At 41.7% G+C, this 114,043-nt stretch overlaps 6 protein-coding genes across 8 annotated transcripts; 4 read left to right on the forward strand and 2 right to left on the reverse strand.

Annotated features, from left to right (window-relative positions):
• Positions 1 to 6,581: 6,581 nt before the first annotated feature.
• Positions 6,582 to 32,912, forward strand: gas2l3 (growth arrest-specific 2 like 3). Of its 2 annotated transcripts, none has more exons than XM_072377366.1 (9): positions 6,582 to 6,715; positions 18,775 to 18,825; positions 23,479 to 23,665; positions 24,602 to 24,720; positions 25,298 to 25,439; positions 27,717 to 27,780; positions 27,873 to 28,014; positions 29,182 to 29,286; positions 30,591 to 32,912. In XM_072377366.1, exons 2-9 carry the CDS (start codon positions 18,802 to 18,804, stop codon positions 31,911 to 31,913), a joined length of 2,106 nt encoding a protein of 701 aa, XP_072233467.1. In that variant the 5' UTR covers positions 6,582 to 6,715; positions 18,775 to 18,801; the 3' UTR covers positions 31,914 to 32,912. The 2 variants fall into 2 exon arrangements, with proteins under 2 accessions (XP_072233467.1, XP_072233468.1); XM_072377367.1 differs by lacking the exon at positions 6,582 to 6,715 and adding an exon at positions 16,489 to 16,619.
• Positions 32,913 to 35,138: 2,226 nt separating this feature from the next.
• On the reverse strand, positions 35,139 to 56,371 carry tm7sf3 (transmembrane 7 superfamily member 3). Of its 2 annotated transcripts, XM_072377453.1 has the most exons (13): positions 56,360 to 56,371; positions 54,307 to 54,494; positions 50,222 to 50,376; positions 47,429 to 47,579; positions 47,033 to 47,153; positions 46,535 to 46,706; positions 46,252 to 46,429; positions 46,084 to 46,170; positions 45,751 to 45,831; positions 45,468 to 45,620; positions 45,268 to 45,368; positions 36,308 to 36,470; positions 35,139 to 36,230 (listed from the first exon to the last, which is right to left on the reverse strand). In XM_072377453.1, exons 2-13 carry the CDS (start codon positions 54,392 to 54,394, stop codon positions 35,977 to 35,979), a joined length of 1,704 nt encoding a protein of 567 aa, XP_072233554.1. In that variant the 5' UTR covers positions 54,395 to 54,494; positions 56,360 to 56,371; the 3' UTR covers positions 35,139 to 35,976. The 2 variants fall into 2 exon arrangements, with proteins under 2 accessions (XP_072233554.1, XP_072233553.1); XM_072377452.1 differs by lacking the exon at positions 56,360 to 56,371 and having other exon boundaries at positions 54,307 to 54,573.
• Positions 56,372 to 56,662: 291 nt separating this feature from the next.
• fgfr1op2 (FGFR1 oncogene partner 2) lies at positions 56,663 to 62,263 on the reverse strand. Its single transcript, XM_072377425.1, has 6 exons — positions 61,986 to 62,263; positions 61,209 to 61,345; positions 60,951 to 61,068; positions 59,615 to 59,757; positions 59,308 to 59,421; positions 56,663 to 57,421 (listed from the first exon to the last, which is right to left on the reverse strand). Exons 1-6 carry the CDS (start codon positions 62,008 to 62,010, stop codon positions 57,284 to 57,286), a joined length of 675 nt encoding a protein of 224 aa, XP_072233526.1. The 5' UTR covers positions 62,011 to 62,263; the 3' UTR covers positions 56,663 to 57,283.
• Positions 62,264 to 62,266: 3 nt separating this feature from the next.
• Positions 62,267 to 66,003, forward strand: med21 (mediator complex subunit 21). Its single transcript, XM_072377426.1, has 4 exons — positions 62,267 to 62,360; positions 62,753 to 62,867; positions 63,557 to 63,657; positions 65,353 to 66,003. Exons 1-4 carry the CDS (start codon positions 62,319 to 62,321, stop codon positions 65,524 to 65,526), a joined length of 432 nt encoding a protein of 143 aa, XP_072233527.1. The 5' UTR covers positions 62,267 to 62,318; the 3' UTR covers positions 65,527 to 66,003.
• Positions 66,004 to 69,761: 3,758 nt separating this feature from the next.
• Positions 69,762 to 84,323, forward strand: LOC140282764 (serine/threonine-protein kinase 38-like). Its single transcript, XM_072377318.1, has 14 exons — positions 69,762 to 70,121; positions 75,374 to 75,513; positions 75,665 to 75,716; positions 75,786 to 75,908; positions 76,154 to 76,237; positions 76,322 to 76,445; positions 76,543 to 76,697; positions 76,792 to 76,894; positions 77,025 to 77,086; positions 77,305 to 77,422; positions 77,725 to 77,848; positions 78,841 to 78,936; positions 79,017 to 79,108; positions 79,982 to 84,323. Exons 2-14 carry the CDS (start codon positions 75,380 to 75,382, stop codon positions 80,104 to 80,106), a joined length of 1,392 nt encoding a protein of 463 aa, XP_072233419.1. The 5' UTR covers positions 69,762 to 70,121; positions 75,374 to 75,379; the 3' UTR covers positions 80,107 to 84,323.
• A 5,966-nt stretch (positions 84,324 to 90,289) lies between these two features.
• Positions 90,290 to 113,797, forward strand: LOC140282600 (basic helix-loop-helix ARNT-like protein 1). The gene is made up of 17 exons (XM_072377086.1): positions 90,290 to 90,585; positions 98,814 to 98,925; positions 99,069 to 99,107; positions 99,186 to 99,227; positions 99,412 to 99,569; positions 99,657 to 99,739; positions 99,829 to 99,921; positions 102,102 to 102,219; positions 102,342 to 102,491; positions 106,460 to 106,697; positions 107,142 to 107,248; positions 107,380 to 107,530; positions 107,749 to 107,804; positions 107,885 to 107,996; positions 108,083 to 108,161; positions 108,251 to 108,353; positions 110,323 to 113,797. The coding sequence occupies exons 1-17, from the start codon at positions 90,543 to 90,545 to the stop codon at positions 110,478 to 110,480; spliced, it is 1,842 nt and encodes a 613-aa protein (XP_072233187.1). The 5' UTR covers positions 90,290 to 90,542; the 3' UTR covers positions 110,481 to 113,797.
• The last annotated feature ends 246 nt before the right edge of the window (positions 113,798 to 114,043 follow it).

The raw sequence follows: 114,043 nt of genomic DNA on the forward strand, positions 1-114,043 counted from the left end.
CCTACACATTCTGATGCATGTGGATATGAACATGATGGGTGTTGAATGATTTCTGACAGAATCAATGATGCTATTCAGCTTTAAAGTGAATATGCAGTGGTGCATGTATTGGAAATTAATATAAAGATTGTCTTAGATTACTGTTTGTTTAAAAATGCTTTTTTTGCGACTAATTTCACATCAGTCATCTGCCATTTCATACAGAGATTTGATATTGAATTGTGCAATTTCGTCGGTAAATGGAAGGTTTTGTGTACAGTTAAACCATCCATCCACTTTCTATACCTGCTTAATCCCTTTCAAGGTTATAAATTCACAATAATCTGCCCCTGATTAATTTTATTAAACAGAATCCTAAGAAATCTAAATCTAAAAGATTTAACAGCTGGCCTCCAACAGGCTTACTGGAATAATATTGACAGGAATCCAAGTCACCACCTAAGAAGAATGCACATACAGTTATATAGAATAACAATCACATTCAGTGAAAATTTGAAATGTGCTGTGAATCCATTTATGCTGCTCTTTAAGAGGTGATGAATGGTGTGCAGTCGCTGTGAACGTGCTCTTGAAAGCACTGCAGTCAGTTATGCCATCACCACAGAGGCCCTCATCTGATGTGACAGTCAGGCCTCTTGTGGCATATGGTGCAAATGGGGCCAGTAAGCTCAAACTGCCCCCAAGCAGCCAGACAAAAGACCCCACTGGGACACTAACTGCATGTAACCCCCTTACACACCCCTGCGGCCTGCAGCCTCCACGCCCCAGCTTTACTTCTCTGAAGTATCAAGAAGTGTTTGAGTGATTCAGTGGGAAAGGGCTCCATCTTCTGGCCGACGCACCTAAACGATCACACGGATATACCTCATTGCCTTTGGAACATATTGTACTTTGAGAGATCAGTTGGGAGATTTTAAACTGGATACAGTCACGGTTGAAGTCGAGATGCATGCTGGGAAACTATGGGAGGGAGCTGTTGGTTGGTGGCAGTGAGTGATACTAATAGAGGTCGTACTGTACGCTTGGTGCTGGCATTTGAGAGGTTGCTGTGCTGCAAATTAGATATTAAAACATACAGTGAATGAAATAATTTTGTTGTACCCTGAACTTTTTATTTGATGTTATTGATCTAAAAAAAATAAATAATCAAACTCATCATAAAACAGCCTTTTTATTGATTCTCCAGTTATATTTTAACCCAAAGAAAAGAAACATATTAACATCCATCCATTTTCTATACCCGCTTAATCCAGGGGGGGGGGGAGACACTGGAGCCTATCCATATATTAACATAGAAAGTGTGTTGTTGTTTTTTAAAATAAAAAACATCCAGCATAGACTTTGCGTGTTTGTCCACTGTTGTCACTAGGTGTCACTTGGATCTCATTTTCTATAGCTATCTAAGCTACAGATAGCCACTTCTTTATACATTATAAGGAAAGAAGGAAATAGGTGACATTCAAACATGTCCAAGCATAAATGGAAATACAGTATATACTGGGCAAAAACTGAGTTTGAACAATTCTAACAGACTTGAAAGTCAATATCTAAAAAAAAATTCAGAGGTCGATATTTTTTTCTACTGTGTGGATTCATTCTGTTTTTTTCTGCTTTTTCAATTTAGCTGTATGTCCTGTATGTATAGCAAATTGACAATAAAGCTGACTTGACTATTTGGTATGTCCTGTGTCAGGTCTGAGTTATGCCAAGTTTGCGCATAACACTATGTATGACTTTTCAAAACAAAATCAATCTCACTCATTAAAGAACATTTGAAAAGATAATTGATTTCAGCAACTCTGAAAGCCTTTCTACATACTTTCAATGGGGACTGGATAGTGGTAAGATTGCCACCTATGATGTGGGTTCAAATTCCCTACATGAAAGGTACTTCTACCCCCTAACCCTATCTGTTTATGTGTATGTTTATGCATTTAGCAGATGCTTTTATCCAAAGGGACTTACAGATAGGCATGTAGGGTTAGGGGGTCTTGTCTAAGGACCCCTACTGGAGGCAGTACATTTCATGTCAGGGATTTGAACTCAGGTCTCCCACATGGAAGGTGGCAATCATACCACTACACTATCCAGTCCCTATCTGCCTAAGTCGCTTGTACCTACCTGTAAGTCGCTTTGGATAAAAGCATCTGCTAAATGCTTAAACATAAACAACTACAGAAATGGGAACACTGGTTCATCCCTTGAGTTAGGTACTTTTTGTGTTTAAATGATTACTGTCAGTGTTAAGTAGAAAAAAAAGACAGCTTTCTCAGAAAATGGTCAATTCACTGAAAATTATGTCCAAAGAAAAACTTTGAAAGAAAGTCTGAAGAACTATTGACCACGACCACTTTAAAGGTTACAAGAAAAGTCTGGCAACTTGGAAGGAAAATATAAAGAAATTAGGCAAGTAATACATATATATTTACCATCTTATTGGACACTCATCTTCCAACTTCTGAGAGCACTCTCATGTGCTTTTCCACACACCTCAGCCATGGCACAGTTGTTGTTTGCTGTGTTTAATTGTACAACAGGGAAGTTACTACCAATCAAAGAGATCTAGAGTTTTCTGGATATTTCTTGGGTTGTCAAAAGGTTGTCTTCTGTGAAACTAAACTTGTTTTGTATTTAGTATCACAATGAATGTTTTTTAATATTGGCAATTACCTGAAAATTCACAACACTGAAAACCTTTTATTTTAAATATGGTTTCCTTTATTTTATTATTTTTGTTTGTTTTCAGAAATAAGTCCCACTGTGTCTAACATACACAGTACAACATACACAGAAATATATTCATATTATGTAAGTGGGTCAGCATGTTCTACTACAGCCTACATACAGCTGGAGATAATGTACAGAAACAACAGCTTCCAGCTGCAACTGTGCTGGTCATGGTCTGACCCCTCAGCTGGAAAGGCTTTCTTTCATGCTGTTCATCTTGTACATTTTAGAGGTCTTTATTGGGTATTGAAGTTCGGTGACATGAGTTTGTCTACATTTAAAAAGACAGCTTTTACTGTTTATTGTGTGCTTAAAATCAAATCAGGTGTAATCATCGGCATGAACAATATGTTGTAGTCAAGCGAACCAGTGTGGAGCCTGCAGAAATCCCATAAAATGTACAAAAAAAAGCCTCCATGTGCATGGCATTGACAATGTTAGGACCACATGTACTGTAATAGGCACCAGTCTACAAGCAATAACTGAACACATAAAGTTCCACTGCCTGACCCGGACAGCACTGGATGTAAAGGACATTAGGAAAAGGCCTTTTTATATGTGTATAGTTGCATTGATAACTGTTGGTTATTTTCATCTATGATTCGGTTTTAGAATTAGAATCCACTCATATGTATTTATTTACTTTTTCACTCATTTTTAGTCTAGTCATTGTACATGACCATTTTCAAAGGAATGTGCTTTTGTTTGTTAAATTACTGTTAAATCACAGAGCTATGACTCATTCAAGCCAAAAGAAAGTGCACCCAACTCAAGGGATGAATCACTGTTATGTTAACACACAACTTTTCAAAGAATCCATCTTAAATTGTACTATTAGTCACTTGATACTAGCAGCCTGTCACAAAGACACATCATTTGCTGCAGTTTCTTTAGCTGTATCAATGAAGATGTCAAAGATAACAGTTTCAGCATGGTGTGCAGTGTGCCTATAAAAAATATGAGGAAACTGGAGGACAAAAGAAGAAGTGTCATGCCTTAAAGAAAACTCTACCGTAGATGAACAATATCTGACAGTGATGTCCTTTAGAAATAGTAAAGAATCCAGCAAAGACCTGACACAGGACCTGAGAGTTGATCTGGACCTTCAAGAAGCCATTAAAGAAGGGAAACAGGGAGAAAAGGCTGAGCTATGCCAAATGACATATGAAGAAGTGGACTGAAAATCAGTGGCAACAGGTCTTATGGAGGGATGAATCCTCCCCAGAGCCCGGACCTCAACATTATTGAAGCAGTGTGGGATCATCTGACAGAGAACGGAACAAAAGGCAGCCAACATCCAAAGAAGAGCTTTGGAACAACCTTCAGGAAGGCAGGAGAACTATTCCTGGAGACTATGTAAAGAAATAACAAGACAGCTTGTCAAAGAAGGCTGTATTGAAGAATAAAGAACAATAAAGGTATTTCCATTTCCATTTTTGCACCTTTTTTCCTGTTTTCCTGGAAGTATACAAAAAAATTAAAGATATCTCAAGACTTTTTGCACAGAAATATATGTATTTCATGCTTTTGGCTAGTTAACATACAATGTAATATAGTCCATACCCAAGGCTAATCACAAACAGACCTGAAATGAAAAGTGTGTCCCAGTTTATCCCCACAAGGACATGCATATTTGCATGAAACTGTACTATAATAATAGCTGGTTGCAACACTTTTTTTGGAACTACACTTTCTGACCTCAAGGTGGTGCTAGAGAAAACATCAGAGCATCATTTGGGTCTTTGGTTTTTATCATCTGGGATCTTCAAAATCCAGTTTTGGACAAATACTTAATTTGTGTCCCAGTGGGGTCATTTTCTGTAACTCTGGTTCATGTCTATAATATGTATTAGTGGACTGACCGACACATAAAACTGACGTGTACAGAATCAAGGAGCTGAAAAGACTGAAAATGACCCTTGATCCAATATGTTCTTTCTCATTAGCCATTTCTTTCTGTTTACTGAGGTTACACAGCTTGAGTATTTTCTTTATCACCAAACAAGAACATTTGAAATATTTGTTCACTAACCAGTTAACAGAGCAATATCCAGTTTCAGTGAGCTGTAAAGGGTCAGCTGGCTGGCTGGGGAGGCAGGCTGAGCAGCTGGAAGGCTTTCCTGAAGTATTTATGACAAAAAAAGGTTGTTGGACCGGCTGCCATGGTTTCACCCCACAATGGTAAGGGTGTGACTGAAACACAAACCTGACCTTTCTCCACCTCACGAGACTAAGCGGCCCTGAAGATGTAGTTTGATGTGAATAGACTCATCCTCCTCATTGTTTGCTTTAAGTAGGCCAAGGTTTGTTTTTCTACCCTATGGCTAAATCATGCTGATATCTAAAGACTGTGATAGTCATTATAACAATATGTCTGTCACTAATAACTATCACTAACAAGGGGCCCTTTTGACAGATAATATTGGTTAAAAAAAAACTTAATATATATATATATATATATAGTTGCAAAATTAGGTTTTTGGTTTGCTTAGTTTTTATGTTAGCAAAAGTCAGTATGTTTAAAATGATCCCTTCTGATTGCCTCGTTCTGCTTTTAATAGATATGACAAATATGGACAAATATATGGAATATTTTTTAATAGGACTGGGCAGTGTCACTTCACTGCATGTTTTAAATCAATCAAACCCCAGAGAGGTCTGACTTTCTTTACAGCATGTATCAAACATTTGGAAATCAAATTTGTTTCAGACTTTCAGAGACTCCAATTCTCTGAAGCATATCAATCAATTAAAAAATCAGGTTGGCATGAAATTCTCAAAAATTGCAGCTAAACATAAGAGGCAACATTGCGCATTGTGTTAAAAATATCAAGGAAGTACCAGAGTATCTTCAATCAGAGGCTTCTTCAGCTTCGCTCTACTAGGACTAGTACTGGAGAAGCTCATTCGCCTCCACCGCAATCACATTTAACAGTGATTCTGTGTGCTATTTCGGAAAAAAAGTCATGATCTACACCTCTCTGTGTTTGTTGTTTTTCTTTTTTAAAACATACCTATTTTTATGTAAACAACACTTTGCAATGATTTAATTTCCCCTTGGGACTATTAATGTACTGTTGAATTCAAATCAATAAAGAATCAAGCAAATGTTATTTGAGCCAAAGGTCTTCAAAACCATTCATTGTACATAAATGCGGGATTATTTAAGGACTTATACACTTAAGTATAACTACAAATTTGATTAGGTTATAACCAGTTGATTGCTTACATCTGAACTACCTATACTTCTGCACAACTTTTCAAAGAGAATCATTGCAACTTTGAGTCTTGGACACTTCTAAAAGCAGCTCTGCCTCAAATTTGGCTTACACATAGGGTGTGCTGTGATAATGTATAGACACTGGTTTGTTAACTATTAAAGAATAACAGCGTAAGGGTACTTTTATTTGTGATTATCTTATCAAGTTTTGGGAAGAACACCATCACGTTTATACTTATAGTTGATTTCATGCTCAGTGCTTGACTTTTACTTGAAAGTTTTATGATTTATGGAAAGGAAAGGCTCCTCCACAACGTCTATGGCCGTCTAATGGACATACACTTCAGACTGGTGGGCAAAAGGGAATCAAATTCCATTAAACATACAGCCTTTGTAAAAGCAACACAGAAATAAAGACATGTGGGAAGGAAAAATAAAAGCAAAACATATTAGTTTACTTAAATCCTTTTAATGACTGTTTTCAGACGCTTTGGTTGTGTCGGTGTGAATGCGTTTTCATCATCCAGTAAAATGACACTCAGGTGAGCCTGAGACTCCGCCCCCAGTCGACCCTGCGCTCTGATTGGCTGGTTCGAACAGCGCTGCCCACAAACACACAGCTGCATCAGCAGCGGCGGAGATTGTGAGTAACTCCGGATAACTGAAAGTTCCAGCTCAAGATTTCCACAAGGAAAAACACGTAAAGAAAACCAATATAAAGTGACCTAGAAGTTCTACGTTTGAAGACTTCCATCTGAAATATTACCGGTAAGTTTAAAAGTGTTAATTTACGCCACAGCGTTGAGAGGTGAGGTGAGGGGAAGTTTGTGCTGGAGTTTTTCGCGTGTGCCTGCTGTTTCTGCCTTAAATCCTTGAGGGTGCCTCGTGGAGACAGTTCCGAGCATAAATGCTTAAGGGAAAAAAAAGTAGTTAGTTTTTATGTGTTTTAATACCGAGTCTCACAAAATATTGAACCAAAAAAACTTTTCATTTTTTTAAAGTTATGACTAAAATGCTTTGATATTTTTAGATTTGTGACTAATATGCCCCTCACAAACGGATTAAAAGTCATTTAGAGCGTTTATGGTTGATTTTAGATTTTTATTATTTTTTTAAAAAAACTTTTTAGTAAACCGTGCAATTTCCTCTTCGGCTTAACTTAAGAAGGGAGTCTAATTTAAAACCAGTTTACATCCCTTTACCCTTCAGGTTTACTGTTATATAATGCCTATTTAGTTAATTGGCTTTATGTTGCTTCCGTTGAGAATAAAAAAAAACGACCCCGCCTGAAGCTTGCACACGTTAATCTTTGACTGGCACGTTGGAACAAATAGGTAGGAGGACCAGAACTTTACTGGAGCAGATTTAATTGGGAGGCGGTGTCTGCTGTGCTGTTGCATCATTATGAAGTGGCCGGAGTGGCGAACGGGATCAAGTTAATGTTGTTATGTGGGTTAACCGGTACGTTACTGCTGTAGTTATTTTTGGATCCAAACACACACTGACTGGTGTGTTTCTTCCTGCTGGTGTACCTATTGTACCAGGACAATGAAGATGGTTGCTGTGAGATGAAGTCTTGTCCATGTGACAGTCAGTTTCCTGTTGGAGGAAAAAGGATGAAGTAAAGGGGCCACAGGTGCTTCCTGCAAAGAGGTGGACACCAGGGAAAGCCCTGTCAGCATTGCACTTCAGATGCTGGTGATCTTTCTTTACATTCTTTTTTTATTTTGTAATAGTGAGTTAAGGGTTAAGTCATTAGCTTTTACCTTCACTACACTAGCTTGCAAGGGCTCATTGGGCACATCTGGAACTTTAATCTCTTGTATTTTCTGTGTGAAGGGGGGCGTCAACATGTGGAATACAGTCGTTTAACCCGTCATTCTTCTGAATCTGGCATCGCTTTCACAGCCACGATGTGATCAGCAGAAATAGAATGAAATCAGAATTTAGTTCTGTTCACTTTTATTTATAGTGCCAAATATCATCACAAAGAACTTAAAGATACAGTCCAGTTCAATCCAATTCATTCTAATACAACCATAATTCAGTGATACTAAGCCAGTTAGAAAAAATTTGCCTAGCTTAGGAAACAGATTTCATCTAAACTCCTCTTTGACTTCTCTTCAAGCCCTTGTTGGGTCATAGACCAACTGATATAAATGGTGCCAGAGACCAATTCTGTGTGTCATGACCATATATATATATATATATATATATATATAAGCACAAGCTGTTATGTTGGCTTTTTTCCCTTTTTTTTTTCTTTATCAAATCTACACAGTTTTGCCAGTTTCCCTTAAGTTCTACCCCCCCCCTTCTGCACTGGCAGGCTACATTTTCTTGAGCAGGTGTTAATTTTTACATCCTGACTACCAGTTGGAAGTCATCTCAATCCAGGCTGTTCGAAGGCAGTCTTTCTCACATGTTGGCATTACGACAAATTCAAACGTGTAATATTCTTGCGTTTAGTCTTGTTTTCTGCTAATTGTGTCACTCAGTCAGTGGGTCTACATGATGAGATTAACTGGATTATAGCTATAGTTGGGTTATGAGGGTAATTATCCTTGGATATATGGCGGTGAATGAATGGAATCACTGGCACAAAGCATGTCATACCCCAGTATGATGGGTAACGTTGTACACATTTCTATCGCTAATAGAGCCACTTCCGGTTGACGTCTTCACCACCAACAAACTAAAGCATTAGAGAAAGATGGCGAACGAAGAGCAGCTAAAAATGCAGCCGTTGCTAAAGGCTGCTTTTCAGTTGACTTCATTATTGTTCAGAATTTCCACTAGTTGCAAGATGGGGAAATAATCTCAGCAAATTTAAGTTGTGGCCTTGCAGTGAGATCACAAATCTTTGCAAAACCTTTAGTTGTTAAATTCTTTTTAGTTTATGGGAAGCATTAGACACTGGCAATTTGAGGAGATCCTCATGTCGTCGCTGGTTCTTTACTTTGTTTTGTGTAGAAGTCCTTCGCCGCTTGAATAACTCCACTTGAAATGGACTGATGCCCATCACTGGAAGAGGGAGTGCACCATCCTTTCATCTCCATTAATTTTATCACTCAGTTTTACAGAGACATTGGCTTCTATCAGTTTGAATTCGGATTAGAATAGTTTGTCATGTTAATGTTGTTCTGTTTCTGCTGATGAAATCCTGTTTGTTAGTCAGCGCATTCTTGAACATAATTACATGAATACTGTCCACAGGAAAGTTGGACTCGCAGGTTTAACATTTCAAGAGACTGTATCTTTATTCCAGAACACGAGGGACATGGAAGGGAATAAAACGAAGTACTGACATCCTGGTGAACGGCAAAAAAAAAAAGAATATTTGTTCTCCTACATCTCCGAACTAACAAACTGATTAAAGTAGATGATGGAAGAAAATTTGATGAATTATATGGGGTCAGTTAAAGTGACATACCCATAAAGAATTAAAAATAAATAAATAAAACGCTCCTCGCCGGAGCTTCACACGTTATTTAGTTTTTAATTTAAGCTGGTGGAGACCAAAACGGAGCTAAACCAGCTTAAATCTGTTTTATCAGTGTTGCGTTGTCATCGATTCAGGTTCTTATCAATTCCTACCTTTGACTGGTTTTAAGAAAAAGGCCTAATGTTGAGAAAACTAGTTTAATTTTGAACATTCAAACAAAAGGCCGTTTTTGTATTGATAGGAAACCTCCTCATAGAAACCATCAGCTGTTTGAAACACAATGTAGTTCCACAGGGAGGTGTATTGTAATCGCATACAAAGGCCTGACAGAGAGGTGTCCTTTTATTTGTAAAATGGCAGCCGATCAAGTCAGAGTTCTCCTCCAGGACCTGCTTATTGGTTCACTGAAGGATTGATAAGACTTGAAACTTTGCAGGTGCGCCTTAATTTCTTATCAGTTCCTGTTTGGAATTGAGTTTCGATTCCCAACCCAAGTGTTTACAGCTTGTGTCAACCATCTGTAACCGATGGGTTAGGAAGGAGGAAAAAAGTTGAGTTGATCCTTCTTTTCAACTATTAGGAACTACAGTGTCTAATATCCTGTGAAGCTTTAATTGTGGATACCTTGTCACAAATTGTCAGTGTTTGTTTTTAAACTTTTTTTGGAGTCCATATGACTTTTGGTTTTCAGTTTCAAGCCTGATGTTGGTGATGGGTGACCTTTTATTTCCATTGGCCTTCAGTGGGCTCTTCTTCCAGATCAGAGGCAGTACACTACCTTATTGTGTTTGAGACAAAGCCGCCACCAGCCAGCTCTTACTCTTAATAAATGAGCTCTCACAAGAGGAGCAACCTCATTTCAGCTATCTTCATAATCACCATCTGCCTGATCTTTGGCATCAGGCCTCACATTTTGGGCCTGCCAAGGCTTAAAGTTAACACACACACACATGCGCACACCCCCATTCTCTTCCTGTAAGCTGGATCCTAAATAAATGAGGGCTAATCCAAGATTTCATTATCATCTCCATTGTGTCCGCGCACACTGCATCGCGGCCCATATGCGCCCTTATGCGTTTTTAACTCATTAAAGCTCCTTTGTCTCAGCTGTGTGGATCCTGTAAATGATTGAATACCAGAAGTGACATCATGAATTATTCACATCATGTTTCTTAAATCGTACACTTGCAGAATATTTAGAATATTTGTAAGATGTGCAAATTGTTATAGACTGAAAGTTCATTTTTAATCTCCTTTATCTGTGTTCAGTCGTTCCACTAAAGTGGAAGTTGCAAATGTGTTTGAATGTTATCTGATGTCTGTTAAAAGGTCTTGCTGTTGAACATCATACAGAATTCTGTGAACACACTGAGCTGAAATTAACTCGTGGTCATGTGGACTATCGGTTTCATGTCATGGTTTTTATGAACAAAGGTCAGCTGTAGTCGGGATTCAGCTGTAGGCCTGTAAAAGTAAAATGTGTCGGCTTTGTGCTCGAAACATTTGCTTTAATCCTCTTTTCAGCAAGTGATATCAGGAATTGTCTGTTCTTGTTTTGTGAAAACACATCTTTTTGTCAACTTTCTTTCTGATCACTGAGGTCTTCGGTGACTCAGTGCCGTAGAGTTAAGTCTAATTTAGGTTTTTGGACCCCTTTACAAGGATTACTCTGCAGTAAAACTGCTTATTAGTGTGAGCTCAACGACCCCTCGGCAGTCCACATCTCCTTGACCTGATGCTTGTGAGGCGACGCAACTTTTTGGGCAACAGAGGCTTATCTGAAGTCACCTTGATGGAACTTGTAACATGGCAACGCAACGGCAGCTGGGCAGATGTCATGGTTTCCTTCCAGGGATATTCTTCAGTCCAGTTTATCGTACCTGTTCACGAATGCGATGCTCTGCTGTTCATTATAAAGTATAAAACCCGTTGAAATGGCAGCAACGGGGGAAAAAGCAACGATCATGTTTGTCTGACAGTTGCTCAGGTGTTTCAAAAGGCCAGTGACTGAAGAGATGATGTCATTGTGTGTGTTCGGCAGAAACGGCTCATAGTGGGCATCTTGCTGCATCTCAAAGTATACAGCGCCTTTGTGGACCGCTGCTGACTGACTAAGCCAGCTGACTTTGTGCAGGGATGAAATTCAAAAAGGAGGAGAACAACTGTGAAAGTGGAAAATGCCTGTTTGAAGTGATGGTTCAGGCTTTGCAGCTGGTGCATTCTTTAGCCATTCTGGAACCATTAGATGGTAGTTCTCTGCAGTTGGGCTGTGGATCAGGGTAGTGATGTGACTCAGACAGCAATCTAAATAAGAAACGTCTCCAAAATGTAGGTTGTTGGGACATAGTGAAGTCTAGATATGGCCTCTGCATGTTTCAAAGCGAACTGCTCATATTTATGTCACTCATGACTCATTATTTCTTCTCCTGATATAGAACCTTAATCATGTTCTGTTTCTGACTGTTTCAAATGTGGAAATATGGTTAAATATGACAAAATGGGACAAAAGAAGTCTGTCTGCAGCAGATGAACAGGATCTGAAAGTGATGTCCTTAAGAAAGAAGAAAAAAATCCAGCAAAGACCTGACAGGACCTGAGAGATGCATCTGGACCTTCAGCTGATCCATCTACTGTTGGCCCAAGCCTCATCAGAAATGGTCTCCATGGAAGGGTGGCTGTCAAGAAGCCATTCTTAAGGAAGGGAAACAGGGAGAAAAGGCTGAGCTATGCCAAATGACACACGAAGTGGACTGAAAATCAGTGGCAACAGGTCTTATGGAGGGATGAATCCTCCCCAGAGCCCGGACCTCAACATTATTGAAGCAGTGTGGGATCATCTGACAGAGAACGGAACAAAAGGCAGCCAACATCCAAAGAAGAGCTTTGGGATGTCCTTCAAGAAGCCTGGAGAACTATTCCTGAAGGAGGGATGGGAAGAAGATGTTCCTAACAGCTGACCCAACATGTTTTGGACACTGCTTGTACCTTTTTGTTTGTGGGTTAACTCTAAGGATGGTCTTGTGCCTCAGGATGAGGTTTACTACACAGCAATGGATCTGGGATCAGCATGCGCAGTTTCATCTGCTGTTCCAAACTGAGAAGCGTAGGGCAGCCGGCCTGATCCTGAGTCAGCAGCCAGGGGCTTTGATATCCCAACACCAACCCGGTGACGTGTAGTGAGCTGAAGATTAGCATCAACAAATCAAAATTGGATTGGCAGGTGGCTTCCACTCATTCAAGCCTTTAAGATGGGCTTTACTCACTCCGTCTCACCTCTAAGGGGAGACGGCTCCAACGAGGGCAGGAGGGTCGGGTCTGAAAGATGCTTTAATCCTGCTCGGAAGGGAATGCTATTTTATGATGACAAAACATGATTAGCAAGCTTGTACAGCCCTCAGGGGGCTGAATGGCTTTAAAAAGTTTTATTGAAAATGCAGGGGCTCACTTCAATGACAGGCCATTGACATGTTTACTTTTTTCATTCTCCTCAAATGAATGAATTTCCTGAATTCAGCCAGGCCCCATCTGTAATGAAAAGGAGGAGGCCAGGTTCTAAATGAAACCCTCCTCTGACGGAGTAATTAAGTCCAGACACAAAGGGCTCAGCAGGAAGGAGTCTAATAGAGGAGGAGTTGGTATTCTCCAGGGAGTAGTCAGGTCCAGCAGAACGCCATTGGGCTGAAGAGAAGGGGAAGGGGTGCAGGGGGTTTACTGACCATGGGTGCTGGCCCAAAGCCACGTCACACTGTGGAGATATTACTTACTTAATATTCTGTCTGCTCAGTTTTTTTTTTTTAAATATATTAAAAAGCCTAAAAAAGGGCATTGTTTTCACAATAAACCTTTTGGAGAAATTATTTTAGATATAAAATTTCCTTTTCACACGGCTGGCTTCGGTTTGTTTATTCACGTTTTTACCCCCTATAAGCCATGCAGTGTAAAATCAGAAGGACATCACCATCTGAACGTTCTCCTTTTAACTCGTTACATAATGTGTTCTCATTTCTTCTTTTGCACTTATGCACAGGCGCTCACATGCAACGCCGGAGCGCTGCAGGCTACATGCTTGCGCCACGTGCCGTGTGTTGTGGTGACGGAGCGTCGTGGAGTTGGATGCACTCTGCTGTCTCAAATAGTGCTGATCCTCTTAAATGATTATTGGCTGCGACCAGAGAGCGAGTCGACCTGCGTGGGGATATCACACCTGCAACAAAACCGACACGCACCATCTATGTTTAGTTCATGTTACAAGGAAGTTCAGGCTAGATCCCTTTCCTTTAAGAGACTCAGTCTGTTCTACTGCTTATTTGTAACCAGACAAAGATAGTCTCTTAATTTATTCAGAGCCGCTTCTTGGAAAGAGGTGGCTCGTTTGAGCATGATACAGAGAAAACGGCTCTTTTTGTTGTGAAAGTTAGGCCACTTGGTTTTAGATTTACACATCAGAATATATCATTGTCTTTTTTGGTATTAGCAAACAGTCCTTTGAATGTAACATTTAAAGTGGGGTGAGTAGAGTTAATTTTTTCTGGAAATGGAAGCTTTCCTGAGGGAATTAATCCTGCAACAAAGCAGTTTTTTACTTGCAACATCACGAACAGATGAAATGACTCAAACCTGATTTGTGGTCTGTTGTGTACCAGGTTTGTACCATATTTTCTCACTTAATCCTAATGTGGCCTCAGATATGTGACATTGTCTTAATTTTGACATATTCCCCCCCCCCCCCCCCCCAAAAAAAAAAAACAACCCAGTTTTGATCACATTTTTTTGATAGTAGCCGTTTGAAACTCCACCTGCACAGGGAAAAATCCTCATCAGTTCTCTGTTAGGACAGAGCCGATTGGACGATGTAAGTTGGCAGATTGGCATCCGGAAAGATGCTTTTTGTTTTTCTGGTTAATCCCTTATTATTGAAGTTGTTTACACTCCTGACAGTGAAATCTTTGGTCGACAGTTTAACTTTTTATACAGTACTTGACAAACTTCTATTCTTGCTGGTATAATCACAAACCCTTCCACACAGCCCGTTTAAGGCTGAACTGTTGCTTCTCACCACTTTTGTGTATAGCAGCTCCGACCCGGCAGCAGAAGTAGTCCGTAGGGCTGTCCCAATAACCACAAATGTGTAACACTGTGGTACTGACAGGCCACATGGTGACATGGTATGGTGATGCCAAGCTAACACCAACACTGCACAATTTTTCATGATTCAGTGTCCATTAATAAATGCCAAAATAAAACCACCGGTATCCGGTTTTGACTTCGGACACTGAGTGATATAGCCTGCTTGATGGACCCTGGATGTATAATCTCCCTTCCTGGTCCATCGTCGGTAGCATGCAGCTCTCTCCAGTGTTGGGTATCCCGTCACAGAAGACCGTTGCATGTGGTTGGTGGGATGGGATGGCTGCCATTGCAAGACTGGCTCCGCATGGTTTAACCATTTCTCCAAGGGCTCACTATCCACTGAACAACCACACTCCTGGCAGCCCCTCAGAGGGCATAATGGAACTGACATGGAGAGGCCAAGTGTGGGGTCCCTTGGAGCTGTTACCCTTGCTGGTTGTCCTGTACTTGCAGAAAATAACTGCTCTTCCTTTTTATTCCTCAAATCGTGAAGAGAACTTTTTATTGGAGACCATTATTAGACATTAAAGAAGCTAATTCTATGCGTTAACTTTCACAATCGCCACTCATATTACGCCTTTGATTAGCACAGAATCTCTTTTGGGTGAATTCCTTCACCGTGACATCCTCAAAATGATGTCTGTCTTTTCTCGATGCAAATTTGCTGATAGAAGAAGAAAAGGTGCAGGAAAAGAAACTGCTGATTGATGGATGAGTGCTGGTGTTTGTCTCTTTATCTAAATCTGAAGCAAGCCCTGCCATTAACCCTAACTGGTGGTCATCTGTGATTACTTAACCTGACCCAAACCTTGAACCAACCACAACCAGTTATCTCAGATTTTGCTTAACTTAAGCTTTTAACCCCAACCACGAACGGGAGGGTGTATGGGAATTTGTTTTAAAGGGAGGGAAACGGTTCAAAGGGGGAAAAGACAACACCGGCATTGTGAGACGACTTCTTTTTTTTTTTTTTTTTTTTTTCCTTCCCAAATGACCCTTGGAGAATGTGCGTGGTGGTGCTCCATGTCACTGAGTCGATCCCTGCCCTTTCCAGCACGCCACTCCCAAGTTCACCACAATAAAACCAGTTTTGTCTTCACCTCCTCTGTTTTTGGCTTCGGTTCTCTGACCCTCCTTTCTGCTTGACATTTGACTGTGTGTGGGTGCTTTTGGTCCCTGCAGGAAGTCCTGCTCCAAAGCTCTGCCAGGGTCCCAGATGCACACAGCTGGTGTTCAGAGCCAAAGATTTGCCCTTTGTCCCATGTTTTCAGTGTAACCCGTCACAAACGCCTACAAGCTGAACTCTTTCTGGTTTGTTCCTCTCTTTAGAAATCTAAAGGCCATCATTCTAAAGGCCATTTCTGATGAATCTACTCTGTGGCCCGCATTGGATCTTATTTACAGTTGGAGAATGCATGGATGCTTGGAAGTCAGCATGCCTTGTTTGAGCGCTGAATCTCAGTGGAAAAAACACTGATCATCAGGGCAAAGCTGATTTAAACAGCTGTGCAAAAATAACACCTGATTCAATCACATGACATCACGTGGACTGAAGTTTGCTCTTTCTAATCATTGCACTGCCGGAGTACTGGTTTTGGAGGATGGGGGTGTGCTGTGGACTGGTGGGATTGGCCCGGTTGGTGGGGGGGTGAAAAGGAAGTGGAGGTAAAACCAACAATCTCAATCCATTTCATTGCAACCTGGTCAGGGCATCCCAGTTTGGCTGCTGGCTTGCACATGAGAATATGTGTGTATGAGGTGGCAAGCTAACAAAACAATGGTTGCTTTGTGAGAGGTTCCCACTGTGATAGGATTGTTGGGGGGGGGGAGCAAGGGGGTGGTCAGGGCTTAGCGAAGCGTAGCCACTTCATTAGTCAGGGCTCTCCTTTTGCACCTCCTCCCATCCATCCATCCTCCCTCCCTCCTTCCCTGTCATTCTCTCTGCCTCTCCCTCACGCTCACTCGCTGAAACGCAGGCAGGAGCTGCTCTGGCTGAGCACAGCGGAACATAGTGCGTGGATGAGGATGGACTTTAGAGGCTGATCGGTGTTGTAAGTTGCAGCGTCTCCCCTCGGTGCCGTCGTGTTTTGTTCTGAGGTAAGTTTGTCTTGTGTTGTCACCCTCTCTGTCCCGTCCCGGCCTGACCTTGGCTGCTGACTCTCATCTTCTTTCCGCTGGGCTGCAGTTTTGGTGTCAGATAACTGGATGCAGCTCTTTCAGGCAGGCCAGTGAAGAACAATTGAAGGAATCATTGTGGTTGTTTTAATCACTTTCTTTGCATGATGTCAGTGGAAAACACCAGGGCCTACAAATAAACAGTTGTAAAGTTATAAAACCCATTTTCTTCTTTATATTTATGTTTGTATGAGCTGATACAATTGTGTCTGGGGAAAGGAGGATTGATTTGGGGGCTTGGTGGTGGAGGACTATTGCCTCAGCTGTGTTGAGCAAATCAGCAGTTATTAGGATCTATGTGCTTGTGATTGCTTTCTCCCCCCCACCCACCGCCTTTCTTTGTCAAACACACACACACACCCTCAGGGACAGTTGAGGGTTGGGGTAATCCCGCACATCCTGTGTGGGGAAAAGACGAAAGAGCAGCACTCTAACCCCGTCACTTCCTCATGAGAAAGTCTGATTCCCAAAAACTCACCGCTTCCAGTAAAAACAAGCACTTTGCTGCCATGTGAGTGCCTGTTTGCAGCAAATGTCCTCTGATTTGTTTCTCCACTGCTGTCATCTCCACACAGCAAGTTGCATTAATCTTTTCCAAGTTTGTACAGATTTTTGAAAATGACAAATAACATCCTGTAGATTTGATTACACAGTCAATGTAGACGATAAATGTCTGTGCTGATGGATGAGCCTTTTGTGGGGATTTGAATTGAGGATGAGAAGAAAGTTGGAAAGAAGAGCCTCATGTCTGAAATTAGTTTAAAAGACTGATTGGATAATCGGGGTATGTCCTGAGTGGAGCTTGGAAGTCAGCTTGCAGGTCATTCTCAGGTTCTTCTCACGACTCTTTTCCAGGGAGTCGGAGGGCTGGGTGCAACTTGTACTGAATTTGAGGCTGTATTTTTCTTGTTAAATGCATTATTAATGACATGATATCTGACTTTTAATCAGTGGTTGCTTAAAGCCTGGGTTTTGTGTTCCATATTATGGTACATCTAGATAAGGCTTCTGTCTGCATGCACGTGAGCAGGAAGAACGATTCAGTTGTTTAAGTCGCTTTAAGACCAAAACAAAACTGAATTGGGTTTGTTTCTTCTGCCTTGATGCAAATCTGTTCTGTCTCATAATTGTAAACTTAATATTTCAGAATGTTGGTTTATGAAAGGTTTCCACGTGTGATGGCTACTTTTTTTTTTTATAAATCAAGTGAACAAATTGGATAAAAACCTTAATGGCTTAAGCGATAATGGAAAAATGCTAACTAGCAGCCCTGAAATGAACATATTTATGATAGTCGTGTTCCATGACTTTACATGTAATGAATGATTAATTTGACACATAGACTGAAAGCAGGGGAACGGCTAACCCGGCAGGCCTCTCAGAAAATGGATGTATATGGTTAATAGAACTTGCATCGCTTATTTACAGATGTTTTTCATCTGTATTCATGGTCTCAGAGTTGGTGAGATGATTCTATCCGTTTGGCGACTCCAATGAATCCAGTTTCCTTCTTCCAGTCTTTGATATGCATATTTTGGGGATAAAGTAGTAGCTTTGTTAGTAGAACGGTAATTAATTCTAAGTTAATATTCTATGAAAGTTATTAATGAAAATAATTGATTATGGGGCAGCAACTGGAAACCAGGAACTAATAACTAAACCCTAGTAGCAAACTCGCGTACCTTTTAAAAACCTCTTTTGCCATGTTGTCAGACCCTCGACCATTAGCCAGGCTTCCATTGCTGTTTTTTATGTTTAGCAGATGGAAATCAGAAAAGGTGAATGGAAAATCATGAGGAAAAAAGTTTATATCCTTTCAAAGAAGACGACATGCAGAAACTCTACTGCCTGCAAACCAGTTGCAAAATCTGTCACCAGCCGTCATGTGAATGGAAACTTTGCAAAGCGACTTCTGGAGGCTATTGATTGGTCTCTAGCTCAGTTGGACCGGGGGCTAAAATCACTAACCATGTGCACATTGTTAAGCAGTTTCAAGTTGGGCTGAACTTTTAGTAAATCTTTAACATGTTAGTACAAATGACAGTTATTTATGTGGATTTGTTTCTCTTTTCCGCAGAATGAAGTGAAACGGTTGACCAGAGTCATGGCTGTCCAGGCAGGCATCCAGGTACGCTCATCCTCATCTGTGCAAACGCATGTATGCTTTGTTGGTAGATGGGAAATGAATGATGAAATTGGCACATAGTTTGAATGAATTTGAACAATCTCGCCTGTATTTTGGACTTAAGGCAGAACAGCATGTACAGCTCAGGCTGAACTTGACTTTGAGTCCTTTTTATCTTCACTTCCCAGCTGGAGCCGTTGTCTGTGACCAGGAATAGAGTCAAAACGCACTAATTGAGGGAGAAGTTGCCTCACATTGCCACAGTTATTCACATAAAAATAAAAAATGTGCAGACATCCAACAGCTGTGGCGAGCCCACCTGTGCTACAGCATGCCATGTTGTTGTTATGCATGTCTGACGTTCCACTGCTCCGACCCTAAGGAGGAGTGTGTGGAAAGCTCAACCCTTTTCTTTTTTCTCCCCCTACCCCTCCTCGCAACGACGTCTCGACCATCCCAAAACCCAGAACAACATAAAATATCGTATTACAAATGAGTTACATGGCTACACCTCCTTGAGAGAATGTCTTTTCGCTCATCCGGTTTGGAAATTCATTGCTCTCCCCACCCGTCTTGGAATGTGGATATGCAAAATATGTATCCCAGAGCTATTCGCATAACATGTGGCAGGAAAACTCTCAGGCCGATGCCAATGTGTTGATTAGGTTGTGAGGGAACTCCCCATGGTGTTGACGGGATGTGGTTGGATGCTGCAGCTCACAGCTCTTCTTTTGGACAAAACAGCAGCTGGGATTGCACTAATTTGCTGCTCATCTCCAAAAGCTGAGACGTAAATTTACATTTACTCACTTCAGATGTGAGGAAAATGGAATGAGAGGGTGAGTACAAGTGGTTGGTTTTTCCCCTTTCAGTGGGTGTCATCTGAGGCCCCCTGCGAGGGTATTGATCCTCGTCAGGCTGTAGTGATGCTGCTGACTAAGACTGCAGCCGTTTCTGAAGCTCAGCTCAGAGCCTCACTGCCCATGTAGAGCAGTCGGATTCAATATCTGTTCACACTCTGACTGCTCTGTTCACCCAGGCTGAAGATGTATGCGCTCTATAAAGCTAATGTAAAAACATTGAAAATCTAATGTCAGCAGCTTTTGGTGTTGTGGTAAAAACTGAATACATCTGGTGTAGCTTTTGGCAGGTTTTTTTTTTTTTTCATCACGTAAGCCCTCCGGTTAAATACTAAAGGCTTATACAGAGGCACTTTTGGGATGAGAAACATGGCCAAAAAATATACCAAATCTGAGTATTTGCTGTTCTATTGATAATAGTTCTTTATCCACCGTGTTGCTGCTTGTTGCTTTTTAGAAAAAATACTTTACCTGGGTAAAAGAATCCCAAAGTCGACAACAACAGGAGATGCTGTTGGTGAGCTGTAGCGAACAAATGCAGGGAGGAAAGGTGGGTGCGACTCAGAAACATGAAGGCACTTTCATCTTTTAAATGTACACTTCGAAACTTCACGAGATGAAGACTTGAGGCGTTCTATTGCTGTATTTTAGACTAATTATTCATGCAGGCTGCGAAATAAATGTAAGGGTGAATTTTATCACCTTGCATTCAAATTTTAGCGTTGTCGAAAATGTAGCAAACTGGCAAGTATGGAGTCTCCTTTATCTGAGTTTGGTCAACATCTCTCAGGCCTCTCACTTTTTTTATCGGCCCATTCCAGCTTTCTTAACTATCAGATTTATTTTTCATGGAAATACAGCAAAATCTGTCCTCTGCTTTTAACCTGTTGAATGCACATGCACAGGGTCACACACTCAGAGACAGATGCCGTACACTGAAGCAGTGGGCAGCCAATCGCAGTGCAATACAGGGCCCCCATGCTCAAGGGCACCTCGGCCGTGGCAGGGAGGTGGACTGACACCCTCCAGCGCTGTTTGAAGGGCCTCTTTTTAGATTTAGTTTCTTTCCCCCCTAAACATTTTGGAAGTTGTTCTTCTTTACAGATATTACACATCGGAAGCTTTATTTAATCTCAACTCAAAGTGAAGCAAAACGGTGCTTGCCAGTGAGGGTGTTTGGCTGTTTTTTAAAAGGTAAAAAATACCGAGGAATGCAGCTTTAATTCGACCATGAATTTTCATTAAAAGTGCTTTTTTTTTTTTTTTTTTTACAGCCTCAAAATGAGCAGTTCAGGATGCTCACTCTAACTATCTAACAGTTTTATTGAAATCTGGGGCGTCTGCATTTGAAAAGAGCAACGTGAGCTTGTTTGTTCAGCCTGGCTACTCCAAAAAGCTTTAAGGTCAGTAACTAGGCCATGGGAAGTTTTAAAAACTGGGATGCCTAAATCGTTTGGAAACTCCATGAAATCCTACTTCAGATCCATTTCTTTTGAGGAGAAAAGTAGTTCTTTTAAATGTAACTCATAGCTGAACTTTTGACTGTGACTTTGTCACTTTAAGGCTGTTTATGGACTTGGTGCAGATCATTGAAATGCTGAGGAGATGATCTTCTGTTTTGCTACATCTTGCTTTTCCCCTTTGGAACGTCCTCCTGATGCTGTTTCATTCTGTTTTCCTCCAGTGTAAGTGGCTCAAGTTAAGAGCATCAGAAACTGCTAAGAGGTGACTGGTGGAAACATGTGCAAATACGTCAAATCTCAGTATTTTGCATTTCTTTGCAGGATTACCCTTCCACATTCCTGCACCCAGGGCAGAGGTGGCATAAGGGGAAGAAAGATTATCTGAGATTGCCCCTATTCTAACTCCAGTGCAGATTTTTAGATTACAACGTTAGTCTGCTTTGAAAACTGAGTGTTCGCTGTGAACAGTCCACTGATTCCCACTATTCACGTGTCTTTTCTAATCAGCACAGCATCTTTGACGTAACTTCTCAACATTCCACTACGTTGTCCTGTTTTCTAACTCGCTGGACGTCAACACTAAAACCTACGCTGTGAGTGTGATCTGATGAGTTTCCACGGCCGTCTGCCTGCCCCTCAACACTGTTACTGTATGTCTGTTGAAGTGAGACAAGCTTTTCAATTCGGACCATCAGGTGTTTTTTTGCCACATTGTCCCACTTTTTGTTCAACAGTAGCGCCACATGTTCTCATTCTACTCCTTCTTTTGTTGTCCAAGGTCACAATGATGATAATGAGCAAACCACTGAGAAACATTCCTAAAAGACTGGTGTCCATTTTGACCTCCGTTTGAAACATTTGTATACACTGAACCAACTGCAGGGCTTTGGGAAAAACATTTTCACCAGACAGTCAAATTAAAAACTGCATTAAAGGAGCATTGCACAATTCAATGACTGTTGGTTTTTATCTATTTTTTTCTGTTATACCAAATTGGATCTTTTGATTTATGCCTTATCCTGACGAGGTCTAAAGCCAGTCTCCATTAGTTTTGAGCTTTCAGTTTCATGGCCAAGTCCAACTGACAACTGAGGGATGGGGTCAAGGAGAGGTTGGATTGGGATTCAGTTACACTGGTCAAATATTACTCAGTCCTGATCAGCGTTGCTGTGGCAGCTCGAAGCTTCAGCAGAAGGACATTTCTGTCGAACAGCCTGTCTGTTCCGCTGCCCAGAAGGTTTCCTGTTTGTTGGCCGAGCGACGGCGATGAATTCGCAGCCTTGTTGGAAGCACAATGACCCTTTCACCACAGTGGATGTAGAGTCCTATTACTGCTCGACGCCATGTGAGGGACACAAAGACTGAAGGCTGTATCTTAAACAGATGTCAACGGACTGGACAGCAGAGGGAGGAAGGCAGGAGAGGGGGGGGGGGGAATCATCTGGAAGTGAGTTATGTAATGTCTGGAAAAGTTGTCATAGTACACATCCGCTGCTGGTTTAGGTTACCCATGTTGCTGCCTGCAACCATTAAAACTTCAGAAGAAAACAGCATATCCATGCTGTTAATGTTGTGGTTTTTCTTAGTTTTGGTACGTTGGATTTAGCGCAGTGCTGCAGACACTTTCATCCTTTTTTCCTAGAATTGTCTTGCTAATCAGATCCTCCTTTATGTGAAGGATTTAGTGACTTAAAAGACTGAGGACGGAGCAGCAGTCAACTGATGCAGGAACCAGTTTTTATTTATTATTTTTAAGCAAAATAACTTAAATCCATCCTGAAATTAAAATGCGTTCTACTAAATGCATAGACGATGTGGTGAAACACAAAGTGAACGGGGGTTATCAGGGTGACTGAATGTGAGCTTTGCAGTCCAGCTGAGCATAAAAGTCAAGTGTATGGATGGGTCCCAGGGTGGGGCAACTACAAAATGATGACGTTGTCGTGTCTGCTTGTAGAGAGTGGGCAGGGGCAACAAATCTGGACATATGTCCATTAGTCATTAAACCCAAAAACATTAGTTTTATGGTGTATTGTTTTCACCGGCTTTGTACAGAGACGTGCCTGCTTATTGCACATGGCCTCAGAGATGAGATAACAGTGATTGAAGAGCAAAGAACATGAGCTCTGAAGAAAGCGTGCAGAGAACACAATGCAGTACCTGCAGTGAGATTATGAAGGCATGTCTCAGTCCTCCAGAACTTTGATGGTGAGCACTTTGTCAAAGGTGCTTATTTGTTTTTCTTGCTAAGAGCGATGATAGCACTGCTCCATTTATTTTCCTTTAACATGAATTGAGATGTTTCATCCGTAAATTTCCCCCCTCGTCCTCAGGTTTGGTACGGCGAAAGGTTTGACGCCCCCTTGCTGAGCCCCAGGAGCCCTCGCAGCCCGTTAGCACAGCGCCATGGCCCCGGCCTCGCAGATGTCTTCCAGTATGACCAGTGGCTGGCAGTGCGCCATGAGGCCACCCTGGTGCCCATGCAGGAGGATCTCGCCATCTGGCTCACCGGCATGTTGGGTAGGTGTCTCATTCCTCATTTAGGAGATTGATTTTATTTATTTATTTTTTTTTTTTGTACAGCAGCTGGGAATCTGTAAAATTTTGACACATTTTCTTGAGGTAAGATGTGATTTGGTTTAATCACACTTTTCCAGGTGTATTCCACAACAACGTCCATGTGTGCATATGTGAATAAACAATTGACAGTTGCGTGCTAACAGTTTCCCCCTCCAGGCAAGGAAAATGCTGCCGCACCATTGACACGGGGCGACCATGTAATTGGATTTTGATGCTGCTATTTTCAACCAGCTCTTAGGAAACCACAGAAAGACGAGTGGAACTAAATCCCTCATTTCATTTGTCGCTGCCGTTACACGGATATCCTTTGTCCCGCTTCGTACAATGGAGCAGTATGGAAACTGAAACTGACTCTATTGTTTACTGTTGAATCTGTTAAATACAAGTAGATATTCAGCAGTTCTCATGAGGAATGTGGGTGGGTACCAAACACTCTTTGAGTTATAGGCATTGTGACCATGATGACCCGTGTCTCACATTTTCAGACTTTTTCAGCCATTTTTTGACGTCTCTGAACGTCATTCCTCGGGAGCTGGATGCTGCGCAAACAGGTTGTGTGCAGAGGATAAAGTTTCAAGCCTCAGGGGTCAGCTCTTGTTGGGTGGAAGTAAACTTTTGTGGAGCAATCTTTGTCCCTTTGTGTGACTGTATTGTGGAAGTTAGTCAGTGGCCTTTATGGAGTTCCCTCAGGCGTTGATTTACAATCAGGGGTCGTGGGAGAGTTATAGGAGCCGTAAATGTTCAACTGTAGAGGGGGAAAAAGAAAAAAATGCTCTTTGATTTATACTTTCTTTAAAGAAAGCATAGCGACTAGAGAAAGAGCCCAAGCAAGTTAGCACTGAGCTAAATGAGTGTGTTTTCTGTCTGTATTTCTAGGAGAGGAGGTGAGAGCTGAGTTTTTCATGGAAGAGCTGAATAATGGTGTGAAGCTCTGCCAGCTTATCGGCGTGCTGCAGACCAAAATTGCCCAGAGCTGCCCCTCCGTTCTCGGCAAGGTGAGTCAGAGCGCATTCAATGGGAATGGCTTTCTGGTGGCAGATGTTTGCAAACAGGTCTGCAAGTCGCAGTATTCACTAATCTCCAAATTAATTTCCTGGCTAATGCTCAGTGGGTTTTGTTAGAAAATGGGTGTGATGTGGGTGGTAAACATGACCAGGCTGGCTGGGAATTATCACCGTTAGGGTTGTAAGCTGCATAAACATGTGCAAGTCTCTGTCCATTTAGTCATTAAAGTTTTGTCTAAGTTTTGTAAAAAATTGTCTAAATGGACAGACTTGGAAATGTTTATGCAGATAATGTTGAAATAAGTCAGATTATTAACATCTAGTTTACTTTTACATGTTTTAAGCTAACAGAGTTTTCTTTTTGGATATGAAACCAAACAAGTTTATCATGGTGGCCTCCTTACAGGCTCCACATTTACATGCATCTTACCATTACATTGCTGGGTACATCTTTTCTCTTATTTAGACATTTAACACCGGTTTTCATCCTTAAATTTACTGTAAATGTCCACACTGAGATTTAGGATGGTGGTAAAAATAGATGTTTTTTTCTTCATTCCCTCAACAGCTCTTTCCTACAAGAAAAGTTGCATGTAAGCAGAATGCCTCCCCAGGTTCCTTCTTTGCTCGCGACAATACTGCCAACTTCCTGACTTGGTGTCGACACATCGGTGTGGAGGAAACCTACTTGTTTGAGTCGGAGGGCCTGGGTAAATAACTGCAACATATCTATCTTCTTTTGTATGTTTATTTTTTAAAAGGTCACATCCATCATTTTTCTCTCCTTTCTGGTAAGATTTCTTGCATTTCCCTCCACCTGTATCTCATTTTTCCTTAAAGCTGCCTGGACTCTGAATCCAGAGCAGTCATGATCTTTGAGTTTTTAAAAACAGGATTATTACTTGTGTTTTGGTTGAAATGACCTGGCTTCCTTTTCCTGGTAAAGCGATTGAGTCAGAGCTGCTAACTTGCGATAAGAAAACAAATAAACTCATTAAAATGCCCTGTTGGCATTGTGCCTCAGCTTCAGACAGGGGCAGCGAGTGCTGCAAAGCTGAAAGTTCAAGGTCTATTTTATCCACCCAAACAGAGCAAAGTTGACACTTTAACAAAGAATTTAATTGTAACTGGTAATTATTTTTCTTAATATCCTTATTCACTCTTACTTCAAGGTAATTCCTTTTCTTTTAAGACTTAAACATGATGCATTTAGATGTATTTTATGTACACAGCCATTCATCCACAAAATCAAAACTTGTCTTTCATTATTGCTGGTTCTCATATTGAGCACGCTAAAGGGATTTAAAAAAAAAATAATAATAATTGGTCTGGATCTTATCTGTAAGCTGCTAATTAAACAAATCTGAGGAGCAGAGTCTGTTAGTTAAGCTCTTCCTCATAGTGTTTTAATAGGATTTGATGAGGTGCACAATCACCCCGAGTACTCTGTCAGATAACTTCATTACAATTAAAGGCTTTCTAAAAACCGGAATGGGACGACTTTAAAAGAAATTGATACACCAGCTCTGTCTTTATTAACCACGATTGGCCACATGATTAACACACAGGTATCACAGCTTTTTTTGGGCAGACAGAGAATTGAAAACATTTTTCCTGTCTACTCCTACTAAACCTCTAAAAGATTAAAATCTGAATGAGGGCTTTCCATACAGATCAAATGCAAAAGATGAATGTAGCAACTATGTCACCACTTGGTTAGTCTCCCATTTTAAGGCTTCCTGTTTTTGCCATCATTCTTTTTTCTTTTTTTGAAGACCACAGAGGTATCCATCTGCATTCCTCACAGCCCCCACAGAGAGGAACATTTTTCAATGCAAACGGACAGATTCACAGTCCTCCAAAAAGCAAACCGCATGGGCTTCAAAGACGAGGCTAAGTCTTGATCTGGCTGAAAATTAGCTGGAGCCAAGAGGGTCAGACAACAGCTGGTCTTATAACGGAGGAAGAAGAAGTGCCAAAACACTCTTTGTAATTCAGTTCTTGGTTTCATTCGTCACAATGCAGATCTTTGTTCACGTTGACTTTGTTGCTCTCCAAAAAGAAAAGCTAAAGCACCAACAACAGCAGCTACATAACCAAGAGCAGTTGACTGCTCGGATTGATCCACATATTTCTGATGCTGCTATAACATAACATGCAAGTCTGTGAACACCTAACTCGGAGAGCCTGTAGAAGTATGAGAAGGCTTTTATGAAGACAAATAATCAGCTCATTCTGCTGTATGGAGTGTGGGTGAGGTGGTAGAAAAATTAAATCAAAATGAATACTTTTTTTTTTTAACTTGTTCACTCTCTCTATAAATTAAACTTGAATTACTGCTGTGGAAAATTGATCTTGGGTTGATCCTGACACCCGGTCTCGGGTTGATCCTGACACTTGACTTTTTTCATAGTCATGCTAATTGGGACTCAGGAGAGCGGGTAACAGCTAGTCAAATTTCTGTTCACTTGGCTTGTAGTTTATTAACTAAATAGTTGTATTAACTAAACTAATATGTAGTTTTATTAACTAAAAACAAACATTGGGGATTTAAAAAATAAATAACTGTGGTGGACATCCTCAAGAGGAAAACTGTTTATCTTCAGAAATCCCTTTAATCCCTGGAATAATCTGGATTATATCCGGAAGGGTGCCAGTCGTGTTTTGACTGTCATCTCATACTGCAAATTTTGATTAAAATGACCTGATTCACCAGCTATTTACAAAGTTGTTTCTATTTGCCTGAATATGCATCAAGTCGTCTTCAGAACTGGAAAAAAACAGATGAGACCACATTTTAACCATCTAATTTCTCCTTTTCTCACTAACATCCTCTAAATCAAAGTCAAATGTTAAGCCAGCTAGTAATGACAATATATCTCACTTTTATGGTTGTACTGACTGTATGAGGTCTGAAAGTGGCACCTCATCCTTCAGATGACTGAAACTAACAGTCAGGCTGATAATTGCTGTGTTTTCTGCTTCAGTGCTGCACAAAGAGCCTCGGCAGGTTTGTCTCTGTCTGCTGCAGATTGGCCGTATTGTCTCCAAGTAAGTCTTTGAACACACAAGGATCTTCAAAAACAGTTCAGGACTGGTGTAACATATCACTGATGGATGCACGGTCAAACCTTGTTCTTCAGGTATGGTGTTGAGCCTCCTGTGTTGGTGAAGCTGGAGAAGGAGATCGAGCTGGAGGAGACTCTTTTACTGACAGAGGAGCCACCTCCGGCTGTCAAAACCTTTAGCGTGTGCTGTCAGCATGGCGGCCTCTACCAGCCCGGGGTGAGTTCCCTACCGCAAATACAATATGAAGCTTTCCAACCCAACAATGGCCTTTGACTCTTTTAGCTAGTCAAATTCTGCCTCTAAACATGTAGTGCAGATTAGTTGATGGTTGAAATGAAGCAGGGAGCATCTGTGCTGTCGTATGATTTGTTCTTGTGCCCTGCCAGGAGATGGGAGAGAGTCCTGTAGCTAAGAGCAGCTCATAGGTGGTACATGTGCAGCTCATTGGAAGCATCACCCACAGGGTACATGACACATCGCAGCTGAACATGTGATGCTCTGCCGGCGCTCTTTGACTCACTGTCACACGTGACACCCAGGTCATGCAGATACTGCTGTGGAGAAAAGAGCAGTCGGACTACCCTCTGCAGCCTTTTATGGGGAATTTATTTACAGGAACGACATAGAAACATATTACAGGGCAGCACACACAGCGACACAACAGCTTGTGAGGTCTTCTTATACTTCTTCATACCATTCTGTGCATATGTGATCTAAACCCAATCTCTGTCCGGCACCACTGTGGCTGAGATCATCCTCATCGCCTGACCAGAGAACATTCTGACCCTAAACGATATGTGGTTCAAGCAGTGTTCAAGGCCCTGCTCTCTCCCACTGTACATGCCGTCATATCTTGACATAAATGCTCCATATTTCCAACCGACAGTGATTTAGATGGTTTGTGAAATGTGACTGATTAGAACTGAAGTTTTTGTTCAATTGGTTTATTTTATTAGTCTGGTTCACTGGATCCAACACTGCAGGGTTGATGGGTTTTATTCCCAGAGGAGATGCCTGTGCTAAAAATAACTGCACTTGTTGAGGTGGGGGGTAGTTTGGGTGGAAAACAACCACTGTCTTGTATTTGTTTTATTCCCCCTCCTATATTTTGAAGTAGCAAATAGTGGTCAGTGATCAGTTTTCCCCATCATCATCTTCAGATACACATGCTGGATTTACTCTGTAGCTACTTATTTGCTCATTTAAGTAGGATTTATGGATACAGAGCCAACACTACTAAGTGTTGCAGAGCCAATACATGTTGAACAGGTCACTTTTAGTGAAATTACTGCAGCACAGAAAGAAGGATGACTGGAGTTTGTTCTGTGTGTGAACTTCCCTGTGGCTGATTGATTGTTCACTTTGGTTTCATCTCTTATGCAGGAGCACGCCATGGACGACCTGCCCTGCAACTGCTCAAACAGAGTGTCTATTGAGTACCTGTCTGAGGGGCGCTACAGACTTGGAGATAAGACCATCTTTATTCGAGTGAGTAAGCACACACACACACACACACACACACACACACATTCATTTCTGTATCCACATGGGGACCCACCATAGACCTAATGTATTCCCTAGTCCCTTACCTTAACCACTCAACCAAATGCACAATGCCTCTGATACACTACACAACGTTTTAAAGACTAACATCTGACACTCCCTCAGATCTGAAGATAATGTCACTGAGTCTTAAGTCACAGAGTAAAGATTTTGCATAGATTAGTGCTCTTGCTGGGCCACTATTTGCAGTCTGAAATGATTTCCCATCCTGCACCTGGTGGAAAATCTTAACAACAATGAAGTTGGCCGATGAGCAGCTTTTAGCAGCAACTGCATTTTGACATGCAGTGTTGTGCTGAAAAAAGGTCCTTTAAGAAAAAATGGCAGACATTTTGACGTATTGCCGTAATGCTCCTCCTGTTGTATGTCGTGTTGAACCACGTTTGGCAGTGACAACAGTCGAGTTATTGGTTGAAAACAAAGAATGTGTCACTGAACAACACAACTTGCATAAAATATGACTAAAGACTTGAGATGATATTAATTGTTAGATGTGGTCATAACCCCAAGATGTGAGAGACTGCCTTAAAGCAGCCTGGATTGGCTTTTCTGACCACCATCATTTTAACCCTGGAAAACGATCTACAACTTTGAAATTGCTTGAAAATTTAGGTTTGCGTATGAACTTCTTAACCTTTATCCTAAACCTAGCAAAACATAATTCTAACCCTAAAACTAAATCCTAATCCTCAAATCACTTTGTACCAAAAGGGGTCAATCTTACATTTACAGTAAGTCCCCGTAAAGTTGATGTCTCGTCAGGTTTTGTTCCCCATCGTGACGCACACATTAGTGCATTATATTTCCTTGTACTGTTTTCTGAAGAAGCCTCTGACTGAAGGAGCCAATGCACTTTATTTCTGAGTAAAATAAAATGATTGAGATATCTTTGAAAGCTAATGACCTATAATTTAAACTGGTCTTTTACTGCTCTGTACTGTAAACACGACTACAAACCCTGTTTATGTACTGCGGTGTCGTAGGATACACACTTACACACGCGGGCTGTTTGTCCAGGCTAACTGCATCACTGGAAGCGCTGACTGGATACATTTAAGCTCATTACCCAATAGCGGAGGATTGCGATTACATCATGAATACGCTGCTATTCACAGAACCAAGACTAATCTGCATCTCCTGGTTATTTTTGGAGCTTGAAAGAACGTGTCACTGTTGATGTTTGACTGTCCAAACTGTAACCCCCCCCCCTTCTCTCTCCCTTCTCTCAGATGCTTCATGACAAACATGTGATGGTGCGTGTCGGAGGCGGCTGGGACACCCTGCGTGGCTTCCTGACAAAGTACGACCCGCTGCGCGTGCTGCAGTTCACCACACTGGAGCAGAAGATCCTGGCCTTCCAGAAGGGCCCCCCCGGCCTGGGGGGTCACAATAACAATGTAGCGCCACCCCCTCCTCCTGACATGGACCCCCTTGCTGCTGTCAACGACCTCATCTCCTACCCATCCTCTGCTTCCTCGTCCAGCTCCTCCTCCTCCTCTTCCTCAGGCCCGGCCTGTAAGCCGACCTCTGTGACCTCATGCCGCTCATGCACGCCGTCCCCAGCCTGCACGCCCACCCTTCCCCGTAAAGGTTCTGCATCAGGACCAAAGAAGAATCTCCAGACGCCGCCATCCTCCCCCAGAAAGCCCACCCAACTCCCCCTGCCTGTCACCACCAAAGGCTGCTCCTCTCTGCCCTCCACACCTGTGGGAGGTTCCTGCAGACAGTCTCCCAGTTCAGGGTGTCAGGGTCTGCAGATGCAGCGCAGAGCCCTGACTCCATCAGCAGCTCCAGTGGATCCAAGCCCCGCCTCCAAACCCAAGTTTAGAACTCATGGCGCCACCTCTCAGCCCAGGAGCCCCATCTGCTCCGAGCCATCCTCCAAATGCCACAAACCCTCCAGCCCCTGTACCTCCCCCACTGCTGCCTCCATGCCTCGCCCCGTCAACGCTCCGGGAATGTCGCGGTCCTCTAATGATGCCCGGCCCCCATCGGGCGCCAGCCAGCGCTCTTGCCTTGCACATCGTCGGCCGGGCTCTCCAGCCTCGTCCCTTCGTCTAGAAGGAACTAGGCGAGCGAGAGCAGCGCCAAGAGCTGCCGCCTCAGCGGCGCCACCGTCCCGGACCCTCAGTTCACGGACAGCCTCCCCAGCGCTGGTAAAACCTGCCCCCTCCCTGCCTAAAGCCAAGGAGACCGCAGGCAAAAGCAAGCCACTGCCATCCAGCAAGGTGATCGCCACTGCTTCACAAGGTACGATCCTGGCCCCCAGGAGGGTCCCAGGGGGCAACACGGGCCCCTCATCCTCCAACAAAGCCAATCAGAAAACCCCAGCACTGGCACCGAGGGCAGGGCGAAAACAGGCAGCCGCGACTAACCCCATCAACCCAAAGTCCAGCCTAAAGCCTGAACCGTCTGGGGCCTCACAGAAAAGCTGCACCAGCGCCAAGTCTGTGGGAACCAAGCCCGTGTTAACCAAGAGGATCCAACCGCACAAGGGCAAGAGTGAGGACCCGTACTTTGAAATGAACCGGGCGGGGAAGCAGAGGACGTAGCAGAGCAGCGCCTCGCATCACAAACCAGCACTTGTTGGAGCTCCGACTCTGCAAACTAACAATATCACTAATCCTCGTGAAGACGCTACTCACTGCTGACCGCTTTCTGTTCCTGTAGATTTTATTTTTCTTTTTTTTGTTATTTAATACTTTTAAATCCATATGGGTCAAAGATATTCGTTTTCTTTGTTGTCTTCGTGATGATTCTGTGGTCTCTTCAGAGATCACATCCATGTACGCGATAAACCTTACGACTTGCACAATGTTTACTTCAACACTGACGTGTACAGCTGTTACACTTTATCTTGAGAGTTTTGTAGAGAAATCATGTTCCAGTACTAACCTCAGCTGTTTTAACTCAACACTTTGTAAAATACACTTTGTATAAGCAGAAAAAAGATGTTTTCATTCACAGGAAACCAGGTCAAACGGCTTCTGGCCTGTTTTTCAGGTTACTAAAGTTGAACTGGAACACAAAAATCATGCTTGGATCCCTTCATTACACTTTCCACTCATGAAAACGGTCAGATTTTTGTATAAATGATCTCTTGGTCATGAAAGTGTCCTCCCGTCGTGTGCCTTCTTCAGAAATCCCTCTTTTCTGAGCGGCATCAGAATGTATTAGATGATCGAGGTTTAACTGATGGAGAATTGCACAGTGTCTAGAAGCACTCATGACTTTCCTTATCAGAGAAGCTACTGATCAAAAGCCTCTTTTTCTCTCCAACAAAAACACTCAAGTCCAACATCACTTTAGAGCAGAATCTACTTGGTATGAACTTTTTATGGTTTCCAATTAAATTTTTTTGTGTGTATTAAAAATCTAGTTGTTTTTTTATGTGGTGGTGTATGTGTGTGTCTAAAGATATTGTTGGGGTTTTTTTTTTTTGTATGGCACTTTACAGAAATCTTTGTCACAATTTGAATGTTGATTCTGTCGATTGTTCCAATTTCCTTTTGTCAGTCTGAGTAATAAATGGGCAAGTGGTTTTAAAATCATCATGACTCTGTCTCATGCTGTATGATGTGTTCAGCACTCCGACTTTAACTCTGAAACAAGGTTTTGGCTTCAGAAAGCTAGAAAAACTCCTAATGCCCGACTTTAATGATGATCCAATACCTGCACACACAGACTGGAGTAAGAGCATAAAACAGCTAAATATTCAGGAACAGAAGCAATTATTTTGACTCGTAAGACGTCAGGAATGAAGATAATTGACATTGACCAGTGTCGGATGATTGAACGGTTAAAGAAAAGACTTGAGGCTTGATAAAGTTGACGCATGCTGAATGAATGGACCTGAAGCGTGTTGTACTGTGCTGACCTCATGTGGTGCTAATGTAACACCGCACTGAGGGGAGATGTTTGTTGTTCAGTCTAAAAAAGGGAGAAGCTGTGATGAAACCGTGTGAACCGACTCCTATCCAAACCTCCATCAGCTTCAAATTTAGAGCATTTTTAAAATGCTGGATTTTATTTTCAGACAAATACAAGAAAATGCAAATGAGCCAATCACTGCATTCTGTTATATTCCACAACGCAGCTTCTTGAGATTTTCTCCTGTGCTTTTTTAAATTTTATTTATGAAAATATGTTTCTGCGCTGTCTGCAGAACTTATGCTAGTGAATTTAATGTATAACCATGGCAACACTAAAGTTTTTAACCTGCTGGAGCAGATCAGCTAAGTTGTCTACTCCACCTTCCTCTCTGCTAAAATTCAACTTTATATGTTTGTCAGCTAATTTATGTCTTATTTTGTATCCATAACAATAGCATGAGTTTAATAAGAATTAATAGTGGAATACCATCAGTGCATAAAGGACAAGGGAGCAAGTCTCCACTGGACACCCGTGACCTTTGATCCCTGAGATGGCACTCCATCAACAGTTATTCATCAATAAGAATGAAAAGAAAAAGAAATTAAATCACCTTCTGTTAAAATTGTCCAGAGGTGGTTGACTTCTCTGGACAGAGGCGTCTGATACGGACCGTCACACAGCAAAAACGCGACTTGTGATCAGACAAATCGGCCGTACCAGATATACTGTTCCAATTTTTTTTTTCTCTCCCTGATTCGAAACTGTAGAAATGTTTGCAGAATGCTCAGAGATCAAATCTTTTATTTACAAAAGGATTAAGCCCCTTTGCCAACAGTTGAACTCTACAAGCCCATCTGGATTTGGGCTGATCAAATTCCACTGGATGACAAACATCTGCGGTCTGTCCACACGTTCTGAGAGGTTAAAGTCTGTGCTACTCAAACACAGTCAGAGACTTGTTTTGCACTTGTTCTCCAGTGTAAAGGGTTGACTGACCTCTGAAGCTCCGTTAGACATATGTCACACAGATGGCCTCACATCTGACTCTAGAATACTTTGGTATCCAGAGGAGTTCATGGTGGACTCAATGACTGCAAGGTGCCCAGGTCCTGTGGCTGCAGAACAAGCCCAGATCATCAGCCCTCCACCACCGTGCTTGACAGCTGGTATGAGGTGTTTGTGCTGATATGCTGTGTTTGGTTTCCTCCAAACGTGCTGCTGTGCATTAGGACCAAACATCTCCACTTTGGTTTTATCTGTCCAAAGGACATTGTTCCAGAAGTCTTGTGCTTTGTTCAGATGCAGCTTTGCAAACCTAAGCTGTGCTGCCGTGTTCTTTTTAGAGAGAAGAGGCTTTCTCCTGCAGCCCTTCCAAACAAGCCATCCTTGTTCAGTCTTTTTCTAACTGTGCTGTCATGACCTTTAACCTTTAACATGCTAACTGAGGCCTGTAGAGTCTGAGATGTAGCTCTTGGCTTTTTCACCTTGGGGTGAACTTGCTGGGCTGTCCACTCCTGGGAAGACTGACAGCTGTCCTGAATGTTTTCCACTTGTGAATAATCTTTCTCTCTGTAGAATGATGGACTCCAGATAGTTTGGAAATGGCCTTATAACTTTTCCCAGATTGATGGGCATGTTGCTTCTCAAAGATCATTGCTAATGTCTTTCCTCCTTGGCATCGTGTTAACACACACCTGAATGCTTTTTGTTTCACGTACTGACCCTGCTTTGGCTTAGTTTTTCTTCAGTAATAACAGTGTAATATGCCACGTATTGTTATTCACCTGAGATTGCATTTACCCCATTTCTTAGACCATTATGTAAAGCCTCACATTCTTTGTTACATCACTGTAGACATACACAGACACACTCACAGAAGTCATGAGAACAGAAGTCAGGTTTTTATCTGTAGGGATTTTATTAAATATCAAAACACATTCAATTACAACTGACCTCATTTTTTCAAACATGTCAATGTTTTCGATTTCTCAAGACCAGATAAGTCAGCTGTATCTTAATAAAATAACTCACAGACAGTTGTGGGCTTAAAATCGAAGTCATCAGTAGTCTAAAAGCTGCGTGTGAAACCCTGAGAAACACCGACTCAAGTTTCAACGAATGATCAGCACCTTCGGACCAAGAGAAATTAAATATGTTCATGTTCAATGTGCAAAGTACAAAAACACTGAGTGGAACCCCAGTTTGGACCAAAAGCAAAAACCAGCAGGAGGTTAAAATGTCTGGTGTAGAAAAAAGGCCAAATCTGCTGTGTTAAGTCTTACTTTGATCAGGGTTTCAGTCCAAAACGTCAGATCATCACATAGACTCAAAAGTGTTGGTTTCGACATTTTAAAAACAATGTTGGCAGGAAGGATCCAAACCTCCAAATCTAAAAGGCCTTAAAAAGGTAGTGGTTTGTGATTTTTAGTGCAAACAGTAAAATAAGCAGAAGCAACACTCCGTTCTTTTGTTTAAAGAATCAACGCAGCCGTTAAAAGTCAGTGAAAAGACTTCCACAGTTCTTTTCCGCCATTAAAAGTGTCATTCAAGTGTTTAAGAAAAGTGGTGTTAGTCGTCAGCCGGTCATTTTAATGCGCTTCCATCAGCTGAGCCGAGGCACGCCGTCTCAAGCGTCCCGTTAAGCAGCCTGAGCGCCTCTGCTCAGATCCACCGCCGGCATCTTCCCCCTTCTGACTGCAGCTCCAGCTGTGTGTGACCTGCCTCCAGTCAGAGGGCGTTGCTTTACAGAAGCAACGGTGTTTGTTCTCCAACCGGCTCCCTCCGCTTGGTGAGCTGCCGCGCTCGCTCCATGATGCGGCCGGGCAGCGAGGGGAAGTGGTGGCTCGGGTCCAGGACGTTGGTCTTGCGGCGCTCGCGCTCTTGTAGCCACATGAGGTACGGGCTGGGGGGGAAGAACGGCCTGGAACGCTCGCGGGAGAGCTGCAGGATGATGCCACCCACGCCGAGCACCACCCACACTGTGATCATGGCGTAGTCTGGGTGGAGGGAGACGGTGTTAGAATGAGCCGCCAGCATTACGGCGGCTGATATTCGGGTTAAGGTGAGAACTCACCGATGGTTTGGAACGGCACGTCGGTGAACGCTGCACTGAAGTTGTTGTTGAGGAAGCGTTTGAGGATGTTCAGAGTGATGTAGGACAGGCTGGTGTAAATGTAGGCGTTGATGGCCAGAATGACGGCGTAAGCACCGACGACGCCACACGTGATGATGTTCCCCTGAAACACGCAAAGCATCACAGTGACGACAAATGAAGTGAGTCACAAACCTTAGAAATCAGTGTTGTATTCCAAATAGAATGTGTCAATAAAGCTGTGGCCGGGGCGACAAACTGCTGGGAAAGTGAGCTCCAGGAGCGTGTTTCAGCCGCGGTATTTAAGTTTATTGATGACAAACTGCTGGGAAAGTGAGCTCCAGGAGCGTGTTTCTGCCGCGGTATTTAAGTTTATTGGTGACAAACTGCTGGGAAAGTGAGCTCCAGGAGCGTGTTTCAGCCGCGGTATTTAAGTTTATTGATGACAAACTGCTGGGAAAGTGAGCTCCAGGAGCGTGTTTCAGCCGCGGTATTTAAGTTTATTGATGACAAACTGCTGGGAAAGTGAGCTCCAGGAGCGCGTTTCAGCCGCGGTATTTAAGTTTATTGATGACAAACTGTTGGGAAAGTGAGCTCCAGGAGCGTGTTTCAGCCGCGGTATTTAAGTTTATTGATGACAAACTGCTGGGAAAGTGAGCTCCAGGAGCGTGTTTCAGCCGCGGTATTTAAGTTTATTGATGACAAACTGCTGGGAAAGTGAGCTCCAGGAGCGTGTTTCAGCCGCGGTATTTAAGTTTATTGGTGACAAACTGCTGGGAAAGTGAGCTCCAGGAGCGTGTTTCAGCCGCGGTATTTAAGTTTATTGGTGACAAACTGCTGGGAAAGTGAGCTCCAGGAGCGTGTTTCAGCCGCGGTATTTAAGTTTATTGGTGACAAACTGCTGGGAAAGTGAGCTCCAGGAGCGCGTTTCAGCCGCGGTATTTAAGTTTATTGGTGACAAACTACTGGGAAAGTGAGCTCCAGGAGCGCGTTTCAGCCGCGGTATTTAAGTTTATTGGTGACAAACTGCTGGGAAAGTGAGCTCCAGGAGCGTGTTTCAGCCGCGGTATTTAAGTTTATTGGTGACAAACTGCTGGGAAAGTGAGCTCCAGGAGCGTGTTTCAGCCGCGGTATTTAAGTTTATTGATGACAAACTGCTGGGAAAGTGAGCTCCAGGAGCGTGTTTCAGCCGCGGTATTTAAGTTTATTGATGACAAACCGCTGGGAAAGTGAGCTCCAGGAGCGTGTTTCAGCCGCGGTATTTAAGTTTATTGATGACAAACCGCTGGGAAAGTGAGCTCCAGGAGCGTGTTTCAGCCGCGGTATTTAAGTTTATTGGTGACAAACTGCTGGGAAAGTGAGCTCCAGGAGCGTGTTTCAGCCGCGGTATTTAAGTTTATTGGTGACAAACTGCTGGGAAAGTGAGCTCCAGGAGCGTGTTTCAGCCGCGGTATTTAAGTTTATTGGTGACAAACTACTGGGAAAGTGAGCTCCAGGAGCGCGTTTCAGCCGCGGTATTTAAGTTTATTGGTGACAAACTGCTGGGAAAGTGAGCTCCAGGAGCGTGTTTCAGCCGCGGTATTTAAGTTTATTGATGACAAACTGCTGGGAAAGTGAGCTCCAGGAGCGTGTTTCAGCCGCGGTATTTAAGTTTATTGATGACAAACTGCTGGGAAAGTGAGCTCCAGGAGCGTGTTTCAGCCGCGGTATTTAAGTTTATTGATGACAAACTGCTGGGAAAGTGAGCTCCAGGAGCGTGTTTCAGCCGCGGTATTTAAGTTTATTGATGACAAACTGCTGGGAAAGTGAGCTCCAGGAGCGTGTTTCAGCCGCGGTATTTAAGTTTATTGGTGACAAACTGCTGGGAAAGTGAGCTCCAGGAGCGTGTTTCAGCCGCGGTATTTAAGTTTATTGATGACAAACTGCTGGGAAAGTGAGCTCCAGGAGCGTGTTTCAGCCGCGGTATTTAAGTTTATTGATGACAAACTGCTGGGAAAGTGAGCTCCAGGAGCGTGTTTCAGCCGCGGTATTTAAGTTTATTGATGACAAACTGCTGGGAAAGTGAGCTCCAGGAGCGTGTTTCAGCCGCGGTATTTAAGTTTATTGATGACAAACTGCTGGGAAAGTGAGCTCCAGGAGCGTGTTTCAGCCGCGGTATTTAAGTTTATTGGTGACAAACTGCTGGGAAAGTGAGCTCCAGGAGCGCGTTTCAGCCACGGTATTTAAGTTTATTGATGACAAACTGCTGGGAAAGTGAGCTCCAGGAGCGCGTTTCAGCCGCGGTATTTAAGTTTATTGATGACAAACTGCTGGGAAAGTGAGCTCCAGGAGCGTGTTTCAGCCGCGGTATTTAAGTTTATTGATGACAAACTGCTGGGAAAGTGAGCTCCAGGAGCGTGTTTCTGCCGCGGTATTTAAGTTTATTGGTGACAAACTGCTGGGAAAGTGAGCTCCAGGAGCGTGTTTCAGCCGCGGTATTTAAGTTTATTGATGACAAACTGCTGGGAAAGTGAGCTCCAGGAGCGTGTTTCAGCCGCGGTATTTAAGTTTATTGATGACAAACTGCTGGGAAAGTGAGCTCCAGGAGCGTGTTTCAGCCGCGGTATTTAAGTTTATTGGTGACAAACTGCTGGGAAAGTGAGCTCCAGGAGCGTGTTTCAGCCGCGGTATTTAAGTTTATTGGTGACAAACTGCTGGGAAAGTGAGCTCCAGGAGCGTGTTTCAGCCGCGGTATTTAAGTTTATTGGTGACAAACTGCTGGGAAAGTGAGCTCCAGGAGCGCGTTTCAGCCGCGGTATTTAAGTTTATTGGTGACAAACTACTGGGAAAGTGAGCTCCAGGAGCGCGTTTCAGCCGCGGTATTTAAGTTTATTGGTGACAAACTGCTGGGAAAGTGAGCTCCAGGAGCGTGTTTCAGCCGCGGTATTTAAGTTTATTGGTGACAAACTGCTGGGAAAGTGAGCTCCAGGAGCGTGTTTCAGCCGCGGTATTTAAGTTTATTGATGACAAACTGCTGGGAAAGTGAGCTCCAGGAGCGTGTTTCAGCCGCGGTATTTAAGTTTATTGATGACAAACCGCTGGGAAAGTGAGCTCCAGGAGCGTGTTTCAGCCGCGGTATTTAAGTTTATTGATGACAAACCGCTGGGAAAGTGAGCTCCAGGAGCGTGTTTCAGCCGCGGTATTTAAGTTTATTGGTGACAAACTGCTGGGAAAGTGAGCTCCAGGAGCGTGTTTCAGCCGCGGTATTTAAGTTTATTGGTGACAAACTGCTGGGAAAGTGAGCTCCAGGAGCGTGTTTCAGCCGCGGTATTTAAGTTTATTGGTGACAAACTGCTGGGAAAGTGAGCTCCAGGAGCGCGTTTCAGCCGCGGTATTTAAGTTTATTGGTGACAAACTACTGGGAAAGTGAGCTCCAGGAGCGCGTTTCAGCCGCGGTATTTAAGTTTATTGGTGACAAACTGCTGGGAAAGTGAGCTCCAGGAGCGCGTTTCAGCCGCGGTATTTAAGTTTATTGATGACAAACTGCTGGGAAAGTGAGCTCCAGGAGCGTGTTTCAGCCGCGGTATTTAAGTTTATTGATGACAAACTGCTGGGAAAGTGAGCTCCAGGAGCGTGTTTCAGCCGCGGTATTTAAGTTTATTGATGACAAACTGCTGGGAAAGTGAGCTCCAGGAGCGTGTTTCAGCCGCGGTATTTAAGTTTATTGATGACAAACTGCTGGGAAAGTGAGCTCCAGGAGCGTGTTTCAGCCGCGGTATTTAAGTTTATTGGTGACAAACTGCTGGGAAAGTGAGCTCCAGGAGCGTGTTTCAGCCGCGGTATTTAAGTTTATTGATGACAAACTGCTGGGAAAGTGAGCTCCAGGAGCGTGTTTCAGCCGCGGTATTTAAGTTTATTGATGACAAACTGCTGGGAAAGTGAGCTCCAGGAGCGTGTTTCAGCCGCGGTATTTAAGTTTATTGATGACAAACTGCTGGGAAAGTGAGCTCCAGGAGCGTGTTTCAGCCGCGGTATTTAAGTTTATTGATGACAAACTGCTGGGAAAGTGAGCTCCAGGAGCGTGTTTCAGCCGCGGTATTTAAGTTTATTGGTGACAAACTGCTGGGAAAGTGAGCTCCAGGAGCGTGTTTCAGCCACGGTATTTAAGTTTATTGATGACAAACTGCTGGGAAAGTGAGCTCCAGGAGCGTGTTTCAGCCGCGGTATTTAAGTTTATTGATGACAAACTGCTGGGAAAGTGAGCTCCAGGAGCGTGTTTCAGCCGCGGTATTTAAGTTTATTGATGACAAACTGCTGGGAAAGTGAGCTCCAGGAGCGTGTTTCAGCCGCGGTATTTAAGTTTATTGGTGACAAACTGCTGGGAAAGTGAGCTCCAGGAGCGTGTTTCAGCCGCGGTATTTAAGTTTATTGGTGACAAACTGCTGGGAAAGTGAGCTCCAGGAGCGTGTTTCAGCCGCGGTATTTAAGTTTATTGATGACAAACTGCTGGGAAAGTGAGCTCCAGGAGCGTGTTTCAGCCGCGGTATTTAAGTTTATTGATGACAAACTGCTGGGAAAGTGAGCTCCAGGAGCGTGTTTCAGCCGCGGTATTTAAGTTTATTGGTGACAAACTGCTGGGAAAGTGAGCTCCAGGAGCGTGTTTCAGCCGCGGTATTTAAGTTTATTGATGACAAACTGCTGGGAAAGTGAGCTCCAGGAGCGTGTTTCAGCCGCGGTATTTAAGTTTATTGATGACAAACTGCTGGGAAAGTGAGCTCCAGGAGCGTGTTTCAGCCACGGTATTTAAGTTTATTGATGACAAACTGCTGGGAAAGTGAGCTCCAGGAGCGTGTTTCAGCCGCGGTATTTAAGTTTATTGGTGACAAACTGCTGGGAAAGTGAGCTCCAGGAGCGTGTTTCAGCCGCGGTATTTAAGTTTATTGATGACAAACTGCTGGGAAAGTGAGCTCCAGGAGCGTGTTTCAGCCGCGGTGTTTAAGTTTATTGATGACAAACTGCTGGGAAAGTGAGCTCCAGGAGCGTGTTTCAGCCGCGGTATTTAAGTTTATTGGTGACAAACTGCTGGGAAAGTGAGCTCCAGGAGCGTGTTTCAGCCGCGGTATTTAAGTTTATTGATGACAAACTGCTGGGAAAGTGAGCTCCAGGAGCGTGTTTCAGCCGCGGTATTTAAGTTTATTGATGACAAACTGCTGGGAAAGTGAGCTCCAGGAGCGTGTTTCAGCCGCGGTATTTAAGTTTATTGATGACAAACTGCTGGGAAAGTGAGCTCCAGGAGCGTGTTTCAGCCGCGGTATTTAAGTTTATTGATGACAAACTGCTGGGAAAGTGAGCTCCAGGAGCGTGTTTCAGCCGCGGTATTTAAGTTTATTGATGACAAACTGCTGGGAAAGTGAGCTCCAGGAGCGTGTTTCAGCCGCGGTATTTAAGTTTATTGGTGACAAACTGCTGGGAAAGTGAGCTCCAGGAGCGTGTTTCAGCCGCGGTATTTAAGTTTATTGATGACAAACTGCTGGGAAAGTGAGCTCCAGGAGCGTGTTTCAGCCGCGGTATTTAAGTTTATTGGTGACAAACTGCTGGGAAAGTGAGCTCCAGGAGCGCGTTTCAGCCGCGGTATTTAAGTTTATTGGTGACAAACTGCTGGGAAAGTGAGCTCCAGGAGCGCGTTTCAGCCGCGGTATTTAAGTTTATTGGTGACAAACTGCTGGGAAAGTGAGCTCCAGGAGCGCGTTTCAGCCGCGGTATTTAAGTTTATTGGTGACAAACTGCTGGGAAAGTGAGCTCCAGGAGCGTGTTTCAGCCGCGGTATTTAAGTTTATTGATGACAAACTGCTGGGAAAGTAAGCTCCAGGAGCGTGTTTCAGCCGCGGTATTTAAGTTTATTGATGACAAACTGCTGGGAAAGTGAGCTCCAGGAGCGTGTTTCAGCCGCGGTATTTAAGTTTATTGGTGACAAACTGCTGGGAAAGTGAGCTCCAGGAGCGTGTTTCAGCCGCGGTATTTAAGTTTATTGATGACAAACTGCTGGGAAAGTGAGCTCCAGGAGCGTGTTTCAGCCGCGGTATTTAAGTTTATTGATGACAAACTGCTGGGAAAGTGAGCTCCAGGAGCGTGTTTCAGCCGCGGTATTTAAGTTTATTGATGACAAACTGCTGGGAAAGTGAGCTCCAGGAGCGTGTTTCAGCCACGGTATTTAAGTTTATTGATGACAAACTGCTGGGAAAGTGAGCTCCAGGAGCGTGTTTCAGCCGCGGTATTTAAGTTTATTGGTGACAAACTGCTGGGAAAGTGAGCTCCAGGAGCGTGTTTCAGCCGCGGTATTTAAGTTTATTGATGACAAACTGCTGGGAAAGTGAGCTCCAGGAGCGTGTTTCAGCCGCGGTGTTTAAGTTTATTGATGACAAACTGCTGGGAAAGTGAGCTCCAGGAGCGTGTTTCAGCCGCGGTATTTAAGTTTATTGGTGACAAACTGCTGGGAAAGTGAGCTCCAGGAGCGTGTTTCAGCCGCGGTATTTAAGTTTATTGATGACAAACTGCTGGGAAAGTGAGCTCCAGGAGCGTGTTTCAGCCGCGGTATTTAAGTTTATTGATGACAAACTGCTGGGAAAGTGAGCTCCAGGAGCGTGTTTCAGCCGCGGTATTTAAGTTTATTGATGACAAACTGCTGGGAAAGTGAGCTCCAGGAGCGTGTTTCAGCCGCGGTATTTAAGTTTATTGATGACAAACTGCTGGGAAAGTGAGCTCCAGGAGCGTGTTTCAGCCGCGGTATTTAAGTTTATTGATGACAAACTGCTGGGAAAGTGAGCTCCAGGAGCGTGTTTCAGCCGCGGTATTTAAGTTTATTGGTGACAAACTGCTGGGAAAGTGAGCTCCAGGAGCGTGTTTCAGCCGCGGTATTTAAGTTTATTGATGACAAACTGCTGGGAAAGTGAGCTCCAGGAGCGTGTTTCAGCCGCGGTATTTAAGTTTATTGGTGACAAACTGCTGGGAAAGTGAGCTCCAGGAGCGCGTTTCAGCCGCGGTATTTAAGTTTATTGGTGACAAACTGCTGGGAAAGTGAGCTCCAGGAGCGCGTTTCAGCCGCGGTATTTAAGTTTATTGGTGACAAACTGCTGGGAAAGTGAGCTCCAGGAGCGCGTTTCAGCCGCGGTATTTAAGTTTATTGGTGACAAACTGCTGGGAAAGTGAGCTCCAGGAGCGTGTTTCAGCCGCGGTATTTAAGTTTATTGATGACAAACTGCTGGGAAAGTAAGCTCCAGGAGCGTGTTTCAGCCGCGGTATTTAAGTTTATTGATGACAAACTGCTGGGAAAGTGAGCTCCAGGAGCGTGTTTCAGCCGCGGTATTTAAGTTTATTGGTGACAAACTGCTGGGAAAGTGAGCTCCAGGAGCGTGTTTCAGCCGCGGTATTTAAGTTTATTGATGACAAACTGCTGGGAAAGTGAGCTCCAGGAGCGTGTTTCAGCCGCGGTATTTAAGTTTATTGATGACAAACTGCTGGGAAAGTGAGCTCCAGGAGCGTGTTTCAGCCGCGGTATTTAAGTTTATTGATGACAAACTGCTGGGAAAGTGAGCTCCAGGAGCGTGTTTCAGCCGCGGTATTTAAGTTTATTGATGACTGGGTAGAAAAAGAGCACCTTAGAGTGGCAGAGTCTCTGCCTGTTGACAAACTGAGACTTTGAATATTCCATCTACAGTACTTGATAGCATCAAAAGATTCAGAGAATCCATTTATTTATTCATCCATGAAGGGAAATTATATCGCTGCAGTAAAGATTATTATCAAATATATACTATTTTTTTTTAGTTGGGTAGCAAAATAAATCAAATACAAATCAGCTGACAAATATTTAGAATGTTTTAGTGCAGCAGAAAAATGTTCAGAGATGGTCATGAACGATTCGGTGTTGGCTTTGAGCCGATGATGTCACACATAGCTTTGGCAGGTAAGAGGTAAACTCTCGGTAGACAACATGGACAGAAACAGCTCAGCAGCTGGGCTGCAGAGGCGTTCCTTGTCAGTGACATGTTCAGGATGATTGTTAACAGGCTCCGTAATCCTCCTCCTTCACCGTTACCACCCTGTCTGCAGTCTCCGTCTGCCCGTGTGGTCGTAAAGACGGGTAGAAAGGTGTTAGCCAGGTGTTGATGAAAAAGAAAATGCCTTCCTGATATTCCTGCAGCTTCCTCATCAGGGCTCCATGAAATGGTTTAAACTTCCCTTTCTGTTAATTATATTCCTGCTCTGCACCCATGACGTCTCCTCCTCAACTCATCTGGATTACTTGGACTTTGGAAAGCTCAATCAGCTGCTCCCACATTCAAACAACTGTCCTGATTATGCATCATAACAGACCATAAAAAGTGCCGGCATTAGCGGCAGCATCATTCTAGCTGCACTGCAGAGAAATCTGGATTTTCTTCCTTCTCAGTAAAGAAAGACACAATGTGTCCAGAGCAATGTCTCATTTTTAACATTTTCTATGTTCTGCTGTTAACTAAAGATTTGTTCATATCCCCATAACTACATTATGTTTCTACTTCCATTTTGCACAGCATGCCAACCTTTTTGGATGTGGTTTTGTAGAGTTTATGACAAACAAATGAAGCCATGGTAGTTTTTCCTTTTCCGTTTGTTTGCTCTTATAAATGCTATGAACGTCGTTGATGACCCATTTCTGTTCATGTGTAGTTAATGGTGCAGTCGGAACAACTGCATCAGTTTTATCCGTGCTGCAGTTATTTTAGTCCATTACCTCCACAATGTTCAACTCTTCCTTTAAGCACTTGTCTGCCTCTTCTGAACCAAGTTAATTCTTTTTTTGTGTAATTATTTATGTGACATTGAAATCATTGTTAACCACCAGATGGTGCCACAATAAAGAGCGTCAACCACGCGCACGTGCGCGCGCATCCTGTTGTGGGCTGAGGTGTTATTTCTGTTACCTCTCTGGGCCACCGCACAAAAAACAGCGGGACAGTGATCATAATGCTGCAGAACGTCACCCAGAAGACCACGTCTGAGCTCCTGAACACCTCCAGGTCACCTGAGGAAGCCAAAACACACAAAAACAGGCGGTGTTGTAGCTTTAAATGTTTCATGGCAGTGTCAACTTGAGCAGAAATCCTGCTTTCCTCTTCCTCACCGAGCGGAGTGAATAGCACTGTGGAGGCCATCAGGAAACCGAGCATGAGGCCGACAACGACGATGCAGGCCATGACGGAACCAAAACGCCACCAGCTCATCACCAGGAGGACCCCGCCCACCACACCCACCACTGCTGACAGGGCCAGCCGGACTGCACAGAGAGCCGCACACACAAACATCACCGATGATGGCTGAGATGTTACTTTTACTCACTGATGAGGAGGCGGACAGACAGACAGACTTCCTGTGGCTTTGGCTGTGTGAACAGACTAAAATCTTACTGTCATAGTCCAGCTCTGTGGTCCGTGTGATGAGTACAAAGAAGAAAAACGCTGCAAAGCTGAATCCCATGCAGAAGAGCTCTGTGTGATGGGAGGAGATGGAACGAGAAAAGAAACTCCTCGTGAGTGTGAGATTTAAACCAGAAGCAATCACTGGGTTCAGTTTAGGACAAACATTTCTGCCTGGCACACGAGGGCGACCATGTGAGGCAACATGGGCGCTTTCTGATAAATAAATAAGAAGTTAATATTCCAAAGTGCCTAAAACTTTACTTCCTGGTGAATTAAAACAAAAAAAAAAAAACACCACATTAGCAGGGTGAAACTACTCACCACATTTGAAGAATCGATGGCCGAAGAAGCAGACAAACAGGCCTGCCAAGCCAGTGATGGTGAAAAAGACTTTTGTTGAGATCTTTCCTGTAATAAACAACCATAGAAAAGCTCTTTCTTTGTTGTTTTTCTTAAACTTGGGAGCCGTAAGGTGTTTGAAGAGCTCACCGAGTGTCTGACAGCCGTCCAGAGTGGACACGAAGCTGCACGCGTAGGTGTGAACGGGCACATAGGACGCCGACGTGTTCAACAACGGGTCTCTGACCACGACTGAGAAGATGATGCCCTGACCGGGGATGGAGTTGAACGCCGCCATGCTTTTATCTGTGGAAAGCAGGGTCATGACCTGCAGAAAGACGCGGTGAGCAAACGTTGCTCGAGGTCAGATGGGACATTAAACAGCTCATTGTGAGCGTTCCAACAGAAAGTGTGACGTGTTGATGCGGTTTACCTGTCTGCCGCTCGTCATCAGGCCACGGATGTCGGCCACCGCCTGAATTCCACTGAACAGGCTGCGCTCCGATAGGTCGTTCTCAGGCAGGAAGTACTGGTAGACGTCGTACTGCAGCCGCCAGCGGGTGCCGCTTCCTGTCGATTCATCGCAGGGTGGAGCAGTCTGACCTCTGACAGAGAGGACGGACAACAGGAACATGTCAGATGCAAACAGGTACGAACAGCTTGCACGCTGGGGCAGAGCGGCCGCTTGGCGCCGACCTTTTCACCAACAGAATTTAACTTATTGCTCACTTCTGACTGATGAAGTTCCCAAATGAGTCAGTCAAACATCATGTTCTAATCTAATTCTAACCATGGCTGCTTCAGGATGTCTTTGTGGTACAGATCTGCAGTCTCAGACCGTTTGAGAACAAAGGCTCAGCAGATGCCATCTATTTTGGCACCTGCAACTGAAACAGCCACACAGGAAGTGCCAGCCGGTGTAATGGCTTACCTCGCGCGTCCTAAATTTGCCGGTGCGAAACTGATGGTGGTCTCGTAGATGTTGTAATGGATGTAGATGTTTGGGTCCAATTCCAGGTTGAACTCCGTGTTACAGGCTCCGGGGACCGGATCTAAGACATAAAGTCATTATTAGAAGCTGTAGAGGGAGTGTTTTTGGCCAGCAGATGACAAAAGAGCATTTCAACACACGAGAAAGACACAGGAACAGTCAAACACAATCAGTGCAGCAGCTCGTTCATGAGCTGCACGAGTCGAGTAATAAAAATCTAAATCAACTGACACTTCCTTCTCAGTTTGTGGCGAGGCTTCTTGTGTCACTGATAGGGCGCAACTTCCTCAAACGAGTTAGAGCGGAGGCTTGAAGGCATGTTTTGTCACGACTTACCAGTGCTGGAGTAGGAGAGGATGACGCCGGTGCCCGCCACAGTTTCGCCATCAGGGGAAGACAGGAACAAGGAGAGCGACGTCTGGTCCGGCTGGAGAACCGTCAGGAGCGCCGAGTCCACCGCCGTCAGAGACATACCCAAGCCTGGCATCTGCGCCACACAGAGGGAGATCAAAAGTTGTAACTTTACTGTGCTAAAACTCTAGAGTTTGGGGCCCAGTGTTTCTGCTCCTTCATCACACATCTATCTACAAACCGCTCTCTTTGTCTTTTTGTCGTCGTCATCCCTACAAATTTTCCCCTTCTTGACTGATATTTGCCACAAACTTGAATATCCAGCTGCTTCAAGCAATTACTAAACCTCTAAAGTTAATGTTTGTGGCCATTTTTTCCCTCTGGGCTGAGAGCCCCACAGACGGGGAGGTAAGGGTTTAAATGTTGGAGTAATTTAACACATTTCTACAAAATGCAACAGGCAACAATGACCCTAAATACAAGTGTGGAGTCCACCCCTCACTTTTTTAGTAACTAAACTCTGTTATATTTTAAAGTGGTCTTGAGGAATATTTCTTTAAAGGTCGTTAATAGACAATAGTATTTTTCAACCCTTAAGAAAGCGTGGGTAGTCAGTGTCTCACCTGCAGCAGGCAGCGGTCAGAGTGCTCTCAGTTTGAGGAATCACATGGTTTCCCCAACAGGCGAGCTAAAGCTAAAGCTAAAAGCTACTCGATGCTTTTAGAAGGTGAAAATAAAATAAATCATGTAGTTCTGAGGAGAAATTTTATCTTAAGCTCGCCCATGGCCCAAAATGTTTGAATTTACAAATAGAGAACATTCTGACTGCTGTACTGTACAGCAAAGACCTGACACAGGACCTGAGAGATGCATCTGGACCTTCAGCTGATCCATCTACTGTTGGCCCAAGCCTCATCAGAAATGGTCTCCATGGAAGGGTGGCTGTCAAGAAGCCATTCTTAAGGAAGGGAAACAGGGAGAAAAGGCTGAGCTATGCCAAATGACACAAGAAGTGGACTGAAAATCAGTGGCAACAGGTCTTATGGAGGGATGAATCCTCCCCAGAGCCCGGACCTCAACATTATTGAAGCAGTGTGGGATCATCTGACAGAGAACGGAACAAAAGGCAGCCCACATCCAAAGAAGAGCTTTGGGATGTCCTTCAAGAAGCCTGGAGAACTATTCCTGAAGACTCCTTACAGAAATGACAGAAAGCTTGTCTCAGAGGGTTCAGGCTGTGTTGAAGAAGAGCTTCTTAGAACTGTACAAACTCTGTTTTTCTGTTATATACTGTTTTTACAATGTTTCAATAAATCACTGCACTTATTTCCTGGAAGTGCATGAGGAAATGAGGGGGACCTTAACAGCTTTACACAGAACAGTATCTGCAGTAAAAAGAACAAACTCAGTTTGCTTTCACAGTTTAAACGAGGAAAACAAAAACAGTAACAGTGTGTGAAACATGTCTGTTCAGAGGAGCCCTGCACCGCCGGCCCGGAGGGAGGAGCTGCGAGAGCCCCACGCCCACACAGCACCACGCTCAGTGCGACTGCCTGTATAATAACCACAGTGTGTGAAACTGGCCGTGTTCAGGAGGACGGTGCACAAGTGTTTCCTCTGACTGCATCTGCCATGGCACAGAGGCAGAGCCACTTCAAACTCCTGTCAAGACAAGTGCAACATGGGCACCAATAACCAGGACAAGCAACAATAAACATAAAAAAATTTAAAAAAGGATGTAGCGGTTTAGTCACAGTACAAAAACATAGAGAACACAGGAAAGTGGTGAAAGATAACGTGAAGAAAACTGTTGTGGTTTGCTCATCACTTTTCTTCATTTGCTGTGCTAAAAACCTGCTCCCTGTAAGCTTCTCACGCTCACTGGCGTCAGCAGCCATTTTCTTTTTGTTCAAAAACACACTACTTCTACTTAAAAAAGAAACAAGTTTGCTTTTATTCCGCTTCCATCACTGGGGAAAAATAATAAAACAAATGGAGATGAACTAAATCGGGCCCGACCCAAAGCGAGCCGCTCAGCTGAGACCTCTGGGGCCGACGCCAGACATTTTTCTGCCCCGTCTGCCACTCATGACCTGTGGACTGTACATCAGCTGACTGCGACTTCTCTCAGGGGGTCAGACGGCTCCGCTCACAAAGCCTCATTCATTAAGCGGTGGCAGAACTAACTGCCTGCTCCCACTGTGAAACATGCCTGTAATTTTCACATTTCTACTGCGTCTCCTGACCGCGACATTAAAAAACATCATTCGGCTGAGGGCGTGGTCAAATGGATTCGTTTAGCTGATTTAACTGAAAGCTGGCATCTTTAACTCTTACCCTCACCAAGCTTTCATCCAGTTCCCCTTAAGGGAATCTGTGGTTTCGTTTTTTCCTGAAAGAGCTATTTTGAACCCTTTCAGGGAATCACTGGACAGATAAGACCACATACGAGTCATCCGAGCAGAAACGCTCAGTCGCTCCTTTGACACTAAGCTAGTGCTGCATGACCTCCATCTTCCTTGCATTCATTAGATTAAGCTGTTTACTTAATTCGATGCTGCATGCATAAAAGCAATAATTTGTCTGGAATACAGCGAGCAGAATCATGAAGGCAGCTTCTGGCTTTGAATCACATTTTCTGGTGTGCTGATTTAAGATCTGATTTTTAAGATCTATTCCACTGCAGCCAATAGGCAGTGGCTCTGTGAGACTCTTACTCCTCTGGCTGCATCTCATTACAGTGCATGAGAAGCCCATCGTATTCGCAGACTTTCTCACCCTCGTGTAGGAGAGCGTGGCGTTGTGGTGCTGCGTGTGGAACTGCAGAGTGATGAAGGCGACCTCCGGAGGGATCCTGGACACCACGGCCTGCACCGTCTCATTCTGCGAGACGTTCACGTTCTGGAACGTCCCCGGAAGGAAAATCACCCGGTCTGAGACACAAACAGACAAAACAAAACGGATTTGTGTCCACGTGTCACATGACTGTGCTGGTAAACAGATCGTAAACGACTCAGCTGAGGAGTCACCACACATCCCGAGCTGCTAATCTAACCCACATGTTCTGGACATGGCCTGCTTTCATAAAATACTGCCCTACAGTTGTGAGAAGCACTCGACTTCCAACCAAATGCAGCGGCGGCCATATTTGGTGTAGTGGGCCAAAATCCCACCACAAAGAGGAAAAAGACAAGGATATATTCGGATCTGCAACGTTACGTGTGTGCAGGAGACAACTGTTACACTGGAAATAAAGTGACTTGATGCAGTTCTTACACTTTTAAGCTTTAGACTATCGAGGTAACCTTAAAGCCATTCCTGAAACCCATTAGCAGTTTCTAAGCTCACAACGTTTTAACATGTTGACCTGAATGCTTTGCTCGTCTTCACTCCCACATCGATGTCTCAATCTTTTACATATCAGATGAGGAACCCTGTGGTTTCACTAACCCACCACTTCCATTGTTAACGCTGCTTATGCTCAGAAGCCTACATAACACTGCATATGTGGTGTGTTTATTGTGCAACTAGTTATTTTAGCTGCTTAATTTGATGACATGCAGATTAAATACTGATCCTCAGAATTCTCGTATATGCGTCTGCATGTGCAGTCTGTATATTCATATATTTATGTGTAATAGTATTATTGATTTTGTTGATTTATGGGAGATTGTACTCCTTATTAAGGGAAGGGAGGGTAGCTTGTTCTGCTATATTTAGCTGGAGGAAAGCGAGAAAAAAATAGAAATATCAATGTAGATATGTCTGTTCCCCAGGCCCAGTTCCAATTCCACCCGCTGGGTCATTTAATTCATTTTTAAATACCCCCCCTCACTCTAGTGAGCGCATAAATATTAACCTCCTTTGTTTTAAAGCCCGAATAAGTAACAGTGACCTTTAGTGTCCCAATTAGTTAAGTCCATATTTGTGGAGTCTAAGATTTAATCTGGTAATTGTGGAAAAATGGCTCTCGCTTCAAGAACCAAACAAAGAATCCTCCTGTTTGGAGTTCATCAAAAACCAGTGGAGACATGTGGACGGAGGCACTCCGGTCAGATGAAAGTAAAAGACAACTTTTTAGTCACATCATGTACTAATCCAACACCCCAAAAACACCATCCCCACAGTGAAGCATGGTGGTGGCAGCATCATACTGCGGTGATATTTGTCATTAGCAGGGCATACAAACTGGATGGAATTGAAGGAGTGATCGATGGACTATGGAATGTTAGATTTCACCCTGACCACAACTGCATCTGACTGTTTTGGTACAAAACAATTTACAAATCTTGAATAGCATGATAAGATGCCAAAACAAAAACAACATCCCCGTTACCAAGACGACTCGAATCAGTACCGGGGATGTTGCTAACATTCCCAATGAGCAACTACAGGAAGTTGACAGGTGGAAATTAAACTGCAGGGTTAAGCACACACGACAAAGGCTGAAGGGCTCACAGAGAAGCATCTTAATTTCATCAAACTGGATGGTCAACCAAAATCTGTTGTGGAAAATAGCTGATTTTGCAGCCTGTTGGAGCGTTGTGAGCCACAGTGTCCTTTACCCCAACTATACGAATTAGAGTCTAACAGTTAGTGGTGCTAAAAACCTTTAAAAGACGTCATCTATAAGTTTCACGACTGCCTTTCGGACCTCAGATGCGAGGCTTGAATGACAGTGTTGTTTCCACTACTGGTTCGGTTACCTGCGCGGAACCAACAGATGGCTGATGAAAGACATGAAAAAGAGGTTAAACTCGCACTGGACGGCTGCCCTGATGTACATTTTGTTGACGAAACTATCAAAATGCTGCGCGTCAGGATAAATGTGCTCCTTGTACTCAAGGAGGCAACATAGAGTGGTATCATTTTACCGGTGAAGATGTGGAATGGAACTTTTGAGATATCTGAAGGAATCAGAGGTCCTGTGATGACGACATGAAATTATGGCTCAGACACCTGTACTGAACTGCAAAGAGCTACAGCTCCTGGGTTTAGAAGGACAAGGTAGGTCTAAACTCAAGACTTTAGTACTGAACACCAATAAATGCCCAGCAGTGTGCGTTACTTCAGCTGAAAGAGTCAGGTGTAAGGGTTAAAAATCTGCTACTACACTTTGATGTGTGCTCTTCCATAAAAGATGGATATCTTATACTGAAATATTCAAATGGGCTGCCATCCTTTGTTAAATTGGTTAAAGTGCAGCAATAATGAATAATAATAATGAACTGCACAGGTTGGCTTTATTAGAGTGAAAACAAAAACAAAACACCACTTAAAATCTCGTAAAAACCCGCAACATTCAAAATCATCACTGGTTTTCAATCGATTTTTGATGGAACACCCCTTGATTATCTTAATGCACATTATATTTTTCTGATCATCTGCTTACATCACTGCCAAGTTTTTCCTCTTAAGTTATTTTCCCCTGGCGAAACTCAGTAATAATCGGTTAACTGCAGAGTTCTTAAATCTCCTGCCTTTCTGAGAGGAATGTGAGGAAAAGCCCTGAGCCTTTACCAAGACCACTTCAAGTGATCATGCGGCAGCAATGATACAGCAGTTAGATCCGAAGAGCATGTGTAAAACATCACATTTCTGTTCCAAAATGTCTCACAGTGGCTACTCCTCATCGTCTGGCACACATCGCAGGTCTCACCTGTATAGATGCTTTCAATGTTGGACCATGATGGTGCAAATTTAAATCCTATTCAGAATATTGTAAAAAAAAAAAAAAAAAAAAAAAAGGCAACATCCGACAGGTTCAGACGCTGGAGACTTGTTGCATTTGAGCCTTTGTGTCTGTTTCTCGCACAGAGAGGAAGAATATGGGCGTTAATGCTTGGTGAATGTGTTGCAGTCTGCACGTGTTGCCTTACTTAGACTGTCTAAGGGTCAGACTCCACCTCAGGACTGACCTGCGGCCTCAAGCTTTTATTCTACTAAGGAAATAAACAGGCAATCATGAGGCACAGGTAAAAATCCCATTCCACATGAGTTCCTGCTGAAATAATCAAACTAAATTGAATTTTCTATGTACTACAGAAAACTACTTACAAAGTGATCCGACTGGGCTATAATGGCAGGCATCATTGCCAACTCGTGCTTTACAGCTGCAATCTGACATTTTGCACGTGTAAATGCTAACTCATCTTATAAATTATTAAAAAAAACTGTAAGAAGACTTCAAGAAAAGGAGCGAATAAAAGGATGCATGTGATTTTACCTTGCTTTCTGTTTGCTTTCTGTTGGGACAGTTCTGATTTACCAGGCAGATTAAACATCTCACCGTTGCAGTTTTTCCACAACACACACACACACTTAATCTGCGTTGAATCTAAACTCTACTCTATTCGACAAACTTTAACATAACATATGAGCTTTAATGAGCCAAAACCAGCGTTGTACTTTTACAGCTTCAGTTCATGTACAAACACAAGACTAATACTGCACTACACTTAGGCTAACATTGGTTTTAAACTTATATCTAATCAATTTAATGCTTTTTTTGTTGGTGCCCACAACAGAGAGTAAAAGAGACATTCTCTTCACAATTTTAAATACAGGTAAACTCAATTTATAAAGTTTTCTGTGGTTTGAAATATATTCACACTGGGCTGAATAAACATTTGGGCTCCTTTAGTGAGAAACTAACATTTTTTTGTCAGCTAGCCACAGCTACACAAATGTAAATGTGAGCTCGAGAAATCACAAACCTACCACTGACTTCCTTGTTCAGCCTTTAACTAATAAACAGCACTGCAGATATTCATTTTACAGTTTCAGGGGGGTAATTAACATATAACGAAAAGTAAAAAAAAGTCTAATTACATCTACTAGCTAGCTCTCGCCACGATACTCACTTTCCACTTGAGCTTGAACTTGGCACATCAGGGAAAGAAACAGCAGCAACGGGCAACAAATCCAGCGAGACATTTTCCTCTGCTCCATTTATCCCATAAAAGAACTCTTGAATTTGCCAGTAATTCAAAATCATTGGAAACCTCGCAGTCTCTTGTGTCTTTGCCCCAGCAACCACAATTGCGACATGCTGGACTGCAGTTACTGGGTTTGTCTGACAAACCTATGCCCTGCTTCTCTCCCCCTGCCACTCACGGCTCAGCGACGGTTCCTTCAAAAGCTCGCTCCAAGTCCCGCGAGATTTTAACCCCTCCCTCAACCAAGTATCAATCACGATTAAGAATACTTTACAGAAGAGTCTTACTTCGATTAAGTATTTGTTCTGGGTTCTTGTCATGACTAGTTGGTCGTCATTTGATGTTACACTAACAGAGACATTCTTCAGTTGCCGAAATGAAAGCCATAATGCGGGAAGAATGCTTTTTAACACGTATACTTGGCGTCTGTCTTGTTAAGATATTTTCTTATAAACTACAAAGCGAGTATATACATGTCAAGAGGATACATTAAGACACTAGGCGGTTACCTGGAAACTATTTCTATAATTGTTAAAGACAATCGGCATGAAGAATGACTTTATACCACCCCAGATTCTCAAATATCAGGGTGTGCTGACTTTCCATTAATTTATCCTTAGTCATTTACAGTCTGGAATTTATTTTAAGTGTTGTGAACTTGTTAATATGGAGTCTGCAAGCAGCGTTTCTCAATGTTTTTAAAGCAATAAAAACAATCATAAATTACACTCTTGTGAAAATGATCAAAATTGGTCAGTAATTGAGGAGATACTTTGAAATACATCTTCTTTCGATCTGATGGTCATATATATTGACATGTAATTGGAAAATTATTTCCATACCGGGTCTTAAAATTAGGTGAATGGAATGGTTCCTTTTTGTCAGTTTTGCTGGTCTTGAGCATTCAGGTGTCTTAACACACATTGATCTTAGAGCAATCGTTGCTGAACATCAATCTCGGAAGGGTTAAAAGGCCATTTCCAAAGTATTTAGTGTCCATCGCTACACAGTGAGAAAACATTCAAAACACTTGTCAACCTACCCAGAAGTGGACATCCCAAGATCAGACTGTACAATTATCAGAGAAAGTACTTTTTTTTTTTTAAATCAAGAGCTCCATCTTAGACTCTACAGGCCTCAGTTAGCATGTTAAATGTCCCCCCCAAGTTTATTTGGGTGACCTTTATGTGACAGTAAGTAGACAGGAGAGGGGGAGGAGGTGGAGAAAAACATGCAGCAAAGCACCTCGGACCAGGACTCAAGCCCTGGCCAGCTGCATCAACAAACTCCAGCCTTTGAGTTATATGACACTCCTAGCATATAAACGTTAAAAGTCACAAGTACAATTAGAATTAGACTTAACAGGTACAGCTTGTTTGGTTGGGTAGGAGGAGAAAGCCGCCTCTCTTTAAAAAGAACATGCCAACACAGCTTAGATTTATAAAGCTGCATCTGAACAAACCACAAGACTTCTGGAACAATGTCCTTTGGACAGACCAGACCAAAGTGGAGATGTTTGGTCATAATGCACAGCAGCACGTTTGGAGGAAACCAAACACAGCATATCAGCACAAACACCTCATACCAACTGTCAAGCACGGTGGTGGAGGGCTGATGATCTGGGCTTGTTCTGCAGCCACAGGACCTGGGCACCTTGCAGTCATTGAGTCCACCATGAACTTGTATACCAAAGCTAAAGCTTGACTGAAACTGGGTCACCAACAGGACAATGATCCCAAACACAACAGCAAATCTACAACAGAATGTCTGAAAAAGAAAATAATGTGTTGTGATAGTCCAAAGTTGTCAAAGTCCAGACCTCTACCTGATTGAATTACACATAAACAAATGCTGCACACCTCAATGAACAGAAGCTTGCACCAAAATGTCTCCATAATGATGTGAGAGATCGATAACATTATACAGGTGACAATTACCTGAATCCAAAAGTTATTTTAACTAGATATCCATCTGAAACACGGACTGTATAGTTGCTAGCTCTTTGCTAGCAACTATACTTTGCTGTTCATTGCTGCTAATAACTTTATGGTGGCAACAAAAACAGTGAAAACAAACCAAATTATATTTAAATGCAGATTGTGCTGACATTTATCCATCTACTGTCTGCAGCCTCTCAGATATTGTTGTACTATAATCTGGAGACCTTGTAAGGGCCAGAAGATATTTTATCCTGTCCTGATAAGTAAACCTTTACAATTGAAAGAAAGCATACTTTTTTTCTTTACATTTGCAGACAACTTGTGACACAAAGCACGGTTAATATTTTCAAATATCTTTATCAGAATCTTACATTTGTAGCATTTCAAATGCTGTAAAAAGGAGAATGTTTTCAAAGCAGTTTTACTCATTTTCACACAAAGTTCCTGAACATTTCTTCCAGCTCTTTCACTGAAAGAGGTAGCTGGCTGTTGAGAGCAGATTTTGTGCATTTCCATTCCTGTTTTCAGCGGTTCATATACAAAAAGCAACAACAACAACAGTTGTGAAAGTGAGAAGTTGTGCTCCACAGGGGCCACCAAAACAGAACCAGAAACTTGGGAGTGCATACTACGTGTGAGATTTCAAAGTGAAATGAAAGCCAGATGAACTCTGCAGAGACAGATTTATTTGAACTCAAGCCCTTCTTTCACTCATTCAAAACTTTAAAACCACACAGGCACAACAAGCTCATACACACTGGCAAAATAAGCCAACGTCACAGAAATACTAACAAAATCATGAGAGGTTGGGATGGGGAAGGGGGAGGATTGCTTTAACGACAAGTTGGGAACGTATCTCTGGAGCAGCACGCCGTCTAAGACTTCGCCTGAAGAGTCTGTGAGCTGAAAGGTGAGGTTGGTATGTGGCAACAGGCTGTACACGGTAGGGGTTGGGTCGGGCTCTAATTCTTTCGTAAGCTAACGTCGGCGCTGGTCAGCAGTGGCGACAGCGACGTGCTCTCCGATGGCTCGTCTCTCTTCAAAACCAGAAACGCCTCACGACTGATTCCAAGCAGCTCTCTGAGTCCACTGTTCTCCAGCTGAAATACAAAAACAAACATATTTTCTCAAAAAAAAATCAAATTATCATTAAAGTTGCTAAAAATAATGCCAACTGTATGATAGGGGAAGAATTACAACATATTATTAACAAGGGAGAGGACTGCAGAAGTAGGAAAAGCCCCCCAAAAAAGAGGTGGAAAACGATATAACGTGGAACAATAGACCGAAATGGAAATGAAACATTGAGGCCGTTTACATGAAGGGACAGAACAGAACAGGTTTCAAAGTGTGCAGCACAATGTTTCTTTTCTATAAGTCTGTGGTGGACGCTGCACTTTCAAATCAAGTCAACTTTACTATCAATGCTGCCATATCTACAGGAGTTTAAATAGCGTTTCCCTCTTATCCCTGGTAAAAGTAAAAGATAAAAAAATACATTAAAAAAAATATATATATACAAGCTAGAAGATACTTTGCTTTGCCGCCATCTCTTGGAGCAGCATCAGAGCCAGAGACCTAAACTGAACAACTGACAAAGAAGGCCGTCTCTGTGCTGAGGACTGCCCTGGAGCCCCTGGGGATGATTGTACAAAGAAGAATGCTGCAAAAGCTACTCAACATAACAGACAATGCAGCACACCCTCCACACAACAAAGACTGTTCAGTCAGAGGCTTCTTCAGCTCCACTGCAACGAAGTAGCCGACAGCAATTTTTCTTTACGATGACCAATGCCAAGGCAGCAATAGAAGTTACAAGAATGATTCGTGTTGGGCTTTGACATGCTTGGATCGAAATCACCATCATCATGGATCACTCAACATCTGGACAACATAGGACTGGATAGTGTAGTGGTATGATTGCCACCTTCCATGTGGGAGACCTGAGTTCAAATCTCCTGCATGAAAGGTACTACCTCCAGTAGAGGTCCTTAGGCAAGAACCCCTTACCCTACATGCCTACCTGTAAGTCGCTTTGGATAAAAGCGTCTGCGTCTGCTTTTTTTTTTACTCAAAAGTCAGCCGCTAATGTCAACACGTCTCTGCCGGAGGTCACGCTTATGTGCTCCTACTGGAGAGACATTACCTTTGTCAAAGGTAATGTCTCTCAAAGAGGAGGGCAGTAATTCCTCAGTGGACAAAATGAGATACAAATCATCTGTCAAAAATGCAGAATGTTGCAGTGTAGCAGAGAGGAAGGTGTGGTGGAAATCTTCAGAGATAGCCATCAGTAGATCTGGGTGTCGTTTTGGTTGCTTAGCAACAACTTAGCTGATGTCATAATGTCGACAGGTAACACAGGTGAACTCTCTCCTTATACAACGTAGACAGGAAGTCACACCCAGCAGCATCTGGGGTCCAGAGATACTCCTCACCAATAACATGTCCATGACTACATCATCCACTGCCAACAAGCACAATAATCCCTCTTCCTTCATCGTTACTTTTCTATCTGCCGTCCTTATCTGTCCATATAGTCCCAAAGCCAAATAGAGAAGCTTTCGAGTTGCTCCTGCATCCCAGCTCTCTAAGGTCGTTCATTCTATCTCACACTTCCCATGATGATCAAAGGAAGAGATGGTTTAAACTTCCACCTCCTTTGACTCCATTTTGTTCAAGCTCTGCATCCACAATATCTCCTCTTCAACCAGCTGAATGTTGGGTTTCTACCCAGGCATTATTTAGGCTTTGGAAAGCTTAATCAACATCAGCATGCAAGCAACTTTCCCGTTGCCATGGTCATGCATGATAAAAGATTTTAAAAGTTGCCAGAATTATCAGCACAAATCATTCTGGCTGCACAGCATTGAAACCAGCAAATGTTTGAAAAAAATGGGAAAATCTCAAAAAATAATAAAAATTTAAAAGAATAAATAAAATTTGCCCAACAACCCTTGGTGTGACAGAGTTGCATTACTCCTTTTACCTCCAACTGTTTGATCCTCTCCTCGTCTTCGCATATCCGCCCCTCGTCCACCTCTATGGCCTTCCTCATCACAGAGGCCATCTCATTGATTTTGTCAATGTGTGATTGCATTTCCTACAAAAATCAGTGAACGGAAACACCTTTGGTGAGTGCAAAAGATTGGAAAAACTGTTTCCCTTGTGATGTTTTTATTCAATTAAGTTTTTTAAATGATTCAAAAGTGTGTAACTGATGAGCTTAATTCACTGTCCGCTCAAAAGAAAATGTTGGAAAAGCATTTAAAGGAATGGAAATGGGCCTCACTGACCGTGGTGTGCTGCTCCTTCAGCTGGGTGACGATGGCCGGGTCATCCCTCTTGCTGGCCATGAGAAGCCTAAACACCTGCTCCCTGTATTTGGTCATGATGAGCTCTAACGCAGACTGGTGTTCCTCTAACGATGTCCGGAGCTCTGCAGAAAGAGTGAACGTGTGTTTTTTTACATTTATTTAATAGCACTCATACATTCACGCAGCCTCAAACACAGCTGGGTAGACACAGCGCACCACGAGCTGTGCTGATTGTTTGGTGGCGGTTAAGTTAAAAACTAACAAAGCCCTGTAGAAACATGGAATATTAAAAGATTAGAGGAGAATAGAGCTGAAGCACACTTCCTCGTTTGCAGGGTTGTTCTGGTTAGCAGAGAACTGCTGTCTCCACAGCGGATAACAGCAGTTGTGATGACAACAAAATTTGATTTAGAACGATAAAATGTTAATATCCAGTTGGAAAAAAACATAAGATTTGGAGGTAATACCGCTGAGGTGGACGTCCTCAGCTTGTTTCATGCCAAACGTTCGGCGAGCACTGTCGTGGTGTAGCAACCCACTTCTGAGGACTTGCCTATCTAATCTACCCTGAACCTTCGAGCTAAATGGAATGCACCAGACCCTGGACTGAAATAATCTTTTCAGCTCAAAGGAAAGGAAAAAATTTCAGTCCAGGGCTGTATAAGTTCTGGGTGCTGTTGGTTGAAATGCACCTCAGCAAGACAACAGCAGATCCACTGATGTTTCTGTAAAAATCACAAATATATTCAACAACTGAACGCCACCATTATACAGACATGAACATGCTTCAGAGTCACTGAGTTATCGGGGAAGTATTTCCAAGAATTTTAAAAAGGTCGGTTATGTAACAGATGTGAGAAGAGAGAAGAAGCCTAATATAATTAGTCTTTTTACAGAGCTCAGCTTTAAAGTCTGACAGCTCATCAGGGGACAGTCAGCTTTCACAGCTTCTACACAACATTTTCTTGTTTAAGCAGGTGCAAATGTAACATTGTGACAAAACTGAGAATCTTGTGATTTGACTGATGTAAAACATTTTTCAATATCACGACTACAGCTGCTTTGTTTACCCTGCAGAAATCAACATGAAATACAAGCTCAAGGTTTTCTGTGAATGATTCATGGCAGCGAGTTGACGCTGTTTATTTTACAGAAATACAGAAAGGATAAAACGTCAGCTGCTCGTGTGGAGTCACGTCAGGTCAGCAGGTGGACCAGGACACGTGCTGCTCAGACTACCTAATGAATGTGAACAAAGTGTGCTGGACAAAGAATGAACCTCCACAGACTGAACACTAAAAGACAAATTACCAACCTTTATTTTCCTGCTGGAGATCTCGGATCTGACGGTTTTCCTGCTGGATTCCCAGGACCAGACTGGAACGTGGCCGATGCCGTGCAACCTGGTTCAGTGAATCAATCTCCTCCTGGTACTGCAAACAGGAAATGACAACACCAGTTCTTAATGAACAAACCAAAAGCCTTCGCCCATCCTTTAAATCATCTGTCATTTAAATAAGTTAGTAACAATTATTTTTTTTACAAAGTGAACCTAATTCATGTAATAGCCTACCTGCTTCATAGACTCCACTCGCTTGTTGAGAGATGTTGTCTGTTCAATTAACATCTCTGCAGCGTTGTCATGGTTACGAAGCCTTTCCACTAATGATTTGGCATCTGCCAGGACCTTCTCTAAACTACAGTTCATACCTGAGGAGATACAAGTCAGTTAGGGCAAACTACAAGCACACTGCATGATATCTTATTGTAGAAGACTAAGCAAGGTTTTTAAAGACTACTTCTGCCATATTATTTATTAGGGTTAGGGTTACCCTAACTTACTTTTACTTTTGGGCTTTAATCATGATTCTATCTGAGCTAATACATTTAACTTGGCACACAACATTATGTCACCTTAAGTCATTTGTCACAACGCTTTCTAATGAAGTGAAGAGTAATAAAATCAGAGACTGAAGACTTGCTGCTAACCTTACCCTCCTCACCCTCCTCATCACCATACCTTGGATGACAGCTGCACTGTAGGCTAATTCGCTCAAGCTAACATTACCAAAATAATTGAGATATTAACTTAGTTACAGATATGTCATATTAATAAACTACTTTATTTATCTATTTTAATGACAAGCAACCTGATTCAGATCATTGATACTATTTTAGCAACACAGAAATACCTCTGCTATCTTCTTAGCTTACTCATCACAGTAAAGCTGCCATGCAAATCTAATTATGGGCTTATAACACAAACGAGTTCGTATAATTGACAGTCATCCAAAACAGTGCAACGTATTTTAAACGAGGTAAAGACAAAAGAAAGAATAATCTGTTGTACCTGGAGAGTTCAAAGTGCAAGACATTGGAATTTAGTTAGCCTCCAACTTCCTGTTGATGTTTGATAGCGAATATTAGCCACTGGCTAACATTGGTCCCTAGTTAGAGGCTCCTGATGCAGCTCCGTTCTTTTTAAACACACAAGGAAAGGTCAGCAGGTATGAAAACATTGATTTAAACTCTGTTCCCTTCAGTTGTGAAGTCAATCGTGAGGTGACTCAATTAACTGCTAACGCTAACTCACAGCTTCCAAAATACCGTTCACAGTTCCGCGAGACTTTATACTTAAACTCTCGCGACTTCGACAACGGGATTTCCTATAACTACAGGAAAGATGGCGGACCGGCTAACGCAACTTCAAGACGCTGTCAATTCGGTGAGACAATTTTTGAAGTTTTAAACGAATTGAAACAAAATAAGACGTAAAAGAGTGAATTTATGGTTATATATTTTGAAGGCTGCAGCTACACTTAAGTAAATAGAAACAGCAGTACTCCTATTGTTAACATTGTTGATTGCTGTGTAGCTAACAGGGCTAACTAGCTTTGTTAGCTGACGACCAGGTGCATTGAATCTCAGTTTAAATTGTCGTTGGATGCAGAGACATTTATTGCATGTATTACCATGTTATGACGTAGGAATGTTAAAGTGGTGCGAGAGACAATGTGAAAGCTTTGGTGATACAGAGTTATTAGCCGCAACTTCGTGGTCAACGGTACCGTTAACAGCCAGTTTACTGATCTGTTACTGTTTGCTTCGTGTGTCCAGCTTGCTGATCAGTTTTGTAATGCCATCGGCGTTCTGCAACAATGTGCTCCACCTGCATCCTTCAGTAACATCCAGACGGCTATCAACAAGGATCAGCCAGCAAACCCAACGGAAGGTCTGTTTTTTTTTTAAATGCACTTTATTTAACCTCCAATTTCTACAAAATACTAAGGGAAAATAGGTTTTCTAAGCACAGAGAGAGCGAAATTACGGAAGTCGAGAACGGTCGTAGATTATTATTCTTTTTATGCATTATTTCATGATAACGACTTATCTCGATATAAAAAGTTTGTGTGTACATAAAATAAAATAAAAAATCCACGGCTGTTCTCGGCTTCCTTATAAAATAGCTGTCAAATTTACAAAAGTATACATTCAAATGAACAGTAGTAAGCATACATGGACAGTTCATTAAGAAATCATGACAAATGTAGATAAACACTTAAGAAGACACAGACTAATGTGACTAATCAATCAGGTCGTATCAGTGGATTTAATTAAATATATTTTATAAGTTTCAATCAATTGGATTATCCACTCATTATTTGTAAAGGTAAGAATTGGTATTGAAAGGCATTGAATAAAGACTTAAATTCAGTTTAAAAGAGGAAAAGGGATGTTGCCTTTCCTGTCATAAATCCTTCTGCAATTTAAAAGCAAAGCTAAAGGAAAGTGTGAAGGGGTAATAATCACCTCAGTATAAGTGACTTTTAATCACGAGGTTGCCTTTGTGTGGCTTTGACGTTGGCTCTCGGTCACACTTAAATTAACTGCAGTGCTATATATCTCTTGATCTTTGTCCAGAATACGCCCAGCTGTTTGCAGCTCTTATCGCAAGGACAGCCAAAGATGTGGATGTACTAATCGACTCTCTGCCCAGTGAGGAGTCAACAGCAGCTCTGCAGGTCAGCACATTCAAGTTCACACTTCACATTTCATGAAAAGATTCCATGCCGATGCCCAAACACACACAAAAAAGAAGCCTTGTTTGCATTTCTAGGTCTCAGACAGCAGGGGGAGCTGCCTGCTGTCTGAACGCTTGTCCAGTTGTTGTCAATGTGGAGCACTCAATAATCTGGGAAGAAAAAATATCTCAACTCATTGGAGTACAAACTTTCATCAGTTTGTGTAAATGCTTCTGATTTTCTTTTCTTTAAATAAGCTGCCTATAAGTGACCTGTTGTTGTGGAAGATAAGGACTGCTGCTCCTTTTCTGTGTTGATTTCTGTCCTGGAAAGACTATTTGAGATCAAGGATAAACAAGCCTCTACGGATAACTGGGTAAAAAAATAATGCAGGTCATATGAGTGCATGGTTTATATATTTGTGGAATTATTATCCGGATAGTGGGATCAGAATAAATCCAGTGTGTCACGTCCCAAGTATGTTTGAGCACTTTGGTCAGAGTCTTCATTGACTGAAGCTACAGATTCTGCTACATGTCAGTGTAAAAAAAACAAAAACTGGTATTATTATATTATTTTCTATATTCTATTTAATTATACAAATATACTTTTTTGCGTTTTTTATGCATATGTGTTTAGTGATATTTCTGTTCACATTACACAAGATAAGCAACAGAATGTCTTCATGTTTCCTGTCTCACTCACATTCGTGTCAGGAGTCGGGCTGCTGCACTCAATGAGGAGATGGCAGTCACGTTCATCGCAACTTCTACTGGTAAAATTGGCTGTCGCTATATTTGGAGCAAGCTCACAGGAGCAGAAGCTCTTTCTTCTCTCAGCCTGAAGTTGCTGTGTTTCACTAGGTGCTTTCTTAAGAAATGTCCTTAAAGGAGACTCTAAGTGGTTTGAGCACAAGGAAATCCACCTTCTAATGGGAGTTATTTCCTTTTTCCCCCAGTCAGAAGTTGGAAATGTCTGATTGTTAGTCATTGTGTGCACCACCCTCAGTCATGAGAAATACGAACTTTAAGAGTAGCCAATACACAGCAGATCTTATCATTCGAGCTAACTGACTATTAGCAACTGAAACTTAAACAAAGCAGATCTCCTTTTAAAGAGTCTGAAAAGACTTAAATGTTCAGATGTGCTCCGGTGGGCACAGTGCAACCTGACAGGTGTTGCTTTCAGGCATGATCCTTGGCAATTTGGTGAATTTGGGTATTCATAGGGGAAAGGTTGATGTAACATTGGCCAAAGACAGATTTCTAAACTATGCAGCTAGTTTCTACAAATGCGAGATTTTTAAGCTGTACTAAATAGTCCTTTTCTAAACTAGCTGACCTCTTAAAGAGCTTTAATTAGAGCCACATTTAGGTATTTACTCTACCGTGTTGCACACTCTGCAGTGCTGTCTCTCTGTCACACACATTAATACATCAGTGGACAGATCAGAGGCATGCGGTCCGGGGAATTCAGGGATCAAACCACTGGCCTCCAATTGGCTGATCACTTTTCCTCCTGATCTGCAGCAGCCAATGTGACTAAAAAGTTTTAAGATAAGAAATTAGTCTGCATACCCCTGAATCACACACTGTCTCCTCAGAGGGTCAGATGTGTAGTGAAGAGTTATTTAACCGTGCAGTTTCAGTTTCATGTGGCACTTTTTAACCTGAGTTTAACTCTTGGTTTCATCAGGCGGCGAGTCTGCGGCAGCTGGAGGAGGAGAACCATGAAGCAGCCGCTCGTCTGGAAGAGGTGGTTTACCGCGGCGATATGCTGTTGGAGAAGATTCAGAACGCGTTAGCTGACATCGCTCAGTCTCAGCTCCGCACTCGCAACGGAGCTCCCAACCAGCCGCCAGAGTCCTGACCCACGGCAGTTTTGGACATTTTTCTTTCACATTTTCACTTTTATATTTCACTAAATGCAGACCTCAAAGTTCTCAAACACTCTGAATGTGTGTCTGGGTGAAAAACACTTGATGCTGAATGATTTTTGTGAGGAAGAGACAGATTATTTGACAGGACTGGATTTGTACATAAAGTTTAAGTGATATTTGAATGTGTGTATATTTTTGTGCTCTTACAGAAGTTTGTCATGCAGCTAGAAATACACAACTGTGCACACTGCTTTTGTTTGTGGAACTTTTCCTTCACCCCGAGTTCAGGAAAATAACTCTTGGTGTTCATAAAGTCTGAAGTGTTTTCTGTACATATGTTGTTTAATTTTTTTATTTCTGTTTTTGTTGATGTATTTGAAAGAAATGTTCCCTCTTCAGTCTCCTTTAAAAGGTTGCATCACTCGGCTCGCTGTAAATCCACAAGTCACCTTTTTTAATAAACAAGACAAACATTGGATTTAATTTGTTCAAACTCACATATCAGTCTGATATATACACATTTTGATATTCAGTTTTGAAGAACTATTTTCATATTTCTTACTAATGAATTAGTGCATGACCTTGCTGTTCGCCTTTCACAACAATTTGTCATCATACATGTTGGATGTATTTCCAGTTTGCTGAGCCTGACTATGTTCAGATGAGAGTATTTCTCATTTTCTCCTCACGTCTCACCTGGTCATTTATTTACTTTCAAAAACAGTTGAGGAAAGGAGAAGCTTTCATTTTTGCTATAAATGGGCTGTCCGAGTGTCTCTTGCGCATGGAACTTTGTCTGGACTTCCTGAGTCTTGTTAGGAAGCCATGTATTAGATGATGAAAACTGCTACATTCTTTATTTATGTATATTGACCTCATTACTCTTAAATTCTTTAGCTGCAAGCCCCAATCAGAATTTAAAGTTTGAAAATACAGTGATTCCGATGCAATAAACCTATAGAAATCTGCATTTTTACACGTCAGGCCAGCAAAACACGTTTAAAAAAGACTTCAAACTGACAAACTGTTTTCAGATAATAATGGGACATAAACACCCGAAACTCTTCATTATTTGGGTTCATATAGTCTGCAAAGAAATAGAATGAGACTAAATGTATAACAGCAATTCTCAAAAAGGATAGGATATGATAAAAAATGTAAAATTAAACCAAAATGCAATTATTTGCCACCGATAAACCCATATTTTACCCCCCCAACAAACAGAAAGTGTTGATAGAGATACATTTTATGTAAAATATCAGATCCTCAGTTGACCCTTGGGGTGAGTGTGGTCAGTGGTGTCTCTGAATAGGCTGAAGAGTGAATGGAAAATCTTAAGGTAATCTTAAATTTGATGGCAACAACACGTCTCAAAAAAGTTGGCAAAGAAACAGCTAAGGGATCCTGTTGAAACTGATTAGGTTCATTGGCAACAGGTCAGTAACATGATTAGGTACAAAGAGAGCACCTTAAAGAGACAGAGCCTCTCAGAAGTAAAAGTTTCTACTAATTATGTTATAAATAATCTAAAGATTCTGAGAATCTGGAGACATCTCTTTGTGCAGGCGACATTGCCAAAAGTCAGTACTGGTTACCCATGGAGTTCTGGCCCTCGGGCAGCACTGCATTAAAAGCAGACCTGATTTTGTCCTGGAAATCACTGCATGGGCTCAGGAACACTTTCAGAAATAATTATCTGTAAACACAGTTCACTGTGCCATCCACAAATGCAGGTGAAAGCTCTATCGTACAAAGAAGAAACCACATGGGAACATGATCCGGCTACGGCAAAGTGGAAAACTGTTCTGTGGTCAGCTGAATCGAGAGAATAAACAGGAGAGGGACCATCCGGCTGGTTATCAGTGCTCAGTTGAAAAACCTGCATCTCTGACGATGTGATGGTGCATTAGTGCTAATCAGATTAGTTGCACATCTGCAGAGGCACCATCAATGCTGAAAGGTTTATACAAGTTTTAGAGCAACATGTGCTCCCATCCAGAAGACATCTTTTTCAGGGGAGGTTTTGCATATTTCAGCATGACGATGCTAAACCACATGCTGCATCTGTTGCACAGCATGGCTTCAGACTAGAAGAGTCCAGTTGTTGGACTGACCTGCCTGCAGTCCACACTTCTTACCAGCTGAAAACTTTGGAGCATCATGAAACACAAAATACATTAAAAAAGACCTGGAAATGTTGAGCAGCTAGAATCCTTTAACAGAACAAAATGGGACAACATTCCTTTTACAAAGGTCAAGCAGCTGGCATCCTCATTTCCCAGATGTTTAGACTTCCAATTCAAGATTGGCTAATATTTTCAATTCGATGTTCTGTTTGGAATTAAAATATCAGTTTGTGAGATATGTTTTGTTTGAGACATTTTGTTTTTAATTTACAGTTTTCACAGTGTCCCAACATTTTTTCACTGTGTTTCTCCCCCAACTTTGCTTTGAAAGCCTCTCATGGATGCCTTTGGAGCTCTACATTGTGGAAGTTGTCTATAACTTTGTACTCATGAGTAATTGGGTTTGCTATTTCAGCTCCAAGTAGTTTCATTAATAGTGGCCAAATATTTAGTAATAGTAACTGAACTGAAAAGATCTGAAAAATGACTGCTTTTGCTGAAATTAACTATTTTTTTTCAAAATGGATATCAGCTAATGTGGCTTTTACAAGAATTACAAAGAAAACAAAACAAAAAAAGCCATGAGAATGTTGAGGAACTAAACTCTGATTTAGTACATTTCATCCTCTTTTTGAGGACTGAAATAGCATGGGGGGGGGGGGGGGGGGGGGGGGTAGACTGATGAGAGGACGAAAAGGAGAAGTGAACAGATGATGACATGAAGATCTATATAAAAATATGTTTTCTCAAAAAGAGTGAAATAATAGTTCTACTTCCTCTGACAACATAATAGGCCATATGAAGATGAATGTTTAACTTAATAAACATGTACATGTTTTTATCCATATCAACCTTTGTGTATTACAGTCTTGATGTCAGATGGCAGTAAAAATGTGGCCCGTGGTTCTGAATCTATATAAGACTGAACTTTGCGCTTCATAGGCTCCAGGCCAGAGACTTTACAACCCAAATCTAAATATAGGTGCCGTGTCGCAGCTCAGTGGGCCCCATTGATGTGAGAAATATAAAAACAGCCTTGTCTGCTGGACACCACACCCAGACGTGTTAGCTGGATACACCCACCCGCTCTGCCTGTTGACATCATGGCCCTTACGGTAAAAGCACACAACCCATCCAAATAAGGAGATTTATGACACGGGAACTTTACGGTCCACTCTGAACTGCTCTTTGCTGTGTTTTGGTGACAACCTTGTTGTCAGTGTCACTGTTTTTCACTGTGCTTTTTTGGAGGTAATCAAGGTAATTTCCTTTTCTCCATACACCTGTTCTTTGTCCTAAGTACCTTTGGGATGGATACAAGGAAATGAAGGAATGCAGATAGGCAACACATCTCAGAGCAACTCTCATGGGGTTGTTGGAGGAAGCCAGTTGGTTTTCTTTATATTTTCTGTCATGTGATAATACAGGAATGTGGAAGCAAAATTATAATGCAATGCCTACTTTAAAGAATGACTTAAGTGATCAGTTTGTAGTTGAGCAAGCAATGGTCACCTCAAACAAAAGTCTCATATGTTGTCACAGCTGAAAGCTTTCCTAGAATATAAAGATAGTCCATCTCTGGGACTCTTATCAATCTTTATGGTATGTCATCTATTTTATTATCTCCAGGCAAATGTAGATCCATATAATGTCCATTGAATGTTTTCTCTTAGATTTGTGTAGAGGTGACATTCTCAAATAAGTCATTAATATGTTTTTTAGATCATCTTAGTCAATGTCACTAAATTTTGACTTGCAAATAAAAGGCTCACTACAATGGAACATTTCATTGATCTTTACAGCTTATATTTTCCCTTTGCTTAATTTACGAAACTAACCCCGTTTAATATGAGCTATTTTTAGTCAAAACACAACCCCTAAATTGATAGTACTGTATATTCTTTATAGCTGCAAGTGCATGCTAGCCAACTAAACCTGCGCCCTTGAACGACGGTGCAGCGCGCTTCATTGGTCAATGCAGCTGTCATTCTTATCTATTCACATACGTGATTGGACAAGGGAAAAGACGGTCCTTTTGGTTATCGACGATTGGCTCCCCCTAATGTCATTGCGGTCTACGTCGTTGGGTTGCCAGAAAGTGTGATGAGCCCGTCTCAGGAAGCAGCGGCACTTGTTTAATATTTTGTGGCGATAAAGACGGGACAAGCGCAGGATTTTGGGGACAGGGGGCACAGATGAAGACAGTTAAATATTACATAGTTATTTCAGGGTAGGCTGCTGTCTACATCAGAGGACTTTTTTATGAATTGGCGTTGATATCGACGATGTTTACTGTTCACCCTGATATGTTCCCCTGACGGGTAGCCAATAGCTGGTGCCTCGAGCCTTGAACTGCCTAAATATTAGGCAGAAACGTAAATACACATTTTATTATTTTTTTTCTTCTGGGACGTGGGCTGGCGGCGCGCCAATAATTGACTCTGGAGCAGGACACGGAGGTAGGCAAAAAATAAAATTTGACTAATATCAGCTTGTTTTTATGCAGTCTTAACTATAATTGCTACCGTTAATGCAACCTTCCAACCTACCGTAGACGTAAAGGAAATATAGCAAATAGCTAGCTGAAACGACACAGCATCAAACTGGCCGAATATTTATTTAAAAAAAACCGTCAATTACAAAAACTGAACCGTATCTCAGCAGGTGGATATTATCTATTGTCAGTCATGCAGCAGTGAAGCGTGGTGAGATAGCAGAGGTTCGACAGGGTGGCGTCATTTGAAATGAAATGTGAAACATGAGCTAAACTAAACATTATTGGGTGTTTTAAACGGCGGGTAAACACTGTGTCTGCTGAAGAATGAAAGAACACAAGGCAGCAAGCACAACAACCGTGCAGCCCTAACATTTTCACGTTGACAGGATTCACTCATAGTTTGAAATAGTCTTCCACCCCGTGGCACCTTTTATTAAAGGGTACATTTGAAGTAAAAGCTTATTTTGTCCAATTCTGACCCCCTATTTTAAGAATATTGAATAACTGGTGTTAAATTCCTCTCATGAAATAGTTAAACTGACTTTAGAGCTCATATGTAGTATGTCACAATAAACAAAGTTGAATCTGCTATGAATTTGTTGTCTAAGTGTTTAGGCTTAGAATTGTTTGTGTGTGTGTAAGCACACATGTGTGCTCTTACTGGTCATGACTGAGCCCTTTCATTCACAGCGGAAAGGGCTTCCTGTACAGTCCCTTCAGGGTGGAGTGCAACTGAGTAAAAGTCTCCAGTTTGTGAATTTTACACCAAATTGAGAAGTCTGCCTTTTTTGTCTTTGTCTGTGGGAGAAAAAGTGACTTTCTGGGTATCCTGTCTGACTTTTCTTTTGTTTTTATAAAAAATGAACAAATCATATTCCTGACACACTGATTTTCAGTGTGCCAATTACAGGATGACTTCCTTCTTATGTCGCTCCTGTTGTTGGTTGGCTACTACTATCTACTTTACTGCAGGTAAACTCTAGATAATTCACAGATGTCAGCTCTGGTAATTGAGGAAATAGTTTCTTATCCACCTTTAAACAAACCTTTGAGGACTCTTGCTTGCTGCAGTTTTGTAGAAATGAACTTGGAGCATTGATAACACAATTTATTTGCTCCCAGATGCGTAACTGGAGCCTTCCGTCGACTTGTGTTCTGATGGCCCTTTTCAGTCTGCATGCTTGAGTTTCTAAATAGCCTGCTTGCATTTATAATGCCTTCCTTGTATGTGCCTGAGTGGCGCAGCCTTGTTTGTTTTGCTATGGGGTGGCTCTGGTTAACTTCAAGTCAAATGGAATCCCTTCAGGCGATGTTAAAAAGGACTGTCTGGCTCAGAGGTGATGCAACTGTTCTTTTTCCACCTTGGTGGGACAACAAGGACAAAAGGCAGAGGTGTACACGGCATGCTATGAGAAGCTTGTTATCCATATTATGCTGGTGACCCAGTGGATTTTTTTTGTTTCTTTAAAGGTAGAATATGTATTCGACTTGTTCAGAATAACTAGACTTTGACTGGACCATTGCAGCACCTTGATTCTTTTCTTTTTCAGAGACAAGATTCTGTTGTAGATTTGCTGCTGTGTTTGGGATCTTTGTCCTGTTGATGAGCCAGTTTCAGCCCAGCTTTAGCTGTGGGACAGATGGCCTCACATTTGACTCTAGAATACTTTGGTATCCAGAGGAGTTCATGGTGGAATCAATGACTGCAAGGTGTCCAGGTCCTGTGGCTGCAGAACCAGCCCAGATCATCAGCCCTCCACCACCGTGCTTGACAGCTGGTATGAGGTGTTTGTGCTGATATGCTGGGTTTGGTTTCCTCCAAATGTGCTGCTGTGCATTATGACCAAACATCTCCACTTTGATCTGGTCTGTCCACAGGACATTGTTCCAGAAGTCTTGTGGTTTGTTCAGATGAAACTTTACAAACCTAAGCTGTGCTGCCATGTTTTTTTTTTTTTTTAGAGAGAAGAGGCTTTCTCTTGTAACCCTTCCAAACAACCATACTTATACAGTCTTTTTCTTACTGTACTGTCATGAACTTTAACATTTACCACACTGACTGAGGGGACTTGATAATGATCAGTAAATAAAGTGAATTTAATAGCAGCACCTGGCTGCTACTTACACACTGCTTTTAATGACCTTCTTTTCCCACTATTCCAAAATTAAGTTCAGATTAGAATTTTTAGTTTATTTACTGACACAAAATGACTGAAACAACATTGCATAAATGCAACTTCACATCTAAGGTCGTGCAGTGAAAATCTCCCAGATTCTTACACTTACATTTTACACCATTAGATCAGGTCTGGTCTCTGAGTTCTGTTTGGTTGGCTCAGACTTCTGAATGAACAAAATGAATGGAAAGAAAAGCACCGAATGCACATGTTTTAAAGGGGTTATTGTTTGTTTCTTTTCTTTTAAGGAGAATATGGGCACAACTTAGTGTTTCAGAACAGAAAAGAATTAGAATCTGTCATTGGAATATGTCAGTCTGAAGTCTCCCTTTAACAGCTTTTATTGTTTTAAAATTGATCTAGAACTTTGGAATTTAGAGTTAAGACTTGAATTTAAACCCAATTCTGGGGCATTTTTCACTGTTAGTGTTTTATTATTCGAACCAGAGGTTCAACACCGTGGTGAGAAAACATTGTAAAGGTGGCTTACACGTATAATGACACGTATAACGAATATTCGTGTTCGGGATCGTGGTCCTGTGTGGTGTCCTCCTTCATGCTAACCTTCCTACGTGTATCGGGTGAGGGAAAATGGTCACAGACCTCGTAAAGTCACCGGCAACCTGAGCAGCTCACAACAATGAGTCAGTGATTTTCCTCAGAAGTCAGGAAGCGGCTTGTTGTTGAGGGATTGTTTGGGGCCGAAACGGGAAAAGGGCCGGTGACTAGACGAAACACGGCTCCTATCTCGGGGCTGCAGGCCCGTTTAATTTCTTTGTGAGCTAATTGAGCCCATTCATTCCCGTCTGGTGGAATACTGCCAGTGTTTTCATGATGCACACATCCACCATGCTTATCTCCCTCTCTGTTCCATCATTTCTTAACAATCTAACCTTGATAGAATAAAAAAAACCTCCCCTATTGGTGCTTCTGTTTGTATCTTATGGTCTTTATGTCACGATTTGCTTTTAGTCAGACGACTTACTACTGCTTATGGCCTCCTCCTAACCTCAGTGTGTGTGTTTCTTCCACCTCCTCTGGTTTTTATTCCACCCACATGAGGTCTATACATCAAATTCAACATGTCAGTATGTGGCCGTGGTCGAGTAACGACCTCCCAGATGCACCAATTTCAAGCTGTTTTTCCCCTTTATCTGGACTGAAAGCTGAAGTGCAGCTCTCATGTGAGTCATTGTGCCTGCAGATGAATGATTGTTCTTTCTCACCACAAACAGGAGCCAGCGTTTCGTTTACTGACAGCTACGTTTCCAGAATTCTCTTTGCTTGAGCCATTTTCAGAGATCGCAGACTGTAAAAAAAAAAAAACCGCGAAGGAATGAGCGCTGTGAAACGTCTGGAGACTTCACCGATTAGTTCCTGGAATAAAACCCATGAGCCACCCAGCATGTGACTCCCTGTTCTGGGCTCACAGGAATATTTTTACCCCCCCAGGGATCTGACTTTGACGTCTCCCATCTGACCACTTAGTAACAATTCAAATGAAAATGGAAAAGCAAAACGGTGCACAATGCTTTGAATGAAAACATTTAAAGGAATTCCTCACGTCTTTTGTGTATTGTTTGTTTGGATGTCAGAGGGTGAGGCAGTTCAGCATCTGTCGGTGGCTCCTGCTTATTTAAGATCCACGTTTGCCACAGCCAAAGCTTTAGATTTCCTTGGCTGATATTTCTGCCAGTATTGGCTTATTACCAGTATGTTTTATTGGCTTTTATAGCAGCTGACAAGTGACAATAGGAGCTGGGCAGAAAGGCCGGAGATGATTATTAAGTGTTTCCATTGCATATTTTTTACATTGGCTTGTTGTAAAATGTCCTGGCCTTTGGCGACCAGATGCCATCCACAGTAACTTTATGGCCAATAAAGTTTACCCTAAACCTTTTAAAAGCAGTAGATCTCATTAGAGTAGTTGGTTTCTTTCCTCATTATGATAGCTCCTAAAACCATTTTGGGCACATTGATTTAACCTGAGGTGCTCAGCTGGTTTGTTCGTGCCCAGCTTTTATGTTTTATCGTCCACAGACACACAGTTGTTGGCAGTGATCCCTCTTCATTGTTTAAGACTGGGAGATACAGCATATGTGTGTATCTCCCTTTGAGAGCTGTCTCAAAATTTTTCTCCTTTTTTTCTTTCAATTTTCACCCGCCAGACACACAAACTATTATGTTTTATTGTATTGATTAACTAATTTCTGATTTAAAAGCCTTAACCTCCCAGTTAGCTTTTTATTTCACATTTAGAGCTTCTTCAGGGACTCCAAAGTAATAAAAATTTTTTTAAAAACTCATCAGATTTTAAGATGTAAGCTAATTTCTGATTGGTTGATAGGTAGTAACTACGCTTTAAGGGCTTCATTTGTTTGTTGAACATTAGGTTTCTACCAGCATACGGAAGCATTACCTAATAAAAATGTTTTTACGGTCTTCTTGTACGTGTGTTCATGTATTACAGTCGCATATCAATTACCAAATTGACAAATGATGTGTCTGATGTTAACACAGGAGGGTTGACACTGTAACCTTTCCCTGAGGGACACCGTTTGTGGTTGAAACACTGAAATGTTGCATATTAAGTAGAGAAAGTCTGGAACAAAGTACACAAAGTTGAAAAAGTGTCTATTTAAAGGTTATTAATGTGCATTACCTACTCAGAATTGAAATGTCTGCACCCCTGTGCTGACATTTATCGGTACGGATGCAACATATTTCCTTCTCTGGTGTAAAAACATCTTTAATTTACTTTTATAACATGCCATTTGTATCTTTCTTTTATTATGCTTTTGACAAAAAAACTGGAGGCTTCATCGTGCTTTAACAAGCATGGATGATCATCTCCCAGTAACACTCTCCCAGATTTAATTTTAAAACCGGGCGATAGCAATATCGCCGCGTCTCTTTACTTATCGGCTGCATATATTTCAATGTAGAGAAGAGTTATAACACAAGATATAACGCCTGGGTATATGTGTGGACTGATGTGCTCAGGTTGATCTTTCTTTGTTTATTTGATGTCTCACAGGATAGTATGGCCATGACGGGAGGGACGGCAGCTGCCCTTCCCATGAGCAACCACACCCGTGAGAGGGTGACTGTGGCCAAGCTGACGCTGGAAAACTTCTACAGCACTCTGCTCACGCAGCACGAGGAGCGCGAGACGAGGTGAAACTGCCTGAGGACTTCTGGCCTACAGTCAACAAAAGACCGTAGAAACAATCTGTTCAACCGCATTGATTGGAAAGAAACTAGAGATTAGGTTAGTTTTTGTTATTTGCGCAGGTTTTACAGGACCTTTCTTCCCCCCCATTTCTAGGCAGAAGAAGCTGGAGAAGGCCATGGATGATGAGGGTTTACCAGACGAGGAGGTGGAGTATGCTTCTTTTAATTGTTCCCTTCATTTTGGGCTCGATCTGATAACTTTCTGTAAACTGCAGAAGGCTATGCGGCGCTCGCAGCACGCCCGCAAAGAGACGGAGTTTCTGCGACTGAAAAGGACGCGACTTGGCTTGGATGACTTTGAGTCTCTGAAGGTCATTGGACGAGGTGCTTTTGGGGAGGTTTGTTAAAAGAAAGTCTTTTAAATTTTTCTGAAAATAAAATGGATGGCAAGATGCCAAAAGCCAAATGAAGGCGATGAAATAATCTGTGCGCCTTCACCACGGCTTCATCTCATTTCCCTTTTATCATATCTTTGCCTCTGCATGAATACAGTGATGTGAAAAAGATGGTCTTTCACTTCAAATCTACTATGTATCACACATATCAAACATTCCTCTGGATTTTTAACTGTCGTTTCCTTCAGGTTCGTTTGGTTCAGAAGAAAGACACGGGGCACATTTATGCCATGAAGATTCTGAGGAAAGCAGACATGCTGGAGAAAGAACAGGTAAAACGCATGCCTGCTGTCTTTAAGGAGGTCATAGCTCACTGCCGCTCCATTCGTGATCTGAGGGTTCTCCTCTTCCCACAGGTGGCTCATATTCGCGCAGAGAGAGATATTCTGGTGGAGGCGGACAGCGCCTGGGTGGTCAAGATGTTCTACAGCTTCCAGGACAAGAGGAACCTCTACCTCATCATGGAGTTCCTGCCTGGAGGTCTGCCTGACACTGGCATGATAATATCTCAGGTGTGATTCATCAGAAAAATCATTAGCTATATCTAAAAGTTCCTACCTCTGAACCTTGTTTCTAGGCGATATGATGACTTTGCTGATGAAGAAGGACACCCTGTCTGAAGAGGCCACGCAGTTCTACATCGCAGAAACTGTTCTGGCCATCGACTCCATCCACCAGCTGGGCTTCATCCACAGAGACATCAAACCAGACAACCTGCTGCTTGACTCCAGGGTGAGAACTCAAACACATGACCCCCCCAAATACTGCAGGACAAATCCAAAAAAAGACGTTTTGACTCATATGGAGAGTGTTTCTTTGCTCACAGGGGCATGTGAAACTGTCAGACTTTGGCCTGTGTACGGGCCTGAAGAAGGCTCACCGCACCGAATTCTATAGGAACCTGACGCACAACCCGCCCAGCGATTTCTGTGAGTCCTAAATCAAACGTCCTCGATAAGATTCAAGCAGCAGTGCACAGTTTCAGTCAGAAACTTCCACCAAAATAGAATTTCACATGCAAAACAAGAGGCTAATCTTATACTCTCCTGCATCTTTCAGCTTTTCAAAATATGAACTCTAAGAGGAAAGCAGAAACCTGGAAGAAGAACAGGAGACAGCTGGTATGTATGAGGAGTGAATAGGTGCCAGTGTGTTTGAAAGAAAAGGAGGCATAAACCAAGAAAATAAATGTAGAAAAATAACTTCCTGCTTCCAGCATCACTCGCTTGAGTTTATATGGATTATTTACATGAATGGAAGTGGTTGTTTTTCCTGCTTCATAAGAAATGTGCATCTATTCGGAGAAGAGACCTCACCCTCCATTCTGCTCGTTTTCTAGGCGTATTCCACTGTGGGAACACCAGACTACATTGCACCTGAGGTCTTCATGCAGACGGGGTACAACAAGCTGTGTGACTGGTGGTCTCTGGGTGTCATCATGTATGAAATGCTCATCGGTAAGAGCACAGCTGTCCAGATTACAGACAGACAGTCAAAATGTTGTGCTGTTGGTTTGCAGAGGGAATCTTAGATTTAGATTATTTTGGCTAGGTAAAAATTGCAAATAGGCTGAGGGGATCAAAGTAAAGCTGCCATTATTGTGAAAATAGAAAAATGATGAAGGTATGGTGACGAAACTGCAGTATGGATTAGAATAAAAGTTCAAGCACTCTGTCCAGCTCACGTCTGATGGTACAAGTTGTATTTAGATCAAACTATCGTATCGCTGATGTTATACTTGCTTGTTGGCTTTTTGCAGGTTACCCGCCCTTCTGTTCGGAGACGCCGCAGGAGACGTACAGGAAGGTCATGAACTGGAAGGAAACTCTCGTCTTCCCGCCTGAAGTCCCCATCTCAGAGAGGGCCAAAGACCTGATTTTAAGGTTCAACACGGTTTTGTTTCAGCTTATCGAATGTAAAGATTTCATGTTTTAAAACTACAAAAGACAAAGTAATTACGGTATTCTGAATAAGTTTTGGGGGTAAAACACAAGCCAAGAAAATTAGATATAAACCCTGCTACAGTAAAAAGAAAACTTTATTTTCAGCCACCTTTGATTTATACAGACTTCAAATAATGTCCCAACTTATATCTCAAAGAATGTACAGATGCCTGACAATGAAACCACGACCCCTCAAACTCACTTCAGACTTTATACACACCTATGATCAACCTTCACATTCTATTCATCCTCCTAAAAAACAATTGTTCTAAACCACTAATCGGAATGATTTGATAGAATTGATTCATTGTGAAATAAATGAGCATGAGAACCTTTCATGGTTGGTTCAGGTGGAGTCCAGACAGAAGTCACCACTCTGTCACCTCGGTATTGTTTTAAAAGTGGAATGTTAATATTTCCATTGGGGGGATCCTGGGTATTACCCCATGACAGTCCTCAATTGTGGGTTCATTCTCAGAATTACTCTGGCTTTATACAACTGTACTCCATGGCACGGCATTCGATTTATTTTTTCATGTTTGCTATGTCAGGTGTTGATGTAAATTGATTGGAACTCCCAAGTTGTAACCAGTCGGGCCAACTGTATCACACACGGCATCCTCTCAGAAACTCTGAATATTTTTCAGTTCCAGAACATATATGTGTGTAAGTGCTTGGATCTTTGGCACATTTCATACTAAGCTGGGTTTGTGAACGGAGAACAGTGCAGTCCATGAAATGTTTAAATGAATAGAAGTTAAAAAGCACACTGGAAAAGCCTGAAGCCGTCAGAAGGTATAATAATTTAAACATTTTTTATCTTTTCAGTCTCACATCAAGGTCAGATGTGATCTTTGGGGTGAATAATTTCTCCTGTCAAACTTGGCTACATCTAATGCTTAATTTGAGCGTTTCCTGTTTGTGTATTTCAGGTACTGCACTGATGCAGAGAACAGAATCGGAGCTGTGAGCGTGGAGGAGATTAAGAGTCATCAGTTCTTTGAGTCAGTGGACTGGGAGCACATCAGGTACAAAACCTACATGCAAGCAAACTGATTTATGCTAAATATTCTTTCATAGGAAAAAATAATAAAACCTCCGTTCACAGGGAGCGGCCAGCTGCCATATCTATCGAAATCAAAAGTATCGACGACACGTCAAACTTTGACGACTTCCCTGAATCAGACATCCTTCAGCCAGGTTTGTATCATTTAACTTTAAAACTTCAGATTCAGACAGATTATGACCACAGATAAGTCGTGACGGTCCACAACAAAAGTGAATTCCTTATTAAGCCTAAAACTAAATGCCACCAAATCCATTGTGAGGGATTTAGAGACATCTAGTGGTGAAGTTGCACATTGCAACAAAGTAAGCACCATGTTTTTCGCACTATAAGACTCACCTGATTATAAGGTGCATCCTGAATTACATTTTTACATTTACATATTTTCCTTTTACATTTCCCTGTCTCGGTTTTTACTTTCCTGTATGAGTTTCTCCTTTCTTATGGAAGTTGGGGGGCCTGTCTCATCACAATGCAGCCACACAGGCCGGAAGTGAGGAAGGCCAGCGGCTAGTTTAACTTGCAGTCAGAACAACGGTCTAAATGCAGTTAGTCACGCAGCTTACAATTTTGGTCAAATTGTATAAACTGCTATAATTTAAGCCGACCAATCAGTGACTAAGACTTTTAATTAGCAAATCATCTGTATCACAGCTTCGGTACTGGAAGTAGCATTTATGCCACTTTCGGTTTCAGGAACCATCTTCTGAAAGTCAATCTGTGCGGCCTGATGCTCAACCAATAAATGAGCAGCCGAGCCCATGACAGACTTTGAAAGACAGCCCCCTAATTTGCATAATGAAGGAGAAATGCATACAGGAATGTAAAAAGAAAACCTGGAAATACACCAACCTCCCCTTCCAATAGTGGAACTTAAACATGTTTTTTAAGAATAAATTGCTGTCCTTTTCCCTTTATTTGTATATGTAAGGGTTGTCTTGGTATTTTTCAATTGAGAAAAAAAGCCAAAAACTACTCACTGCTCGTGTTTTTGTGTTTGTGAACAGCCAACTCGACGGAACCTGACTTCAAATCAAAGGACTGGGTGTTCCTCAACTACACGTACAAACGATTCGAGGGTCTGACTCAGCGGGGCACCATCCCCATATACATGAAGGCAGGAAAGGCTTAACATGCCAAACGTGGAGGATGCAACATGGAGAAAAACACAGACGTTTACGGACACAGGGTCGGGCCGCGGAGCCCCGCTGGTGCTGAAGGCTGCGCTGTCAGCCTCTCAGTTTAAATTTAACCCTCATCACAAGTTATTTAGGTCTGCTCAACAGCAACAAGAACGCCAAGAGCTCGGAATATAAGGAGCATTACCGCATTACCTCGGTTGTTTGTATCATATGTGCCGTCTTTAGCCATAGCTCTCAGGCCAGCTCATTAAATAGGACACTAAATCAGGATATGCGCATGTTCAGCGATATTTCCTCTGGGGATTTTTTTTTTCTTTGTTTTACCGCCTAAACATGACCGTGGATATGAGGCTTGAATGCAGATCTTTGCTTTAGCATCCTTACATTAATAGTTTCTACACTGGTGGCCAAATTAGCTCAAATGCAAACCGAATTCCTCACTGAAGGCAAACTAGACACTAATCAAACTCTGGATATATTGTAAGGAAAGTTCCAGCATGATTTCTAGAGTTTCGGTAACTTTTTTGCTTTGTATTTAAGACTAAAGGTAAGTTTAAGTCAGAAAAATGTAACCCATCGTCATTGGTAGATGCATTTTATGTTTTATTTAAATATAGGTGGAATCTAATTGAACTAATCTCAGCATGAAACAGACCAGTGACAAATTAAAGAACAAACCCAGTCTCTGGAACTAAGGAACTTCAGTCTTTTAAAAGATCATCTCTGTTAGTGGTGGAGGCTAACGTATTAGTTAACATCTTGGCCCACAGATGTTCAGTTGGGTTGAGATTCATACTATGTGCTTGACATCACTTCCATATTCTTCAAATTATTGATTGACTCTTTTGTCATAGAGATGAGGGGGTCGTTATCCCGGTACAGACCAATTCTGAAGCCATAGAAATGTTCTTTGTATTGAATAACCCCCACAACTGGATACAGAACTGTATGTTCTGTGTATATCATATTGTTGTAGACCAGGGTTTTTGTAGGTCGACAGTTAAAATCCCTGGAAATGAGCAGACTTTCAGGGTGCAAACGAGTAGCAGGCAACGGTTTGATCCTGCAGGATAGAGCATTTGTTACGTGTCCCTTCTTGACTGTCTCCTCCTGCTACTTCCTGTTCCCATCCACTACCTCTGTCAGTACAAAAAAAAAAAGCAGCCAATACTTGTGTAACTAATGACATTGCCGTCGTTCGCTGCTGTACAAAATTCGCTGCTAACATACAAATCGGTGATGCTTAATTCATTGAACTAACTGAACATGCTAAATGTGACACTAGCTAAACATGAGCATGTTGGTATAATCACTGTGAAAACGTTAGCTTCTGGATTTAGCATTCGTCTCCATTGTGGAGCCCCTTAGAGCGTCTGTTTAAGCGCTCTAGCTTTAGGTTCTGTAATACATTAACAGTATATAAAAATAACTTGAAACTGTTGGAACAATTTGACCGGCAGAATTGAGCTCTTTGCTCTGGGCAGATTATACAAAACAGATAAGCAAACACTCAAATCATGCTGGAATCCTCCTTCAAGCGTATGGAGGGTCTTTGTCTTTGTGGAAGTTGAGTGAGGTGACTTCCTGTGAATTGTGGCTTCAGATGGAAAAACCTATTGCCAGGAAACATGTAAATACCTGTGCTTGACATGCATTATGTTATGTTGGAGTGTTGCCCGTTCACGCCGTCAACAAATTTCAGAGCCAGTTGTTTCATTCAGAGCACCGCTACACTAATTGACATTTGCCCGATCACTTCCTTTGTAAATGGGCAAAATGTGCAAAGTGCCTTTTTTTAAGTGGCTGGAGAATATTAAAGCAGATGTTTAGCTGAGATAAATTAGGAGGCGTTCATGAGATTAAAAGAGTATCAAGCTGATTGACGGTGGGAAAGTGACCAACGGTTGCAGCAAATTAAAGGCCTGACGTGTCAGTCATATTAGCTGTCCGCAGTTATAAAGATTAAGAGAAGTGATAAAGGTTATGAAACAAAGACTGTAAAGAAAAGCGGGTTTTTATAGGTAAGATAAAGAAACTGAAGACTCATAAAAACAAACTGGCAATGAACAATTTGTCGGTTTGTCGAGGAAAGATGAAACAAATTAGATATGAGAAATGATGCAAGAATAGATGATGGATCTCTTTCCTTCAAGTTTTTTTTCCTTCTTCTTTTTTTAAATTCTTAATTATCCCGTATGGATGTTAGTATCTCTCTCACATGCTCGACAGAAGAAAAGAAAAGCAGCCCGTGTTTTTGTGAAAAATCCCACTGATTTAAGCGTCAGGTCCGCTCCGATGTTGTGACTCGACACAGTCCCACCAAAGAACTCTCAATCATCACAAGTCATGATCTGAACGCGGATTCAGATGTAGCTGTCGCTTACTGCACTTAACATAAAACTACCTTTAAGAAATAAAAAGAAGAAAAAACCTTTCCGATAGAGCTAAACTTGGTTATGGAGTAGTTTGTTTGTATTTCTATGCTGAGGAAATGAGTGTGCAGGGACGGATGCTTCTCTCATAGTTTAATGCACATACCGGAACTGAGCTGGGCCGGAGCCATCACAGAAATCCCTTGTCAGACTGTTTGTGGTGCTATTTCTGAGGGACTGATATAGAAACTAACTGGTTAGGATTTAGATCAGTTAGAGTGATTGACTGATACCTCTGTCAGGTCTCCTCTGGTGTTTTATCTATGTAACCTTGTGTCCTTAACACAAACACAAAAAGAGGGTTGAAACTATGGTTGACTACTGTACTGAGGACTTTAAGGGTAGAAACATGTATATTTTTGTATTCTTTATGCTGTCTGTGGTTTTTAAACGTGTTGATTGGCCTTTTGCTCACATTCATTGATGATTTAATGAAGCTAAAATTTAAAGGGGTGCTCCTGAACTGCCTTCTCCAAGTGAAGAGGCTAAAGAAAGCTAGTGGATAAGAGGCAGATGTTTCCTGCCTTTTAGGCCCTTTGGGAAATGCCCCAAAAAGAGTGAGTCCTTCGTTTCTCATAATGCAGTTCTATATATGGCTTCCGTTAGATCTGGCGAATGCCCATGTCTTCCAAAATTGTACACCACCTGTTTGTTTGGAATTCTGTCCAAAATTTATAGTCGATGCAAACCGGGTGACACCACTGTGACATAATCAGGGTTACTTTTTCAGACTCCAGAGCAAAACCAGACATTTGGTATTCCCTGGGATGAGTAAATTGAGTTTTGTGTGAAACATAATCCAAACAGTCTGCCTCCTGCCAGATGATACAGCCCCATTGGCCAGAGTTTAGTTTCTGTCTACATGCATGTGTAAAATCCAAAGCTAGGACATCTGTGGCCCTACTGTAGGACGGTAGCTGTCCAGATGCATGATGGGGGATTACACTGATGGCTGCCGCTGCTGTTTCCCGGTCGTGTCTAAGCCTGAGGTCCTGGAGAGTTTCCAGGACCTCCCTGAGATGGTTCACGAGTGTGTGACCGTGTGAGTGTAACTGCAAGTGACGAATATGACATTTCATGAGGTGGATATGCTTTTGTGTGCTGAGCTGATGTGTCCCAGCATCCAGTGTCAAACCCGTTTGTAACAGAAAATCACCACACTTACTTTTTTTGTGAAGCTGAAAACGGAGGGTGAAAACCTTATTTGGGATCCATCTTTATATACGTGTGTGCGTGTGTGTGTGTATATAGAAGATGACTTGAAATCCTTTACTGTGTCACTTTATCTGAAGGAATTTAAATTATTGGGACTTTTATTTTCCACATGGCAGGAAAGAGTTCAGGAAATGATTCACTTTTCTCCCGTGTCAAGCAGGACAGTTAATTTCTGACGGACCAAGCAAGCTTACTGACGCAGCCTGTGTTGTTAGGCAGATCACTGTCACGTAATATTTCAGGATTGATGAAGGAAATATTACTCATTCACCAATGGAGCAGGAAAAAGTGTATATATCCTATTTAAGGAACCTAATTTGGCAAATGCTACGTAGTTCCCCCTTGTCAAAGGAAGAATTCAGTCTCCCTGTGAACCGCCCTCCACAGGTTGGGACTGTGTCGTGAGGTATTTTGTGTATTGATGTGTACATAATGTTTTAGACACTTGAAGGCAACTGTCTGTGGAGTGAAGCAGGAGATTCTCATTAATATATTCATCCATGTTGGTGAGTTTTTCTGTTGATAAAATGCTTAAAAATAATAAAATTAAAAATCTTGAAGTTGTAAGTTTGTTTACTGTTGGGGGTGATGGGTGACTTTTTTTCCTGCCCTTTTTTAAAATAATATACACTGCTAAAAGAAAATAAAGGGAACACCTAAACAACACAATGTAACTCCGAGTCAATCACACTTCTGTGAAAGCAACGCTGACTGTGAATCAATTTCACCTGCTGTTGTGCAAATGGAACAGACAACAGGTGGAAATGAGAGCAATTAGCAAGACAACCCTGTTTCTGGCTGATGTTTTGGTCACTTTTGCATTTTATTAGTGCTCTCACCCCTAGAGGTAGCATGAGGCGGTGTCTGCAACCCACAGAGGTTGCTCAGGTAGTGCAGCTCATCCAGGATGGCACATCAATGCGAGCTGTGGTAAGAAGGTTTGCTGTGTCTCTCAGCACAGAGTCCAGAGCATGGAGGAGATACCAGAAGACCTGGAGGGGGCCGTAGGAGGGCATCAACCCAGCAGCAGGACTGCTATCTCCTTTGTGCAAGGAGGAACAGGAGGAGCACTGCCAGAGCCCTGCAAAAAGACCTCCAGCAGGCCACTGATATGCATGTTTCTGCTCAAACTGTCAGAACCAGACTCCATGAGGCCCGACGTCCACAAGTGGGGCTTGTGCTGACAGCCCAACACCGTGCAGGGCGATTGGCATTAACCAGAGAACACCAAGGTTGGCAGATTGGCCACTGGCGCCCTGTGCTCTTCACAGATGAGAGCAGGTTCACACTGAGCACATGTGACAGACATGAGTCCGGAGACGCCGTGGAGAATGTTCTGCTGCCTGCAACATCCTCCAGCATGACTGGTTTGGCAGTGGGTCAGTAATGGTGTGGGGAGGTATTTGATTGGAGGGCCGCACAGCCCTCCACGTGCTAGCCAGAGGTAGCCTGACTGCCATTTAGGTACCGGGATGAGCTCCTCAGACCCATTGTGAGACCATATGCTGGTGCAGTGGGCTCTGGGTTCCTTCTGATGCATGACAATGCTAGGCCTCATGTGGCTGAAGTGGCTGAAGGTGAGTTTCCTATTTGACATATAAGGGATAGGGAGCAGGATTAGGGATGAGTCGGTATGGCTTCTAAAGGGACGTGATGCATGACTTGGATGTGGACAGAGATGGATGGTCCAACTCCACGTTGCATTATTTGGTTAAGATCACTGTTGAGAGATGCCTCTTTTCACAATGCTCAAACACAGAGGACCTAGAAACATTAGTATTAAGAGTCAGAGATTTTGTGACTGTTGCTGGAAAAACTTGGTTTAGTGCTGCAAGTTTGTAAAAAGGGTCCCAGGTTTCAAGAAATCTATTTAATCAATCGTGGAAAAACAGTAAAAACATTTGAATAACTGTTTGTTTTTCCCAGGCGTGCATAACGGTGCCGCCCTGAGGGCATCAAAGGCAATGCACTGAATCTTATACATTATTATTTGGCCTGGTTGATCATTAATTTTTGCTCTCTGAAGTGCTTGTTTCATCCAGACTGAACACAAGCCTTTTAAAGACTTAAATAATGCTGTTTAGACTACTTTTGTACCTCACAGACAACCCACTGAAACAGCATATAAGGGAAAATGTTAAGAAACCTTCAACAACTCGATAGAATTTAAAAGATCCTGATAGAAATTTTATGAAGTAACGACAGTGGAGGTCAGAAATCTTGACGAGATAGTTGAACTCTTGAGATGTCCTGCAGCTGTTTGTGTACAGGACAAAAGGCAAAGCCTTTTAAGGAGTGTGGAAACTGACAGCATAGGATATGTGTCCATTCACTAAATAATGCCAAATTCAGTGAGTCAAAAAGATTTTGTAGCAAAATTAAAGTCTCATCAGGTGACACAAAGTAAAAAGCTGAATGTTCAATCAGAGTATAAATCTGCATCTTTTAAAAGACTGAGAACAAATCCGCAAATAAAAACTTTACGAGTTATTTCCAGTTACCGGGTCTACTTCACCATAAATAAAGGATTCAGTTTTATTTTTTAGCACAAGGAATTGTGATATCCTTTGAGTTGTACAATACATCAGGATAAAAGAAAAACTACCTGGTCTCAGAATGAGTAAATACTCAGGTGAACAACAACACATACCATTTAAAACCATGTCAGAGATAACTTGAGGTACTAGTTTTCTGTGTGAAAACGCCCATCGTTGTTGAGGAATCTTGGCCCACTCTTCCTTACAACATTGCTTCAGTTCATTGAGGTTTGCAGCATTGGTTTATGCACAACTCACTTAAGGTCCCACCACAGCGTTTCAATCAGGCTGAGGTCTGGACTTTGACTGGACCATTGCACACTTTGATTCTTTTCTTTTTCAGACATTCTGCTGTAGATCTGCTACTGTGTTTGGGATCATTGTCCTGTTGATGAGCCAGTTTCAGCCCAGCTTTAGCTGTGGGACAGATGGCCTCACATCTGACTCTAAATACTTTAGAGGAGTACTACAGAGGAGTTCATGGTGGACTCAATGACTGCAAGGTGCCCAGGTCCTGTGGCTGCAGAACAAGCCCAGATCATCAGCCCTCCACCACCGGGCCTGACAGCTGGTATGAGGTGTTTGTGCTGATATGCTGTGTTTGGTTTCCTCCAAACGTGCTGCTGTGCATTATAAAATCTTGTGGTTTGTTCATATAAAACTTTATGAACCTAAGCTGTGCTGCCATATTCTTTAGGAGACAAAAGGCTTTCTCCTGCAGCCCTTCCAAACAAAGCCATATGTGTTCAGTCTTTTTCTAATTGTACTGTCATGAACTTTAACCTTTAACATGCTAACTGAGGCCTGTACAGTCTGAGATGTACCTTTTTTTTTTTTTTTCCCGTGATCTGGCTTAGTTTTAGTTGAATAAATACAGATCTGGAGTAACATTCCATGTGTTGTTATTAATTTGAGGTTGTATTTAGCTCATTTAAAGACCCAATAAGGACCAGATTAATTTAATTACCTCTTGACTTGTAAAACCTTTCCCTCACACAACTGGTCTGAATCCACACGGTTATGTTGCAATGCAGCCACTAGAGAGAGCTCTTGAAAAACTTTAGAACATTCTCTGGTCATCCTGATCGTCTGACTGGGCACTATGCCCGAGGTGAACTTTTCACCCCAAGCTTGGGGGATAATTACGAATAAAGGTTAGATATATGCTTTGTCTGTGAAAAAGAGACGATGTTGGTTGATAAAAGCCATGCCATTAATAAATACTACTTAAAAATGTCACGTTGAACAGGCAAAGCAGGTTTCTTCAGTTTCTGAAGCGCTAATGTCTTGGAAACACGCTGTATGAATCAAACCCTATAATCATTTAGGCTAATTGTAGGCTACACAGATATGGCGTCACATTATGAAGGGTTCAATTCCATTTGAAATATTTGACTACTTGGACAGAATGACACATTTAATTACAGTGTGATCTTAAATATTCACTTTACAGTTCCACTTTGTGGGGAAATTATATATTTGCGTAATTTTGCACTCTGGATTCATATTCAGCCTCACAGTGTTGTTACTGCAACACTTTCCCCACTCTGAAATCTTTTTAAACATCCCTGTGTTAAACCTGGTTACATCTGCAAATGCCCAAGAGTTCACGTTGTCTCTCCGCCAGCAGAAGCCTAACTTAACCGGGTTTCTTTTAATCCTTTATTCTATTAAGGAAACCAGGTTTCTGGTTTACAAAAATGGGGTTACTGCAGAAAGCCAACAACAAGCAGGTGACTTAAGAGCTGGAAAACTCACCTGATCCAGAAGCGACAGTGTCATGCCATGACCCCATTACTATCACAACATAAGAAGGGATTAGTTTGATTTACTAGCACCCAGTATTCATGTTCATGGCTTATTATCACCAACTATCAACTTGTTAACAGTGGCAGAATATCCTTTAATGTGTTCAAACTAACCGACCATATCAGCTTTATTAATGTTTTTCAAGATATTTGCGTCGAATATTTAAGTTGTTTTCCACGAGTTTAAAGTTGACCCAAAATTTTCTTTATTCGCCACCACAACTGTGATTAATTAGGCTTGCACATTTTAAATATTTGCTAGAAACTAATGCATTACCCTCTCGTGACAAATAATTCCCCTCGTGAGAGCCAGGGGCGGAGACCCACAAAGGTCAGACGTAAGGCGACGACTCAGCGTCCATAAATAAGTATCAACAGCTTCAAGAACTTACACAGCAGCCGGCGAAAACAGGCCTATTTATGGCCTATAAAGGACTGGTTTGAAACATTAAGACTGATTTAACAACAAACGTTTTTCTTACGGGTTTTTCCACCAAAAGAAAATGAATACAATTGTCTTAAAATTTCGTGTAGGTAGAGCCACATTTTGGTCAACCTAAACATTGTTACAGAATGAAAATAACTCAACTGCCTATTATTTCAAATGTAATAAATAAGGAGCTACGAATATACTAGCATAACATAAATATAGAATTCATAGCTTCAGAGTCCTCTTTTTGACCGTTACGGATATACCGTCACTAAAGTTCATCACTGTGTTACTATTATCGAGGTTTTTGGTGTTTCCTTCCATTGGTATTTATGGTGTTTCCGGGTTGCTGAAGAGCACTCGCTCACTGCACTTTCTCCACTAGACGTGCTATAAATGGGTTAATGAGCCAACTATCGCCACGTGACCATCAAGTTATATAATATATAGGTCAACACGTTTCTCGTTGGCACGTGCAGCCTTCTTTCTTACGTAAAGTCTCGTGCAAAGGTCTCGAATTACACTATGTAGGTGAGCGCCGAAGATCGTCAATATTAAAGATGACGTACCACTACGAGATATAGTTTGTTTCATTTTATTTATTCATTTACATTTTGTGTGCATTAAAACGGCACAGGGACGTCCATAAATAGGATATTTATAGCCCAATTATGAAATATCCTTAAAGAATGTGCAGTTTCCTGCCCTGTATTTTACTATAAAACTGTAGAACAAAGAATCATCATCCTCCATCAGAAGGAAATATAGGCTTACTAAAATGTAAGCGGGCCCCGTGTTTCAGAAAATATTCTGAAATAAACTGAAAATTAGTCAATTTTATATGGATTTTTTTTTTCATTAGAATTTCAAAGGTATCAGAAACCCTGTATACAATGTCCTACAATTCCCATTTGGGATAAATAAAGCATGTTTTCATTGAATTCCGTTTCCAAACAACAAGCATAGAATAAACACCATTAGTCACGCCTTTATTTCATTCACTTCACTACAATGTTAGATGCTTCTTCCTTAATAAAGCTTCATAAAGCGACTTTTCAGCCGCGATAGATTTCAGTTTTGACCAAAAGTTTTCATTTGAGACTTAGTCCTTGAAGTGCCTTGAAATTACATTTGTTTTAATTTGACGTTATATGAATAAACTGGATTGAATTGAACTGAATTTAAATAACATCCGACCTTCGAAAGAAAAAAGGACCAGGAAATGCAGAGGGAGTGAGACGTCATTGCCGTTGCTACGCTGTTTGGAAGAAAAACGAGAGAGCTCGCAGCAAAGTCTGATCGGTGACGCGCCCCGGGCTCTTATTCAGGTCACCAAAACGTGTATGAAACCACGGTAACAATCTTTTGCCCGGCTCCGTCAATGCTGGCCCGGCTTTGAATTAAAAATCTATTTATTAGCCCTGGCATGCGCACACAGCATCCATTTATATGAGACAGTGCACATCTGTCTGTGATGGGAAATTCAAATCACTGCAACATTTTGTTCATTTAATATAATAATGATAGTAATATCAGACTACCTTCTAAATAAGTGCTGTGTCATTTAGTTATTTATTGTTGTTATATATTACCAACAGTTTATAGTGAAAATATGTTAGTTATGAATGACCTGTAGTTGTTATTTTGTCTAATCAACGCTGGCTTGAATGAGTCAAAAAGCCGATAAAGGAGGAGACGAGGTGAACTCTTCCCTCATTTCCTTGTTTCCTAAAGGACATGAGTGTTCCGTTCACACTCGTCCCTCACGTTTCTGACCCCACCCCTCACCCTACCCCCTCCGCCTGCTTAAAAAAAAAACAACAAAAAAAAACATAGCTGAGCCAGGAGGAGGGTGAGAGAAAAAAAAATGAAGTCAATTATACAACTCCCCGGCTTTACGAAGCTCCCTCCTTTCCTCCTCCTCTATGCTTTACTACTACAGCTGGTGGCTGCGCTGCGGCGCTCCGTAGCCTTCACCGGGTACACCGGCTCCAGTCCGTAGGCATGTCGGCCGGGGGCTCTGACGGGACGGCGGACAAACCGGCAGGTAGGGGGGTTTGGAGGGCCTTATGCGGTGGATAGAGGTGTGGTGTTGAATGACATTTAGATACTTTTTATATCAATCACTAGAATTTTTTTCTTCTTTCTCATGCAACATGAATACCCAGTGCTATATTTTCAGACGTTACTTCTTTATTTATTCTTTAAAATAGAGCCTTTAGTACCTCGCGGAACTACACTAGACTCACGTTGGAGTAAGTTAGGTTTTACTCGAAATACTTGTTTTTTATCCAACGTTTTGTTGACAGCACACGCGACCGCTGACTCGTGACGAAAGGAACTCCAAAGTAGCTTTTTGGATACACCAACGCTCCCACACAGTTGTCCATTTACCCGGACACTAAAAATGCCGGTTGCCGGTGAATTGTCTTGTCGCGCGCTCAGTCGACTGCAGCGGTCTGTCCATTCATCATTCCGTACTACGTGCTCGTCTCCGGGGGGATGCGCGTGGAGGATGGCGGTGGAGCTGGGTAGGGTGGGGGAGCCTTGTTGCTTCTTTTTCGGTGGGGAATACTCCTAACAAACTCGACTAGACTTTGAAACACGTCACCATTTCCACAAGGACGCATTTCCCCTTTATTATTATTGTTGTTATTATTAGTTGTAGTAGTAGTCGTTGTCGTAGTATTGCGATAATTACCTACTTAGTTAATTTGTTAGCCATCTTTCCCAACCCGCTTAAGTATTTTAGAATATTTGATTAATTGACCACCGAACTTGCCCTCGAGAAGCTCAGTAAGTCACATGGCTTCATGAGTTTTGTCAGGGTATTCTTCCTCATTCGGCTTCTTCTGAATTTGGGTCAGTAGATCAGTAGGCTACAGCAGCGCTGCCTTAGCTGAGCAGCAGAGGGAGGTAGTCGGTTCTTGCCCGCCTCTGAGCACCTCAACCAGACCCAGAAGACCAACCAGGAGACCAATGGAAAAGGATGAAAACCTCCCAAGCCCACATAGTGAGCTAAAGAACAAATGCTAGAGAGGAGCATTTTATTTCTGATAACTGTGTGCCATCATTTATTTGTATTTTTTGTGCCTGACACCATTTTTTGACATCCATACTTATATCTGGGTATGAAGGAAGCCAAACGTAGGAGGAAAACTTCGCACTAGCTGGTATAGATATTAGTCCTATGACCACTGGCTCTTACTATGAGAAGAAACTATGTGGAAAAGCCAACAGTCCATTGTAGAACAGCACCTGCAACATGACCTTCTGTTCCATTGCACATCCATTGGTTTTGAAAGCTCTAAAAATGAAACATTTAAAGCACAATTGTTTGTATAATCTTCCATGGCAAGTCTTATAAACACACTTGGTTTTGTTATCTTTTAAAACCCAATAGCTTTATGTTAAGGTGGAAAAATTGGTTCAGTTTCTGTCAGCACAGTTTTAGAGCCAAACATGTTGGTCAGTTTCTGCTTTGGAAATAAATGAAGAACTTAAATGGATCTTACCTCTAATTTTACGCTGTATATTTACAGAAAAAGTGGATTAGTCCTGATACATTTCTAATACTAAAAGTGACAGCGATAAGTCAGCTCTGCTCAGTAAAGTTCTTCCTCCATATGAACAGTTCTGTACTGAAATAACATGTAATTTATAACTGATTACTCACTGTGACAGCTTCAAAGTATCATAAAGTCTTTGGTACACTGTCTCTGGAGTTTTGGTTCTTGCACTGTTGCTCTTTCAACCAGAAACAACCAAGAACATACTGTACTGTTCTGCAACTGTGTAGGATTTCATGCTTGACTTCTCTGTATCAATCCTAAAGTCCAGCACTCGTGCTTACGTTTCTCGGGGCTCTGGAATAATGTGACTGTGTCCCACAGCTGCCTCAGATTGTCAAATTTCCAAGCACACCGACCTCACGCTGTGGTGAACAGAATGAAACAAGACACTAAATATTCAACTTCTGCAGCATGATTTCCTCTGATGAACCTTGCCTCTGAAATGATTTCAATAGCTGAACGCGTGAGAAGATGAAGATACTTTCTGCTTCTTTGCACTTCTGGTTAGATGCTGAACGGCTCAGTACTTGTACTCTGTGCAATGACAGTAAAGTTGAATCAAATTTAAAAGACAAAAACAAACAAACCCACCTTCGTTGTCCACCTGAGCGAATGTGCACTTACACAAAACTTCATATGCAACGCACATTATTACAGAATAAGCCGCACCGGATTATGAGCCGCGGGTGTCCTATGAGATATTTATGAGATGTTACACGTGAGGATTTTTAAACTTTTAATTAAATGCATATGGTAACATGATATGGTTCCTGAACAGTGCCTGTAATACCGATGGTTTTAACTTAAATACCTATGGTAACGCACAAATACGTGACGTAAATGCCTTTTGCCTGCAACACGCTGGTAAAAAAAAGAAGACAGTAGCCTACCAGGAAAAGTGATTGATCGCCTTCTTCATCCATCAAAGTCATCTTCCTCAGTGTCCGAATTGAACACCTCAGAACTTCGTCACTCACTTCAGTCTCTTCTCTCACAATCTCATCTCAGATTGATCGCCTTTAATTTAAAAGCTGCATCCTATGCATTTCTTCATCTGTTTCCCATGTTGAGGGTGGGTACAAATGACCAATTTACAATAATCTAATAGTGTTTGATTTATTGCACAATTTCATTGGACCACTACTTTTGATTTTATTGGTCTAATGTTTGAGGCAAAATGTTTTTGGCGGCATGAAAAAAAAGAGAAAAAACATATATTAGCCGCACCGTATTATGCTCACAGTCTTGGAAAAAAGACTAGCGTAGCGGCGTATAGTCCGGAATTTCCGGTAGTTTGGAAATTGAATGAAATAGGGGATGGTGTTGAGAGCTTCTTCCACTCGTCCTGTTCTCGGTTGGTCCTGCTGACCTGCAACAACGCTTATGGGTCACTCTGAACACACTCCACATTCCAATCAAACATGCAAACGTTTAGGTTTTGATGTGACACACACAACACGGCATTGAGCAGGACAGCTAAGCGGCCTCTTCCAGTTTCCCTACAGCTCCTGAAGCTACCAGCAACCACCGATGCATTGAGCTGAAGGTCACCAGTTAGCATTGATGCAGGTTCAACCGTAACACCGGCTATCCAACAATGATATTGGACTTTATCCAAATTTTGGAACACCAAAAGGTCAACTGCTGTCTGTGTGTGCAGCTAACATAATCATTCGGTCAGCCACAGTATCTACAACACTACAAACAATAAATATTCATCACCGACTGTGTTATTCTGAGCTAAGTTAGCAGTTTGCTTTAGTTCACCAGAAATCTCCTGACAGGGAGCCATTATCTCTCACAAGAAGTAGGGCAGAGCCAGTTGGTTTTGTGGATTTATTGAGAGCTGATTGGTTGACACTGTTTCTCGTAGATGACCAATCATGCTTTAGACCAAGGTTAGTAACGCCCACCTTATTACCATAAAAAAAGGGTGAAGAAAAATGATAATGTGGAAAAGTGGGAAAATAAATATGTATAGATTAGGAAAAGTGGATCAAATAAATTAATGAATACATGTGGAAATACATGACTAAATAAAAGTGGAAATGAAAAACAAGTGTGGGAATAAAAAAAATAAACGTAAGTAAAAAGTAAATACATAGATAAATTAAAAATGGAAAAACATATGTATTTAATTATTTATTTCCTCATATGTCTATTTATTTTTCATTGTTGGTACAGGCGTTGGAAGAAATGGTGTTCGAACAACTACAAAAAGTGAGATGACATAAATACGGCTCCTTCATCTGTTTATTAACAGGCCGTTGAACTCTTTGTAAAAGCTGTCAGCAGAACATGGTTCGGCATTTTCTTTTTTACTTTCTAAATTTGCTGACGACACTTTATGTACGCAGTGTTTTTAAAGCTGTGTGTATTATTTCATAAATAAAAAAAAGATAAAACAAAGTAATTGTGATACTGGAATGAGGCAGAAAATCTACAAACCTATTGAGTGCTTAGATTCAAGTTGTAAAACTCAAAATTCTAAAAGCAGATCAGAAGCTGTCTGCATGTAATAATTGTATGTAGGTTAACACAAATTTAGTCTTGATTTTAGCATTTTAAAGTGGGGAATATAAGATTTGTTAGAAATGATAGTTCAATTAAATTAAATTCAAATATACTTTAATAATTCATAAAGGGAAATGACTATATTGCAGTAGTGGTTTTTATAGGCAGGAATGGCCTGTACTGCAGCAGACTAAACACACTCAGTTGTGTGTGTGTGTGTGTTTACTGAACAGTGTTGTGTTTAATGATGTTAGCTGCGATGCTCAGTGTGTGCTCAGTGGGGATTGTTGTCCCAGTGATGACTACTTGTTGTCATGCTGAATTGGCATTATGAAGATAAAAGTGCCAACTTCTGTGTAGTCTGAACAGTTGTGAATCCATTTATTGTTTTTTTTTATACTGGCCTTGTGCTTTGGGAGCTCGCGCTGGTTCATATTGTTTTGAAGTGGGATATAGCGCTGACATTACGTGTGTTATAGTGACTCCTCACTGTGTGTCATCAAAATCCAAATCAGGTCATTTTTTGTTCGCCATCAAATACCTTGAAGTTGTTCAAGTGGGATTAAATGTGCACGTGAAGACACAGAGGTGCTGCTGTGCAGTGTCACCAGCAGTGTGCTCGTGTGTTTGGGTAACATGGTATGTCACATGCTGACCTGCAGGCTTGGCCTCTCAGTGCTCCTGTCACGACGGGTGCTTTCTGGCTCAGGCGTGACTCAGAATGCCGGCCGTCTGATCGTGTGCTTGGCTTGGCTCAAAGCAGGAGGCTTTGCTTCCTAGATGTCATGCCAGTAAGCTGGCAGGGGTCACGCAGGTTCCCAACGAAACATTTCCTGAACGACAAACAGGAAACACTGTGTGACAAGAGAAGGCAGCGTGTTGTGCAGCATCAGCGGTGGAGAGTTTGTGGTGGGCAGAAGGGAGAGTCAGCAAGCCCTCACTCCCTCACTCCCACACTCCCACACTCCAAATTTGTGTCAGTGATGACCCACTAAACTCCACTGGAGTGATTAAAGGAAATGATGTCAAAATCATTCAAATTCACCCCACTTCTGATTGAATTCTCTCGTGAGTTGGGCTTGTTTGTGCCTGAGAATGGGATCCCTGTGACCTTTCAGACTCATTCACTTCTAAGCTTTATTCACACAGCTTAACACTGGAAAAGTGGAGGATAGATTTTAAAGCTCAAAGCCTCTTGTAATTTCTTAGTAGCACAGTCAATACTAAAAAAAAATGCTACAAAAAAGATCCAGTAGTTTTTAAATTGATCCCACTTACTTTTCTCCCTTTAGAGAGAGAAAAAAATGGAGCATGTGAGTCATTTCTGGTTAACAGTCACGTTGAAAAGCTTTCTCCACTTTTATCTGCAGTTTTTTTCCCCAAATGGATGTCACAATTTAAAGTATGCAGTCCTGACAAGGAAGTAGGTCAGTGTTACAGCATTATATAAGCATTAGGTAAGCCCATACCCCATTTACTCTCACGTGCCTTTTAAACTTCCTAACTGTCAGCACTGATAGGGGTTTGGCGCCGTTCAACGGCAGCTTTCAGCCAATGCATTGAGAATTTGCCTGGAAACAGATGACTACAGAACAAGACTGAGCTGAGGCATTATCAGTGTGATTCTGTCTGTGTGTGTGTGTGTAGTGTGTATGAGTGAGGGAGGAGAGGGTGGTTTTACCAGTTTTCCACAGTCCCATAGCTGAATATTCCAAACTGAGATATAAGCCTTTTATGGTAACTGCTCCCCACTTCAAAAACTACTCCTCAAGATGTCCACCTCCTGCTGCCAAAACAGCTTGGAGACTCTACAAGGTCCCTGAATGTGTTCTGTGGTATTAGGCAAATATGTTAACAGTAGATCCTTTCAAGGAGAAATAATATGGCTTTTTTTTTATTTGATTTCCTGAGGTTTTGATGAAATGCCTTTCGCTTGCTTTGGTCTTAATACCATAGAATTGCAGTACAAAAGCTCTGTTTCCCGTTACGAATTTCCATCTCTCATCAGAGTAGCCAGTGTTAGGGTATGGAGCGACGCATCGGACTCCACTGCACCCCCCTCCTTCACGGGTTATGCCTCTTTTGAAATCCGTAATAAGCACTAACCATGGAGCATATGCATATGCATACAATAGGACGGAGCATACTGTAGTAGGCCTTAGAGCTTACACACACACAGCAAACTAACGAAAGAATACTTAAGTGGCAGTTTTATTTGTATAGTATAGTATTTGTGAGTATTATTACCTCTTGTGTAGTTTGGCCACAACAAGTTGGCACTGATCTCACTTTTGGGCACAGTTTTATTGCCGGTAAAATAGGTGCAGAGAATAATGGATGATCCCTGGATTTATGATGTGTGCTAGGCCATAAATGGCATATGGACGCTGCCATTGGTTCCCTGTACAATGTTCTGAGTGGGATGTTAGCGAGATATTTTTGACATGCATAAAAAGTTGTTGTGTGGTGTCCGTGTGACGTTGTGAATGAGATATATTGTACCTTAAGGGGATTTTCCTCTTTTGGCGCAGTAGATCCCGTTTTCTTATTTTACCTGTAGGGGTAAAAATGGACTCCTGGCTTTCAGTTCCCAGCAGTTTAACTTTATAATTTTGAATGTCCTACAAATAATGTCCCTGTAACAAAAAGGGAACCCTATACAACAACGTATGGAGAACTTCCTAGGATCCTTTTTCGTTTACTGGGATGAGACATGAATTCCCTCATGGATCATAAATATTTTTCCATACTTCCCACACGTGCTGAATCGAACGGTGCTGTGAGGAATTCAAGGGTCAGTTGAACACTTTGATCTATTTGTGATCTTCTACAAACCATTACGAAACAGTTCCTTTGGGGGGCATAATTAGACTTAAAGAGGCCATTGTGATTTGGGAACAATGTTGCCAAAAGCCTGCAAAAATGTTTAGGTTGCTGGTACAATGAAAGTGACATCCAAGTGAATACCAAGACACAAGGTTCTGCAACATATCATAGCTCAAAGCACTACATAGCCTGTATTTGTACAGGCGATGCATGTCCTGCTGGAATTTCTCTTTTATGTTAACAACGCTCTTGACTGTTCAAACGACATAAAAGGATACGCTACTCATTAAACCAGGAAATTTACTTTCCTTGTTCCATTGTCCAGGTGAACATAGAGATCTCGGATCTGTGTAGTCATAACAATGTGGCCATTGTCAAAGTTACTCTGATCCATACACCTACCTATTTTTCTTGCTTCCAGCAAAGGCCTCGCTGCACACGTTCTGCTTGATAAATCCCACCCCTTGATAATTGGGATAGAATCATTATATTCACTCTTCCTCTCAGTGGTGTGAATTTTGTTGCAGATCAGTGTTAATCATGGAAATTATGATTATTTATAGCAATGGCAATTCTAAACACATTAGCTCTAACCTGTTAGCTTGCTGTAAACTTCTGCCATCTGTTCCTCTCACTCAATGTACCGCAGTGTGCTAAAGGCTGGAGGATAATACAAAATTGTATGCTCTTTGATACAAATAGGCGCTAAATTAAAAATAGACAATAAACCCTAACTATTTCCTGTAAATATTGATGATACTTTTGCACTTTTTCTTAATAGGAACGGCAGTTTCATCATCCTTACCTTGGTAATTCAAAATGACCCCACTGGTAGAGCAAGGCCCAATCTCTTGGCCCTACCCTTCCGTTTGCAGGGATAAGATGACTCTTGTTTCTTGGGGATCAAGGAATAGTGGTAATTTAGCCCTTCAACTTGGCATTGGGGGTTATCTGGATTGATCTATGACCACTACTCATTACTGTAGTCTTCAAAAGAAAAGGGGCACCTATGCCTGCAAAACAGGGCAATGTGGAAGGAATGGGGATTAAGCCTTGAAGCCAATCCCAATCCCCCCCATTTATAACTTGGCCCTACCCCACCCAAATAGCCACCAGCACTTCATTTGAAGCGCTAGATGACCACTATCATCTGACCATCCCTAAAAGGAAAGGGACACATTGCCTTGGCAGAACGATGGGGTTGGGAAAACCCTAACCCTAACTTTTGATTTATTTCCTCATTCACTCATTCATTTGGTCATTCTTATTTTAAACGTATTGCAAGACTGCACTATTAGAGAGCTTTAGGTTATGTTAATTTATAGTCTCCCGCATCCCTGTGATGGTTGTTTTCTTGTATCAGATCGAGCTGCAGAGGAGGATGGGCTGAGCCAAGCAGCATGCTTGATGTCAGCTGTCGAACTTCCAAGGAAACGAAAGGGAGATATGGAGGGGAGGTCAGACACCCATGTACAGTAAGAGTGTTTTGTTGTTTGTGAAGATTCAAAAACTTGGTGTCATCTTACTCAGATATTTTTCATAAATGTGATACTTGTAAAAGGCACACATTGTCCTTATGTCATTTTAAATTATGCACACTGTCAATTTGATCTTACAGGCAAAGTCTTGACCTCCAAATGGACGATGACCTCAGCAGGTACACTGACCCCTGAGCTTCATATTATCATAAGTGAAGATACAGGCATTAGATTAAAATGGGTTATTTTATTCACAGATCGGAAGGGGAGGATCAGCAAGTCAAGATGAAATGTTTCAGGTGAAATTCTATATAATTATGATGTCCATAAACTTAAAAAAAGCTGTTTTGGAGCTTCGATTTCTCCTTTTTTTGCTATATAATTATTCCCTAGAATAAAAAAAAGATAGAAACTGGTAGTGAATATGAAGTCTTCTTTCAAGTTACGCGGTATAGACTGCTTTAAAGATGTCTGTACCCACAGGGAGCCTCACCGCCAGATTGAAAAGCGTCGGAGGGACAAAATGAACAATCTCATTGACGAGCTGTCTGTCATGATCCCTGCCTGTCAGCCCATGGCTCGAAAACTTGACAAACTCACCGTGCTACGGAAAGCTGTACAACACCTGAAAGCCCTCAAAGGTAACTCATTACCCACCACCTGTCAATTAAGAACACCAGTGATGAGGATTTTGCTCAGTCTGAAAGCTTATCCTCCTGTGTTTTCAGTTGGAACAAGCAGCGCCTTTACAGACACCACCTGCAAGCCTTCCATCCTGCCTCATGATGACCTTAGGCACCTTCTGCTCCGGGTAGTTGCTCATGTACAACCCTGACTAGTCTGGTTTGATTACATACATGTGTATCTCTGTGTTAATTTGCCTATTTATATATCTCGCAGGCTGCGGATGGTTTTCTGTTAGTTGTAAGTTGTGACCGGGCGAAAATCCTATTCATCTCAGAGTCTGTCTCCAAGATCCTCAACTTCAGCCCGGTGTGTTTTATTTCTGTCACACATTTAGCTTTTTTGCTCTCTCATTACTTATACTGGGAGAAAGAGCAAAGCTGCAGTGCGTTTTGTTACATCGATCTGGTCAAGCTGCAAAACATTTAACATAAGTGTGACTCGTGTATTTCTCTCTTTTGAATTTCTAAAGTTTTGCAGAAAAGGCGTACACTGAAGCCCCAAAACAAATAAAACTGAATAAAAGTTGTAATATGGTTCGTGATGGAAATATCTGACAAAAAAATTAAAAGAAAATAAAAATGTATGTGTCTTAATCTTTTAAGTAAACATTTGAAGGAGCTATCAATTAGCCTTAGCCTATTTCAAAGTGTACTTTTTTACCTGGCACCCCTTTTAAATGCTCATAGAAAAATGATGAACCTAACAGGAAACTGCGTGTTTGTGCTGATGAATATAAAAAATTATTTTATCTTTGTGCCATCCAGCACAACTTGTGAAGTATTTCAGTAGGACGTCTAGTTTGTGTGTACAGGACGTGTGTGTTTATGTAGCGGTTTTGAGAGCCAGTAGTCCAGGAAAAGGATATTTTGATACGATACGTGACAGTCACTTTTAAATCAAGGCACAATGTTTTCCTAACCTTTACCACCTTGTTTTAAATACCTAACCTTAACCAAATAGTTAAGTAAAATACAGTAAAATACTGTATAATACAGATGAAATAGCAAGTGAAAGCAAAAAGAACACTTAGAAATAAAGTTATTTGAAAGCAACAATGACTGAAAGCAAAATAAACATTTCAAAGAGAAGTTACTTGTAGGTGACAAAGATTAAGATGGGACGCAATCTTGACTCTCTCTTGGCAGTTGGGTGCTTTGTGCCATCCCTCAGTCCCTTTTTTTAGCCTGATAAAAGTGATGCAACATTCAAAATGTGACTATTTTATGAAATGCTACGACACTGTGTTTAGTTATAAGTAAAGATAGCCCACAGAAACTCATGCCTGTAGACAATGAATCAATAGAAATCTACACAACTGTTTCACGGTTTGCCGTGTGACTGCTGAAAAAGCTACACAGAGGGAAAGAGAAAAACTCTAAAAGAGCAAAATGTGTTCTTTAAAAACATGTCTTCAGCTTAAAATGCAAATATTCGGATAAAATAGTGTGTCATGGATTTGGCATGTCACGTAGCACGGTGCATTCATAGATACAGAATGTCTGCTCAGAATCCTTTCCTCCTCCTTTGGCCTTGCCAACCTTAATTTTAGCTATCCAGTTAGCTAACATACATTCCAGCCGAAAGACCTTTGTCACTTAAGACATTTTGAATTGTCTGTAGTTGTTTTCGACATTATCAAATATGACTGTTTTTCCTGCTCTGGAAAATCAAAAAGTTTGCTGTGAAAAAAATCTTTTATCTTTGCTCATAAAAAAAAAATTAGATGCAGCGGGGGTGCTAACAAGCTAAAAGGTGGTTTGTGTCAGTGTGTTTGGTTACTTCTTGAAGTTAAGCTTAGTTTTCCAACTGATACATAAAATATCTAGTTCACAGAGTGGAACATTTAGCAGAGGAAGTGCTAGATGGTTTCCACAAGCATTGGTGCAGTAAACATTGGAGAAAAGAAAATGGAAATGATGTTTTATCAGCTATACACGTGCACTACATCAAATAAATGAAAAAGTAACTTCAGAACAGCTGAAATGAAAAGTTGAATAAATGGAAAAGAAAGAATACTTTATTAGTCATCAACAACTCTGATCTGATAACTTTTTTTTAAAACAAATTTTCATTTTTTGGACCTCCTTTTAGACTCTGCATCTGCTCTCTGTGGAGGCATTAAAATGCAAAACACAAGAAAATTTGTGACAATATAACGAAACAGAAAAAAAGCGACAGAATAGTTCAAAAGTAAACATCAGAAAAAACACGCACAGATTTTCAGAAAAAAACAACAAAGCAGCAAACGTTTAAACGTTTAACAACAAAAAACAACAGAATTGTTGGAAAGATAACAAGAAAACCAAAAATAGATATGAATTTTTTCTACATAAACACGTTTTCTGTTTCATAAGTGTTCTGTGGAATATTGTGTTTTCTGAATTTACATCTCCGTCTTCACATAAATTGTCGTGAACACATAATCGTGTGAAAACAACTTATAAATATGGAAAAGAGCTTACATAGGTGTATGCTTTTATTTACAGTTGGATTTGACTGGGCAGAGCTTGTTTGATTTCATCCACCACAAAGACATCAACAAGGTGAAGGAACAGCTGTCATCTTCAGAGATGCTTCCTCGCCAACGCCTCATTGATGCAACAAGTAAGACTGCTGACAAAAATAACAATTAAGGATAACTGATTGCCATGGGAGCAAGATTAATTGAAACAAATTGAAAATTGGTGTGAGTCACAGTCACAAGTTCCATTTTCTTTTGTGTGCAGCTGGAGTTCCCATCCAGTCGGAGCCCCCCGTCAGGATGTCCCACCTGACAACTGGAGCTCGGCGATCTTTCTTCTGTCGCATGAAGCACAGTCGGGTTGCTGGGAAGCATGAAGACAAGCACTCATTGCCTTGTACCTCTAAAAAGAAAGGTCGGTAAAGACTAGAGTTGGCTCCCCCCTTACTGATGACACATCAGGTTATAGTGGCAGTGCGGCACGCCTGTGTCGTACATGTGACATGTTGGCTGAAAGCAACACTGCTTGTGGGTGGGAGTGTGATTGTTAGGCATGACCGAAACAGCTGATGTTTATCAGCTAATACAAGTGGTGTGTTTTCTCTGAAAAGAGACAAGTTCATATGACCACCAGTTGCTCTGGTGCGGCTCAGCTGCTCCTTTTATTCAGTGTCCTGTGGTAGGGAAACTGAATAAAAACGCCTTCAAAAACTCCCAGAGCATGCAAGAAGTATGCAGTCTTTTGATTCTCAGGTTTTACGTATCAGATCATAATAAAGAAAACCATTTAGTCCGTACCAAGTCGTATAATTAAGTAAATACAACCTCGCACTAACAGAAACACATAACATTTTACACCTTGTCATAACTTAGTTAACAAAAAAACATCACCATCATGTTTTATCTAATGGCCAACTTGAGATGAATGTGCAGTAAAACATGCTCTGCTTGTTCTGGAGGCTATGTGGGATAAAAATGGTGCTGAAATATTTTCTAAAATACAGAAAGTTGTCTTTTCTCTGAAATATGACCTCAGAGACAGTTTAGATAAACATAACATGTGGAGAAACACAATGACCCTCTCAAATGCACAGCTCCCGACATTTTGTTACCTCGCCCTATTGAGAGCACTTAATTTAACTGATTCTGTGCAGCTTTGAGAACAGCTGTGTTAAGTCTTAGGCCCAAACAGATGAAGAAGATGATAGAAGATGTGTACCAAACACTTTTCTCTGCAATGTGGTCAGTATTTTGACTGGAGGAAAACATGTAAATGCAGTGACCATTTTATGCCCTGCTTGCATCCAGGAGAATACAAAATCAGAATCTGAGATCTGGTGCCTGAGGGCTGGTGTGAATGGGTTGTGATCCTTCTTATTCTTTCTCCAAATGCTGCAAAAATAGGTGAGACTTAGCAGGTATAAATGATAGTATGTTGCACATTTTCACCTCTGCAGGCTGGTGCATATTCAAACCAAATGAATGAACTTTTTTCCATGTAGGTCAGCTTTAATGAGTGACTTCCTATTGGGAAGGATTCAGTCTTTGGCTTTTTTTTCCTCATATAAGATGCCACAATTTGAAAAACATTGTCCTGCGCAGGATCAGTGTAATCATTGTGTAACCACAAAAAAGGAAGATGGTCCAAACTGAACTTCTGTAAAAACTGACAAAGACAGCACAAACTGGAGGCTTGGTGGCTGGTGGCAAATCTCAGAAACTGCACTACAAAATCTGCACTACAGAACCCTTCTTACTTTTGAATTTTACTACAAGTCAACAGTTTTACTGACTTTTTTATTTGATTTCGTATTGGTTATGATCATGTTACATTATCATGCTATTATCATGTTATTATCATGTAACATTGCTAATCACATAAAAACAGTCTATTAAAAGTTTTCACAAAAGGAAACTTTTATTGAATCACGAAATACTTGTTAATTTGAACTTTCTTTTGTTTCTGTACTCATGCGGGGAACTGGTTTCACCTTCAGCATTAAAAATACCTGCAGTTTACTATTGATTATTTAAAAGGGACAGATTTTACAAAGTGATTCTTACAGCTAGGGTTAATCTAAATGTTTTTTTTCTTTATTCCCTCCTTTGTTTTTTTTAGTATTTATAAATTGAAAATGTAATATTTTATATTTGGACAAAAGTAGAATTTTTTGATATGCACAAAATCTCATTTCCATTTTTTCTTTTAGTTTGAACTTTTCTAAATTCTTCAGATTTTTAGATGGCCTGGTTTAACCTTTTTGAAGTACCACTCAGCTAAGAGTAGTTGATGAAGCCTAATAGCTGTACTGTATCTTGTTTTTTTTTTAGAAAGAATAGTCATGTATTTTTTAGATATCTTAGTATTAAGAGGTCTTCAGATTCTATGCTGATTTTAGAATAAATATAGTAACAAAGTTAAGTTTTTAAAATTGAGGAGAAGCTTTAAGGGAGTCTGCAGCTGATATTTGTAGAGGGAAAGGCAGGGCCAGGGCTGCGTCATGAGTGAGAGTAGAGCTGCTACTATTTATATGTTGTATCACAGTTAAAAAGTTACTGGTTCCTATCTATGTTTAAGATTAAGACTTTATTGTCATGTAGATACACGAAATACACAAAATTACTCCTCTGCATTCAACCCATCCAGGTTGGACCTGTTGAACACACACATGCACAGGGTCACACACTCATGGACACAGATGCCACACACTGGAGCAGTGCGGAGCCATTCACAGCACCGGGGGGAGCATGGGGGTATGGTGCCTGCTCAAGGGCACCTCGGCCATGGCAAGGAGGTGGACTGCCACCCCTCCAGCTGTCAGTTCACCAATCTTTGAGCAGTAAGAGTGGGACAACCCACTCTCACCACTGAGCCACAGCCGCCCCTCGTTTAGTCTGTCTTTACATCTTTTAAGAGACAGATTGAGATTGTGTAAATGGCAGATTTGGTCCCTGGGTTGCTAACGGAATAGGCTTGCAATAAATTGTATAATGTAAGATCACTTTGAAATTTGAAAATATATCTTCCAATGTTGCCATTTAGCTTGGCTTATCAGCCTAAAAGTTCTATACTTCAGTTTGAAAGATACTAAAGTGAATCATAGAATAACATATTTCAAATTAATGGTGCCCTCCTGTTTCCTCTGAGGCAGAAGTTTACGAGGTGATCCCAGCTTTAATATGATACAGCTTGAAAGGTAAGAGTGAGTATTCAGAAGGAAACTTAGAAAGCTGTCGATACGACTCCCTTATGTTCCACCGCAAAACACACACATGTAGCACCCTTATCCAAATAGTGTCAATACAGAAATCTTATAATTCAAACAGTAAAATGGACAAACACTTGGGTAATAATAGCGAAATGCACCTGACTTTAATAATCATGCAACACAAACAAGATGAGATACATTAATTTAAGAAATTACACAAGAATCTTATTTCTACAGTGATCCAAATATATCTACCTATACCGATCTACTACTACTACTAATAATGATTATAAAGTATTATTTGTAAGGCACTTTTCTTAACAATGTTGCAAATTTCTTGAAGAGAGGAAAAGGTGGTTTAGGTCAAATGGTGTTTGCAAGAACATGATAATAAAAATGTTTTTGAAAGTTTTGAGGAGGGATGAAGATAGCTGGAGACTGACTCCACTGGGTAGGGTTCCACAAAATGGGGGCTCTAATAGAAAAGACTTGATCTCCCTTTGTAGTAAACTGTAGTTAGTGAGGCACAATATTCAGATCTCAAAGACTGGGAGGAAACATGCCAGGTCAATAAGTCTGAGATTTATTTGGGGGCAAGACCATCTTTGTCTTTGAAGATGCGCAGAAAGATTTTGAAATCAATACAAAATCTAACAGGGAGAACAATCCAGAGAGTCCCAGTAATGAGTCTAACTGCAAGAGCCCTGACTGACTTACATTAGTCCTGGGGAGAGTAGACTAAAGAGTGCAAACTTTTTAGATAGCAGCAGCTGAAAGAAATGACATGAAGTGAGATTTGCAAAGCTACTGGGTTCTGTGGCTTTTCCTGGAATGTACAACTGAGTGTCATCCATCTAAAAATGGTAAAGTACATTAGAGTCTTGAATAAGCTGGCATAGAGATAGCATGATGGGGGAGAAAGGACTTACCACTGAGGGATGTCACAACTGTGCCGAATATTTAAGGAGGAAAAGGTGGAAAATGTTCTGTTGGTGAGGAATGAGTGTAATAAATGAAGAAATAAGTCCTTAATTGCAGTCTAAGACTCTTAACAATGAAGATGATGCTGTGGTCGACAGCCCAGCTGGGCATCATTATTATTCTTAAGAAATACCATTTGCATTAATAGATATTTTGTTCCGAAATGTTAAAAAAATGTTTTATCTGTCCACAGACACATACAAATACTGTACACTCCACTGCACCGGATACATGCGGAGTTGGCCAAGCAGCCAGCTGGACCCAGATGGTGACCCCGCTGACAAGGAAACCTCCAGCCTGAACTGCCTGGTGACGGTGTGCCGCCTCCTCACTCATGTTTCCCACCAGCCCTCCAAAGACATCAACATCAAAGCCACTGAGTTCATTACCCGCTGTGCAATCGATGGAAAGTTCACTTTTGTAGATCAACAGTGAGTGTCCTATGTCAAACTACATTCACCTACACCTTTAATCCTCTATGGATTTGCTCTGAATACACGGTTTCGCTGAGAAAGGAATGGCAGAGGCTTGTTGTGGTGAGGAGGCCTCTGAGCGTAACAGCATGAGATTTGTCGATTCAACTGTCAGTGGATATAATCCTTTCTGTCTTTGCCGTTGTTTCTCAGAAGAAGCAGTGCATCTTGATGGACTCCTCTAATTTTTTGGGAAGTAATTACACATTACATGTTTTGTATTTCGAAGTTTATATCTAATATTATCTCATTTCTCACGAGTGTGACTTTGAAATGGTACAAGAGAGGCTCTTTTGCAATTTTCACTTGGCGCTGTTTATCTTGGCCCAATCCCGAGAAGCGACGAGAGACTCCGAAGAAGCCACAACTGCTAAACTCTGTCTTTACCCTCTCTTTTCCTAGAGCTACAACAGTCATTGGTTACTTACCGCAGGAGGTACTTGGCACGTCGTGCTACGAATACTTCCATCAAGACGACCTGCAGCACCTTGCAGGGAATCACAGGCAAGGTGATGAAGCAAAACCCAACTTAACCCTATGTTATAATGATAAAAGTGAAACGCTTAGTTGAAATAACTGATTCTTTCTATATAATTCTTTCCACGGTGCTTGGTATGACACTCATGTCCTCTCTCTGCAGTTCTTCGAAGCAAAGAAAAGATCGAGACTCAGCGCTACAGGTTCAAAACAAAATATGGCTCCTATGTTTCGCTCCAAAGTCAGTGGTTTAGTTTCACAAATCCATGGACCAAAGAAGTTGAGTTTATCGTGTCTTTAAACAGGATTGTCTCGTAAGTATGTATTATTTCTATAAGTATGGATACAGTAGCATTACTGGAAGCGGGAGCGCTTTGACTCCTCATGTTTAACATATGATTAAACAATTCTAGTTATTACACTCTACTAGAGTCAAAAACTTGTTTTTCCTGCTGATTTCATATGTAAGTCAGTACTTACATATATACATTGACTTAAATAAAGAAGCACAAATACTCCTTTGTACCAACAGGGGACCTGGTCACACAAAAGATAATGAAGAAGCAGGCAGCTCAAAAGCACTTCAGGGTAAGAAATGCAAGCCGCACTTTATACTCACGTATATTTATGTCATTTGTGTGATTTCTGTTTCATTTCTGCTTTTTCAGAAGACACAAAGCAACTACCAGAAATTCTCGGCCTCTCCGTTGGTGTGGGCACAATGATCTACGCTGGCAGCATAGGGACCCAAATCGCCAATGAGCTCATTGACTCCTACAGGTACACTCCATAGTATCATGTAGACATTAAAGGATGAAGAGAGCTTTTTCTAAACAAAATGACAACACCCTCTTTTTTACTAACAGGGCAAACTCATCCCCATCAAGCGGAGCGTCAAGCCCATTTGGCTCTATCCAAGAGAAATTTCCACAGACCAGCAGGAGTGTAAGTGACTTTCTGGAAGTTACCATATAGTTCCAACTGTGGACTTTTGGACTTTTTGCAATGTCTTAATGTATAACGGCTTGTTGCAGGCATCCAGTGGTGAGGAGGGAGCAGGCAGCTCTTCACAGTCCCTGTCCCAGTCTGACTCAAAGACAGCAGCAGGTGCTAGCGGTGAAACGTCACAAAGCACAGGTAGCCTCAGCTGGATAATCTTAAGTTTATCTGTTCATCTCTGAGTAAGGGAGAATAATTGGGGGACTGGGCGGCATTCACAAAGACTTAATTTAACGTTAGTAAAGAACTCTAATTGCTACAATGCTGATCCCTCCCGTGTTTGACAGCTGTGGGCCCTGAGCTCTGGCACTCTAAATGAAAACAAACATAAGGGCAAATGCAGGTCATCTCTAAGTGGCCAAATCTATTGCTTTGCGTGATTTAGAATGCGTTACTTACTTTAGATTCTTGCCTTTATCTAACCAAAGGCTCTGTATTAAGGACTATGGTGTTGAAGTTCCAGTATGTAATATTTGTGTGCTCAATTGACAGAAATGTACTAAAACAGTCATGACTATGTTTTAATTTGTGTTTCTTCTCGTGAAAAAAGGTCATTTTTGTGTTTTTATCACATCATAAACCAAAAGCTTATGCTGTAGTCCAAGAAAAGGCAATCCATAGACTCATTTTAGAACAGGCCTCTCATTCTTTGCACTGTCCAGTTTATCCTACATGTTTGAGACAGATAGGTGGGGGATTTTCTGTTTCTTGCAGTTTACAATCAATGCCACCAGATGTCCCTACATCCCAAACATTACCTTTAACGTACTATACAGCTCTTTGTAAGATGACCAGCCAAAACCTAACAATAAAAGCCAGACTATAAGAGCTTGTGAAATAGAGTTTATTATCATGTATCCACTGCAATAGAATTACTTACCAAATTTAAAAAATAGAATTTAAATCATGGTTGAAAAAGGGCAGTTGATCCTTTGAAGAAGCTAAAAATAAAAGGTGGCTCAGTTCTCGTATCATCTGTATTCTCAGTTAACTCAAAACTACTTTTTCGTACAATGAGAAGGCAAGTGTATTGGAAAGGCCAACCTCCGGATGCATACATCTTAAAACAGTAAAACCTCTAAATATTTTACTGTCACCGTTCCAAAAACAAATCCATCTGTGACATCTTCTGAACATTTTCTATCAGTTTTACCGACGTCCTTGTACCCTTTCTTGGACATACATTGTGGTCTGCTCACACAAATTCTGCATTCAGTGCCAAATGGACACTACCGTTCCGCAGTAAAATAACAGAAAACACTAGAATTCAGAGGTGCAACTTGGGCCACGTGAACTTCATGTCTGTTAACAAGTGTGTGTTGCTTATGGATAAGCAACGAAACACTCCTGGTGGAAGCCATGGCATAACTTTGTGTGTGTAAGACATGGTGGCAAAAAGGTGTAATTTAAAGTTCTCTCCTTCTACTTATGTGCTACAGTGAATGCAGTCATATAAACCAGTTGTTGATGTGCCATTGTAAGTTCAGTTTGAACTCTTTGTCAGTTGCTTTGGTTTCAAAACCTGTTGGGTCACTGAAAATTGACATCGCCTCCAATAAAGACAAATCTTTTAATGTTGTAATGTCACGGGCTACATGTCACCAATGGGAATTTTAATATGCCTGTAATTATGCATGACAAATGACACAAGTTGTGGGAGTGGGCCCTAACACTTAAAGCTTATAGTAGCTTCAGTGGTTGGGTCCTTCCATATTAAATTAAAGTCCTGCTAATCTTAAAATTTCAATTTCATCTTCAAAAAGTAGGTAAGAAGCAGTGATGCAGTATTTCTTAAAACATAGATTTTAATCAACTTCAACCAAATTTTTAGACCTAATTTACTCTTCTTTTATGGCCTGCTCTTGAAAAATAAATGAGTTAATAATTTACTGTTAAAATAGATGCTTTTATACCTCTGTGGCAGAAAAAGACAATAGGTATTTGACACCTGGGGTCTCTCCTCACACAGACCTGGCATTACCATGTGATGCAGTAGGAATCTACGCTGTACATTAGCATCTAAATTCCAACTGAACAAGGAAAGAGCTAGGGACAAGAAGATTAAAAAAAAACGTTTCAAAGTTCTGCTCTGTTTGGTTTCACCTAGGTGAGACGTCCCAGCTGGACTTGGAGAACATGGTGGTTCCGGGGCTGAGCAGCTTCAGCAGTGATGAGGCAGACATGGCGGTCATCATGAGCTTGCTGGAGACGGACGTAAACATGGGTCAATCAGGGGACTTTGAGGATTTACACTGGCCTTTTTAGAGGGAGCTAAGACTTGCGGCCCCTCTCACTCGCTCTTGTGCCGTTTCTTGCCATTTGCAGAGAACTTCACCATTCTGCTCATTTTGAAGTGAAAACTTATCTGATCTTTCGCATTTAAGCCTGCTGGACTTAATTGTAATAACACGGAGATGGAGAAGTTTTACACCAGAACTCTGCCGACAACAAGATGGATTTTATCCTTCGGGCCGCAACATGTCACACTTTTAATTTAAAAGGAAATTTAGTTTCTTGTAGATAATGTGACCCTGTTGGTCCCCTGGTCCTTTCTTGAGGGAAAATGAGATTAGAGTGCTCCTGGAGCCTGTTTTGAGTCAGTGTCTTCCTCAGTGACACCTTAGCATCTGAAGGGGACCTAAACCAAGACTTTCCACGACAGAACAATGTATTTGCTCTCAGCCCTCAGCAACCAAGGCATGAAGAAGAATCAGACTCCTGCCATGCACAGTGCTGTTGAGAAACTCCTCAAACCGTTGACGTTTGTGTATCCTTTGGTACACAGAGATGACTGTCACTACAAGGTCCGACTGTTTTTTTTTTTTTACTGTTTTTTGAAGATCCCCATTTGACAAATTTCAAGAAAAAAAAAAGAAAAAGAAAAAAAGGAAGGACGTCTATCCTCTATCCTCTTCTAACTGAAGAGAAGTTTGCTGATACAGAGGGGCCTCTGGCCTTGTGCCATCACCACTGGTCCAGTTACATTCCATTTTGATCATTTTAGATGGTACAACCACACAAATTTTACATCAGTTCATTAATATTACCGTAGAAGAGAGGAACCAGACAATGGCACGGTGCATCAGAATACAGTACTAGAGTTGTCTTGTAGTTAATCTTTGAAAAGGCAAGCATCGAGGCACATGGTAGATTTAATGATTTCAGAATGAGTTTCACAAGACCAACTAGTGGTATTTTGTAATATTCATGAGAACTATAACCTGCTTCATGTCCAACAGAGTCAACAGCGAAAAATGCTGTCATTTTCCATTTGTAGAGACTATGGATCGGTATGATCTCTTTATTTCTCACATTACCACCATTCGTTTCGTGAAAGCACTCGAGCAGCATGTACAAATGTGTGCCTTTTCTTGCAAGAGTGTAAGTCTTTGGGCCACATTTTCAGTGGCCATTGCAATTTCACTTTTTTTTTTTTCCCCGTGGACAATGCTTTTGCAAAATAAGTCCCCTATCAAACTGCAGCTTCAAAGCATCAGTAGGTGATGAGGGAAGAGCAATGTCGGCCTCTTCTGACTGAGAAACTTTGTATGGATTGCTGAGAAATGTTGACTTAGCATTTATCTGTGATTTCTGCAAAAGGTAAAACGGCCAATCTTTTTGGATTTGGATTATAACGGCTTATTAACGGCTTATTAGCGTCCTTAATGTTTAGGACAGTCACTATTTCTTTGAAGTTAAAACGAGGGGAGATTTCGAACGTCAGTACCCCATTTGAATAAAAAAAATGACAGTCTGCTAGTGTTTCAGACCACAGGTTGCATAGACGAATCCGTCAGACCTGTAGAAGTTGTTTTGCCTTCTGATCTTGGGTTGCCACCCAAGTGAGGCAGTGGAGATGCCACATATAAGCGAGACAACATTTGAAAGCTTTTGAAGAATTGCATGTTTATTTCAAACTCGTCTGAACTTAATTTTCAAAAAAGTGACAGCCTTATCTGGTTCTAGCGTTACAGAGAAGCCGCCCTCCACTACTGAGTCCGTTAATGCAAAAAGTGGGACTTAATTTGGAATCACTTCTGAATTCTGACACCTAATTATCAGAATCACATTAATATTTCAACTACCAAAGACCCTACAAACTATATGCAATGTATCATTTTGAAGAAGTAAAAGTTCACTCTAAATGTTGATAAATGATGCCGAAATGTGTGGTTTGCCACTAGTTGAGCTTCTACTGAGCTGATAAAGCACTTTTTGTACACTCCTAGTCGTGTAGAATCTTAACATTACCCGACCATTTAAGCAAAGCCAATAATTAGCAGGCTAAAATGTATGTTGCACATCATCATCTGGCACTTAATGACATTTGAAATGACAGCTAATGCTATGAAAAAAATACAAGGGAATGTGCTCCAAGGCTTTACAGGAACTGTTTATGATAACATAAATACTTGAATATTGACTCTTGTTTATACTGTCAGCCCCCAGATAAGGAGTAGGCTGGTTACCAAACGACATCCAAATTCTGTCCCACCACCAGACTGAAGAAACCTATCAATGAAACATCTTTATTTTCAAAGGTTTAATGAATCCAAACAGCTTGTCACAGAAAGGTATTTTGTCAGTGGTTTCAGATTTCCATTCGGGAGAGGGAGTGCGAGGGAAAACCACATCTATCAAGAGGAAGCAGAAAGTCTTTACATGAAGGATTTTATACAAAGTTTGCCTGACTGAAGGCTACTAGAATGCCCTAGAATGTTTTAACATATCCCATCTTTAGTGTGACCCACTGAACACCTCGGAAAATATGGAGGACCCATCAGTGATGGTAGAATGTTTTCTAGTGCTAACAAGAGTCAGGTCAACGTGTTTTCATGTGTATATCCTTCCTGTTACCCCCAAATAGTATTTGAACAGCCTACTGTTGCACAGAAAAGTTGGGATAGGATTTGTGTTGTCGAGAAGACAATCATTTGCAGTCTCTGAATGTCAGCGTACCACAGTACCCTCTTCTAAAATAAAACTCTACTTTGTAGCATCTCAACAATTTTTAACAAGCAGCTGTTCTGATGGAAGGCAGTTTGGAGACATCTTCATTGGCTTGAAAGAGTCAGAATGTTTAAGCAAGGGATGAAGCACCAATCATGAATGATCATGTCATCAAACTACTGTGAGCTCATCAGCTGGTCAGTATAAGCGAACCCAAAAAGTGAAATCTTATTGATTACAAAACAACCCCTGTATTGTACTGTTGACTGATATTAACAATGTGAGGCCATGTGATGTGTGGATTTTAGCCTAACTTCAAAACTCGGGTTATATCACTGGTTCCTCAAATCTTGAAATTCTGATGTGATTACATTGCCTTGAATACATGTAGCCTCTGACAAGGTTTAGCTGTAAATCAACAGTACTGCAGTCTTTATGGCTTCAAAAGCGGAACTGACAATATTTGCTGTTGCCATCTGTGCCATTTGAAGTGGACACTAAAGCTTACTGAACATGCCCTGCTTTCTAAAGACAAAATGTCTGATATTTGTATGTAATAAATGTTGTCAAGTGTCTGCTGTAACAAGGAATTTAAGCTAAAGTCTTTGACATTAAACTAGTATTTTTCAGAACTTGTCGGAAGTTCTTTAAAAAACATTTTTTAAAGTTTTGGTCTTTTTATTTGTACAAGGTCCATGCCATAAGTATCCTCACTCTGCTCGCTTTACTCTCCATGTACAGATGACATTGTTGTTCTCATTAACTTGTGTTTCTCTTTCTTAGTAGGTATCCCCGGGCTGATGTTATGGCACTTGTTGTCCCTTCTTTTTCTTTCCTCTCAACCCTCAGCCTGTCGAGGCAGAACGCCACCCTTCCTG

The sequence above is a fragment of the Leuresthes tenuis genome, unplaced genomic scaffold, assembly GCF_036924035.1.
Source record: "Leuresthes tenuis unplaced genomic scaffold, fLeuTen1.0.hap1 SCAF_23, whole genome shotgun sequence".
NCBI lineage: Eukaryota > Metazoa > Chordata > Actinopteri > Atheriniformes > Atherinopsidae > Leuresthes > Leuresthes tenuis.

Coding starts and splice junctions, on each gene's coding strand:
- tm7sf3 (XM_072377453.1), bottom strand. CDS start 54,394: ATGGAGCAGAGGAAAATGTCTCGCTGGATTTGTTGCCCGTTGCTGCTG. Junction 47,580..50,221: donor CCACGCTCTCCTACACGAGG/GTGAGAAAGTCT, acceptor TGTGTGGCGCAG/ATGCCAGGCTTGGGTATGTC. Junction 46,171..46,251: donor GGACGGCTGTCAGACACTCG/GTGAGCTCTTCA, acceptor TGTTTATTACAG/GAAAGATCTCAACAAAAGTC.
- med21 (XM_072377426.1), top strand. CDS start 62,319: ATGGCGGACCGGCTAACGCAACTTCAAGACGCTGTCAATTCG. Junction 62,361..62,752: donor TTCAAGACGCTGTCAATTCG/GTGAGACAATTT, acceptor TCGTGTGTCCAG/CTTGCTGATCAGTTTTGTAA. Junction 63,658..65,352: donor AGTCAACAGCAGCTCTGCAG/GTCAGCACATTC, acceptor TGGTTTCATCAG/GCGGCGAGTCTGCGGCAGCT.
- gas2l3 (XM_072377366.1), top strand. CDS start 18,802: ATGGCTGTCCAGGCAGGCATCCAG. Junction 23,666..24,601: donor CTGGCTCACCGGCATGTTGG/GTAGGTGTCTCA, acceptor CTGTATTTCTAG/GAGAGGAGGTGAGAGCTGAG. Junction 24,721..25,297: donor GCCCCTCCGTTCTCGGCAAG/GTGAGTCAGAGC, acceptor TTCCCTCAACAG/CTCTTTCCTACAAGAAAAGT.
- LOC140282600 (XM_072377086.1), top strand. CDS start 90,543: ATGTCGGCCGGGGGCTCTGACGGGACGGCGGACAAACCGGCAG. Junction 107,805..107,884: donor CAGCTCAAAAGCACTTCAGG/GTAAGAAATGCA, acceptor CTGCTTTTTCAG/AAGACACAAAGCAACTACCA. Junction 107,997..108,082: donor GAGCTCATTGACTCCTACAG/GTACACTCCATA, acceptor TTTTACTAACAG/GGCAAACTCATCCCCATCAA.
- LOC140282764 (XM_072377318.1), top strand. CDS start 75,380: ATGGCCATGACGGGAGGGACGGCAGCTGCCCTTCCCATGAGCAACCAC. Junction 75,717..75,785: donor AGGGTTTACCAGACGAGGAG/GTGGAGTATGCT, acceptor TGTAAACTGCAG/AAGGCTATGCGGCGCTCGCA. Junction 79,109..79,981: donor ATCAGACATCCTTCAGCCAG/GTTTGTATCATT, acceptor GTTTGTGAACAG/CCAACTCGACGGAACCTGAC.
- fgfr1op2 (XM_072377425.1), bottom strand. CDS start 62,010: ATGTCTTGCACTTTGAACTCTCCAG. Junction 61,069..61,208: donor GAGTGGAGTCTATGAAGCAG/GTAGGCTATTAC, acceptor TCCTGTTTGCAG/TACCAGGAGGAGATTGATTC. Junction 59,422..59,614: donor TGAAGGAGCAGCACACCACG/GTCAGTGAGGCC, acceptor TGATTTTTGTAG/GAAATGCAATCACACATTGA.